Source organism: Maylandia zebra, linkage group LG11 (assembly GCF_041146795.1).
Source record: "Maylandia zebra isolate NMK-2024a linkage group LG11, Mzebra_GT3a, whole genome shotgun sequence".
Lineage (NCBI taxonomy): Eukaryota > Metazoa > Chordata > Actinopteri > Cichliformes > Cichlidae > Maylandia > Maylandia zebra.
In genome coordinates this window covers 2,756,119-2,900,297 of record NC_135177.1, presented here as the reverse complement: position 1 = coordinate 2,900,297, position 144,179 = coordinate 2,756,119, and the positions used below count along the sequence as shown (strand labels likewise).

Sequence of the window (144,179 nt, the reverse complement as noted above, 5' to 3'; positions counted from 1 at the left end):
AGGCTGTGCTCAGTGATTAAATCATTAATTAAAAATGTTTTCCCAGCTAGAGATCTAACGTTTAATAAAGCCAACTTAAGTGTTTTAGAGGTATTACTTGTCCCCTCGTGTTTGGGAGCAGTCTGTGGCACACAAGGTATGTTTACTATGTTTAAAGATCTTTTAGAGTGCACCTCTCTGTGTTTTGACCAGGCCACATGTCTCCTGTCACCTAAAAGTACAGAAATTTTAAAACCTTGTAGTAAACAGGGTCCCAGCTTCTCCTGGGAAAAGTCACCACTGCCATAATCGTCGCAGCCCGGACCCTCCACACATCACACATCACACATCAGACTGCGGAGACAGGGCATGAAGGTGGTAAGGAGGAACTAAGGGGGGCGGGGCTGGGCAATGTAACTTTGATTGCTCTGTTGAGGGTGGGGCTCGGTGGCGAACCTTTGGCCGCTCTGGTGGGGGGTTTATGGGGGACAAAAAGGGATTGGGCCGGGGGGTAGATCTGAGCCCAGCATTGACCCGCTCCATCATCTCCTCAGTGAATTTCAGGTGTGTGGAGGAGGGAGAAAGGGAGGGGGAGGAGGGTGATGGCCTGTCAGGGGTTTGGGGGACTGGGGAAGGTCATGGTCCCTGGTCCTGGTCGTTGGTGTTGTTGAGAGAGTTTGAGGCAAATCGGGACCCCTCTTCTTGCCTCTGATGTCTCTCCTTTCTGAAGCTCATCCCGGGTGGGGGCAGATGGAGCTCCTCCTCAAGGTTTCTGCTGGGCTTTGTCTGTTCTTGGAGTACTGTTTGTTCCTCTTTATGAGATAACTCCTCGTTTATCTCAGCCTTGGCACCAAGCACGGATGGATGACATATGGAATAAAACAAGTTGGAGGTGAACAGTTTCACCCCTGACTTGTTAAAATTAAATCCATTTGCTTTAAACAGATGCCTGCGTTCCCAAAAAATATTAAAGTTGTTGATAAAATGCACTGAGTGGTCAGCACATGCTGATATAAGCCATTTATTCAGTGCAAACAACCTGCTGAATCTCTCGTCTCCTCCTCTGACCGGCGGTAGAGGTCCACTGATGAATACAGCTGCATTCAGAGAGTTTACAGTATTTAATAAATCCAAATCCAGTTTATTTATATAGCACGTTTAAAAACAAAAAGTTTGCCCAAAGTGCTGTACAGAAACACAGGGTAAAACACAAGATACAACCACTGACACTCGCATAAAACATAATAAAACACATAAAAACCAACTCAAGCCAGTCTGAACGCTATCGAAAAAAGGTGTGTTTTCAAAAGCATTTTAAAAACAGGAAACAAAGATGCCTGTCTAATATTTAAAGGCTGCGTATTCCAAAGTTTTGGGGCCATAACTGAAAAGGCTCGTTCTCCTCTACGTTTAAGCCTTGATTTTGGGACAACCAACAGCAGCTGGTCAGCTGATCTGAGGCTCCGTGAAGGAATATAAGGCTGAAGTAACTCGGAAAGGTATGGGGGAGAAAGACCATTAAGGCATTTATAAACCAGTGTTAGGACTTTGAAATTAATTCTGTGATGAACAGGAAGCCAATGAAGAGAAGACAGGATAGATGTTACATGTTCATAGCTGTGGGAACCAGTTAAGAGGCGGGCAGCAGCATTTTGAATGAGCTGAAGACGAGCAAGAGATCGTTGGCTGACTCCAAAAAACAGCATTACAGTAGTCAAGCCGTGTTGAAATAAGGGCATGTATTACCTTCTCCATGTCACGTCTTGACAAAACTGGCTTCAGCTTAGCTATTTGCCTCAGTTGGAAAAAGCCTTTTTGCAACGCTGAACTAATATGTTTGTCCAATTTAAATTTGCGTCCATAATGACTCCCAAGTTTGTCACATGCTGCTTGATATAAGACCCTAGCCAACCACAATTTACGAGCAGGCTGCATGAAATATTATTAGGTCTAAATACAATCACCTCCGTTTTACTCTCATTGAAACTCCAAAAGTTCAGAGCCATCCAAGCTTTGATATCTTCAAGGCAGTTCAAAAGGATTTGGATGGAGCCTGGGCCATTTGGTGCTAAAGGCAAATAAATTTGGCAGTCGTCTGCGTAGCAGTGAAAGGATATTTCGTGTTTTCTAAAAATAGACCCCAAAGGGAGCAGGTATAATGAAAAAAGAAGAGGGCCAAGGATTGAGCCCTGGGGCACCCCACAAGGAAGGGGGGCTGAGGTGGACTCAAAACTTTCAACTTTAACACTAAACGTTCTGCCACTCAAATATGAGCGAAGCCAATCCAGTGCTGCACCTTTAATGCCGACCAGGTGTTCCAAACGAGAGATAAGAATATTGTGGTCAACAGTGTCAAACGCTGCAGTGAGATCTAAAAGCACCATGATCACGGAACTTCCACAATCAGTAGCTAAAAAGATATCGTTAAAAACACGTAAAAGTGCTGTTTCAGTGGAGTGTAGATGTTTAAAACCAGACTGAAAAAGTTCTATGATGCCATTAGCATCAAGAAACATATTCAGTTGGGTAAAAACTATTTTTTCCAATAACTTTGAAAGGAACAGAAGTCTTGAAATAGGTCTAAAATTTGAGCAAACTAAAGGGTCAAGGCCATTTTTTTAAATAAAGGGCTAAAAATTGCACATTTAAAACCATCAGGAACCACACTGGAAGTAATACTGCTATTTATAATAGCAAGGACTGAGGTTCCAATTGAAGGGAAAACCTCTTTAAAGAGCCATGCAGGGATCACATCCACGAGAGAACCAGAAGGTTTAATTTGTCTAACCATCTCGTTAAGAAGTGTAATTGAAATGGGTTCAAACTGGTATAAGGCAGCTGAACAGGGACTAAACGTGGATGGGTCATATGTAGGAGGTACTATTGCTGACCTGATGGACTCAACCTTGTTTACAAAGAAAGAAAGAAACTGATTACATCTATTAGCAGAGCCTTCCAGGGTGGCAGACTGGGGCACATTTAAAATAGAACTGATGGTCTTATAATGTGCGCGAGGATTATGACAATTTGATGCAATCACCTGAGAAAAATGGCTGTTTTTCTCATTTTTCACTGTATTTTGATAGCATTTCCAACAGTCCTTTAACATTTCAAAAGAAACCTGCAATTTGTCCTTCTTCCACTCTAGCTCTGCTCTCCTGCATTGACGTCATAATCCAGTAAAGTCCCGTTTCAGAACCTCCGTCTGTTATTTGGACACATCGTTTGACCCTGTATGCAGAACAATGTTTGTCACATTTGGATATTCATCTGCAATTTGAAGAATTCTCTCCTTCAGGTTGTTGACCATATCCATGGGAAAGCAGAGGACTTTAGTGTTCTTACCACACATCCTTTGTACATCCTTTACGGCAGAGTCACCCACAATCAGATTTTCAGACCTTACTTCGCTACTTTTAGATGGATGGTTGTCCGATATAGATCCAGGGTCCTTCGATAGTGGAGCAAATCTGTTCTGCAGTTTCACATTCAGTTGTTTTGGAGGTTTGTTGTTAACCTTCCTATTCACGGTTGTCCAGTCCTGTTTCCTCCCGTATACAGGGGTAGAAGAGCTTCTCTGTCTCATAGGAAGTGAAGGCCAGTCGGTTTCAGAGATTTCAGCTCGCTGTGCCCTGCCTGTGATACGTCCTCCCCCTTCCAGGAGACATGATATATATCTTGGTTTTGCACCAAGACAGTCCAAGGGGGGATTATCACTTGAGGATTTATAATAATGCACAGAGTCTACTTTCTTGGTCATGTTATCTGTGCTCCTTAGCTGTGTACTAGCTTGCTCATAGCCATTGTTTTGAATCAAAGGCAAGGTTGTTTCATTTCCACACAGTCCATTTACCTCCACGTTTACTTCTAAGCGATGAATTTTTGTCTCCAGTACTGCAATCTTCTGCAGGAGGCTGTGGTAGTCATCTGTGGAGAGGGGAAGCATCTTGCAGCTAGTTAGCCTAGTGGTTAGCACCTTTCCAGGCTATTGAGGCTGTTCGGTGCCCAGATGCTGTAATCAGCTGTGTCTAGGCCACAGACACACGGAGCACTGACGATACAATAACTATAAAAATCTTAAATCCATCCTCTGGGTCCTAAACTCCGTCCCCTTCAGGTCCCAAAGTCAAACGAACACTGCAGCATCACTGAGAGTTAAAACTGTCTAAATTCTTTCATCTTTAATAAAATGATCAGCGTTGCTCCTTTATCAGGTGTAACAATTAAGTTTAACTCATTCACTGCCATTGACGGCTATAGACGTCAATGGCAGTGAATGAGTTAACATCCAGGCATCCATGAAAACAGAATTTATTAAATTTAACAGAGTTATAAGTTAGCAGGAAGTTAGCAAGAAGTTAGCTCACTAGTTTCCACCTAAACATGATATAGCATGTTCTGACTGAGAGATTTCTGAAAAAGTTCAAACGTACAGCTCTGCTATCACTTCCAACATGAATGAAGACAGAAAACTAAACAGCAGTGACGTTTGTAGGGTTACTGAAGTTGGGCTAGCTGGTTTATAATGATGTGCTACGTGATCGCTAGCGACACAGCTATGTTAGCATAACATAAACACCATGAAGCTGGAGGATGAACGCTAACTTTTTTCCACTCAATAAAAGTTAACGTGAGGGTTCCTGATGGTTAGGGACAAATGCAATCGCAAACGGACCAAACTTCAGTCAGGAGAACAACTGAGATAATCCATCCACAATACGAGGTTAGTCATTAATATACTGCAACAACATGGGAACAGAGCAGCTGGAGAGAATTCAGCATTAATGAATTAATGGTAGGGAAGTGGAGGAAGCACAGTTTTTGGCTTTCCCCATATTCCAAAAGTGCTTCTTCTCCTTGCTATTACTGTTGCCCGGCATAATTTGCAGATGATTTTTCTTGCAGCCGCTGCGATGCTTTCGACCAAAACAGGTGCAGCTTGATGACACCATCAACATGCGCTATCGCGGTAGAGCGGTATAGTCAAAATCTCTGCCATTGGCCAAATTTATATAGTTTCTACCTGTGACAAAGTGGAGAAGCAGTTGTAATTCTCTCCATTTGTCCCATATGTGTTTACCTTTTTTTTTTTTGCACATTGTACACGTTATTCTGTTTCTATGTATTTGCTATGATTTGCTATTTGTCAAGTAACATTGCTTCACTCACTATCCCGGGTTTGTTTGTGTAAGCGTTTTGTTGCCGGCAAATCAAACATTCTGCAAATTAAGACAAATACTAAGTTATGTTTCTTTATACTTTATTATGTTACAGATTAAGTCATTTGTTCATACTTACTCTGTTTGTCTTTTCAGTCATCATGAGTGTCAGGTGTGGGGAAACGCCCGCTTGGCATTTCCTCATTTTAAAGTCCTGATCATGTCACACATGACATCATCAGGTCAAACCATGTGGAGGGGTTTCTTTTTCCAGAGAGATGCTTCCTTTTGTTTGTGTTAATGTTTAAAGGGATTTGTTGAATGTTTTTCCTTTTGTTAATACTGCCATTTAGTTGTGTAAATGTGCATATTAGAAGTGTGTAGAGGTTTTGTGTTTTTAGATAACCTGAGTAGAGTTTTAGATCCCTCAGTTGAGTGAGTGGTACTGGCTGGGCAATTGGAGGGAAATTGATGGCCCTATTTAAAGCCAGTCTCTACCAGATGCAGGAGAGAGAGGAGAGGTGAGCTGTGTCACCAGAGCCATGTTATGTTGAGTTTTGTTAAATGAATTGATTTGGGGAAAGTTTTGTTAAGTTATACATTAAATTAAGTTCACTGCAAATAAATTGCTCACCTTGGAAACCCAAAATGTCTGCATAGTCTGCTTCCCTACCACCTTCCTTGACGTTCGAGTGTGACTACTTCACACTACCGTATACCGTTTCTACCGCCCACCCCTACTTCAGATCATGTCACTCATGTCATTGGACTCTTTAAAAAAGCTGCAGTTGTTGTGAATATGTATCAAACTTTCAGGATAAATGATTTTATTCAATTGCAATTTTTTATGCAAGCTTGTCCTATCAGAATATGGTACTTTTGCTTTCACAAAGCTTGGCAATCAACCAAAGAATAACATTCAAACTTACTTGTAAAAGCTGCTCACATCCATCCCAGGGTTACTTCCTGTTATCTATGACATAGATCTGACAAGGTTAGTCTACAGCTATAATTGTAATTTTCATATAAAAAAAAAAGCCTGAAGTTGTTTGTGTCTCAGTAAACAACAGAGCTTATGTCCACTTGTAAGACACTGAGTTCTTAAATGATATTTACATTATTTCCTTTTATCTCATTTTATGTCAGCATACCAAAATGAGCTCAGATGGGTTTTCCCCTCCTGTGTTTTCTTTAGTCAACCATCTGTTTGGCCTCTGGATGAACTCTGGTATAGCTTCCTGTTCCTTTTCTTTATGAGACATCCTATATTCTCTTCCTTATTAGCAGCTCCAAAAGAATCATGTTCAGAGATTTTATCTTACAGGTTGTGAACTCTTAGAAATCCCAGTATACCCATAGATTTAGGATTTGAGTAGTTTGGTTAAGGTTGTCCTGTTCCACTCAAACTTTGCTTTTCCAGATAATTGTTAAAAAAAAAAATCAGTGGGAAATGCTTAAAACCCGGTTTGTTACATGTAGCCCATTGTAGAACTAGTTTACCTTACATCTCAGTTCAAGAAGCCATTACTGATTCACACAGAAATGAATCAGTTTTATGAAACTGAATATCATATAGCATGCAGCATCTTAGGCATAAAAAAATTCTGCACTACACACCTGAGCACCATGATTTATTTACCAGTTAGCTCAGCTCAGGTCTCATTAGTGTTATTCCACTTGTCAGTCACAGCAAGTTCGTGCAAGGTTGAACTAAAGTAGATCAGCCATTATAACCAGTCTGACTTTGCAGGAGTGGGACTCACAAGTCACTGAAAATATTAAAGCGATGGCAGCTGTCAGTGCCTAACATTCATATTATTGCCATAAGCACGGAGGCCCACAGGCCAACAGCAGACAAGGTGTGACAGCGTTCTGAACATCGTAATCAAAAAGTCAGTGCTCTCCTTTTTGTTTTCAACCATTCCAAAAGTGTTTTTCCATTTCCTGCGTTACCATTTGCTCTTTTCCTTCCAACACTATCCCTGTGATCTCACTCAGTACTGTCCTGGACATCATAACAGCCCTTTAGGTTTAAGTTGCAGCTTTTAAGAAGTCATGTTTTTTAATACTGACATTGCTGACTGTTGAAAAATAATTGAGACGGCTGAAATCCACGTTAATTCTTATGAACATAAAAGAAATTACAGTAAACCGATTCATACCGTGGATCATGTTCTTGTCTCTCAACACTGTTTAGCTGGATGTTTAGCTTATCTGTCTCCTCCACTTAACAGAAAAGAATTTTAACAACATGGCTTGTGTTTGTCTCATCAGTGATACCTTCTTTTCAAAAACATCAATCAAATAACCAGTTTTTCTTTTTAGATTTTGGAGTGAAGACGTGCTCCAAACCAATCAGCAACCTCAAGTAAACAAGCAAGTGCAATAACAACCTGGAGCTGCCGAGCTGGCTCACAAAAGTGTGCTCCAGTTTTGACTTAGTATTTACTTAGTATTTTATTAAATTGTTACATAGCACTAATTATTGTGTGTGTGTGTGTGTGTGTGTGTGTGTGTGTGTGTGTGTGTGTGTGTGTGTGTGTGTGTGTGCATGCATACAGGACACGCCCCAGGATGTCAAACCTTACAGCACAAAGTAGCCCTGTAACCTCAAAACTCTCAGTAGCACTTAAAGACACTATAACAACAGCACACTGGCTGATTTTGACTACAGTAACTGAAGCCCACACATGCACTGCACACATGCACTGCACACATCATTTCCAAAACCAATTTCCAAAGAATTTTCACCAAAAAAAAAGCATAAATACTGACCACCAAGACTATACTGTCTAACTACATGTTGTCTTTTGTACAAGCATACATTTCAGTTCAAGCTTATCCTCGGCTATCAGTATTGTAGTGGTGTGGAGAACAAGATATAATGACCCAGAACTTTTTTAGTATTTGACTCAACACAATCAAAGCTTTTCCTATGTCAGTCTGATATACCTAAATGTCTATTTCATATGCAAAGTATTTAATTTAAATGGTGGGGGTATTTCCAATATCAGCTGGTCATAATGTTTGCTCAAAGGCGTCCTTGTAACAATGACAGAGCTGCACAGTGCTGAAAATAGCACTAAGGCCATGACTCGTACTCTTGTGGAGTTGAAAGGTATGTGCTAATCCACCTGACCTCCATGGGGCAGAAGAAGGGTGAAAACAGAGTCAGTGAAGGGTTTAGGGTGCCAAACTGATCTGGCAGAAGTTCAGAGAGACTTGGTCTCTGCTACAAAGCAGGCCAGCGGAAACCAATTTAGCCCACCCAAGGTCATGGCTTCTGGACAGCTGGAGCTAAAACGGCTCCGGAGCTTTCTTCTGCCGTGAAACCTCAACAATCTCCTCTCAAAGCCCAGCATTTGGACAATGGCATGAAAAAAATGGACATTTTTCCTTAACATTCCAGGTTATGCAGCATCAAAAGAGGCAGTGACTTTGTTCATGTTATGGAAGATTAATTAAATCTTTTCTGTGATCTGGAATTCTAAATGTGCCGTGGTTTCTCATTAAAGAGTTCTATTTTTCCGTTTGGTTTGGCTTGTTTGATGGGCAGCAGAGCTCTTGGTCAGTCGAGGCCTGTCTTTGATGTTCGCTGTGGTTCCTGAATGATGATGTGAGATGGAGAGTGAAGCAGACACATGTACACCACAAAAACTTTAGGATTAGCAGACAGATGGGCGACACAAAACTGATGGCCGGTAATAGTTTATGTTCAGTTGAACTCAGGCAGCCGAAATTGAGCAATTGAATCTGAGAAATTTAATACAATTGGATTTTTTTAAAGGATATATTTGATCGTTTATTCCTCCTTGGTAAACTGACTGCTGATTGTTCCTCCACACAGAGCATGTGGAAAGCAAAAAGGAGAACGGCAGCAGCAAAACCGCCTTGAGAGAACATTTGTGGCAGAAATACAGAATGAAAGAGCTAGCATGTAGGTGGGTTGCAAAGTAGCTTGCAGAGGAAGCAGGAAATAGTTGTCTTTTTGTATGCTTTCTATAGTTACAGACTCGCTTAGCTCCTTGTACTTGTACATGGAGTTTAATTTATTTAAAAAATAAAAATCATCAAATTTGACTGACATTGCTAATCGTTTTTCTTTAATAAAATATTGAATTAACAATATTGTGGTCATGTTGTAACTTGTAACTTAGCAGTTACAATACATGTATTCTATTATGGCACCAGTATGGAAAAAATAGAAATTTGGACATGTGAGTATCATATTAACTCTGTGACATCAGTTTCAGTTTTTAAACTGTGGTAGCTACTTACACATGGAACCAGGTTACATTAGAGACGATACAGGAGACTGCTGATCTGACTGGTTGGCTTTGGTCTGTTTTTACAGGTTGAGGAATTTAGTCTAAATTTGAGTTTATTATTTTCCACAACTCTGCTCATAAGGCTTCATATCATAAGCTTTAATCTGATCTGCTGATCAAAATGTTAGTGTTAATTACCCATAAAGCCCAGAGCTGATGAGCTGCCATGGTCCAGCGACACTGCAAATTGGACTTCAGGGTAGATAGGCTTGCCTGGTTTAGTAATTTTGAGACAAATCCCAGTTTTTGATGTAAACATACATAACAAACCCCAAACAAACCACTGCTCCACAGTTGGATAAAGCGCACTCCCTCACAGTGCTGCTGAATCTTTCCTTATATTTGAGGCCCTGTTTCTTTCTCCCTGGGTGCAGGATAAATAACTTTAAGTGCCTGACCTCATGCATTAGAATTGCATCGCATGTTTGGCTTGCATGTACCCCGAGCTGGAAAAGTCATAAACTGCACCACACACGGAGGTCGAGCTTTGTGCTTTTATGTGCTCCGGCTTCCACTCACAGACACAGTTTCTCCTTTGATATTATTCCGGGGTCAGGGCCCCCTGTTGCTATTAAAACTCCATAAAGCAGCAGTGCCAGCCTGGAGTGCCATATCCCCCTGAAACCAAAGCCTGAGCATCCCCGGTTGTCGTTTTTGAAACGAGTGATTATGCAAACCAGGCTGTTTACCTTGGATTACAATCAATATCCAGGTGCCCTGTGAGATTCGTATTAAAGCGAGCGGCAGCAGGCGGCTTTGCCCTGGGAAGTGGGCGCGTCTACGTGGAACAGCGAGCAGGACTGTGAGCGCCAGATAAAAGATGAATTATAGATATCCAGCCCCAGGGCGAAATGTGGAGGTGGGTGGAGTGGAGTGCAGCAGGGGCTTGGAGGGGGTACGTCTTGAGTAATGACTCTCAGTGGTGGTGCTCGAAAAGGTGAAAAGGTTAGCATATGTGAGGAAAGCAGATAAATTACAGGATGTATTTTATTGGGAAAGGAAGGGATGCAGAAACAGGGCTCACTTATCATGCTGCGAATTATAAAAAGACGGGAAAAAGTGGTTGGAGCGACTGTTAAAGATGTGTCAGAGACAAGGATTTTCTCCGGTAGAACAGAATTACAATTTAGAGCTGCTCAACTTCAAACACGTTGCAATACCTCAGAGAGTGACGGGCATGTAATTTCAACACAGTGTTAGATGTGCTGGCTCTAACTCTGATGCTGCAGCTGTGCAAAAGTTGTTAAATGTATACCAGCTATTAAAATGACATGAGTTTCAGCGAGCTCTGCACAGGATGGTGCAGTCCAAATCCCCAGGTGAGCTTCCATAACTCCTCTATGAGTCTTTGATTTTTTTCTGTAGCCTCAAATAAGAGGCGGCAGCCTCAGAACTGATGTGAGAGTGTATTACTATTTCTATAATAACGCCACAGAAAATTGTTATAGTGTTTTTCTTTTAATCACATTGGCTTCTAGTACAAAATGATATAAGATGGTCTCTATAGCAGCTGTAGAGACACGACAGTGGAACTAAATAATCTGTGAAACGCGTCAAAAATAGAAGACTCTTTAACTTTTGCCCACCTTCATAGATCGTGATACTTAATCGTGACAACGGTCCTGAATCACTCAAATGCTACTTCTCTCTGGACACTGTTGTTTCTCTAAAGTCTTTCCTCAAGAATGATGATGATTTAGAGAAAAAAATGGTTTAAAAAAAAAACAAATTTTTTTTACATTTTTAAGAAAATTTAAAAAAAAAAATCTTTAAATTTTTTTTGGATTTAAAAAAATTTTTTTTTTGAAAAACTAATTTTTTTTGATAGTTTTTCAATTTTTTTTGAAAAACTATCTATCAGTTTTTCAAATCTGATGTGAAAAACTGATAGAGGAAGCCAGCGTGCACTGAGAGAACCATGCAGACGTGAGGAGACCAACACAAACTGCACACAAAACTGCCTTTGTACCCCTTCTTTAAGGTGTGGGTCATGTTTTCCTTTATTAACTGCCCCAAGGAGGTTACGTTTACAGTAATGTTTGTCATTCTGTCTCTAAACAGGGTAGCTCGAAAGAATTTGAATGAAGTCTGATAAAACTTTGTAGGGGTGTGGACTGGGATCATCTTAACCATCCATTAAAACTTCACGTACATCTACCAAGGTCTTCAAGGTCAAGTTAGTGAGTCATTGGTAGAAAATTGACAAAAACTCTTATAAGAAACTGTGATTCTCTCAAGTGTTGTCTGTATTGTCAACATATCATGTCCAATTTGACCTCTGAACTCTCTTAAAGGTCATTAGATTGATTTGAAGGTCCAAGTGGTTATAATGCTATATAGAGCTATTTAAAAATATGTCTTAATGCCGTTCTTTGCATTGACAACATATAGGCATACATGGAATAATATATGGGGATTGTAAATATCACATTACTTTCGATGTTTGTTGCATCTCTGAGTGCTTCTTGTTCTCAAATGAATGCATTTTGCATACATTTGTGCAGTGTTGTTGTGATTGTTCTTACTGCTGTTTTCAATGTGAACATGTTATTTTTCAACTCAAGTTTACAGAGGAGCAATAAAATAGTTTCAAGCGTTAAAAAAACGAGAGAGGGAGAAACTGATGGATACCGAGAAAAATGCACAAGGGTCAGAAAGAAAAAGTGATTCAGAGATATATTTGAAAACCAGAAAAATAGAAAAATAAAAAGGTGCAAAAAGTCGTGACATGGCAGTAGGAATGAGAATATACATGTATTTTTTAGTAGGTATTTATCCTGCATGCATATTGTACACCGCGACTGCTTTTTGTGGCTGTAACAGCTGCAGGAGAGGCTGCTCCGTCTCATTGCCTCATGCAGAGGGGGAGAGGTGTTAAGCTAACATCCTCCTGTCACCCACATCTTCTTTTAAAAAGTCAAAGAGCATGACTCTCACAGTGCTTCCAGTACTTCCCAGGTGAGCCTGTGCAGGAGATAAATGACGGCCTCACCCACTCCAGCACCGGGACAATTAACAAAGCAGGCTTAAAAGGGGGGAAACTCCCACTGGGTTTAAATCTGGGACTCTCCACCATTTGACCCTTAGAACTGAAGAAGCTTCTCGGATGAGAGGTGAAACGTCTTCAAGCAATTTAAAGAAGCCCAGACTCTTTTCTTTCCAAGCTCCTTAGACTACGATGACCTGGGTGACTGAGAACCTTCACAGACAGACTTAAAAGAACGAGCAGGCGTAGGACGAGCACCAGCTGATCTGTGAACACTTAATAGGCCCAAAATTTCTGTTCATCTGGATGTTTTCAGTGGGAGAAACGTTTCAGCATCATCCAGGTGACTTCTTCAGTCCCAGCTGACTGCAGGTTTCCAATCTTATAAACAGGACATTTGCATAATGACTGAAACCAGCCCACTGAGGAACAATGGGCTGGGAGGTCAGCTCCTTAATCATAGTTATGCAAATTCTCATGACCATTGATCAATAACCACTGATCAACAGCCATGAGTACCAGTCACAGAGAGTTGGGGAATGGCTGTAATCACAGCATTGTAAGATAGTGACAGATGGTCTTTCCCTTTTCACGTAAATGGCCTCCTTGACTCCCCCCTCACACCAGCGTTCCTCCCTGTCCAGGATGTTACATCCTCATCATTGAAAGAGTGTCCACTGGCCTGTAGGTGTAAACAGACTGCAGAGTCCTGATCTGACGAGGTGGCTCTTCTGTGTTGTGCCATCCGCTTCGCCAGAGGTTGTTTGGTTTCCCTGATGTACAGAGTGGAGCATTTATATGGATACACCGTAATAACATGGGAATGGTTGGGGATATTAAAGCCCTGTTTGTGGCGCATTAGTATATGTGAGGGGGCAAACTCCTCAAGATGGGTGGTGACCATGGTGGCCATTTAGAAGTTGGCCATCTTGGATACAACTTTTGTTTTTTCAATAGGAAGAGGACCATGTGACACATCAAACTTATTGGTAATGTCACAAGAAAAACAATGGTGTGCTTGGTTTCAACTTCTTGAAACAGAGGGAACATAGTCTGGACACAGGAGAATCACAAACATGGAGACAACAGTGACTGGACATGAAACGCAGACCACAGGGAGCGAAAGCAAAGACTAGAACTACAAATATAACATGAGCAGAAAACAATCAAGAGAACCAAACCCAGGGAATAACACTGAGTCACCAGACCCAGGACTGTGGTAATATCAGCTGTGTGGTTAAGCTCTACAGACGGAGCTCACAGACACGGGATTATTGATGCAAGTACAGGTAGTAAAATGTAACATAGCATGCAAAAAATTTATATATTTTTATATATGAATATATGGAATGTGTACACTTTCTGATGGCTTAAAAATGCATACCAAACAATGTTAGCGATATTAGACAAGGAGTCTGAGTCCGTGGATGACAGCTACTGCAGCAGAATGAAAATTGTAGACCATTGGCACGAAGCAGTGATACTGTAGTGAGATGCTTGGTTTTAAGTGTGATAAATCAAGACAGAAGAGAAAGCAAACAGGACTCGAGACTTGTCCAGAGTCTAACCCGCCTCTCACCCTGACAGCCAGGAGAGGTTCCAGCCCCACAGCGCTCCTACATTGGAAAAGCAGGGAAGAAACGGATGGATAAAGGGAAGATAGGTCAGAATAGTATCCAGCTTGATTCTGTGAAGCTTTTACTGGGTGTGAATCTGTGAATCTCAGCGTTCTCATGAGTCTAACACCCACTTCTACTAATGATTCTGTGAGTGGACGCAGAAGCAACAAAATCACCAGTCCTGTGAGAAATCAAGGGGAAAGCACACCATCGTGAAAAAGTGCAGCGTTTCACAGTGTAGACATAGTCTTTATTATTCATATAATTACAGACTAGCAGTCGCATCTTCAGTTCAAATTAAACTCCACTGAGATCATGAAGCAGGGTTCTTTAATGACTGCTGAAGCTCGGAGTGCAGACAGCACTGCAGATGGATAATAAACTGCAATGATTAGCCATGCACAGCAGACCGAGCTGCTGCAGGATTAATGCGTTTGACGTCTCAGTGCAGAGCAGCGCTCACTGCTCTTTCACTTCCCACTACGCCTATGTGAGGCCTGTGTAGGGAGACAGTGTTGACTGCGGCGTGCAGATGACATGTGCGTGTGTGTGTGTGTGTGCGTGTGTGTGTGTGTGTAAAAGAGACTGGGAGATGTTCCAGTGGTGAGGAAAAAGCTGAGCTCAGACTTCAAAGGTGTGTCAGGGCATGCAGCGCTGAGCCAGCCTGCCGTGGATGCCAGTTCTGTGTGGTCATGTAAATTTCATGACAAGTATCTCTGTATCCCGTTATCCAGCTACAATCTCGCTTATTGCGTGTGCATATTTTTTACACGAGCATACAAGTCTTGTTCAAACAAACCCGCCCCGCTCACACTCATTAAACTTCATCTTGTACCATTCACATATCCCTTCCCCTCTGTGGTCTTCCCATCGGTGTATTGTATTTCTCATAAGCCTGCCAGCTGTCAAATGCAAGCCAAAGCTTCACTCCACCTCTTTATTTTACCCCTCCTCTCCAGCTCTTTCAACTCATTGGCCCTCTGTCTTCCACACCTTTGCAGTGTTTGCCTCCTCAGCTCTGAACCCAGATCTTCTCTCTGGGGCTGGCCTGTCAAGGTGAACTGAGCCCTGCAGCTCCAGAAAACTGGAAGCTCTCTGAGCACAGTGAGCACAGGGCTGGAAAGTCTAAAGTCTGATTACTGAGCAGGAAGACCTGCTTTAGTGAAGAAGAAGAAGAAGAAGTCAAGTTAATGAGCTACACTGGGCTTTTCCTCACACTCCTCACCCTCTTTATTCGCAGGCTTTTGGCATAGTTATTACACGTCTTAAGCCCTATTTGGATGGAATTAACTTTACAGGGGGAGGTAGGGGATAAAATATTCCCTGTGATCCTTGATAATGTAGCACATCATTCTGGATGAGATTTCAAACTTACAGAATGTGCTGTTTAAGTCACAGACCAAAAATTCAAAGCAAATAAACATAAAGACCCAACGTGTGCTCATCACATAGCATAATGTGTCGTGTTTGTCAGATGCCAAGTGTCGCTGCTGCAGAGAGACACTAAATCCATCTTAGTGACCGACTAAGTGAAAGGTTACAACCTGAAACTTCATGTTTATTCTTTTGTTGTGGGTGAAAATATTTTAGTTTCATCAGGTTTCACATCAGAAACTACTGTGATGTCATAAAGTTACAGTATGTTTTTTCCTGTGCCATCAACTGCAGCTCGCCACAGTGCAAAGTGGGGGTACCCAAACACACTTTAAGATAGTTTTGATACCAAACAATGGTAAAATATTACCTTGACTGAAGTGTTTTTATGAAGTCATGCTAACAAACGTGATACCCGAAACACAAATCAGATTTTGAGACACTGTTTTGCCGTTACAGTCGATCCAAGCATCTGCTGTTACTTACTAAAGCAGACGTTTTATTTTGCTCTATAGATACCTATTTACAAAACTGCTTTTCAGCCCTGCTGTGGTTTCACATCGAATCAGCTTTTAAAAGAAAAGTTTTTCCTCTTTCTTTGTTTGTCATGGAACTGAGTGCCTTTTGGACTCACTTTAGCATTTGATTTCCATTAAGCCTGCATGTGTGTTTTAGTGTGTCTGCTAAGTTTTAGATCACTGCTGAGCGGATTTGTGGGGCTATCATACTTTGGTATAAATATTTGGCATCACACTTGCACTTGTTGTTTGGAGTAGATTATACAAGCTAAAAGAAAGCAGAGCCATACAAATGGTTATTATATTAGTGGTCTCGTGGTCTGTGCAGGGTGGTCTGCACTGGAGGATTCCTGTGCTTGTGTGCAGAACCCACACAATATGGCTGGTTTAAATAAAAAAAGAATTCATCCAGCAGTGGAGTGAAAGGAAGGTAATATTTGGTCACTCGGTTTATTCAGCACTTTGGAGCCTTTTCAAGCGTTAGCATGCAGCTTCACATTCTTACAGGCAGTTTAATTCACTGTCACATTTATGTCATTAATGTTATCACTGCTCCAAAACATCAGTATTGCTACAATGTTACACGCTATTCACTGTAGGAAGCATCTACACCACTTTTGTGTCAACCTCACCTGAGATAACAGGATGACTTTACCTTTACATTTGGTGAGTAGAAGTCAATGTGGACCAGATACTATTACAATCACTTTAGCAGACAGAAGAGCGGTGAAGTGGCAAGTGTTGGTTGAAAGGCTAAATGAAAACGTTTGCACAGCTACATTTCAACCTCTAAATCCTGGACACACTCACTGGCTTATTATGCATTTCCTGCTGTCATCTGCATCCTCTCTGCTGGTTCCCCCTGGGCTCGGCCACATTGTGATAATTAGAAAAGACTGCAAATTTGCACCCATCATACAGAAACTCACAGCATGCGTCTTATCTAATGTTACCATAACTACTTTTGCTGGCTGCGATGTACCACCTGTTCTTTGGCTGTGGTTAAACATGAGGCTTCACTGGCAAGTTACAAAACACAGCAGGTTTCCTGCTATTTACATTACTCGGTGCCTCTGATAGGTAGCCCAGAGAGAGGAGACAAATGTGTGTGTCGCTCCACATAGTCAGTATTAGCACCATATCCCCATGTCTGCTCATTATCAGCCTGCGAGAGCACACTCGGCCAGTTCTCACACAAACAAAGTTGGAGGGTCTTCAAGAAGTGTGCAACTACATGCAGAGTAAGAGCCTAAGATGTTGGATTCCTGTCAGCTCAGCCTGTGTGCGCCGGCCTCACCAGTGTTTGTCTCGAGACATTAAAAATGCTATGTGTATCATTTTGTGTTTCCAAAAAGAAAGGTCCTAATAAACAAAGCTGTGATCTGCCACACACTGCTGTGACTGGTCGTGAGTAAATTGCTTTTCCTACTGAGTCGTCTTCTTCCGGATCATAGCGTTCCCGACTGAAATCCCAGCGCTTCTTGTTTCAAAGAGGATGTTGAAATCTCGTAAGAGCGTTTCATAAAAGCCAATATAGGTTCAGAGTAGTTAATTAATTCAAAGCTCTGCAGTCAGAAAGGGGGAACTGGGGTAAAGCTTGTAAATTACCCGGAAAGTTGAAGTAGCTTCAGGTTTGTGCTAGACAGCGAAAGCCGGCACCCTCGCCCAACTCACTGAATGGAAAGAGTGCAGGAAGCAGGGTGACGGTCAGAGTGGCTCATTTACCATCAGCTGCAGCAGGCGTCAGCTCAGCTGGTCAACACGGTTTAGAAGTTTCACCAAAGTTTCAAAATCACCCTTTACAGCAAAACTTGAAGCATTACGAATGGCACAACAGCATCGATGAACGTTTTCAGTCTTGTTTCAAACATCTTTCTCAGGGCTTCGCTCATCAGTGTGACGAATGATGTTCGAACTGCTCACGCTGGAGCCGGTGCCATTGTTGACCTGCAGCATCTGATACGGTGGCCTATAAAATTTGGAAAGGATGCAACACTGGGATCATTCAAGTCAAATCATACATTCTTTTTGCTTTTGTGCTACTGACCATTCCTCTCCTCTGTCAGTATTCAACTGTGGAGTCACCCAGGGGTCTATATGTAGATCTGTGCTAGCTCTAACTCGCACACAGAAATACAACTAAGCTCTATGTTCCAACAAAAACCGCAGACACAAGAAAACCTCTCTATGCAAATCTTGTATTAAAAATATTTTTTAAACTCATCAACTTTTAATGCAGCTGTTCACACTGACCGCCTCACTTCACTGTAAAAATTTGGGGCATTTGTTCTTTCCGACTTTGTTCCAGTTTGGTGGAGAAACAGATGTGACCAATCAGACCACTGCATCTGGCAACATGTGCGCTGTGGCTCAGAGCGTGCACTGGTACTCTGCACATGCAAATAAACTAATCCTGTTTTCCTTCAGATATACAGCTAGACGTTACGATATCTCAGTCGGTTTCCTAAAATGATTCCTTTGCCTCAAAGGTATCGAACTCCAGGCCTCGAGGGCCGGTGTCCTGCAGGTTTTACATGTGACTTTGATCCAACACAGCTGATTTAAATGGCTAAATCACCTCCTCAACATGTCTTGTAGTTCTCCAGAGGCCTGGTAATGAACTAATCATTTGATTCAGGTGTGTTGACCCAGGGTGACATCTAAAACGTGTAGGACCCCGGCCCTCGAAGCCTGGAGATGGACACCCCTGCTCTACTTGCTCAGATGTGGTCTCAAATCTCCTAACAAGAACTTGAACTGCCCCACTGATGTTGCGAAAGCAGTCGTGATCCAGCTTCAACTCCTCCCTGCTGCTGCCTCCTGGTGAGAAGTGAGAAATCTCAATTTCTTCCTTTTCTTGTTTGTAGACATCAGGACCGGTTCATCGTCGTTTGATGTCAACTCTGTCAGAGTTTTGTGTCGTTTTTTTCACGACACACTCAGTCTGTAGTTTTACTCTGAACTGTTAGGTCCACATTTAGCAGCAGACTTACTCTTAGCTGCACCTTGTAGTTGCATAACTCGGTTGTTTTTAAGCTTTAGTAAAGACTTAATAAAGACTAGACCCTGCAACGTTACACTTCCACGGTTGACTTTAGGTCTAATGGGACTCTGCTTCTGTCTTTCAAACAGTTCAACCTTAACTCATCTTTCCATAGAAGAGTCTCAACAATGTTTGAGAGTCATGAAAGCAGTAAAAAGATCCTTACTGTTCTTTGTTAGCAGCGGCTTTCACCGCTCCACTCTTCCAGCTGAGACCAGTCTTTTCTTCAGTCTTCTTGCTTGATGAATGATCATGCACTCTGAGGACTTGTGGATGGTGCCTGCTGTCTTATTCACCATCTTTCCCATTTGTAGCTAATGTATCACAGTGTGGATCTGTGGATTCCTGAAGCCTTAGAAAGAGTTTCATAATCCTTCGCACACTGATTCAAACATCTCCTCTGGAATTTCTTCTGAATGTTTTGCAGCAACTTTATGTTTATGTAAATGTTCAATTTCATGAGCATTTGCCTGAACAAGGCTGGCTGTAATCAGGCCTTGGTGTCTTGCCCAGCTGCAACCGGGTCACAGTGCAGTTTGGATTGCTTCTTAGATTTACACTCTTCACACAGGCCCAGGTGGTATTAGATACCCTGTCTTTCTTCAATACATAGTTATCATTTTAAACTTGTTTCTTGTGTTAACCAAAGCTGCCGTTTTTATGTTTAGTATGAGATACGCACACAAAGAAGAAATCAGGAGGTCAAAACTAGTTTTCCTTCCTCTCATTTCTTCTGCTTTGTCAGTGACTTTCAAAGTTCCAAGTCCTTCCAACTCTAATAGCCCAATCTTTGAGCTGAAAGTCTCTCAGCAGTAAACTAACACAGTTAAAGAAACCAGGCCATCTGAAGTTTTTCATATGAAACTTCAGTCTAATACTTTTTTGAAACAGATACGAGTCAGAGACCTCAGTGTTTCCTGTTGAAGCAGCTCTGGTTTGGAGAAAGTAATAAGGAAAGCAGCAAGAAAATGGCAATATGATACGCTGACTCTCTCACCCAGTAATCCCAGACGGCTGCATCCCTGCAGGCACTCCTCTGTCTTCTGATGGCCACTGTCAGTTCTGACTCTGGACCTTCAGGGTTGCAACACAAACCAGCCTTGCATTACATCGAGGAGGCTTTTCCTTCATCTGTTTTAGCTCAACAATGCAGCTCCGTGTCACCAACGCAGACAGGATGCATTTCAGTCACCCTCTTGCAGGCTGTAGAAAATTGATACCACGTGTTCCCTTCCAAAACACCAACTACATATGTTAAACAAGAAACAAAGTGATATCAAATTTTTCATTTATTTGGGCTGTTCACGCAAACCCTGACACTAGAAATGTAATCTGCACTGGGATCAGATACACCCACAGCTGTAATTTCATGTTTGCCTCATATCTGCTAATATTACACAACCCACTGGGTCAATCTAAAGGTTTAAATCTGCAACATACAGCACAATGAAGAGACAAATGAAGTCTCTCACATTTTGGGTTTGAAAGATTTTCCACTTGATGATCTGAACTGGACAATCTTAAATAGTAGCCCTAATCCTGCGTCTGGTGGACTTTAAAAGTTTTATGATGTGGATTAAGATCAAAATTAAATTTTTAATGATAAAAGAAAACTTTTATGGCACCAACAAAAACACATAAGGGTATTTTCTGAGGTAGCCCACAAAGGCTTCAAATCAGGGATTCATGTTACTAATCATATGTCGGTTTTTAGCCGATACTCAGCCAACTTAAATTCATTGTCATGACTTTCAATGAAATTCTGCACTTGGTGCCCAAGTAATTAATATTTCACCCTGATGGCTCCCGTATGAACATGAAACTAAGAGGTTATCGTAGCATTGTTTAATGACAATAATGGGGTCATGTGCTAAGATTTATTTAGATTTTAATCAATAGGTGGCAGTGTTTTACAAGAAAGTATCAGTGTAGGGCTGGGCTAGTGTAGCCTTCACTTGTAGTAAAAACAGAAAAACTGAATATTTGGTCTGAACCAAGAGTGGTGTAGCGGTCAGCACTTACTGTAAGAAGGTTCTGGGCTCTAACTTCATCGCATTCTGCCCTTCACTGTGTTAAGATGACCTGTGTAAATGGAAGGTGCCATAGCATCACAGGCTGATTTGTTTCAGATCACCATGACACTGTCAACATGGTTATTTCATGAACCACATGGTTCACTCACTCGTGGAGCCAGCCTCAAGTGGCCACTCCGGGAACTGCAGTTTTTGGCATCTCTTCATTTTCAGGACTCGATCGTGATCTGTCTGAGCTCAAGTACGCCTGTAACAAGCACTGATCCCTCAAGCTGCATTTCTATTGGAGGAGCAAAGCGCATTCTCTTGAGTAACCAACCATGATTCTTTCCAAGGACTAGGATTGAAGAGCAAGGTGCTGTGATAGTGTGGTGTTGTGTGTCCATTATTGAAACAATGTGAAGCAAAATAAAAAGACAACTCAAGGAAACAGTAGCCCAACACCTTAACATCCCAGTACTCCTTTAGATTACAGTTTTTTACAGACGCTAGGACACATGTCTCAATACTTAGGTCACTTTTGCAAACCTCCTCACACAGTGAGCACGACAGAAGTCTATGTGGGCTAAACTGAGGACCAGTTATCATTGTTTGGGCACAAAATGCATTCAATGACTACATCTCTCAAATTTCATGAATTATTTTCTCACTCAGACACAACAACTGCCAAAAATCTTTGTATGTACAGGACATTTTGCATGTGCTTACATACTGTTTTCAAAACTGTTAAACTTATGGCCAAAACAATAACACAATGCAAAACTGAATAAGACAGCAAAATCCAACAGCAATATTTTATTGAAACATGTTTTAAATCTAAAAATGCAGTTTAACCAGCCACAGCTGATCCTCATTGTAGATGAACATCTACACAGGTGTTACTCCTTCAATTTCATTACAAAAGGAGACAACTGCTGAATAGGTTTGTTTTGTGATGTAAACATGGACCCAGCCAGAAATGGAGAAGTGGCTGAAAGAGGAGGAAGAGTGGCTGGGAGGGGGCGAGGAATACGTATGCGTGGTGGAAGAAGAATAAGAGGAAGATCAAGAGCTGTAGTCTCAGATGAGATCAGAGCTACTGTAATTGATCATGTAGTAAATCATGGTCACTCAATGAGAGAGGCTGGTCAGAGAGTGCAGCCAAATCTGCAACGCTCTACAGTGGCATCTATTGTTAGAGTTTTCCGGCAAACCAACAGGTAACTTGTATTCTGCAGGGGCATTTGCACATTTCAGAAGTAAATAAGCTTTTGTGTAATTGTTGTTGCATTTCTGCTTAGGACTCAACGGTTACCTCACACAGGAGGGAGAGGACGGATGTTCACTGATGTGCAGGAAACTGCCATTGTTGATGTGGTCATCAGAAACAATGGGATAAAACTCACTGAAATTAGACAAAGAGTCTTGGCAGACAACGTTACTTTCGCAAATATTCACAGTGTAAGCGTAACAACAATTTCTAGAGTCCTGAAAAAACATCAGGTCAGGATGAAGCAGTTGCACACTGTGCCTTTTGAGAGGAACTCTGAACATGTCAAGCAACTCAGGAACCAGTATGTCCAGGTAAGATCACGATACAGATCTGTTTTTGAACAAAACCAAACACACACAGACAACTTTTACAAATTTACTACTGTAACAGCTTATGTTGCCCTGTGGATTTATGTTAGAGAGTCATGGAGATTGAAGGCAGGCAAACACACCACATTTTCATCTTTGTGGATGAGGCAGGTTTCAACTTGGCCAAAGCACAGCGACGAGGGAGGAATGTGATTGGGAAGAGAGCCACCGTGAATGTCCCGGGCCAGAGGGGTGCCAACATCACAATGTGCGCAGCAACATCCACTGATGGACTGCTGCTACACAGACCACTGATTGGGCCATACAACACTGAACAGCTCCTTGCGTTCCTGCATGATCTCTATGGAAGGGTTGTGCTAGGTGAGGAAAGGGATGCGGAGAGAAGGAATCAGCCAACATTTATAACTGTATGGGACAATGTGGCATTTCATCACTCCCGTGCAGTCACCGAGTGGTTTGCAGCCCATCCCAGAATGGAGTCTCTTTTCCTCCCACCTTACTCTCCATTCCTCAACCCCATAGAGGAATTCTTTTCCTCATGGCGGTGGAAGGTTTACGACCATCATCCACATGATCAAATGTCCCTCCTGGATGCAACGAATGCTGGATGCCTGCAGATATCAGCAGAAGATTGCCAGGGATGGATCAGGCATGCCAGGAGATTCTTTCCTAGGTGTATTCCCCTAGATGACATAAGATGTGATGTGGATGAGAACCTGTGGCCAAATGGAGAAGACCGAGTAGATTAGCATTACTATTGTATGTGTATCAGTATGTATACAAATTCTTGTATTTTGGGATTACTTAGTGCAAAAAAATAAAAATACATAAACAAATATTAACGAATTCTGCATGATGTCTGATTCATTCCAGTAACATATATTGAAATTATAAACAGAGATGTGTCCTTGTTTTACACAAGAAAACACTGTGTAACATGTTGTTAGTGTTTTTTAGGTCATTGTTTTGTGGGTGACAAAGTGTGTTTGTCGGCTGTCAACCTTTGCTAGTGTTCTGGAAGAATGAGTTTATTTGAGACCTGAATGAAGTGTTTTGGTAGTTGTAGTGCATTTTGAATGTGGAATGAACTGCTTTGCCAAGCTGACGGTCAGTTAGGAGGATTGTGTGAAGAGTTTTGCAAAAGTGACCTAAGTATTGAGACATGTGTCCTAGCGTCTGTAAAAAACTGTAATGTGTGTGTGTGTGTGTGTGTGTGTGTGTGTGTGTGTGTGTGTGTGTGTGTGTGTGTGTGTGTGTGTGTCTTTTAAATTATACCCTCTGTGATGAGGTGCAGTATAGACTGTAAGACCTAAAATTCTGATGTAGAAACAGATGGGAGCTTCCTTGTCTCACTCTCTCTGTCACAAATGCACAGACACACACAGACACACACATACACACAGACACACATATATACACACACAGACACACACAGACACACATATACACACATATATACACACATATACACACAGACACACACACAGACACACACAGACACACATATATACACACACAGACACACACAGACACACATATACACACATATATACACACATATACACACAGACACACACACACACACACACACACATACAGACACACATATATACACACACAGACACACACACACACACAGACACACACACACACACACACACACACACAGACACACATATACACTTCTCCCAAGATGCAGCTTTAATCCGTTAAAGATCATGAACTCGCGGTTTCCCTCCCCATAGGCTGACCACAGCCGGACTTTCGTCTCTCGGCTAATTATGAACATATGTGACAGAGAGAGGCCAAAGCCCAGCTCTAGATAAAATATGATCTGTTCCTAATCATACCAGTGATCTTTAGACAGCAGTGGAAGACTAAACGTCCTCTTGTTTCTGTAATTTGTATGTGGGGCAGGCCAAAGGAAAAATGCAGCAATTTACTGGAAACTCTGTTTACATATTAATCACTGATTTTTACTATAAATGCATAGAACTCCAATCCGCATACAGCAGATAGAGTATATGGGCTTATAAGCTTTTTTGTGCCTGTCTTGTGGGATGATGGTTAACGCCACTGATTTATAACATACCAGAGTGTGTGTATTAGCACCACATGGCAAAGATGGAAGTGAGAAACCAAAAACACAACGTGAGATCACTTGAAGATGGTCCAAGGATTCCACAAGATCAATCACTTTGTTGGTCAGCGTTAAAATGACCTGAAGGCTGTTAAACATTTCCGAACTAACTTAATCATATTAAGCAACAGTCTGTATGCACATTAAACAGAAAAGAAAATCTTTAAATAAATATTTATTTCACGTGTATTTATGCTCTGGTACCTAAAAGATATTGGTCTGTATCCTTGTAGTTTAAAAGAAGAGCAGCTTTGTTATCATTTAATTAAATATATTATTAGGCATTGTTCAGAAATGTCCTCTGACATCCCGCAGGAAAAGATATCTATAAATCTTATAAAGTTTGTATCTGCCTTGTGTGAAACTTGTATGAAAAGCATATAAGAGTGAAAACAGATATAAGATCCCTTGAAAAATTATATAAATGAAACTAGTATGTTTTGGATACTAAAACAACATATGAAAGTGGCCACTTTCATGAGTAAAGCATATCAGCCTTCTATGATTCACTATATGAAGTAGGCCACATCTGATGCAAGTCTTTTATAAGTTTTTTCTATTTCTTTTCCATATGGGATTAGAGAACTATTGGAAAAATGTCGTGACATCCTCTTAATCACCATCACACCACTTGAGGTTGAGCTAGCTTATGGTGCATTTAGCCACATGCTAAATGGCCTTGCATCTCTTCTGTTAGGAGATTTTCCTCTTGTTATGCCAAAGCAGTAAAAATTCCATATAAAGTCATGTAAAGAATAAAGCTTACATAGGACTCTATGCAATCCTGCCTTTTAGGTAGGCAAGACCAAAGCACGTGGAGTTTTTCCTTCCCACTGTCCCCAAAGTGCTTGCTCATAGGGGGTCATATGATTGTTGTATGTATTATTGTGGGGTCTATCTTACAATATAAAGTGGCCATGTTTAATGGCTAATATCTAATAGTTAATCCAACATTTGTACTTTTTGTCTAAAAAAATGAAAATCCATTAAAATGAGAAGTTTGGTTTGAAACTCCCAGAGTAATCTAACAGATGACCACTGCTGCGTTGGGAAATTACCAAAATAAAACTGAAGATTTGCAACAACAGTTTTTCCCCCTAACCCTAACCCTAACCCTATTTAATGAAGCTGACAACCCGATCCTCAACCTAGAGACTTCGATGTATTCAGTTGTGTCAGAACACGACTTGTAAAGAGGAAGAGATCTGAAATTACAAGCCAAAATAAAAACAATGCAGCTCAGCCCACAGACAGTGAACGACAGATTTAAGTCAGGTATTGTTTTACATTCATTGTAATGGAGAGCTGCAAAACTATGAGATTTCACCACATGTACAGTATATTCATGTGAGGTGTTAAATACACTGAAATGTCCTGGCTATCTGTATTAAATAATATGGTTAAATATGGCTGCACCGCAGACACAAAGAAGGGCAAACTGTGACAAAAAGAACAGGTGACTTCTTTCACTTTTTTAATCCACGCCTGCATGTGAGCCTCTGCTCGACAAAACACTGAACATTAATTGTCCAGTGGGCGTGCGCTTGCTTTTACACTAGCTCACGGTTTAATTAAAATAGAGCAGTGGTATACCACTCAGTATGTTTTTTCCAGTCTTTTGTTCCAGCTTTCTCTTTCTAGGTCAGTTGGTTGTAGCCTTCAGGCAATCGTGTGTAAATAGGAGCAGTTGTGTGTTATGATATTGACCTGCAGCCCTCTGGGAGCTTCTCTCTCTGTTCTTTACTGAGATCCCAGGTGACTCAGTCATTTCTCTACTCAGTAGAGCTGCAGGGAGCTCTTCGTGCTGTTCAAATGGAGATGAAGAAGATACAGCATGTGACCCAGACAAGCGGATTCTGACTTACCCCACAGCACCACCCTGCTGCCTGCAACATCTGCAGTCAGATGCTCGGGTGGAGGAGATCTAATGTTTTTGTGATTGTGGTCTGTGATGGAGTGCTACAGTATGCCAAACACGTTCAATCAATATGTTGCTTACAGCCTTTCAAAATCTCTCTAGCTGTTTGAGATAGCTGTAGGACTACATGAGATGAGGTTTACACTGAATTTAATATAAAAATAAATCAGGTGACGGGTTCATATGTGATAGATTGATTATTAGTTGAAGTTCATAATGGAGTAAAAAGTTGTGGTTAAAAGTTACCCAATGTATTATTCAATTTATTTCAAATATGTAAATGTATAAACAAGGGTAAAAGAAGTCCCATTAAGAGACGTAATGTAACACCGGCTAAAATAGTTAACAGAGTTCATGACTATGTTCAACCGGATAACAATCCTTAATGTGACTACAACCTGTGTAAAATTCAATCTGTGGTCTACTTGTCGAGCCTGGGGAATAATCCATGTGATTTAGTGATCATGATTGATTAGTTATGCCTGCCGTTGCCAGAAGAGGGAGCTCTGGCCATGATGCCTCATTCAACCCCGTGCACGAGACAATACTAACTTCCTGGTTTGAGACCGGATGTGGGGTTGTACATTTCCGGTAGCTTTACTTTGCGGTCAATCGCTACTGCGAAGATATCCTCCAACATCATGTCCAAAACTCGAAAACGGAAAGATGGCGTTAAGTTACAAAGAGCAGAAGGTGGGAACACTCACCGCTGCTGTGTCATAAAAAATCTAATGATCAGTTTTGACGTTTAAAGCGTTTAGATCGATCAGTTGTTTACATCACTCAACACAAGCAGAACTGCATCACTGCAGCAGAAGAGACATCGTCCACACTCAGAAGCACATCTCTGTATAGTGACTGGTCTCATGATCTAAACAGGCAAATGTTCAGCATTCAAACTACAGGTGAAGAATAGTCAAACCAGATGTTTCCCGTTATGTCGAGATCAGCTAGTCAAGTACACACCTACACAGCATGTTAACAAACCGTGAAAACCACACAAAAATGAATGATTGCTGGTAACGGTTTCTATACATTAGTATGTACGAAGGGTATGTTGTGACTTACCTTCAAAATTACAGCGGTCCCTCGCTATAACGCGGTTCACCTTTCACCTCGCTGTTTCAGATTTTTTAGTGCAAGTTTGCTTATTTTTACGTCACATTGTGTCCTGCGTCCTGATCGCTGCAGACGATCTCCTCCGTGACATCTCTCCTGTACAGTACAGAATCGCTGCATCGATGCTAGCAGTGTGACTCTGAAGTGCAGTACTGTATGTCCACGATGTCCACCAAACGTTTTGCACCGTCAAAAACTAAAATTGGCTTCTTGATTTCACCTATCGCTGGTTATTTTTAGGACATAACACCCGCGATAAACGAGGGACAGCTGTTTACAGGAATCCCTTTTCTCTTTTGCCCTGAGGCCCTCGGCCAGTTGGTGATGAGTGCGCTAACATACCTGTAGGTCGCCGTTTTAATGAGTGTTTGATGGAAAACGACAAATGCGGAGTTTGCGCTCTCCAGTCGCATGATAGGTGAGTCATAGTAAATAATTTTCCAGTACGTGTACGTTACACATGCTATTTTTTTAAAATTAGGATTATTATTTTGCTATCAAACTGGCTGGAGAAATGATTAAAGTGCACTGAGTGTGATGCAGTATGGCAACGCTATTATGGAATATGCTGTGAACTTAGCTAACATTACTTAGCAGTGATATGGGTTAATTTACTCAAGTGAAAGCTTTAAACATTAGCCCGATACATAACTAGCCAACTTAAGGCTTTCTGGTTAACCCTCTGGGGTTGACGGACCCAGAGTCTCCGTTTCAACTTGGGTTGAACGTGCAGACTTCAAACTATGTAACAGTTTTTAAATTGTGTTGATAGGTACGGAGCCCCGCAGGGGACATGGGAGAAAAAAAAATTAAGACGGACTTTTGCGAGATCTCGCAAAAGTTTTAGCCGCATTCTTCCCATTAGCTCGAAGCTAACGGGAGGTCGAGACCTACTACAGCTGGGAGGAACACCGCTTTCCCGGCACATCGTGCCTCGACCTCCCGGTCGGCTTCGAGCAGGCGTCCGAAGAATGTGGCTAAAAGTTTTGCGAGATCTCGCAAAACTTTTGCTAGATCTCGCAAAAGTCCGTCTTAATTTTTTTTTCTCCCATGTCCCCTGCGGGCCCCGTAGATAGGCCACGTAAAACCGACGTTTTTTGTTTTTAATAAAACAGTGGTGTTTACTCTGGGAAGAAACGGTTAAAACGCCGTTTTCTAAGGAGAGCGCTAGCAAACACGCTTTGCTTGTGAGTGAAAAAAGAAAAAGAAAAAACACTCCTTCACTATTGGTGGAAAAATGTACCATGTCGACCAATCAAAAAATTATATGGCAACATGTGGCATCTGGTTGCTTGGGAAGAGGGGGAAGTTTTAGGAGTGACCGGCGAGAGAGAGAGAGAGAGAGAGTTTTGATACGTGAGAGATTTGTGAGGTTTACCGTGTTTGGAGTCTCAAGTTAGTGTGTTGTCTTGTGTAGTTAGTTTGTAGTTGTTGTTTTGTTTTGTGTGTCAGTTCTACTAGTGAATGTCATAGTTGCTGCAAAAAAGCAACGGTGAAAATGATTCGTTAAACATGCTTGTGGTTTTTACAGTCAAAAATATCACTTTCTACTCGTATTTTAAATTTTGTCTGAATTTAGATAAATTGTGCTGATACAGTTTGTCAAAATGAGTAAATAACAGATTGGCAAGATAAACAGTTTTTAAAGGTGAAATAGAGGCCAAATCAAAAGTAGTCAAAAACAGCCAATTATACCCTGGACACCAGAGGGTTAGAGGCTAAAAGCAAAGTTGTCACCAAGTACTGTTTATATTTGTGTGTATAGCTGCAGCTTTTTTGAGTATTAACTTGGTGCCTTTGGGTGAAATAATGGTAATATGAGTGATCCATATGGTCACAAAGAATAGCCACTTGTTTCTGTGCTACCAAAGTTCCCCGGCTTTCATTCAAAATGTGTTTCTGGTCAGCACCGACACATTAAACTACTTAAACATTATAAATGTCTTCAAGCTCACACTCAGACAGTACACACATTAATATGTGTATTTGTACATGAATATTTCATACTTTAGGGCTGCCTGTTTATTTAAGGGAGATGAACAAAATACACTGGATTTGTACATAATAATATCACAGATGATAAATTAAATAGATTCTAAGTAGATGCTTGTGCATTCTTAAAGTCTTATATGTTGAACTGAACTATGTGATCTGTTCAAAGCCTCCCAGTCAGTGCTGTTCTCCATGCCTGTCTGACTGTGCATGATGTTTGTAGCACAAACACTTTAAAGGTGACGTTTAGGACTTCAGCAATAATACAGACAGCAATGTAGTTACCAGTAAAACAGTTTTATTGGGAATTAACTTAAAAAACAAACAAACATCTGTCTCCTATTTTTTGTCACACAGGAAAGAAGCATCAATATCTGATGAGAAGACTTATTTATTCTTTTTTTTTGGGGAGGTCAACAGGAGATGAATATCTCTAACAAGTTGATTTGTTCACATTTTCACATCTTAATTTTTAAGTGAAATGTGCATTTTGAGTTTATACACGATGTATATAAGGCGACCGTTTCCTTAAACAAAGGTGTTTAAGTTCACCTTGGATGATTTGTCTTCATTTTCACATGGTCTTACTGAGGTGATGTGAATTGAAACATGCATGCTTCTTTTTTGGGGGGGGCGGGGAGGGGGGATGTGCTGGAAAAGTTTAAAAAGGCACCTTGAAAGTGCTTAAAAAGTGCTTGAATTTGACCCTGAAAAAGGTGTATGAACCCTGAATTGAGCAATTCTGCTTTTGGACTTTACAAATATGTATGTTGAGCTGTACTGACTGTGTTTCCAAATGTACCAAGAGGATACTAGGAATATTTAGATGATCTGTGTTAACTGTGTTGTTAGGATACGCTATAAGCAGCAAGCTAAGCTAAGCGCTCTGTTGGTGGCTAGCATGGAGCATTATCGTGCCAGACTGTGTCTGAAACATTGTGTGCGTTTTGCATTTGATCTGGACGAAGAACATGTTTATTTTGTGTGAAGGGACAAATGCCTATTAGTATTTTTATATGAATATTTTGTTTATGTTCTGTACATTTCAGTTTAATGATCTAAGTTTGTTTATTGATTCATAAGCTGCTTTTGTAAATTCTTACATCCAATTTAATCTGTAACTTAAAGGAAAGGAAAGAAAACAGTCTTGAGATATATCCTCTTACAACTAACAGAGACTGTACATCGTTGTTAAGATGTTTAATGCTTTTGTATGTATGTTTATATTTCTGAAGCAATGAAGCTGCTGAAAGAGAAGCATCGTGTCTGAGCGTTGCCATTGACTTATCCCCTTTTCAGCCCCTTTTCAGGGTGTAACACACACACTAACTAACTCACCACACAGTTCCCAAGAATCCCAACAATCAGACGACCCGTTATGAGCAAGCACTTAGTGACAAAGGGAAAGAAAATCTCCCCTTTAACAGGAATCTCTCTGTGCTGGTTTCCATCTTTGCTTTGTGCGATCAGCTTTGTGTTCATACCTAAACACTAAGAGATCATCCTGCATAATGTGTCCTCATCAGTATAGGCATTTGTGATGGTGTGCTGACTGTAGCCTATAGGTTTACGTTGTTAAATGGTAATTATGAGATGATGTGTTTCAGGTCATTTTACGGAGAAACACAGAAGTAACAAGCACTATAACAAAATACTTTCTCTTGGTACTGATTAAGTAATGTACTGCATTACTTTTAAGGAAAGTGTTCTTAAAAGTGTAATATATTACTTTTTTTGAGGAACCCCAACACTGATCACAAAAAAGAGAGGAAGTGCCTCCAACACACTCAAATATTTGCCCACACACAACATGCAAATAACCTAAATGAAAATAATGTCATTGATATCAACAGGTACCAATTTAGACAAAATAATGTGACCCTTTTAGTTAACATTTGTCTTTATGTTTCAACAAGCCCATTTGACCGTCTGTTGGGCTGATTGTTCACCGCTTCATTCTGTTGGTCATTGGAAGCAGTTTGCATGAACTGAAGGCTGGTTCTACATGATAGGTCCAACCTGTTTCTTCGCCTCCTCGAAGGAACAGCTTCCAGGACTCCAGCGCGCCTGTTTAGTCAGAATATGGAGAGCTTATTTACATTCCTCCATCCTGCAGGCAAGGCAGCAGAGAGGATTCTAGCTGTCTCTGTCCCTGTCCTCATTAGTGCAGAGCTAGTCTGTTTCTTCACTCTCTCACACACACACATCCACAGACACACACAGACACACACACCAATCTCCAGCTCTAAACAGGCTGACAGTTTGAAGATAGGCCCACTGTGCCGAGCAGAGCGCAGGGCTGTGAGATGAGAAAGCCCCTGAGTAAAGGAGAATGCAGGCGAACGATTGTAATTGGGCCCTGAGTATCAGCTGCCAAATATCTCCCGTTAGTTCGCTGAGCTTTTTTGGGGGGGCTGTTACTATGCTAATGCCATGCCATCTATGCATGTAAATGAGACAGGGCACACTTGGCAAAGTTCCTGCCCTCAGCCAATCTCTGTCACAGAAAAAGCAGTGCTCACTTTTCTCCCACTGATCGCTGACACTAAACACACATACATACTTGCCTTTAGCAGGTGTTTTCACTGCATCCATAATACATTGCAGAACTGTCACACGACAGCTTCACAGCCAGAAACTGTGGAATTGTTCTCACTGCGATGTGCTGCAACACAGAGTGAGAAACATACACGTATGGATTTAGATTTGTGATGTAGTCACACGAACAGCTTGCAGTAACTTATTATTATACCTTCAGTGTTTTGTGCTGTAAACTCGCACATTTCCTCTCATCTCCTTTTATTCTGAAATGCAACAAGCGTTCAGACTTTGACCCCAAGAACACGCCATGTCAGGAATGACCATGTTAGCAGCATGAAGTTGGAAGCTGAGTCCGATTTATAGTTTTCATACCAGCTGACCTAGTAGAAATAATATAATAAATGTTTGACTGAAAACCTGCGCAAACTTTCTGTATGTGATGCAGCACGTTACAGATTGGGAGTCTTGGCTTTGCACAACAACAGCCAGGAAGTGACTCAAATAGCAACAACTGGACTTTCCAGTATTCACTGCGGTGGCTTTCAGAACTCTGTGGTTTATCGAAAATAAATAAATAACACAGCATTTCCCCCTAAATCATTATCCAGCTACCCTCTTCACTATCATTGGAAATCTTGGGCCTAATGTGCAGACACAGTGACAGCTGACGTAGGACAAAAGGTAAGCTGGGACAGTCCTGGACAGGTCATCAGTCTTTCAAAGGCTAACACAGAGACAGACAGCGGTGTGCACATTTCAGAATCACTGTGGGAGAAAGTCAACGTACAGACTGTGAGGTTAATGTGGGCGACACAAGTTGAGTGTGTGTCATAAGCTGAAGCTGAAATGTTTGTTTGTGTAACTGTTTGCTTTTGGTGTTGCGTACTTTGCTTCATCCATATGGAAAACTACAAGTAGGGTCCCAAAACAAAAGCTGCCAATGGATGCAAACGGATTCAACCTACCTGCTGACTTACCGTTCCCACGCTCACCTGCCAGTGGCTAACTGGGCAACGTCCACTGTAGCCTACCCCATAAACATGGTGGTACATGTCACAGTGGCAGCCACAATAATGCCAGGAACCAGTGAATCCCAGCAGAGCATTTAACTATGAAATCATCAGCGTTCGGCTGCTGATTGGCCAAAGTGTACCCCACCTCTTACCCTACCTGCAACATAAACTGGTTAAACTGTGTGTTTGCAAAAGATTAACAAGAAATATTTTGAAGCGTGGGAATTACGTCAAAGGTGTGCATATTCTCTCTCTATATATATATATAGGAAAAGGGGTAGGCGTGGTTGTTGTGCAGATGCATATTTTACACACCGAGCTCAGGAAATGAGGAAAAAGTGTACAAATGAATTATGGTAGGTTCACTGATACAAAGTGAACAAGAGTGAAAAGTGAATGAAAGCAAAACTGTGGCAACAGTAATGATACATGTGATCACATGAACACAGTGAGCGAGTTCACTGCACACACGTCGATGCTTTCATTCGGGTGCTGTCGTGAGTCTGATGTGCTTTTCTGCTAAATGTGAAAGTAATCTAGGTTCCACATGGAGCTCAGTCGTCCAGCCTTGTTCTGTTAGTGAGATGTAATTAGTGATCACTGTTAACCTCAGAGCTGTGTATCACTGCTGTTCTCATGAACGCTCCCCATTGCTCTCTCTCATGTTTCAGAGGACAATAGTGGCTCTACGGGAGCGCAGTTTCCGTTCCTGTCCCTGGTGTTGTATTATGTTCCTCAGGATGAACCTGCAGGTTTTCCCACCTCCAGCTGTGATAGTGTTTCTGTGTGTGTGTGAGTGCTGGGGCCTGTAGCCTACACCAGGGGAACTTCTGTGCAGAGGAACTCATGTCATAAGTAAATTATGACATGATGTGTTGACAGTCCAAACAAAGGCAGAGAGATGTTCCCATGGTGTAGGATGGACAGCCTGCAGGCTTAGCTCACCAAACACTGTGTGTTCCCATACAGAGTTAATTGCAAGTTAGGAAAGTTCGGATAACATGAATGAAATTAAAGGCAGTTCACGTTGGCTCCGTGCAGCAGTTTAGCCTGGCTGTAATTCTAACCTTATAAAGACTTCATTTTTTCTCTTTCACTGCCATCATGTTGTTTTCAATTTAGTTTATATTTAGCACCATTATAGACACAAACGTATACGTTATGCATACAAGTGTTTCAATTAGGTCGTCATAGAAACTAGCCTACAGGACCTGTAGGGGTTTATTAATGTGCCTACGCTGCTATTCACTGTGTGTTAGTTTGATGTTTAATGCTGTCTGTTTTCAGACACATTAGGAAGCAGATGCTTAATCTAAGATTTTTTTCTCCTATGGGAAACAATAAAATGATGTTTTTCATATGGATTCAGAAGGACTGTGTTTAACACATGCTCATACCTGCAGACAGCTCAGGTGACTTCTGAAAAAGAAAACAAAGACATGGTACAGTGACATTTGTAATAATCCCAGCACTGGTGGACCTGGTGAGGCTGGATCAGTACAATGAACATACAGAGGAGGAGCATAAGGCGAAAGCTAAACATGAAACTTATAATGAAAGGAACCACGTTTAGGAAGGAGGCTGTGCTCAGGTGTGTAAATCTGCAGTACCTCTAATGGCCAAAAGGACGTCAGTCTTTGCAGACTTGTTAAAATGCCAAAGTAAATGTTTCCAGCTTGGCCCAAACATGATTCTGGCCTTTGTTGATAGGCTGCCGTTCATAACATTTGTATGGGTAGTATTTTGTCTTTGTCTCCTGATCGGTAAGGCTCAAAGTCTGTCAGTCAGAGGGCTTTACTTCACCAGGTGCTGTCACTGGGAGTTGCAGCTGATCGCTGTCTGCTGGGGCTCACTCCCACTAAAACGGGCGTCTCTGTGCTGTTGGTGCATTCTGGAGGATTTTACCTGTTATGATCACATCAACCAAGACGTCCGTGTTTCACTTTTGGTGGATGAAATTCTAACCTTTAATCAGTCTTTTTATCATAACAAAACACTTATGGATGAGGTTTGCCAGCTGATATCTCAGCAGTCGGCCCTCCAGTCTAAATATGGTCTCCTCTGGCTCCAAAAGCTCTCATGGGGGCAGCGAAACTCCTGAGGCTGAAGTTTCAAAGTGGCTCCAGAAACCCAAGGATGACATCCACCTTTACATCCAGTCTATGGTAGCAATAGGCTTTCATACCGTAGGCGGCACATCACTTCTCCCATCAGCAACAAGCTTCTCCTCCACCACCTAGTGTGATCGTTTCATGAATACTTTATTTTTGTACAATTCTGTCAGATTTTGAAAGCACAATGTAAAATTCAAAATGCAGCATGAATAAATAAATAAATAGGAATGTATATTTATGTATGTCTAAGTATATATGTGGAACTGAGGTCATGCCTGTCATGGTCTCACATGTATATATTTTATTTCTGACTGACTTTCTTTTTCTAAATCGTACTACTCTAAAACTGCAACAGAAAATATATTTCAAAACTCGATTCCTCAGATCAGCTGGGAAAAAGCTCCAGTACATTACAAAAGTTAAAAGCATGTCTGCGAGTGTCATTAAAGTCCAGTCAGATGTGATGCAAAATGCTGACGTTGCTTTTTTCTTACAAGGCTGCTAACAGGTTTGTTTGTTTTTTTGCTAACAATTAGATTTTTCCAGCCTGTAAGATACCAGAGAAAAACTCGTGTATATAAATAAAAAGACCTTCTATCCAAAAAGCAGTTTAACATATATCAAAACCAAGAATTTAATTTGCAAACTTTGCGGTTGCAAATTAAACCAAGATGTTAGCTATGAAATGTTGGAGTTGCTCGGGAAAGTATCCACTCGTTTTTGAATTTCATGCTACAAACCGGCTTTTGGAACAAGCTGAAAGTGGGCGAGGACACGGAGCGCAGTGGATAATAGCTGTGTTTGTGACATTTGGAGATAAAATTTCAAGCTAAACCAGAATCCTTGAGAGGAAGCTGCAAAGCATGGGAAACTCTCACATCCCATCTCGCTCTCACAAAGCTGCCGTGCTCTTCTTTTCACATTAAAGGGGACGATTGTTGGGTGTGTTACCCAGGGCTTGTTTTTAGCTTATATATTCCATATCCTAGTTTTCCTTTCAGGCAGATATATAATTGGTGTTTTTTTGTAATATACTTATACAGAGATATACCTTTGTGAACTAGATGATGTCCAGTCACTTGAAATGAATAATCTGAGCTTTGTGACGGTGCATTATCCTGCTACAAGCAGCTATCAGAAAATGTCTACACTGTGCTCACAAAGGGTTGCAGCACGTGGTTATATATGAGTTACTGTTGCCCTCTTATCAGCTCAAAGCATTCTGGACAGTCTCTTCTAACCTCTGACATCAGCAAGACATTTTTGTCCTGAACTGAACTTCAGCATCCATGTCTACATGTCCAAATTCAATCAGCTGCTGCCAGTTGATTAATTAGATGATGGGGATGAAGCTGGATGAGCAGTGAGATGTTAGGTTCTGTCATGGAGTCTAAACTTAACTAAAGCAATGAATATTAAATAATTCATCACTTTAGTTAAGTTCTGGTTATTGGTTATGATTTCTAGCTGTTTCTGTGCCTCCCTTGTGTCCCTCGTGTTACCTCTCATCATCCATGTTTCCATGTTTGTGTATTTCCTGTTTTACTTTGATAGTCTCATGTCCTGTGTTCAGTGTTTTGAGTTTTGCTGTCTCATTATGTCTGATTAGTCACAGCTGTGTATTCATAGTGTGTGCTTCTCCGCCTCCCTCGTCGGACCGTCTGCGGTCGTGTCCAAATTCATGGGCTGCATTCTCCTGAGGACCCGGCCTTCGCGGTCTACGTGGGCCGGGTCCTCAGAAGATCGGGTAGGCCGGAAGTAAACGGCCGTGAAATTGGACGGTCCAGCCTTCTGATTAGCGTCACCGCTGTCTCGGTGGAGTTTAATAAACTCGGCCGTCTGCTCCTTGCTGTCTAAAATATAACAGGACACTGGAGTAAACTCTCGGCCATCTCACACTTCTGTTTAATCAGTTTTCTGTTTGACGTTTAGTCAGCTGTGTAAAAACCAAGGAGGAACCCACCCGGGGGATTAATAAAGTTTTATTTTATCTAATCTAATAACTTTAATCTCAGCCAAACCGATTTACTCACGAACAAACAAAACACTGAAAAAAGCCCAACAATAACATTTTTAGGTTGTCTAAGTGACTTATATATTACGTTTGTCACGGCCAGGCGGGTTACACACAGTAATTCGGCGTGCCCATGTGGCGTGCTGGCTAGACCCAAGCGCGGCGAAGGCTAGCGGTGGGTTTGGAGCAGGCACGCAGTTATTCTAGTAATGATCAGTGCACGAAGCGTGGCTTCGGAACGGTCGTTACCGACAGAGAGCGAGCGGAGCCGGGAAGAGAAAAAGGATTGAAGGGATAATCACTCACGGTTGCTGAATCAGGCGGAGACTGACGTCGGCAGAGTTTCGGAGCTCCTGACACGAAGAGAATGATGTCTGAGCGGCGAACAGGTGGGTGGCGTCTCTCTTTTAACCCCGGCCCCGTGATCAGCTGATCACAGCTGATCACCGGCTGACAACGTTTAACCCGAGCAGCGAAAGTCCGCGGTGATCTGAAAATGATGTGCCGGGAGTTGTGCCATTCTCGGCCGCATCAGTAACCCTCGAGCTCCCGGCTAGCTATCGAGCTGGTGGGTAGCAGACGTCTCCGAAAACGTCGAAGCACTTTAGCAAAGATGCGATATCTTGATAAACCGAGCAGATATTTGTAATTTACACAGCTACTTTCTCGCCTGAAAATATGTTAAAAGTTTATTTCGTGACCCAGAAAGATTAATAAGAGTAATTTTTAAAACTTAGTAGCGGCCGCCATTAGCCGGAAACTGGAGCTTGGCTGGGCCGCGCTATGAATTCTGGGATATGGTGGGCCACGAAGGACACACCCGACCCATCCTTCAAATTCGGAAAAAGGAGCACGCATTTGTCGGCTGCATTCGGAGGGGTCTACGAATTTGGACAGCCTTCGGCACGTCGCTGTGACGTAATCGGTCTACAAATGCGGCCTCAGGAGAATGCAGCCCATGAATTTGGACACGACATGCGTGTCTTCCTCCGTGCTGCCCCTACTTTTCCCTGTTTCCTGGTTCCTCGTCCCTTGCTTATGGTCTCCAGGTTATACGTTTAGTTTTCCCAGTCTACGCTTCGGTCAGTTTCCTCAGTTCCTCCTGTTTGTAGGTTTTGCACAGCCGGCATTAAAGGCTCGTTTCTGGTTATCATCCACCCTCGTCTCCGTGTGCCTGCATTTGGATCCTCAATCTCCTCACCCCATGCCCTCTGCCTCGCCAGACATGACAGATCTAAAATTCAAATACTGGTCAAAACATAATATCAAGATTCTTAGCAGGCGGTCTGACGTTGCTGGTGAGGAGTCTGATGCGATGATTGACCTCCTTATGTCACGGCCTGGGGGATCAGCGGGACGCTGATCGGCCATTTCTACCTTTTTCTCCCTCTCGCTTTCTCTCTCCTCCTCTCTGTCGCCGGGGCAGAACTCATTGTGGGTTCACGCCCTCGGCCCACGCCCACGGAAGGGGAACACACCTGATGCCCATCAAGGCGATCGGCATTTAAGCCAGGAGGAGACTGCTGGTCTTCGCTGGATCGTTGTCTGCCACGTGTCAGTGAGAGTCAAACTACAGCACAGCTAAGTCAAGAGTCTATTGTGAACTTTGTAAGTAAATCTCGTTTCCTCGTCTACAGACCTCCTGGATATCTTCCCTGTGTGAATCTTTGTGTGAAGAGTGGATCTGCGGCCGTGAGTGTGGAGAGTTGGAGAACGAGTGACTACCCCTTTGGATTTCCCCGGGGCCCCGTCCCTCACTTTGTTGTATATAGCACTGCCCTGCACTTCCTGTATATACACCTGGTGGATTCTGTAAATAAATTCTCGTGTACAGCAGATTCTGGAGTCCTGCGCTTGAGTCCCCCACGTCGAACCGTAACACCTTAGTGCAATAAACCCAGAAGATTCGGCAATGTGTGAAATATGAAGAAAAGTCATAGTGAATATGACATTTTGGAGCAACATTATACTCCCATCCAGATAACCTCTTCATCTTTAAAGGGAAGGTCTTGCTTATTTCATCAGGATAATGCTAATAGCTCTGTAGAAGGTGTCTGTAGTCCAAACCATCACCCACTGGTGTTTTATCACAGGCTGTGACAAAGTAGCTCCTCGCCTGCTGAGCGATCCTGTTTGAAGCACGAATGGGAAACATTTGGATTACAAAACTGCAGCAATTGGTCTCCTCAGTTCTAAAATACTTGCAGTATTGCTCAAAGAAGAAGTGACGCAACTCAGCCGTAAACACTGAACAATCAAATTTCTGGTTCAGGATTTCTGCTTTTTGTAACCTTTCAAAATAAATATGGAGTTTAAATAATTTGAAAGTGCTCATATTCTTTATATTGTAACACATCTGCCAAACTATGTCAGAAACGTGTGTGTGTGTGTGTGTGTGTGTGTGTGTGTGTGTGTGTGTGTGTGTGTGTGTGTGTGTGTGTGTGTCTGTGTGCGCGCACTGTTATTTGATCTTATTGATGTAACACACACAGTGTTATTGATTCACAGGCGGCTCCATCACCCCACTAAAGGAAAAGTGGATCTGCTGTGATATCTGTATCACAGACCCGGAGGTTCACTGACCTTCAGAAAGATTATGGTGCAACAGAGCAGCAACGAAGGAAGATCTGCAAACTTTTTTTTCATATCTTATGCTTCAAAGTTTGAAATAACCCAGCACAGGGTGGAGAAATGACTTAAACATGAAAGGAGAAGAGTTAGCTGCACCTTGACCTGAATAAATAACATACTCAATCTTTCTCAGCGTGACCATATTTTCCCGCTCGTCATCATACAAAGGATGCATCCACTATAGAATAAGAGCAGCTAGTCTGATGGGTTTGGTGGGGGGAGAAGCTGCTCTGATATCTGGCTCATTTGAAGTGTTGATAGGCGAACAGCCACAAAAAGCTGAGTTAATAAGCAATTTAGAGCTTTAAACCCAGTCCGTGATGAAAGTTTAATGATATCAACACAAATTTGCTGTCACGTAATCTCTCCTTTTAATCATTTTCCACTGTCAGCACAAGGCTAAGAGAAAAACAAGCCTAATCCACCTGATTGACATCTCCCACCAAATTGGCTGGAAGAAAGACTGGATAATATGTCAGGCAATTAATTAAGTGCATTTTTTCCCTTCTTTTCAAGTTTTTGTCTGGAATGCAGAGCGATCGGAGCGGCGTGCACAGAGGCGGCGTTGCTTTATTACCGAGGGTCAATCAGTGGTCATTTCAGATAGCCGGACATAGCTGCTCCACTCTGGTCACCAGATTCCTGCAGCTGTATCTGGCAGCTGATTGGTCCTCGCCAAGAAACATAATCCGGTCATTAAGTGATGACGTGACGAATCCTACTTCCGGGTCTAAAGTAGTCTGCGTTTAATATGGCTTTTGTGTTGTTAACATGTTTAATGTTTTGTATTTTCTTCTATTTAATCTCAAAAAGCTCCTAAAACAGTCAGTGATCCCTGTTGACCTCCCTCGGCTTTTATTACCGCTAATCATTTATTTAAGCTCAGTTTTTAAAACCTTAGGATGTAACTACAGCCCAGCCCATGCAGCAGTATATGAATGACTAACCTCGTATTATGGATGGATTATCTCAGTTGTTCTCCTGGCTGAAGTTTGGTCCTTTTACAGCATCCTGCCATGCGATTACATTTGTTCCTGACCACCGAGAACACTCACGTTAACTTTTATCCAGTGGAAAAAAAGCTTGTTTATATTATGCTAACATAGCTGTGTCGCTAGCGGTCACGTAGCACATCATTATATACCAGCTAGCCAAACTTCAGTAACCCTACAAACATCACTGCTGTTTAGTTTTCTGTCTTCATTTATGTTGGAAGTGATAGCAGAGCTGTACGTTTGAATTTGTTTCCAAAACCCCGCAGTCAGGACATGCTATGTTGTATTTAGATAGAAGCTAGCGAGCTAACTTCCTGCTAACTTCTAACTCCGTTAAATGTCATAAATTCCGTTTTCATGGATGCCTGGATGATAAACTCAATTGTTACACCTGGTAGAGCAGAACGCTGATCATTTTATTAAAGATGAAAGACTTTAGACAGTTTTTCAACTCTCAGTAATGCCACAGTGATCGTTTGATATGTGGACCTGCAGCGGAGTTTAGGCCCAGACACGGCTAGTGACGTCAGACTTAACGACCGGATATTGATTATTGGTATATAGTTTTTCTTTTTTTAAGTGAGACCCAGGAGCAGCTGATCAATCGACACACCCAATCATTGCTGTGTCCACTTGTGGTTTAGCTAGTCTGTTGGAAAATTTTAAGAAAGAGTATATTGCTTTGGGTCTAACATCTAGTAATTCAGAGCATGGATATGTGCAGCAGCTTTACTCTGCCCTGCTGGTATTTATGGTCATGACAGTTCTGTGGGACCACCTCCTCACAGCTTGCATGTCAGGTGTCGACCAAAGCTCATAAGAAACAGGCAAAGAGAAACGATATGAATCAAAATTGATGGCAGCAAGTTATGTAAGAGCAAAACCATCTTCCCAACAAGTATTCAGCAAATGTTGAACATAAGAGTGAAAACGAGAGAGAGATCAAGAAGTTTGTGCGACCGCGGTTTGAGGTTCAGTCAAAAAATACAGTTTTCACAGGACTCTTTAAAAACGAAGTTTCATTCTTTTTTGTTCTTTAGCAGTTCTGTTACAGATTTACTGCTGAGCTCATTACCATCATCGTGTTGCACGACAATGTTTCAGCCAAGCTTTAGCTGTTGGACGCATGTTATACAGGTACTTGAGTTCATAGTTGACTCAATGAGTTCAAGTTCCTCAGGTTCTGAGAAAAATAAGCCCAAATCATCATTATTCTATCAATAGGATTAATTTGATGATTTTCTTTGTCCCTTATCCGATCCATCAGTCATTATCGGTTTAGAGGTGAGGACCAAAGGAATGAAGGGGTCAGTACATGTCACTCTCAAAATGTACACAAAGGTGAGTGAATCTGAACACAAGAGCCAGAAAGAAAGCAATGTGACAAAATCTCACTGAGAAGACAAATGCATTCCAGATCTACCTGCTCGTGTTGAGCTATACCAGAGTACTGGGAACAAGACTCTGCACATTAAGCGCACTCACTTGCATATGCAGCTGCAGGCACAAAAGACCAGCAGTCATTTTGTTAATATTAATGAAGTCTAGCTGAAGTGCACCTGAAGGCCTCGCGGGGCTCATGCACATTTGGTGCATTTTCATCTAAAGTCTCTGCAAACAAGACCCCAAACGGACCCCAGCAAATATGTAGATGGAAGAAGTTTAACATGCCTCTGAGGAAAAGGAGGAATAATCTGGTTTTAATCTTGGACCAGCTCTTTATCCTCTCGTGAATACTTGAGGATACAGGAAGTTTGTCCAACCGGTCTGCATGTGCTCTGTGGACTTGGAGATGACATTTTGGTCTTGGCGTGTCCTGTGGTACTGGACTTCACCCTTTTTACTGGTTCTGTTCATTTTTTCATGGACAGATTTTCTAAATGCAGTCAAGGGGCAGAGGGCTCAAGTGTTGCTTATAAGTTAGGGAAGAACAGTGTGAGGGATCAGACTGCACTGGAGCAGTGTCTGTAGCAATGCGATGCTATAACACTTTATACCTACTTTTATACCTGCTATACCACTGGAATGGTTTCACGTCACAAGTGTGCCTGTCAGAATTCATTTTATGGCAAGAACCAACCAGCTAAGTAAAGAGAAATGACAGTCTGACATTACATTGAGAGCTGAGGGTCGGTCAGTCTGGAAAATTCCTAAAACTTTAAATGTGTCCCCAAGTGCAGTCGCAAAAACCAACAAGTGCTACAATGAAACTGTCTCACATGAGGAGCGCCCCACAAAAAGATCAAGAGTCGCCTCTGCTGCTGAGGATGCATTCATCCGAGTCACCAGCCTCAGAAACCGCAAGCTCAGATTAGAGCCCAGATAGATGCCACACAGAGCTCCAGTAGCAGACACATCTCTACATCAGCTGTTCAGAGGAGACTGTGTGAATCAGGCCTTTATGGTCAATCAGATGCTAAGAAACCACGACTAAGGAAAAGCAACAAGCAGAAGAGATTCGTTTGGGCCAAGAAACAGAAGGATGGACATTAGAAAATCTGTGCTTTGGTCTGAGTCCAAATTTGAGATCTTTGGTTCCTCTCACTGTGTCTTTGTGCGACACAGACAAGGTGAACGATGGTCTCTACATGCATGGCTCCCAAGGTGAAGCATGGAGGAGGAGGTGTGATGGTGTGGGGGTGCTCTGCTGGTGACACTGATGGGGATTTATTCAAAATTGGAGGCACACTGAACCAGCATGGCTACCACAGCATCCTGCAGCATCAGGCCATCCCAACCCGTTTGTGTTTAGTTGGACCCGCATTTATTTTTCAACAGGACAATGACCCCAAACACACCGTCAGGCCGTGTAAGGGCTGTTTCACCAACAAGGAGAGTGATGGAGTGCTGCACCATGGCCTGGCCTCCACAGTCACCTGACCTAAACAGAATGGAGATGGTTTGGGATGAGATGGAGCGCAGAGTGAAGGCAAAAGGACCAACAAGTGCTCGGCTTCTCTGGGAACTCCTTCAAGACTGTTGGAAAACTGTCTCAGGTGACGACCTCGTGAAGCTCATGGAGAGAATGAAGAGTGTGTGCAGCAGCAATCAAAGCAAAGGAAGGCTACGTGGAAGAATCTAAAATATAGAACATGTTCTGAGTTATTTCACAAGTTTTTGTTTACTACATAATTTCATACGTGTTCATTCATAGTCTTGAGATTATGTAGAGTGAGATTATGTACCAGCTGATATTACCAGGACATGTTCGATTTTTTACACATTTTTAAATGTTGTTTTTGCCGTTAGCATATTATTCAAAAAACAATTATATGTAAGAAACATAATTTGCAGGATAACATGTTGTATCTTGTGAAACTGCTTATTTAGCATGAGTCCAAAGAAGAAACCCCAAAATGAAATTGTTTTTAAGAGAGTTTAGAAAAAGGAAAAAATGAATAACACATAAAGGCAAAAACAATTTATTTATTTGTATATATATTATAACCATGCATGTGTGTCATTGTCAGATTTATTTATATAGTGCTAAATCACAACAACAGTCAGCTTGGAGATATAAACGCGGACGCATACATAAGATATGATAAGGTACATTTTATTTATTCCAAAGTCGGGAACTATTTATTTTCAAAAGAGCTTTAATATTACCCAGCCTCTTACCCAAACTGGTCTCCTGAAACAACTAGAAACTGAAGGGCACATTAATGCAAGTGTAGCCTAAAAGCAAAGGACAGATAGGTTGTCTGGCTAAAAGCCTTATCAAAACCTCAGAAATGTGTATCCATCCATTCTCTTCTGCTTGTGCTTGTCAGGGTTGTGGGGAGGCGGGGGGCTGGAGCCTATCCCAGAGGCAGGGTGCATCCTGGCATTGACAGACTTGGTCACCGGTCTGTTGCAGGGTAACACATAGAGACAGACGGCCATTCACACTCACAATTTAGCAATGTGGAGTGACCAATTAAGCACACAGCCCACTAACTGCATGTCTGTGGACTGTGGGAGGAAGCACCTGGAGAGAACCCACACAAACACAGGGAGAGCATGCAAACTCCCCCTGGCCAGGGGTGGAATCAAACTCGGGAGCTTCTTGCTGTGAGGCAGCAGTGCTCATCACCATGCTGCCAACATGCTCTGTAGTGAATGTCATATGATGCTGTTACACTACTTTCATTTGTAGGTTTAAGATTCAGTTTTCCATGAATATGGACGTGAAATCATTTTAGAATAATAGTGACCGCACAGCCGTTTTGTTGATTTGAGTGGAAGCCATGCACCGTGTGCGTTGTGTTTGACTCTCGCTGCTGCACACAATAACACCATCACCACGGTGACAGATGCTTAGCAGTAACTGGTGTGCTACTGTACTTTGTCACTGGGGCATGGCTAAACACAGACAGAGGCATTCTTTTGTTTCGTGCCAGTCTTCGAGCTTGTTTTAATTAAAGCAACACTGCCACCTGGTGGTGACTTAAAGTATAGCACGCACATTTCCACTGACTGTGCTCAGGAGATTCTCATAGCCTCGAGGAGATATTTCCACACTGGCTGGATGAGCTGCATTCAGGTGTTGTCTGCTCTCTCTGGCATTGTCTCCACGATTACTGGCTGGAGCCTGGAGGATGTTTTTCTTCCTGTCTGAGACTTTGTCCTCAGGCTGGACCTGTGAGAGGACGCAGCTGCAGGAGAAGACATGGGTACGGGTGGTGGAGAGGGTACCTGTCTTAATACTTTGGATTACAACTGTCAAAAACAGAAAAGAAGAAAAGAAAATGTGCTTCCTTTTTTTCTTTTAACTCAAAGGTGACATGAATCGATTTAGAGTATTTCGATTATATAACCCAACCTTTAGCTCCGCTTTGGTTCACATCAGTTTGATGCTGTGGTGACACAGGAGTGGGGATTCATATATAAAATCAAAATTGCAAGTTTTCACAGAAACACAGGAGTGAAATAAGTGGTAGCACTATGTGCTGACTTCACCCTCAACAATTTGAAGTGCAGGTTTATCTTTTTTCCACTTTGACTGTCAGTATGAAACAAATCCCAGCCGAACCTGGAAGCACCAAAGCCTTTGTCTACTTTATGGCTAAAGTATAAATAAGACAGCAACCTTCTTGAAACTGGGAAAAATATGTGGTTGTCCGGTGACTGAACTGAATTATTTTCATGTTAGATTGCAGGCTGTTGTGGAGTGGACCAAAAAGTTGCAGGAAATTGCTTGCAAAATGTTGTAATTCATTGGAGTCAGTGTGTGTTAATAAGCCGATATCATCTGCAATCTTTGCAATAGTGGATTCAACTCAACTGGTCGGATTTCCTCCATCAAAGTGAGCTCATTTTGTCATTTTGCAGCTCAATCGCTGTTTTGGAGCAATTGTTTCAAATCCATGAAGTTCTGCCTGGACTCTGAATGTAAACACTGAATGTGAATTTCTGTTTAAAGTGAAATCCTGTGTTTTTAGGCAGTAACAGATTTTCAGTTTTCACCCATTTATCACAGTAAATCTCCAAATTATCACAAACAAATTGCATCTAATTGCCAGCGTGAACGCTTTCATTCCCTGGTAAGAGTTTAAATGAGGTGAGATTTGATCAGGTAAAGGATTAGAAGTACTGCTGCTGGGTGAGCTGCAGTGTCTTCTTTAGGCCAGCAGGGGTAAGTAATAGAAAAGTGCCTGCTCAGTTTTATTCTAGGAACATCAACAATAAGAATCACAATACAGCACAGATTTCACTTTAACTCCCAGCGGAGACAAAGGCTTCCATTGTGTGATGCATGAATGATGCAATGTTGTGCTGTTGTGTGATGCAACTTGAAATTCCTGCCTCAGTAAAGTTGCGCTCTGTTCCTGATTAGGTGAAAGATTTGAAAAGAGGTATCTGCACTCGCTTCACGATCTCGAAGCGTTGCTGCTCGGTTCAGTCAAAGAGCGGATAGGATCACACGGATGTGAGGATTCACAGAAACCCGCTTCCACGCCGCTCCATATGATGAAACGCTGGGTTATTTAATGTCTTCCTGATACCTTGATCCTACTTTTCTTTCTGTTCCAAATGCTTATCATCAGTGGAGACGCAAATATTTGAATTCCACGGCTCCATTCACACACCATTAGGCCATGATTTTTCCATTCAGCATGGATGCTGCACTCTATTAATGCATGTATACTCTTTAAAAAAGTGCATATTTGTTAAGTATTAAAACATGTGTGTGTGTGTTTAAGGTGTGGGTTAGAATATACAGAGAGGAATAAAAGTGTTGTGACAGCTGTACTGGATCATGTAGGCACAGCATCACATTCATATATGGAAGTAACAAAACAGGATGACTGACTCCAGAACAGTTTCCAGGAGGTTTGCTGCTGGTGATGGTGGCAGCCCTGGACATTTGGGGAGGGAAGGCTTTTACTGTTACTGTGAAACGCCTTGGTCTGTAAGTAAGGGAAACCTTAGATTAGCAAATGCTACAGCTGAACATCACTGTACCAACGTGACACATTCTACCCTAAAAGTTTGTGAACTCTTGAGAATTTTCTGTTTCTGCATAATAAGAACCAAATAAAAAACGGCAGTTTTAACACAATACAGCCATTATTGGAATCCTGAAACCTTCCACCTCTATTGTTGTTTTCTTGGAAAAGGTCAGGCTGAAATACTGCTTATTGTCACTTTATACACTGAAAGAAACCTGTTTACACAACAGCTTTGTATCCTGTTTGTCTGGTCCGATGTAAAAGTGTCCTTTGGGAGTGCAAACCAGACCCTGACTCATTCTAAAATGAGAAAGGATGGAGGTTTTCAACCATTCTTTCAAGGAAAACTCTTTTCCAGAAACTTCCCTACTGGTAGCAGTCCTTCCATTGCATTGCCATTTGTATTTGCACCTGTTAAAATCACTGAAAGAGAAAATTAGCCAATTAGTCCACTGATAAAGCAAAAATGTGATGGTCTCAATATTCCAACAAGTGTTTTTATTGAAGCCTAGACTTTGTAACTAGTCTATCAGTGGTACAGGTGATCACACATGCTGTTTCATGCCTTCAGTTACAAAATAACTTTCGTGAGGAAGCCTTGAGTTGAGTCCTTTGACATTTTGGTGGTTAGAAACCAGGAACGATGATACAGCAGCAACTTTCTTAATCTGAAGGTAGACCCACCTCCAGGGCTGCACTGGGACAAAACATCGGCCCGGGCATTTTGACCAGAGACCGGCCCACCAGGTATTAAAGCCATAAAGCCTTTGAATGATAACAAACACTGTTGTGACAGTGATGTACAGTCTTGTTGGTATATGTATGATTTCTATACATTTTACACATTTTACAGATAAACACTTTGGTTTTAAGTTTCAGATAATATTTGATATATTTGCTAGACCCGCCCCTGCACAGTTACCAGCTGTCAGCTACCTAAAAAAGGATCCTGGTGTTATTTGTCTCTCAGAAACAGTTCATAACTTCCCTTCAACTCATTCATGTCACCTAAAAGGTAAACCTGTTTCTCCATCACCTGTTCAGCTCTGATGATCCAGTAAGGACATCTCCTGGTTTCATCTTCATGTTTCCCTCTCACCACATAACCAAACCAGCATCATGACCAGCAGCTTTACAGCTGTGGCTCCAGCAAACATCAGCTGATAGAATTTATTTAATATTAATTTCTACTAACAACAGCTGATCAAACCTGCTGCTGTTGTTTAGCGCGACATCCACTGGTTTCCTCTTTCTGGCACAAAGTGGACGATAAATAAACGAGAGAGAAAAGCCGATCAGCTGATCATTGATCAGTTTCATGATTGAGTAGCAACAGGAGAGGGAGGGGGGAGAATGAGAAGAGGAGAAGAGGCAGCTGTGCAGCAAAGACACAGAATAACTCCAGCTTTGTGTCTTTTTCCATTCTAGCTGAAGTCCGGGACAAACTGTTCCTTTTCACCTCGTTTTCTTCTTCTGTTTGTCTGTGATAGGACAGCTTTCAGAGCATTGCCCAAGCAAGAGGGAGGGTGCATCCCATGTCGATCACGACCAATTGGCCAATCCACCACCTTTCATTGTTTATACCAAAACAAAAACATTGGCCCATAAAAACGAAAAATCACCATCGGTCCACAGCTGTGTCCACCTCTAAATACAACTCGCTTTATCCTGTAAAATCAATTTTAAGGTTTAATCACCAAGACTTGAACCCCTGAACTCATCAGCAAAGTATTTCTGAGGTCATAGATCCAGAGAACTGAGGGCTGTACATCCCTCTACAACCATGCTGGCCAATAGAAATACTGCAGGTTTAACACACTTCCAATTTAGCTTTACATAAGCGACACCCACCTTCTATATACAGTCTAATTTGTACAGTACCACATAATGCATCACTGCAGTGTGCATCAACATTAATCTGGTGCATTATCAGGTAAAGAATGGGATGTAATCCACGTGTGCATATTTCTATATGGAGTGTGATTCATAAATGGAACATGGTGTGCATATGTGCATAGGCATGCTTGATCCATAACATTTTTAACACGTTTAGCTTGGAGCACAATAATACTACCACCCTGAAAGTTTATGGAAACAATCCCATTACGGCAATTTGCTGCATGGCTGCTACACTTCCTCATCCTCCTCTTCATTATGCAGGTGGAGATGGATGCTGTGGCCACTGATCAACCGTCGGTCCGGCCTATTGATTAAGAGGATTAATGCGGTTGAGGTTGAAAACATGACTCACCTTCCATGCTCTGTGCATAAAGAGACCGCTGTTGTGGGCAGAAGCATATTCGACACTCGAGGCTTTCAGAAAACCTCAACAAATCGCCCCTAATGTGTTTTCAGAAGATGCACTCGCCACCATTACATTTACATTCATTTGGTGGTTTAGGTCTCTCGAAAACAAACCGCAGCACTGTTAACCACACAAATCAAGCACTTGAAGGGAAGTCGAATCTTTGCACAGCTCTTCTGCTTTCAGTTCAACTGAAACCAATCAGAACAACTGCAAACGCTGTATCCTGGTAGAATTACCCGAGACTCAACATTTGTTGCTCCGTTTCAGTGGAAACCAGAATCAACTGTCTGGAATCAAAATCATATGAAAAGTCAAAGTTAAGATCATTCCCTTTTTTTGGTGTCTTAACAGCATGTTTCAATTCATTTCAATTTTATCTACACACAGTCAGTTATAGTGCAATAGAACTATACACTGCCAAACAACAACCTTTTTTCCATCGACCACCCAACAGAGATCCTTTATGGTTGTTTAGAGGATGTATAGTTTGTGCCATTCCTCTCCTTCCTGCTCTAATGTCACTGGTATGTGTCTGTGCGCTGTCAGTTCTGCACGGAAGCTGAGAAACGCCATGAAGAAACAGGCTGAAGAGAACAAAGTGTCACAATATAAACACGACCATCCACAATCCTGACAGCTGTAACAGGGAGCGTGGCAGGGTACACCCTGAACAGGTTCCCAGACTGTCTCAGGGCGAACACACAGAGACAACCACTCACACCCGCAGCCATACTAGCACCAACTAGCCGAACACATATGTCTTTGAATTGTGATGAAGCCAGAGAACCCAAGAGGAGAAAATGGAAACGCCACACAGAAGGACCCCGGCCGACCTTCCTGCAATGAGCCAACATCACTTACCATCACACGATCATGTCACCATGCAGCTTGAACGAACTACACTTAGTCATTCGTGGTAAATGTTAACGTCCGGCGCCGAATCAAATGTCAACAAACAGAATGTAGTTTTATCCAAAACACTGTTGCATGCATGCACCCTGATCACCAATCATCTCAAAGACAGGAAGTCAACAGATAATTCTGGTTTGTTTCCATTCAGCGTGGCTTTTAAGGTTCGCAGGGTTGATCTGAAATGAAACAGAGGGACTGATTGCTTTCTCGGTGCAAAATTCAGCAAGACCAAGAGCCACCATATCTACTGCCATGTCAAAATAACCTGAAGGTTCCTTTAAACCAAGAGTATCAAACTCACTGTACAGCCCAGCTTAATCTGTGCAAGCACAATGTAAGAGTGTATGGTATTCATTTTATTTCTGTTTTCATTTTTGTGATTCAAACTATTAAAATCAAGAAGTACAAAAAACAAACTTACTCCACTGTAGTAATGCTAGCTTGACCACACCAGGAACAGAAGTGTTTTTGTTCATTTCTTTAGCCTGTGGGTCATGTGTTTGACACTCCTGTGCTATAAATTATTTGAATGTAAATAATAAATAGTCTACTGCATTTTTAAAGGAGCCTGTATGAACTTATATATCTGCCTGCTCTTGAATCTTTGTGTTTTCACTTTGCTTCCGCAGGTTTACGTTCCTGAACATCTGCAGGTAATTCCTGGCAAATAACTTAAATTGTATGACACACGACTGTTTCTGCGCTATGACCACAGTCTAATTGTATCTGTACAGTGAGAGCTGTGAGGGCGGACATGAAGCAAGCTAATTACAGAAAAAGCGTCTCAGTGGCAAACACCACCTGCATGCTGCTGCAAACGTGAGCGAGGGATTCACAAGGAAGACCATAAATGTACCACGACACTCTCAGGTTGTTAATGACGTTGCTGCGCTGCTGCTGACGTCGCCCGACGTGTTAGTCCTAAATTTATTAAAGCCTTCTTTTGTTTACGCCGTCAGACCCAAAACAAGCTCATTGGTTTTCAAAATAAAAGCACCACTTCCGCGTGTTATGCCTAGGCTGAACAGAATAAACAGTTCTGTAGTTCTTATTCTGTGGAAGTGTCATAGTGTCGTGTGACTGTCTACACTGTAATATGGGAAATGTTTAGTACATGTACCGACTAATACATAAAGTCTTAAGCAAAGATGACACTGCTATGACGTGTGTGCTGTATTATTTCACTAAAGCAGAAGATTCAGTCTCAGCTGGCTGATTTAATCTCTTTAATTGACAGCTGATAGCTCAGCAGATAGCACACATGCACAACATCACATACTGTAGTATATTGGGCAGACTTGCACACTGTATAATGCTGCAAATATGTCTTTAGAATTTGATAAGTTAACTTTTCTTAAGAACATTTAAACATGTAAAATAACCTTAGAAATAACGATCACAACAACAACAACAATAATAAAAGAAGAACGCCTTATAGCTTCTGACTTTTTTATTTGGCATGTGCAGAAGGGATTTGTCAAATTAGCTTGAAATTATAGTAAAAATGCATTTTAATCACTACATGAGTCTCAGCTTAGGCGTGTTTCTAGCAAACACACAAAGGGAAATAATGAGCACAGCTTAGCCACATTAAGTCAAACATGAACTTTTAGTCTTTGCACCTGCCATTAGATAAATGTTCTCTGCTTAGGAAAATCAAAGATGCACCACTTTACTTCTTAATATCCAGGCAAAAAAATACTGATAACTCAAAGTAAGTACAATCAATATTATTTCATTCAAACTAGCCAGAAGAACTGCAAATAGTGTATCCAGGTAGAATTACCTGAGACTGAGTATATACTGCTAGAAAAAAAACAGTTAAATCACACATCAGATGAGCTTCAGTCCCTTTAGGGCCGGATTCAAAATCAAACTAAAAGCTAAGATTATTCAAGTGTCCCCTTCTTTTTTGTTGTTGTGATTTTTTAGCAGTGTATTTCAATTTTATCTACACACACACTAACAGTTATACTCTCATAGAACTATAACCTCCGAATTTACAACATCAGTCACCTCAAGGCACTTTGTACTATAAGACAAAGACCCTACAATAGAAAGAGACTCAAACAACAACCGTTTTTTCCATCAACCACCCAACAGAGATCCTTCGTGGTTATTTAGAGGATGCTGTATAGTGTCCTGCTCCTTGCATCTAATTTCACTGGTATGTGTCTGTGTGCTGTGCCAAAATGCCACTCCCGGTCAGCTGTGGAAGCTGAGAAAGGCCACGATGAAAAAGCCTCAGTCAGTGATACAACATAAACACTAACATCCACATTCAAAATTACAACAATAAAACAGGTAAAATTGTCTAACACACAGTCACATCAAAAGAGGAATGGGTTCCCTGTCACGATTTCACAAGGTCACGTCTTTTAAAGTCTGCAGGTGAAATCATGTGGGAAAAAAGATCAATGTAGCCACCATGACATCACTCACATGACTGTGACCTCTAGATTTGAAATCATTATCATTCATGGTTTGGCTGACAGCATGTCGTGTGACTGCTGTGACCCTGTTTAGACAATAGGGTACCAAACTAAGTTTATTTAACGCTGCCAATCTTAGTTCACAAGCTGCACCCAAAACCTGTGTGGACGCCTCACACAGACACACATCCCTCAGTCGCTTACAGAGTTCCCAGGCTCCGGTTGCCTAGGTAACCTTCTAATGTATTTACTACCAGGTCATATGTCGATCAGCGGTGTATGTCACCCTCATTCGTAGTTGCTTCAATCACACACCTGAAAGCTGGGAAAAGTTGGCTTCTTTGGTGCCACTTTATTCCCTTTACCTGCAGTTATTTTGCTGAAGCTTTTATTTTTATTGTCTCATCACTTCCTTTTTTTTTTTTTTTTTTGCCTGTCCCGTTTGGCTCTTTTGCATCAGAATTATTGTCTAAAGGCAAAGAAAGATGCCCAACGGATTTACTTTACCAAATTGACCATCCCAGCCTTGCCGTAATGGTCCATTTGATTCACCTTTTATTGTTTATTTTTGTTAGGATGCCTGGGTCGTTGACCCAGGGTTTTTGAGTTTATGATATTATTTATATTTTCTAGTTTTTTGGTTTCTTTGAGTTCTGTCTTATGGTTTATGTCTCTGTCTTCTTTAGTTGCTCTGTCTCCCCTATCACCTGCATCCCCTTGTCTAGTTCACGTCTCTGTGTATCCTTAGTTCCTATATCCCCGTGACCACTCAGTGTTTGTGTCTGCCCTGGTCCCACGTCTCTGTTCCCTCTGTAGTGCCTACAGGTGAGGCTGTGTCTTTGTTCAGTCTGTGTTATGTGTTTCCTGTTTTACTTTGAAGGTCTCTGTCTTTTCTCAGTGTGTTCAGTTTACGCTTCTTTGGTCTCGTCAGTTCTGATTTGTCCCAGCTGTGTTTCCCTCCTGTTACTCAGTCCCTGATTGCTCCCTCTGTGTATTTAAGCCCTGTGTTTCTCTGTGTCCGTGTTGCGATCTACCGTTTTCCTAGCTGTGTGTCCTGTCGTTCCTCCTGGTGTAAGTTTATTTTGATTTTTCCAGTTATGTTATATTTGAGTTTAACATTAAAGTTGTTTTGAGTTCACATCTGTCTCCGGAGTCTGCACCTTGGGTCCTATTCCTGCCTGCACACAGCCCTACCTAACAGAAGATCGCGACCAGAACATGGACCCTGCAGACTCTTCAGCTTTTGGATTCGATGCTGAGATGGAGCGGATGATTAGGCTCCTTGACCGCATTGCTCAGGCCAATGATTTGAGGACCATGGCAGTTGGGCTAAGTGCTGTGGATGCCATCATTCGGAGCAACCCTCGGCTTACTCAGTTTTCTATGGACACTGTGCTGGGCAGCTCCATAGCTGCCTGGAGGGAGCAAGTCAGGGCTGGCGAGCTTGCTCTCTCTACCTTCACTTCCACTTCTTCACCGCCGCCCCAGGACAACACACACTCACCACCTGCCTCGTCGCTACCTCAGACTGCCTCTCCTTCCTCACACCAGCCAGGACCTTGTTCGCCTGCCCATTCGCCTGCCTTTTTCCTGGCGGCCATGTGGTCGGATGAGGAGGAGGTCTCCGTATCTCCGCCAGTTTCAGTTCCCTCATCTAGAAGGAAGCGACGCCATCGTCACTCCTCTCCTCTGTCATCCGTCCAGCAATCTGCCTCCGCTGGAGGGTCCGAGGGACTGCTTCAGCCGTCTGTCTCCGCTGGAGGGTCCGAGGGACTGCTTCAGCCGTCTGTCTCCGCTGGAGGGTCCGAGGGGCCCGTTCAGCCGTCTGTCTCCGCTGGAGGGTCCGAGGGGCCCGTTCAGCCTCCTGTCTCCGCTGAAGGGCCCGAGGAACCGCTTCAGCCGTCTCTTCCTGCTGAAGGGCCCGAGGAACCGCTTCAGCCGTCTCTTCCTGCTGAAGGGTCCGAGGAACCGCTTCAGCCACCTGTCTCCGCTGGAGGGTCCGAGGAACCGCTTCAGCCACCTGTCTCCGCTGGAGGGTCCGAGGAACCGCTTCAGCCACCTGTCTCCGCTGGAGGGTCCGAGGAATCGCTTCAGCCACCTGTCTCCGCTGGAGGGTCCGAGGAATCGCTTCAGCCGTCTCTTCCTGCTGGAGGGCCCGTGGAGCCCGTTCAGTCTCACGCCACCTCAGCTGGAGGGCCCGAGGAGCCCATCCAGCCGCCATTAGCCTCTGCCTCGGCTACGCCTGGTCCAGCTTCTGCCTCGGCTTCTGCTACACCTGGTCCGGCCTCCGAGTCTGCAGTTCCACCTGGTCCGGCCTCAGCCTCTGCAGCTCCGCCTGGTCCAGCCTCCGAGGGTTCAGTTTTGTCTGCCCCTGAGGTCTCCAATCTGTCTGTTCCTGCACGTCCTGCACGTCCTGCTCGTCCTGCACGTCCTGCTCGTCCTGCACGTCCTGCTCGTCCTGCACGTCCTGTCCGGCCTGCTCGTCCTGCACGTTCTGTCCGGCCGATGACTGGACGTCGTTGCCGTCATGGACAGCCCTCTGACCTACGCCGCCGTCATGGACGGCCCCCTGAACTACTCCGCCACCAGTGCCTCCCGCCCGGCCGGCCTCCTGACCTGCTCGGCCGCCGTCGGTTCCTCCCGCCCGGCCGGCCTCCTGAACTGTTTTCTGGGCTCTTGGACCATCAGCCTCCGGGCCGCCCCCCTGAACTGCCCGGGTTTGGACTGTTGTGCTGTCAGCCTCCGGGTCGGCCCCCTGAACTTTTTGTGAACTGTTTTTCCTGGCCGTCTGCGCCTGTCGTGAGCCTGTTTTTTGTTCTGTTGCTTTCCGGGCTCCGTTGTTCTTTTTTTTTTTTTTTTTTTTTTTTGTTTCTGGCTCCTTGTTTGGTTTTGTTTCGTGCCGCCCACCCTGGTTCGGTTGTTTTGTTTTTTTTGGTTTTGATGTTTTGGTTTGGGCTGTCTGGAAGCCAGCCCTTAAGGGGGGGGTACTGTTAGGATGCCTGGGTCGTTGACCCAGGGTTTTTGAGTTTATGATATTATTTATATTTTCTAGTTTTTTGGTTTCTTTGAGTTCTGTCTTATGGTTTATGTCTCTGTCTTCTTTAGTTGCTCTGTCTCCCCTATCACCTGCATCCCCTTGTCTAGTTCACGTCTCTGTGTATCCTTAGTTCCTATATCCCCGTGTTCAGTCAGTGTTTGTGTCTGCCCTGCCTACAGGTGAGGCTGTGTCTTTGTTCAGTCTGTGTTATGTGTTTCCTGTTTTACTTTGAAGGTCTCTGTCTTTTCTCAGTGTGTTCAGTTTGCGCTTCTTTGGTCTGTCAGTTCTGATTTGTCCCAGCTGTGTTTCCCTCCTGTTACTCAGTCCCTGATTGCTCCCTCTGTGTATTTAAGCCCTGTGTTTCTCTGTGTCCGTGTCGCGATCTACCGTTTTCCTAGCTGTGTGTCCTGTCGTTCCTCCTGGTGTAAGTTTATTTTGATTTTTCCAGTTATGTTATATTTGAGTTTAACATTAAAGTTGTTTTGAGTTCACATCTGTCTCCGGAGTCTGCACCTTGGGTCCTATTCCTGCCTGCACACAGCCCTACCTAACAATTTTATTTTCACTTACTGAACATGGGACAGACTTGACTGGAGGAAAGCAGGGGAGAAAGAAAGAGGGAAAGAGAAACAGCTGAGAAGAGGGACGGGGGAGAAGGGCAAAAGACAAAAACCAACAGAATGGGCAGAAAAAAAAATGCATATATCGATCACCTGGATCACCTGCTGAGAAAGAAAAAAGAAAGCAAGCAGAAGAGAACAAGAGTAATAGAATAAACAACATCACAATGATATATGGGAATATGACAGTAAATACTAAATATTAAACATTATTGTGCAGCACATAAGATCAACAGATGTGGGGGGGCCACAGCCCCATCCTCCAGGGCATGAAGCAGGTATGGAGGAGATCAAAACTCCAGACATCCAGAGGCCCCCAGAATACAAGAGACCAAGGAAGACCAACAGAGGGGCAGCCGCGCCACTGTCCCAGAAAGAGCTGAGGAGAGTCCCAGATGAGGGCTCACTCAGCAGCCGCGGAGCAGAAGCCAGGGGGAGTTGCAGTGACACGCCCGTGAGCTCCGCCGGCAGCCAGCCGTGCCTGAGTGACCGAGCCCCAGGCCGAGAGGCCGGGGGCACCCCACCTCCGAAGTGGCCCGAGCGAGCTCCAGGCCCCGATAAGCGGCCGCCAAGGAGTGAGCCGGTGTGTACCTGGACGCCCATCCCCGGACACAAAGAACCACCAAGTGTCTCATCACTTCCAATGTGGATGCAGCTTAAGTAACCGGCCAGTAAAATTCTAGAATTTCACTCACCAAAACTGTAGCACTTATTTTCTGAATGTTGTAAACCGGGCTTCCTTTCACTTGTGAACACATTTCACCTCTCATTGAAGAGGATTCTTCAGTTCTAAAACCAGATTATGGAGTCCCAGTGATCTAGTTGGGTGAATCTGATCAGGCCTAGTGCACACCTGACACAAAAGGCAGCTACGCCCCTTCATCCAGGATCAATGAAGGGTCAGGCATCAGGCAGAAATCACAACAATTTCATTATGTGATGTGAAACTGTAAGTGCAGAGTGTACATGACTCTTACAGAAGGCAACACTATATTCACATTAAATGTGTGCTTAATATGTTGTATGTTACTAACTAGATTGTAATGTAATGTAATTTAAGGGTCTTTCAGGCTTTATGTGTGACGTGCTGGAAAGGCGAGTATATGCTTTAGAGCTACGTTGCATATTTTACTTTCTCTGCATTATAGCACACATTGCAAGTGACATGAAGATGAGTTGTTTGGTGTGAAAACAAGGCTCAGTGTGAAATAAACAGTAAACGCTTCAACTTGCCACATATCAAAATTCATGTCTTTGTCTGGAATTCAGTCTAATAAAATACAACCCTGGCTTATTTAACTGAATTACTGAGTCATAAACATAAGAAACTTGGAAATAGATAATGAGGAAAGTAACATTTCAAGCAGAAATATTTGTTTTATTTTTTTTCCAAGTATCACTCTATTAGTGTTCATCTTCAAAGTAAATACTTAAAAATAAATACAAAGCTTGGATAAAACCTGGGGGTATTGGTTACTCTTGCAGTTTTTCTAGAAACAAACCTGTCGAAGCATTATCTAAACTTTCATTTGAATAAGAATATGTTAACCCCAAAGGGGTCACTTTAAAAAAACTGCTATATCACTGACACGTGCCACATGCCTATTTAAGCAGGTTACAAAAGTAGGCAAAACTCTCATTTTGTTGCACTCTGACTCTATCTCTGAAAAAATGCCATCATCTGCCGTCATCTCTGATGAACTTCAGGATTCTCTGCTTCTAGTGAGTTCCTGTTAGTTTGCCCCAAACCAAGAGATGAGGATGGAAAGGACCAGTTGTGAAATATAACTTTAATTCCACTGATGAATCTAAATATGTTCTTTGAGAAAGAGGGGATCTGTGAGTTTCACGTGGTTGCCGGTAGGTAGCATAACAACAGCGGTGGCTGCAGTGACTCCTGACATGTTCTCAAAAGTTCTAAGTTTGGACATATGCTGTGTGTCCAGAGGGGGATACATCGAGCGCTTGCGGACGTTGTAAGTTCTGTATGTAAGCACCTCTTGAAATCGGATGATTCTTTTTGATACACTCAGTCTATAGTGTTACAGATAACGCTACTCAGAAGTACATACAGCATGTAAAATCAACATTAGAGTTTTACATTAACTAATCAGTCATTATAACATAACTTGTGTGATTCTGAATAAGAAGTACTTTTATTTGAGATACCTGAAATGTATATTATTATTTGTGCTTACTTATTTAAATGCATAAATTGCCACTTTGTGGCTATTTAATAACATTAAACTACTGCTAAAGAGGCTTTGGTGCCTGGTGCCTCTGTGATGTGCAGTGGGGAGTTAAACTCGGCAGAGGCTTTATTTTGAAACTTCTGGGCGGAAGTCCCCGTGAGCCTGCCTAGCTTGGCAGCTAGCCTGCGCAGCAAGTCTCCTTGCCGCCGCCGCTAAAACGGTTCAGTGCAGGACTTTCTCCTCCATCACTTCCTTCTACTGAGCAATGTGTTGTGAGGCAGGGGGGTGTGAGGAGCGCCACTCTTCACTGCTTCACGCGGCTCGGGAGCCATGGCGGAGGGGGTACTGAGGACGACCCAGCGGCCGGAGCACAGCGGGTCACCAGGAGCGGCTCAGCGCACAAGGAAGGACCCACGTTCTCACCTGCAGCTCAGCCTCTAGAACCGTTACTGACGGAATACAATGGTGACGTCTGCTAAACTTTTCCGCACATCCCCAGCTTTGGTCACGCGCGGCCGCTTTAACTTTTCACCAACTGGCAGTTGTCGATTCTCGATGGTATCGTAGCGACGCGGAGTTTGGTGTGCTTTTCTCTTCTTCCAGGACCTGTGTCCTGTAAAGCCATCTGCCTCGGGCGGAAATCTGGCGTACTGTCCCGCAGCGAGCTCGCACAGCGCCTCGTTAATATTTCATAGCCGAATCAGAGGTTAACATGGGGGCAAAGCAGAGCAGCCCCACTGCTAACCCAGCTGCTAACGGACGGACCAGAGCCTACTCCGGCTCGGACCTGCCCTCCAGCACGTCCGGCAGCAGCGCTGGCAGGACTGCCGCCCGGGGGGCGAGGTACCACGGTGCGTCCGGAGCCTCCGGACCCAGCACCAGCCAGCAGATCGGAGCCAGGGCCAGGTCTGTTGGGGGCTCGAGTTTAAGACCCCACTCTGGCATTAACATTCCCAACAGCGGCGGGGGCTACAGCTCCCCGGAGTCCGGCGGCAGCAGCCCAGAGGAGGCGGCGGACAGGGAGCGCTCGGGCGGAGGGCAAGAAGTTCCCCGGCTGTTGATTGGATCATTACCAGCACACCTTTCGCCTCATCTGTTCGGAGGTAAGAGCGCAGAGCCGCTCCGCTGCTGCGGTGACGCTGACGCACGGCTGTTTACAGCAGGGTACAGCGGAGAGGTTAGGACGGGGGGCAGTGGTAATCGAACAGGGTTCATTGATCGCTAGAAACGTAGTATTACAGTCAGCTGGTACTACACGAAGCATAACTGATGTGGGCCAGTTAGCGTTATGCCAAGGTGCTCCTCAATCCGAGGGAGAGTCAAATGATCGCAGAGGCGATGAACACACACCGTGTTCGTTACCTCATCGAAACTTTACAAGATTAACGAAAACCAGAGGTCAGCTCCTTCCAAGGAAAATGATCAGACTAAACGTGGAGCAGGTTTAAGTGAATGTGAAGCTCAAATAAAACATGTTTGTTTGGTTACTTTTGCAGTCGCTCTAGAAGCAAGACTCAAATAAATGCCCACATCTGTCTTGGTAAAGCCGCTACGCAGTTATCTTTGAATTATAAGTGACAGGAGCAATAATTTGCCCTAATAATAATAAATGATGACATTAATTGAGCTGCATTGATGTTACAAACTGTTCCTCTGGTGTTACTGTTGAGTCTTCAGTATTGAATGTTTGTAATGAATGAAAAAGATGCATTCAAAGGTTTGATTCCAATATGCGATGAACAGGTGAATCCAAAAGTTACGGTCAGGTGGAACATTAAGTGGTCGTCATTAGAGTGAGGAAGAATTATCAGAGATGGGCTTATTGTGTGTCAGTCACAAGTCGTTACCCAGTATTGTCAGTGGTGCCTGTGAATGTGAAGCCTGCCAACTAAATCCTCCCATTATCAGCTAACATTAGAAACCATCAGCAGATACCTGCAGACTAGCTAAGTATGTGTGTAGCCATCAAGATGTCACCCACTGGTTAGTGATGTCCAGTTAGGAAGCCTAAAGCTGCTTGCCATGTGAGGAGGGAGGGGTGGACATTTATTGGCTGATTACATGTCAGTCATGGGTGTTTTGGACCAGGGTTGGGAATGCTGGTTAAAGCTGGCGATGTTGGGCCAGACTAATACAGGGGTTTTAAGAGCGATAGCATTTCAGTATTCCGATACGTTGGGTGTCTTCTTCTCTTTCTGTCAGACACATGAAGCACACAGACACACAAACCATAAACATATTTGCCTAACATTTGTAATAGCCATGAAGTTATGCCCGTGATTGCAGTTATTTATTTACTCGTTTATGCTCTGCCCAGCTCTACAAAAAATCACAACTTTTTATTCAGAATGATACAAAATCAAAGTTTGAGGCTCTGGAAGGTGTTTCCAAAGGTCACGGCCAACCACTGTTTTCTCAGCAGTGCTGTTAAACCACAGGTATTTGACTGTGTGGCCATTAAAAAAGTGCTGCTTTTTGGCATTTCTGTGTTCACCTTCTAAACTGCCTGCGGTGATCTGACCAGCTCCCCAAACGACTTGTTAAGACTAGTTAATGTGATCCGTGGCACACATCAAACTGTGCAGCTAGCATTTCCTTTTACTGTAAGGGCCAACATGGAGGAAGTTGGTCACCCAGCTGTAACTTCACTGCCAAATATGTTTCTGAACAGTCTTGTGTTTGTGTCACAGTTTTGACTGAGCACAAGTTAGAAAGCTGACTGCAGTTCTCTGAACAGTGTCAGCGTTAATGGTTTTATGAAGTAAAACGGCGCCTTATTCTAAGCTCGACGTTGTTACAGTGATAATAGAAAAATGATCAAAAAGCGATCCACAGCCTAGCTTAGCTTCAAAGCAGCGCTATGAATTAGACACAGACAGCGATGAAGATGCTGGCCCCTGAGTGAGCGGCTCCTGCTGGCTTTAATAACAAATAATGTGTGATGGTGATGATGACTCATTTGAGCCAAGTGCTAAGATAAACAGCGCGAGCCTCCTTGTGAATGTGCTCTTCTTGGTTTCATTGATCTGCTGTGAGGGCTGTAGTGACTAATCTTCAAGCGCTCTAATGCTTCGTGACCTGAGATTGATCGGGGAACTGGGGCAGAGGTCAGATACACAGCTCGGCATGTGGCACAGAGGGAGTCGGTCTGGGAGCTGATCGTCAGCGCAGGTGAGGATCGGCTGGGTGATGCTCTCGGTGAAAACGATTCGCATGGCGCAGCACATCATCCAGCACGAGCACAGTGAGTGTGTGTGCTTGTGTCTGTTCACAGAAGGAAGACAGAAACGCTGAGTTCATTCGGGGAAGACAATAGAGCCATTTGAGATGCATTGCCCTTCTCCTGGAGAGTATTTAGCAGCAGGCGGTTCAGGCTGGACAGTGTCCAGAAGGCATCATTTTTATATTTATTTACTAGCGTTTGCTGTTGTGTTTGCTGTCTGTCAGAACAGTGACAGGTTTTATGCCTTGATCTGATCATTTTATAATCTATAGCTTAAGCACGCTCACAGAATCTGAAGATGTTAAGACAGATCAAACCAATCCAGGCGAAAATAACCTCAAGTAAAATAAAATCATTCATCTGTCTGATAAAAGTACCTTTTAAGAAGATATTTAAAAGAAGTCCCAGACTCAGCCGGTCTCGTGTCCTCAGGCAGGCCCGGGGGCTCCGGCTGCAAATGCTCTGATAAAAGACCTCTGCCTCAGGACTACTCACCACATGCTGGCTTGTCGTCTTGTGTGTGTGAGGTCAGAAATGTTGGACTGAAAAAGGCCAAGGAGGAAGTAATAACGTGGTTGACACTGAGAGCCGGAAAGTTTAACGTCAGTGATATAAGCAGATCAATGCATGTTAAGTTCATGCAGCTTAAATCATTGCTGCTGTGAAGGTGTGTGAAACGCTCTCTGTATGTTTAACAGTCAAAATAGATCCTGTCTGTGAAACAGATGTTTGTGGTGTGCTGCTCAGAAGTGTTCAGATGATTCGGCTGGTGAGTCACGTAATGAGCGCTGAGCCCCGGAGGGCAAAAACAACACTGCAACTTGTTGGACCCTGACAGTTTGTAGAAGCTGAAGCATGCCAACATTTCATTGGTTTCATTCTTATCACCTCTGAAACGGAGGGAAAAACCGATGTGATAAAACTCGCAGGTATCGTTTGATCCAGGTGCAACTGTTGCTTTCCACTCTCTGTGTTTGTGCAACACTTTGCATTTTATCATTATTATTCATCTCTGACACTTTTCCACAGTGTGTCTTTTGTGCTGTTTATTCCCCTCAGCTGATCACAGCAGATGGCCCCGCCCCTCCCTGAGTGGTTCTTCTGGAGGTTTTTCCTGTTAAAAGGGAGTTTTTTCTTCCCACTGTTGCCAGGTGCTTGTTCATAGGAGGTGGGCATTTACTCAGTATTATTGTAGATAGAGCAGGGCGATATGGCCAAAAATTTTATCACGATATATATTTGAAACTTTGCGATAACGATATAACTGACGATGTAATTGATGCGAGACAAAATACAATTCCACAACTTTACTAGCGCAAAAAAACCATCCTTTTATTTTCACTTAAACAAGCAGCTGTTTTTATGTCAATTAAAGCTTTATAAACATTTAACAGTGCGAATGCAAATTCCTTACTGAAAGTTTAACCAAAAGGCATTTCCAGTAGAAATGGGCTGACATGTCCTGAGCATAACAACAACAATCTTTATTTATAGAGCACATTTAAAAGCCTTGGGCATACCAAAGTGCTTTACATAAAACAATAAAAAATAAAACAGTTCACACATTAACATCAAATACATAAGAGTAACGGATTATGTTCACAGATAAAAGCCACCAATAAGAGTAAACTGCAGCACATAGGTTATAGCAAGGTAAGACTGTACCACCATGATAAAAGACACCAATAATGGAAAGATAGCAGAGAATTTAATACAATACAATACAATAGAAGAAGAAGAAGAAGAAGAAAGTGTGTACATTATTGTACTTTATTGAGCCCCGTGGGGAAATTGCTCTCTGCATTTAACCCATTCACTCAGTGAAGCAGTGGGCAGCCAAATAGGTCAATAGGTCACTGCAAGCAAGCCAGCATTTAACTGGTAGAAAAGGCAAGTTTAAAAAGATATGTTTTTAGCTGTGATTTAAAAGAATGAATAGAATCAGACGCCCGGATGCCAATCGGGAGATTGTTCCACAGCTCCGGTGCAACTAGAGCAAACGATCGATCACCTCTAGATTTCAGTCGAGATCTGGGCTGAACCAACAGTAACTGTGAGGATGACCTTAAAGCCCTAGCAGGAGCATATGGGTTTAAAAGTTCCTTAAGATAGCTTGGTGCAGTGTTATTGGTAATTTTAAAAGTAAACAACAAAATTTTAAATTGAATACGATATTTGACAGGCAACCAGTGCAGATCAGCAAGGACAGGAGTAATGTGGGCAAACTTCTTGGTTTTAGTTAGAATGCGTGCTGCAGCATTCTGAACTGTCTGTAATCTCTGTAAAAGGCAAGAGTGGAGACCACAATAAAGTGAATTGCAGTAATCAAGCCTTGACGTTACAAAGGCGTGGATGAGCTTTTCTAGGTCTTTATGCGGGATATAGTGCCTGGTCTTAGAAATAAGGCGAAGCTGGTAAAAACTGGATCTGACAACAGCAGACACTTGTTTATCAAGTTTAAATGAGCTGTCAAATAAGACACCCAGATTCCTAACAGTGTCAGAGAAAGAACTAGTGAGAAAACCAAAGGCATCCCGAAGTTTGGCACGAAGGGCATTACTACCAAAAATCATAATTTCGGTTTTCTTATCATTAAGGATAAGAGTATTTGCCAAAAGCCATTTCTTGACCTCACACATGCATTCTCGAAAGCTATTCAAAGACAGAGCAAGATCATCGTTTAACTCAAAATAGATCTGGATATCATCCGCATAATAGTGAAAAGCAATGTGGTATTTCTCAAAGATAGCACTTAAGGGAAGCATGTACAATGAGAAAAGGGTAGGGCCTAACACAGATCCCTGGGGGACACCACAGCAAACAGGTACAGCCGAAGAAGAGGATGTGGCCAAATGTACCGAAGAGAGCCGATTGGAGAGGTAAGATTTAAACCAATCCAAGGCAGCGCCCTTAATGCCTACAGTGTGCTCTAGTCTCGCCAATAGGATGTTGTGGTCAACCATGTCAAATGCCGATGAAAGATCCAATAGCACTAGCACAGAGGGGCGTCCATTGTCAGCCATTAGTAAAAGATCATTGAAAACACGAAGCAGCGCTGATTCAGTGCTGTGATGTTGTTTGAAGGCCGATTGAAATTTATCATTTATATTATTCTTATCCAGGAAGGTCTGCAATTGAAGCAGGACCACCTTCTCAAGAATTTTAGCCAGGAAGGGAAGCTTAGAAATCGGTCTATAGTTGGCAAAATCACTATGATCAAGGTTCCTTTTTTTTAGAACAGGTTGAATTATAGCATGTTTGAAAGCTGAAGGTACATAGCCAGAAAGCAAGGAAAAGTTCAATATGGACAATAAACAAGGTCCAATTGCATTAAAACAATCCTTGACTATACGGGATGGAAGAACATGTCCTGAGCATAACCATGTATAATATCCACTGACGTTAAAAAGAGGTGCTTTGCAACATTAAACTGCAGTGTGCCAAATAAAAAAGTCAAATACGTATTTTTCAGACCATAAGGTGCACGGGATTATAAGGCACAAGAAACAAAGCAGTCAGATAAATCAAACTTTATTAAACTCATTCTTCTTGCTTCCTCCACTTCTGTGCCATTGATTCATTAATGCTGGATTCTATCACAGCTGCTCTATTCCCATGTTGTTGCAGTATATTAATGACTAACCTCGTATTGTGGATGGATTATCTCAGTTGTTCTCCTGACTGAAGTTTGGTCCGTTTACAGCATCCTGCCATGCGATTGCATTTGTCTCTAACCATCAGGAACCTTCATGTTAACTTTTATCGAGTGGAAAAAAGTTAGCATTCATCCTGCAGCTTCACTGTTTATGCTATGCTAACATAGCTGTGTCGCTAGCGATCACGTAGCACATCATTATATACCAGCTAGTCCAACTTCAGTATCCCTACAAACGTCACTGCTGTTTAGTTTCCTGTCTTCATTTATGTTGGAAGTGATAGCAGAGCTGTACGTTTGAATTTTTTCAGAAATCTCTCAGTCAGAACATGCTATATCATGCTTAGGTAACTAGCAAAACTAGCAAGCTAACTTCCGCTAACTTCCTGCTAACTTCTAACTCCGTTAAATGTAATAAATTCTGTTTTCATGGATGCATGGATGTTAAACTTCATAGTTACACCTGGTAAAGCAGCAACACTGTGATGCTGCAGTGTTCGTTTGACTTTGGGACATGAAGCGGACAGAGTCTTGGACCCAGATTTACGAGCACCTTAGTCCGACAAATACGGCAATAACGACGGCCCGCTTGCATATTGTACAAAAAAAAAAGTGCTTTGTTGTGTATCTGATGGACAAACACCAAACCAGTTCCACATCACTGGAGCTGCACCATTTTTACAAACTAATTCTGGTTCATCCGTTTCACTCAACGATCGGCTTTCCCCCTTCTCATTCTCCGTTGCCGCCATGCTTTTTCGGCCATGTGCGTATGAAAACATGCGCGTTTTACTCATATTCTATTGCGATATTTTATTTTCTTATTGTTGCCTAACATTGTACTGGTATTACCGTGAACGGTATGATATGGCTCAGCCCTAGTTGTAGAGTCTTTACCTTACAGTATAAAGTACTTTGAAGCAACCCTTGTTTTGATTTGACACTATATAAATCAAACTGAATGAAACAAATCTGCACTTCAACATCTAGAGAATGTTTACACTGCTACCAGTACAAAGGTACAGTGTGTATTTTGGATCTGGACGGGTCAGTAACAATCCTGCTATTTCAGACTAAAGGCCAAGCGTTTTAGTGTAGTCCAAGTAAAAAAATATGGAGGTGGAAATGATCAGACTCACTTTAAACAATCTGATTATAACAGCCTTTAATGTAAATCAATGTTTTTATTTGATTTGAAAGAGGAAAAACTGAGCAACTGAATTTGACAGTGTCAGAAAACAACCCCTCCTGTGGACACGTTACTGTCTGAAAGCCTGGCGTTGGCACATTTGTCACTGACATTTACACTAATGCTGGTAAACCTGCTGTCAGCTGATCCACCCACATGGTGGTTCCACCTATCAGACTCTATTTAATAATAATATTATTGATTATTATTTAATCTGATTAATAGTAGAGTTAGTAATCACATTATAAGCATATTAAAAGTGTGTTGCAATAATATTTAAAGAGACAGCAGTTATAGTCGAGGCTGTTTTTAAACACTGGATCCAAGAATTTACCTGAGACTGTAAGCAGCAGGTGGATAACATGATGGATGATTTTGTATCTAAACATGAACGATAATATTAATGTTACCGTTGGAAAAGTCTGCATTAAACAGATAAATACGAGGAGAGGGTTCACAGATTATACGTTTCCATCTTCTTTAAGTTGCCGATCTGTTAGTGAATGGGAGCTATCAAATGTTTACAAGGTATGAAACATATCTATATGCATAAATTATTATCAAATAAACCAAGAGATAAAACACTGCAACTTCACACATTCGTAGTAATACAAGAAGCATATCTTTTTACATGAGACTCCCTCAACTTTTGACACATAGCACCAGTGTGTTTCACCATTCTAAGCTTTAGCTTTGACAAAGGCTTTTTCTCCTCAAGACAGCATGCCACTCTGTCTCTCCATCCATTGACCAATGTGCTGAGGATGGAAATGCTGAGAGTCATAATGCCAGGGTACTGAATGAACTGAATCAGGATGTTTTGGTCATTGTGTTTGACAGTGCTCTTCATGAAAAGACCAAATGGAGGAACATCCTCTGGAAGAATAGTACACATCCTTCCTGTAGTGGTGCAAAGACTGGGAGATTTCATGGCAGGAAGCAGAGAAACACTTCTTTGAAACCTGTCGTGTCTGCATTGAAATTTCTACTGCAAGTTAGCGCTGTTCCATATCATTTCATCCATAATACTGAATATAAACTTTTACATGATATAAAAGTTTCTTATCAATATATTAATTACAGAGCGACCATGTGTTTACGTTCTCTGGATGCACAAACACAAACAGATAGCAGACAAGTCCATGCATGTCAGTCAGCAGCGGCTCTGATGAATTATTAAACTACTCCAAGAACTTCCAACAAAGCACAAAGATTTGTGCACAATATGGAAGAACATTGTTCACGTTAAAGATGGAAACTTGTTTCATCCACTGAGGTGGAATCGCTGTCAGGTCCAACCAGGAGGATACGCCAGCAAGCTGGTGATCGTGATAGAACTTGGAGGCTGTCTCACCACCTCTACCTACACCTACTACCAGCTGTGTCTGCATCAGTGCTTCAGACTGCGATCGTATATTTCAGTTATTAGGAAAGAGGAGGTGATTGTTGCATGATGTGAGTGGATGACATGTGGGCTTTGCATAACATGCTGTGGTGTTTACCTGCAGTTCATTCAGAGCAGCAATCAGACCTACATCACAGGAGCAGATTGAACCTGTTAAAGAAAGAACTCCCTCATTATCATCCACAGGGAGAACATGTTCATGTATCAGAGAATTTGAACTGATTTATTTGGACTCGCAGGTTTTAGTTCAAAATAGAAGAGAGTCGAAGAGAAAGAAAAACAGCACACACACTGTGGTGATCATTGCTTTCTGCACAGGCTTGGCTCATTTTAAATGAGTCTGAGCCAACCCGCCTTCCCACCGACTTCCTACTTGAATTTGTCTGTGAGCGGGAGGAGCGAAACAAACGGTACAGTATCTGTAAAACCTGTGAACCAAACGTTTACCATTTCGGTACATTTTTCGTAGTACCTTTAGTCTTTATTATTTTGGCGCTGTATGTGAGTGCATGTGAGCGTGTTTACTAAAACAAACACATTCATGCACCGAGCACCACACACACGTGTCAGGTTGTGTGCACAGGTTGTTAGTGCGAGTGTGAGTCAGCAGACAGGAGTGTAATAATTAACTTGGCTCGTTCAGTATCCTTCTTCTATGATGGCCGCATGCATGGATCAGTAGTGTGCACACACATGCACACACATTTAAACTTGTCTGCAGGCTGTGTTAGCAGGTGGCGTGATGGCTTTATTAAAGGTGCTGGATCTTCATTTAAAGAACAGACTGGTGGATATGCAGCAGAGCAGCTTTGCCACACTCAAGCCAAAAACAGTGTGGAAGAGTCTGTTTTTGCTGAAGAGTATGCAACGCTGACAGAAATGTAATGCAAATGAGGAAGAGAGCTTTAAATAACGTGGTCTGATGAGCAGCATAACACATTCATGCTGTTTGTCTCAAACACAAACGGATGTGTTTGTTTCTTAGTGTCAGAACCACAGACTGTATATAAAAGATGGACATAGCTGCCGTGGCACTATGAAACGAGCCGATGGTTTTGGCCCCTGTATTTTTGAATGTCACTGTTGGGCCAGTGGGTGAGATTAGATATTAAAAATTAAATTTGATAATGCTGTCAATCTTGGTTAGCAAGCTGCATTCATAACATCTTTGCTAATTGGCAGTTGCCTGAATAGCATATTCACCCCTAAAAGCCGTCGGGGTGAGGACTAGAGTACGACATTGCCTAGATGTTGTATGGAATTGCACTTTGTGAATACTTGTGCTATGGAGGTAGAAGTTAGCTGTTGTGTAGTGACCCGTGTTTGTTTTTTGTCCCAGACTGTGAATTTAAGTGGCTGTTTCCTGCCCCGATTACAAACACCACGCAGCATTCTGACATTATTTGTGTTCCTGCAGAAAACCTTTAAAGTGGGATCAGTCAGTAATGGAGCCTCTTTCTGCCAATCCAAGCAAGCAGATAAAAGCTGCCATGTATGCTCTTTTTTTTTTCAGTACCTGCTCTGCTCAGCTCAACTCAGTTTTTTCAGGGTTTGCATTAGGTGGTAGTACCAGCCTACTCACCTGGGGTTCCAAGGCGATCCAGAAATGTGACCTCAAGAGACTGCATGCCACCGATTGGCCAGTACGCAGCGTCAGTCGATGATTCATGAGAGTGACTTCTTTACAGAAATCAGAACCGCCATTTTTGAATCCCGGCAACAAGGGAAACAGCTGCAGAAAGTCAACACTGTGTCCAAGCAGCAGGTATACCATCGCCTCGAGCTCCTGCTTTGTTGTGTGTTTGTGTTGCATACAAAGATGTCACAGGCTAGGGCTGTTTGATATAACGATATATATCAGATGACGATATAAAAACGTCTGTCGTTTCATTTTACGCTACCGTTTGTTTCGTGGTGTCGCAAAATAAACAGTTTACGGCAACATTTGTTCATGGTTTTGATGTCACTGTGGTTATTATTAATTTCTTAAAGTTCTCTCTTTCTCTTATATTTAATAAAACCACACTACAGACGGACAAGAGCCTGTTTTTATGCGTTGTCGTTAGCAACAATGACGGTAAAACCATTTCCACGTAAACCTTTCACAATAAAGCTCAAGATCCTGTTGAGACTTTTCAAAATAAACCCAATCACGTGAAAGAGCAGATTATTTATGGATGAGAATTAAAAAAGAGCTGCCAGGTGCTAAAAAATAAAGCTTAGACTCAAACGTTAGAACAGGCTTTTCCCCGCAGCACGCCGTGTAATAAATACTCACAAAGAAACGGCGCCGTTACAACTTACGTCTAAAAATGTATCGTTTCATGCATCGGTTACAACACTCGACTCAGCTACACGACGCGCAGCTGGAAACACTTCACGCAGGTCGAGCTGCCCGAGATTCACAGAGTTTACAGAAAATGTTACATTTCTGTGATTTATATCGTTATCGGGCGATAGATGTCTTATATCGGGATATGAGACTTTAGTCATATCGCACAGCCTCATCACAGGCTTTTGGACACATTGCTATAATGACCTCACGCACACATGAGCTACTCAGTTTTAATGGAAAGCGGCCATAACAGCTGAGGAGGTTCTAGTGGAAAAGAGATTAGAGTGGATCCCAGCTGAAACACCTACCAGCAAATCTGCATATTCCAGCCTGGTCTCAGTTGAAGCACACGTTTTATTGACGCTCCCAGAGAGCAGCCTTTATGTGCATCCTTTTTTTTCCCAATAAGCTACTTTTAGTGATTGCACTTTAATCTGAAGTTTGAGTCTGATTGAACCAGGTGCCAGCAGCAGTAGCTGCTTAACATTTAACAATAGCTAAAATAAAATAATCTTCTATTTTTGCAGGATCTGCACAATATTGTCTCATAATAACACTAAAAATGGGTTTCTACCTGGGATGTTGTCTTGGGTGAAGCTTCTTAACCAGCTGCTTAAAGTCCTGTTTGTCAGTCATTTCCATCCACCCTTTGCTCCTCCTGTGATATGGAGCGCAGCTAGCGAGGGTTCCAGCGGTGTTTGGTCATGTGTTTACATTTTGGTTGCATCTCACCAGCTGCTAGCGTCTCCTTTGTATCCTGGTTTTACTCGTCACTGTGTTTTTTGCCTGAAGTGGTCAAACGTGTTTGTTGTTTCCACCTAAAGGTAAAATACTTTGCATGTTTTGCTGGGCTTTGTTGGAGGCTGTTGATCGCTCCCTTTTAGGTACTCAAGCTGATACTTGGCTCTCAGACATGCCCAGACTTGTGTTGTTGTTGAGCGCACTAGGGAGTGCAAAGCCATATGACATAATAATTTGACATTTTTATGCTATTTAAAAATGTGTATTGTCACAGATGATATGGCTCAAACTATCCAGTGCATGTAAGGTTCTCGATTCCAACGAGCAGCGGTCATTTTTCACAAACCACAGCACAACTACTGACTGAGAACTTCTGTGCGGCTGATTCAGTTATATATTAAAATCCTCACTGCAAAAAGAAAAGAAAGAAAAAAATATTTGTTTTTACAAAATATTTTTCAAAAGTCCTGTAACTTTCTGCCAGGAGTACAGCGCTATACAAATGCAGGCCATTTTACAGACTTTTAAATGCTAAAACAGAAAATTCTGTAGACTGGCAGCATGTTGGTCTGTGCTGCTTACAGATAGTCCCTTTAATTTTAACATGTTTTCTGTACCATTAACGGACCTTTCTGTAATAGTAAAATGTGAATACTACCATTTACAGCTGTTTCCTTTCACTGTAACTCTTTAAATATACGTTACAGTTACAACCTAATGCACCCTTTGCTCAAAAATCCTTAAATTAATCTGTGCTTAGTACACAACATGACTCGTGTGTTTAATGTGAAATATCCTTTTATTCTTCTCAACTCAAAAACGATACCAAAATATAACGACAGAATCCATTTTACCATAAAATGACTAAACAGCTGATACATGAATAATAAATATCAAAGTCATAATCTTTACAATTTGAGCATTTTATTTTTCCTGATGTCAGTTTGTAAATTTCTGCATATAGTTCATATACATGTACAGTTTTCATCAAACAGGATGCCTCACACACATTTACACACATTTCATTTAACAATATGGAGAGCACCTTAAACTAGAATCATGGCTGTGGTTGTTTGTTTTGTGGTTGTCTGTATAACGTCCAGTATTACTTGTGTACGGCCAAAGAACACATTGATATCTGACACACCAGCAGCATCTGTCAGTGGCATTTAATGCGCTGGTTTGTGGCATTTTGGGGCTGATGCAGATGCAGGTTTTATGGGAGTAAAAAAATAACAATATTCATATTTCAGCTACACAGAGCCGTGAAATATGAGATACTACTTGTGACCTACACGGATTGCATTGCCCATTTTGTCCTCTGTCATTCTCCTCCAACTACAAAGCTCCTGTTATTCCACTTCACTAACATGTCTCAGAGTCTTTGTTTTGATGTATTGGGTGTATTCTCCTGTCCCCACAACATGTTTCCCCCCATCCTCTGTCACCACCAGCACGGGCACCTTGTCGGACTTTTACTTCACCTTAATAGCATTAGCCTTACTCGTCTGAGTATCCTGAGCATGAACATCGTTAACTTTTAGAGCCCGACAGATTTATTGGCAGGCTGATGTTATCAATCATTAGAAACTATTATCCTGTCTGTCAGAGCTATTGCAGCACGGCTGCCCCACCCTGAACCTGGTTCTGTTCATCCCACTTTCACCGAGTGTTTGCTCGTAGGGGTCGTCTGATTTTCTCTGTATTGTTGAGTCTTACAATATAACCTGCCTTGAGGTGACTATTGGTGTGATTTTACCACTGTTAGGTTGAAATTGTTAAATGTTGTCATTGTGTTACTTAAATTTGTAAGTCTTGGTTCAAACTGTATGATCAAAGACACTCCTGTTTCTATTGCCCTCCCCAGTCTGTAGAATGGTGGGGAGGCTGTAGTGTTTTATTACAGGCACAGCTATGTGAGGCTTCTGTTTTCTTGTTTAGTAAACTTCCTGCCTTTATGACCCTTTTGGTGAGCAGGAGGTCACACAAACGCACCCCCAAACACACACACACATACATGCTCACACACTTTTGCAATGCTCCTTTTTGTGTTGAGTTTTGTTGTTGTTCTTAGCACAGGTCCATTGTTGGTCGACACAGACTCGATACAGGAGGGCGTTTATATGTGCATGGCTTCAGGTTCCCTTCTTGTGTGTAAGAGTTCCTGAAGCAGCAAAGACAGAGAAAGAAGCCACCAGGTATGCTCCATCTCTACAGCAGTTCTGGACAGTTGTTCCACGCCATCATTAGGCTGCTGCTACTTGTTCTTCTTTTGGCTGTTCTCTTCAGACCGGCTCAGCTGTCTCATCTCACTCTGTCCCTAGCATCCTCTTCTGTCACACTAAACCTCTGCACGTCCTTTCTTACTACAAACATGAACGTCTGCTGTGGTCCTCCTCGTTTCCTCCTGTCTCATAGCTGCATCTTCAGTATCCTTTGGCCAGTATATCCACTATCCCTTCCCTGTCTGCCAACAGTAGCACAGTTTCCACCGTTAACCTGTAAACCAACAGCACCAGAGGCGGTTGTTGTAAACCTGGGCTCAAACCAATCCAATGTTGAAATGTCATTCTTTATGATCCGCACTGGCCATTGTTTTACACCCTTACTGGCACAACCCTTCCCATTTATCCGGGCTTAGGACTGGCACTAGGAGTGCACTCGCTTGTGTGCAGTAAGGCTGCCATAGAAAGGTCCAGAACTCGACATTATATCAAATTAGAGAAAAACACCTTATTGCTGAAAGTGGTTGCACTCAGTGTGTCCAGAGACATCCTGACATAGTCGTAGTGCGTACCTATATAGTTTGAGGCATCTGTAGAATTTCTCTCACTATGTGCAAGCTGTAAACTCATGAAGGAAATGGCCACCTATTGATTATAGTGTGGCTATAACTCTCAATCAGTTTGATAACATGCTTGGCAGCAGAGAGGCACAGTTCTGAATTGTACCAATCTCTAGCTTCATGCAGATACTGACTGGACTGTGACCAGGTGGAGAAATTGGATTTTAGGACCTTTGAGAGACTTTTATGTGGGCAATCAAAGATATCCCATCTCCAACTCGGCTATTCTCCTGCTTCTTCCTGTATGCCAGTGAAAAGCAATTATAGTGGGGTCAAAGGTCTTAAATATTGCACGGGGTTGTAAATTCTTTGCTTCTCTACCTGTCTCTTTACAACAATAGAAATGCCAGCTACTGTCCACAGTGCATAGACAGTGCATTTGTATGTCTGCAAAAACCTATAAGAGCCAGTCTCACCTCTGCAGCATTGTTCCGATAAATGATTCACTTTGTCTTTTAAATTTGGTCTAACAACCGCAAGACACATTAGTCAGATCTCTGCATATCAACACAGGCTGATTTTTATAACATTTTAAAGAAGAAACTTTGGTCTTTCTAGATATTAAGTAGAGCAGGGACGACTTTGTAGCTGTGAATCCACAACAAGTGCTAAAATGAAACAGGTGCATTGTTACAGCAGGCCCGACTGCAAACAGCACATGCAGCATCTGTCCCTGTGTGACCTGGTTAAACAGCACAGTATCTCTGCGCTCCTGTGCAACACTGAGAGTCACTTTAGTCACATTCTGACCGGTAAGATCAGTGGTTATAAAATGTGATCAAACTGTTTTTTGATTTGTTTGTAGTTAAAGTTCACAGAAGCTAAACATGACAGAAATCAGAGGTTGCCGTGACGACTGTGAGGAGGAGGTGCTTTCAATCAATCTAAGATTCTTTGATGTTTGGTGATTCCTAATGAAGTCATTTCATTTCGGGTTTACTTAATATTTTCAGATGTGCTTACGATCCAGCTGATGTCCACTCACAATGCTGCTGACTCTGTCTGTAAATAGGTTACCTGAAGAAATCCCTCTAATAGGACATCACATTCTTATTCTGGGAACTAGCAATGATTAGTGTTGACAGAAGCCTCCTGTCTTGCTGTTGTACACAAAGTCTCCTTTGCTGTCAGTGGCCTGATGCACTTGCTGGGACATCTTTAGCTGCAGAGGGATGAAGGTCTTGTTGTCCTAAAGAGGACAATAAGCCCTTTGGCCAGGAGACCCTGAACTGCCTCCCATCAGGTACTGTGTGCTTTGAACTGTGGCTTTCACTACCTGCTTAGATTTAGACATTGTTTCCCACCAGGTTCGATCCATGTAAAAACTACACAGATCTAATGAAGTAGTGGTAGGATTCATTACTGAAAAGGTTACAGAGTCGTTTCTAAAGCTGTGGGACTCCAGTGAACCACAGTGGGAGCCGTTCTCTACAAATGCCAAAAACATGGAACAGTGGTTCACAAAAGACCCCAGAACATCATCCAAACTGCAGACCTCACTTGCCTCAGTGTTCATGGCCGCACCATGACAAAGAGAGTCAGGCCATTTGTTGCTCATCTGTTTTCTGCAAAGACCTAAAGCCAGATTGGAGCTGACAGAGAAACCCCTGCAGACACAGACCAGTCCCTGACAGTCATCTTTTTCCATCCTTGCTGTCATTATTCATGCACAAGGACACGGTGATCTAAGTCCTACACACTCTCTGCTCCCGAGATTGATAATATTGTGTCTTTCTGGAGAAATGTTTAACATGTCAGCATGAAGGTTCAGATGATTACACATCACAGGGGCTCAGTTCTGTGGTCAAGTCAGTCCAGGTTAGCAGAAATCTACCTTGAAGAGATAAGCTATCAGCTACTTAACCTGCTTTCTTAATCTGCGCCTTCATCTGAATACAGCAGCAGATGTGTTTTGGTGATTAACTGCATGGATGTGACGTCAGCCACAGGTTTGTAAAAAGGTGTTGTGAAGCTTGGATTGGGTTTCCTGCTGACCTTTACGCTGTAAAATGTCCACAGGACGAGGAGTTTCTCCACACTCTTATCCAGGAGACTCTTGAACTGAAACCTTGATGAAATAAACATCTGGAAGTTTAAGGTATCATCTCATGTTGAAGTGGTTGACTCCGACAGTGATTTTGTATAATTTGTAATCTCCACAATGATAAGAGTCATAACGGTCTCATTTTTAGAAGGGACTGTCCTTGTGACTGTTAGCTGATAACTTGGCACTTTCCCCCCTTCTGGTGTAAATATGGGAACTTCTGGATCCAAAAATCAAGCAGAAGCCAAAACAGTAATGTTAAGGCTTCAAAATGAAGAGTCAGAGCAAGTTTGTGCTACAATTACATATAAAATTACATATTATTATTATTGACATGATTTGATTGATTGTTAGTCATATCGTTCACAAAAAGGGTTTCATAGTACCAGAAATCTATACCGTTAGCTTAGTACCATATACTTAGAAAGCAGCTGGATTCTTGTGAGATGTCACATAAGGTTTCGTCTGGCTGGCTTCAAGCTGTGACCTCTGTGAAGAACTACTGGACAAACTAACATTAGACTTTGTAACCTTTGTTCTGCACGCAGCTGATTTCTCACCGACCTTGAATTCTGTGTGGAGTTCTGCTTTTTTTATACGTTTCAGTGACTATTTGCATCCTGGCATTTGGTTGTGTTGAACAGCAAAACTCATTACCTGACTGAAAATATTTAAATATCTCCAAATACAGCATAGTTCTGGCTGCAGAGCTGGGGTACTTTGGAGCAATGTATTGCCTTTCCTAAATTCTCTAGTTAGAAATGCTGGAAATACTTTAGTCACTGGGATTAGCAGCTGCTAACCGCTCGGTGTTTAAAGCTGGCCTACATGAAGAACTTTGTACCTAGAAAGAGCAACCACAGTGGGATAAAGAGCTATGTTACTCAGTTTCTCCTGAACAAACTTGTAACATTTTTGTAGTTTGGGTGTAAACGTCTCCACCATTCAGAACACTTTCCAATGATTCTAGTCACACTGTAACGGGCAGAGGACTTGCTGCTCTGCTTGAACACACAAAGAGTTTCAGAAAACACGCCTCATTCTGTCATTCAGCTTAGGCAGGTTAACTTTTCTTGAAATCTTCAAACATTTGCAATAGCAAGACATTTTTTTCCACAGCAGCATGGTAGCGTGACCAAACCCCACATCAGTATATTTTGTAAATGTCCGAGCCTCTTCTTCCTGCAGAGATTCTGCACCTCCTCGCCATCTTATTCGATAAATAGGCAGGTGTCAGCTGGACAGGTGCCGATCCTGCAATCTCTGCCCATTGTGCCTCAACGTACCTCCTGCTGCATGAAGACGAGCACTTAAAGGCCAAAAACCCCAGAACAGCCACATTTGAGTCGCATCATGCACACAGACTCTTTGTTTTATTTTACTCAGAGAGGCAAACTGCACATAAAGAGAAACTGAAAGGAAACTGTTATGATGAATGTAACCCTATGCCCTGTTATTTCACAGTGGAGTCTTTGACAAACAGAATCATTTACTTTGTCATCTATTTAACTATAAAGTGATGACCTTAATAATCGGACTTATTGTTTCACTAAGAATAGGTTTATTCTTCAACCAGGATAATATATTTGATGTCTCTGCTGTGTTATCAACCTGCAATATTATCACAGATTGACCAGAGTAGTAATGTCTTTGTTTGTTTGTTTCATTTTCATGATCCATAGTCTACGACCCAAGTAAATTCAACTTTTTCCTTCAGTAAAGCAAAGAAACGTTTTCATATCACTGCATGTCAGCAGTACATCTGTGACCAGCCACTAGATCTTTTTTACAGCAGCCATGTTAATATTTAATAATAAATAAACTCAGGTGACTAATCACATTAATCAAGGCTATGGTTCAACATGGAATAAAACTTGTTTCGTTGTCATTAACAGCCTATTCTGTCAGCACAACCATCCACGGTTCCAGAGCTTAGAGTATTTGCAGTGTTTGCCAGCCTTTATTAAACACACATAAAAGAACCACACATTTAACTTTAAAGTCCAACACGTGGAAAATAGATTTTATTGTACAAACAGGAGAAATATGCAACATCATGTGTGTGAAACTGCCACATCTGTGCACAGCTGTGCAGTGTGGATAGATTAGAGGAATATATTTATAATACTGGTACGAGTGTTTCACTGAAGATCGTTGATATGGGTGTACTGCTTCACAGTGTTGTCCTTTCACCTTGAGTAGTTGAACAACCTGTAATCTCTAAGCTGATGCATAGTCCTCTAAATACTGAATGTTAACTTAGGGTGACGTTTCTGGCTACTCGATAAATGCAAATCAGAGGTTCATTGTCCTTCGAGTTCTCTTTGGAGTGGCAGTGATTTCTCAGAAACATATCCGTGGTGGACCTGGGAACATTGTGACTGTAGTAGAGCAGGTAGTGTACACTCCACCGACTCCACTTTGCACTGTGTTATATTGTTCTTGGTCTTATGGCTGCCACAAACGATTGTTTTGATAGTCGACTAGTCGGTGATTATTTTTGCGATTAGTCGACTAATCAGATCATCATCCATTCAACGTAAAACGTACAGCTTATTGCACCAGCAGCATCTGCTCTTATATAACTATCATTAGCTTACAGCTTTAAGTGTTTCAGGTGCTAACTAAAAATAAAGACAAGATGATAGTTTATTAAATTTTAATGAAATTTGCAGATTGTTTCGGTGGAGTTTAATAAACTCAGCCGTCTGCTCCTTGCTGTCTAAAATATAACAGGACACCGGAGTAGATTCTCACACTTCTGATAATCAGCTGTCTGCTTGATGTTTATTCAGCTGTGTAAAAACTATAACTTTAATCTCAGACAAACTGATTTACTCAGGAACAAATAAAACACTGAAAAAAGCCAAACAACATTTTTAAGTTATCTAAACGACTTATATATCATGTTTAACCTGAATAGCGAAAGACGGCGGTGGGTTTGAAAACGATTTGCCGGGAGTCCGGTGTTGTCACCGGCTCTAGTGAGCCTAGCCCCCGGCTAGCTATCGAGCTGGTGGGTAGCAGACGCCTCCGAAAACGTCGGAGTGCTTGATAAACTGAGCAGATATTTGAGGTTTACACAGCTACATTCTCGGCTGAAAATATGTTAAACGTTTATTTTGTGACCCAGAAAGAATAATAAGAGTAATATTAAAACTAACCAACTGCCACCATTGTTGGAAACTGAGCTGGGCTGCGATGGGCAGCCCAGCCCAGCTATGAATTCTGGGACACAGTTTCTTCTTCTTTGGTGTTTAACGGCAGCTGGCATCCTTGTACATGCAGTGCTGCCATCTTCTGTTTCAGTCCGTTATTACACTCTCAGCTTCAAACGACGTGTCGACTATTAAATTAATCGTTGACGATTTTGATAGTCGACGTAATCGTGACTAGTCGACTAATCGTGGCAGCCCTACTTGGTCTACATTTTGGATTTATGTGGCTGAACAGTTTTTCGTTGCTCCTGCAACAGTGACAGTGAAGATGATCTTATATCTTACTGCTCATGATTTATACAGTCTATACTGCATCTGATAGTGTGTGAAGGGAAATCACAGAGAAAATGAAAGTGGCTTTTAACCGTCTTGTTCTTCTAGTACACACGGTTCTCCCCTCATACTCCTTCCACATGTGAAGCATAAAGAGACAGTGTTTGCCACGGTTTTGTGTTGTTCTTTTAACCCCCCCTCATGCTGTTATTCTGAGGGCAGTCCATCTGCTGATCTCAGAGGGCAGATGATTAACAGCACACAGCACCTGCTGAAACCTTTCCTCACACTTTGACTTGTAAGTGGAAACAGCGGAAAGCCCCTTAAAGCCCACAGAGGTTTATGGTAGTGGTGGTGTGTTTGTGACAGATAAGACAGTCTCAGGTGCTCGCAAATACTGCATGTATTCACAAGATGGGAAATAAGTGCAGCCATTCAGTACTCCATCTATGAAGCAGTCACTTACTTTTATTACGATGCTGACCTCTAAAGAGCTTCTTTTTTGCTGTTTCACATACATGTAATGGTTCTTTATGACACAAAATCTCCTGGTTTAGAGAACTTTATTTAGTTGTTTCATTGTGACAACAGTTTCAGTGTTCTGACCCGTCTGTCTGCTGGCTGATGTTAGCTCAATGCAGCGTGTAAGCCAACACAGAAGCTATCTCACATAACAACATACGGTATTAAAGCTCAGCTAGTTCATCCAAACTTCCAGGGCCGATCTGGTAACGTAGTTGGCCATTTTCAATCTGCTAACTCTAACTAACCAACTAACTCTGCCAGATTCATCTAGCGTAATCCAGCTAGCTGGCTAACTCTAGTTTGCTTGCTATCGTCAAAGCTAGCCAAATCAAGTCAACAATAGTTGAGCAAAAAGAACCTGACCACGGTTTTACACGGTGACCCGACGCCAAGTCCTCCTCGTGCTCTGTGTTTGCGTGTGATACTAATATTTACTGAGGGGAGGACAGAAAGACTCAGGCTGACGTAACAAGAAGGCAGTGCTGCGTTAGACAGGAGCACTGCCTCGCATCGTCTCCACTACATCCAGCTCTTTCCTCAGCAAGCATGTTTATTTATACCCCTGTTGTTGCTGCTCTCTCCTGCCCACTCTTCTCTATATTCTTTTTATTCCAGTCACTTCCTTTTTTACCCTCTGCCTTGGAGTGAAAGTGCCAGTAACATGAACTATATATACATCAATGGGTCAACAATTCTTCAGCCCAACTATCAAAAGAATGACCCTCAGTGGTGTCCAGCATCAGTACAGCTCTGCTCCCTCACAGCTTTCTGTCTCAGGAGGACTCCCTTGCATTTTATCTAGATCCACTTACATACTTTGAAACATTTAGACTCCCCGATCACATCAATTTATTTTTAGTGTTCTGCATGTTTTAAATACCTAAACCCCGAAGTCTAAGGAACGACTGTATTTTCTTCAAGACATTTCACCTCTCAGGTGATCGATGACCCTGGTGCAGGTGGTACATGATCAATATGGGTTAATGACCCTGTTAAGGACAGTTCCCTTATATAACAGGGACTCTCCACCATTTGGTTTTAGAACGGAAAAAGCTGCTGGGATGAAAGATGAAATGTCTTCTTTCCAAGCGCTTATACTATCATGACCTGGATGACTGAGAACTTCCACAGACATAAATCCAAGGTTTCAAACGATCTGAGTATTTGTTGGCCAAGAGAGAATCAAAGCCTGTCTTATGCAGACTGCCTGTAGCTACTTTGTTACTTGGAGCCGGCGTAAGTTCCTCATTCAGTTATTTCATTATTGATTCATGCAGAAGTATTATTTCAGTCAAGTATGTTTCCATTACTGAGGATGGTTACTGCAATGAGGAGATGGGCAAAACAGCAGGTGATTATCATATGTCAGTGCAACTAGATCCGTATTAATGTTAACAGCATGAAGGAGCTCACAAGGCTAATATTGTTTCCTTCCTTTTTGTTTTTGTAATTGCTGCTCGTTCCTTGAAATGCACTTTCTGTGCAAGTTAAATCACCAAAATTCATGGTGCAGTCAAACAGTTTTGCAACTGTGTCCATAAAAAGCAAAAATCAAAAAAAAAAGCTAATTTAAAGTTTGTAATCTCTGTGGAATTCAGGCTGCTTGTGATCACAGAGTGATGTTAGAGAGCGGTCTCTGTGTTGTACAGCCGGGCCCATAAGTGTTTAAACAAACCATTTTTGTAATCTTGCCTGTGTACAACACCTCAGTGGATCCAAATCAAACTATCGAGTGCAGACCTTTTCTCTGGCCTTGGTTCACGAGCCTTAGGTTCTATGTATTTATGAATCTGTATGCTGGCCTCATTCCCCAAACTGTCCGTTCAGGTGGCAAAGAAGAGCAGTGAAAAAAGACAAAGGGGATTTACTTGGTCATGATTGATTACCAGTTTCTTATCCCTGCCAGTTCTCAGCTTAAGAATCTGCCTAGCTCTGGAAAACCTGACGTTAATATTAAAAGGATTGTGAGCAGTGGTGTTCATGCATATGCTGATGGATTCATGGAAGGCGTTTGTGTACAATGAGCTGGGCTACTGAAGTGCAGCCACACCGGTTGGACAATCAGTGAAGTGATCAATAAAATGCCGATTCATAAATCCCTTTTAATAGCATGGTGTGCAAGATGTGCTGACACAGGGACTACAGGAGAGCCGAGTTAAGGACAGTGGGTAATGAACACAGGGCTCAGGGATGCTCTCCAAACAGCAGATTAGATGGGAACAAAGATATGGTGCTTATATAGTCAAAAGTGTGAAGCATTCTGGGTAACAGTGCGTGAAGTTTTGAGTCTGTAGCCAAGAAGCTGCTGGCTCGCAGCTTTTCATGGTAGTCTTTGGACTTCAGTCCAGTCTGCTCCCTCACTCACCACAAGCCCTCATAACATTAACCTTCGTAACATTAAAGTGGCGACAAAAGTGGAACTGATTACCCGGGGCCCCAATGGTGGGAAGGGCCCTTGCAAGCCTAGAATGAAAAATTTGGGTTTGTTTTCATTTTTCATTTCAAAGTAATTAGTGTCATAATGAAGTTTCCGCAATAAATCAGTCGTGTAAATGAACTTTAATTCCAAGAAGTAGTGGAGACACTCATTTTTACCCAGGTTGGTTTAGTCCATCCGGAGCTGGACTGGCGTTTAGGTGTTATGAATTTATTCTAGCCGACATGCTGATGTGCACTGTGACTCATGTCTTTCTCTAAGAAAGCAAAATCATATGAAATAAAGCAACTGAGGGAAGTTGGCTGTTAACAAATTTCTATCAAAAGAACGGTGAGCACAGCAAAACTAACAGTTGTTAAAAACAATGAGCTAGTGTCATCTGTAACACTGTATTCATCAAATTCACACAACCTAACACCAAGAAACACACAAAATGTGAGAAACAGCTAGAGCAGGTCCTTCTCCAAATGATATGACATGAGGTGAGCTCATGTAGTGGCAACTAAAACCAGCAAGGACGACGTGAGTAAGGCACAAACCCAGTTTTATCTGATGCATTTTAACATACTGCTTTTAGCCCTTTTCAACCTGCTAATTTTAATTCACTGAACACCAAATGTGGACATTTACAAATATAAATACATTATTTACAGTGGTGTGTCCTGAAAATATTTAAGCAGGTTAACAGGCTAATTAATATCAGTCCTGTTTGCTTTATTCTTGTAGGTGTGTCAGTGAGCCCAGAGAATGGTGAAGTAAAAGAGGTTGCCCTTTATTTTACATTTATTTACCTTTATGTGCGTCAGGAAAGCAGATTCTTTTTGTGTTTCTGCAAATAAAACTCTGTCACTAGATACCATTTATGTCTTTATTATGAAGCGCAGGAGCCTGCGACTTTTGTTGCCATTTAACCTTTTCTTTTATACCATGAGACTCATAACTATTTCAGTGAAAAAGGCTAACCTGTTGACCATTACAGATATTTGTATACAGTTGTCAGCTCAGATGCTGGGTAAAAAAATACATAGATATGGTCCTACTCTACCTGAGCACCCAAAGCTGTTTATTAAGCTTACCTCATTTTTCTGTTTAAGCCCTTTCTAGCTAACCTTCATACACATTCATACTCTGATGGATGCATTGGAGAAAAAGATTGAGAGAAAACTTGGAGAGAGGATGAGAGAGCATCTTGCCCAAGGATACTTCCAGTGCTCATATTTACATATGGTGATCTAAGAAAGGATGCTATGAATGTCATTACCCCATATTTTTATCTTTTTATACCAATGAGTTTTATGTGTTGAGCTATTTGGTTATAAGGCAGAGCGTCACAATTAGAGACAACAAACAACACAAAGCCCTCATACCAGGTGTACACCATGGTGGTGCAGGGGTAAGGATTTATGACCTGGGCAACTTGCAGTCAGTGAGTTGACCATCAACTGTATGCCAAACTGTAACCCAAATGTGAGGCCATCTGTCCAAAAGCTAAAGCTTGACCAAACTGGGTTAGGCAGCAGGACAGTGATCCACAAACAAGCTACGGTATCAAGATGTTACAGTGGCTCAGTCAAAGGCCAGACCTCAACCTGATTGAAAGACTTTGGCAGGTGAGCTTAAGAGAGCCGTGCAGTGCTAGATGGTTAGTTGGACAAATATACATGCACATAAAAGTTTGAAAGTTGTATCATAGGTAGCGTTATATGCCTTTACATGTCCTCTTTGCAAATGTGTCCACAGGAGCATTGTCCATATAATGAAATAATAAAAGGAGACAGTTCATTTCCACGTACAGTAATAAAACCGCAGAATTCATTCCCTGCCTCAAAAAAGCAGTTTGAGCTTCTCTCCCCTTAAAACTTAGTTTTTTGATTGGCCTGTGCCAACAAACAAAACAACAGCTTCAGGGGTCACAGCTGGAATGCCCACCATAATGTCACACAGCAGTTGTTAGTGGGAAGGAAGCTAATAGATAAGGATCAGCAGAAAATAACAGCTTTTACTTTATACAGCGCCTTGCAAAAGTATTCGGTCCCCTTGAACTTTCCCACATTTTGTCTCATTACAGCCACAAACATGAATCAATGTTATTGGAATTCCACATGAAAGACCAACACAAAGTGGTGCACACGTGAGAAGTGGAACGAAAATCAGACATGATTCCAAACATTTTTTACAAATAAATAACTGCAAAGTGGGGTGTGCGTAATTATTCAGCCCTCTTTAGTCTGAGTGCAGTCAGTTGCACATAGACGTTGCCTGATGAGTGCTAATGACTAAACGGTGCACCTGTGTGTAATCTAATGTCAGTACAAATACAGCTGCTCTGTGACGGCCTCAGAGGTTGTCTCAGAGAACATTGGGAGCAGCAACACCATGAAGTCCAAAGAACACAGCAGACAGGTCAGGGATAGAGTTATTGAGAAATCTAAAGCAGGCTTAGGCTACAAAAAGATTTCCCAAGCCTTGAACATCCCTCGGAGCACTGTTCAAGCCATCATTCAAAAATGGAAGGAGTATGGCACAACTGTAAACCTACCAAGACAAGGCCGTCCACCTAAACTCAGGCCGAACAAGGAGAGCGCTGATCAGAAATGCAGCCAAGAGGCCCATGGTGACTCTGGACGAGCTGCAGAGATCTACAGCTCAGGTGGGGGAATCTGTCCATAGGACAACTATTAGTCGTGCACTGCACAAAGTTGGCCTTTATGGAAGAGTGGCAAGAAGAAAGCCATTGTTAACAGAAAACCAGAAGAAGTCCCGTTTGCAGTTTGCCACAAGCCATGTGGGGGACACAGCAAACATGTGGAAGAAGCTGCTCTGGTCAGATGAGACTAAAATGCAAAACGCTATGTGTGAAAACTAACACTGCACATCACTCTGAACACACCATCCCCACTGTCAGATATGGTGGTGGCAGCATCATGCTCTGGGGGGGCTTCTCTTCAGCAGGGACAGGGAAGCTGGTCAGAGTTGATGGGAAGATGGATGGAGCCAAATACAGGGCAAGCTTGGAAGAAAACCTCTTGGAGTCTGCGAAAGACTTGAGAGCGGGGCGGAGGTTCAGCTTCCAGCAGGACAACCACCCTGAACATAAAGCCAGGAAACAATGGGACGGTTTAAAACAAAACATATCCATGTGTTAGAATGGCCCAGTCAAAGTCCAGATCTAAATCCAATCGAGAATCTGTGGCAAGATCTGAAAACTGCTGTTCACAAACGCTGTCCATCTAATCTGACTGAGCTGGAGCTGATTTGCAAAGAAGAATGGGCAAAGATTTGCACATCTACAGTCTGTAGATGTGCAAAGCTGGTAGAGACAGACCCTAAAAGACTGGCAGCTGGAACTGCAGCAAAAGGTATTGACTCAGGGGGCTGAATAATTACACACACCCCACTTTGCAGTTATTTATTTGTAAAAAATGTTTGGAATCATGTCTGATTTTCGTTCCACTTCTCACGTGTGCACCACTTTGTGTTGGTCTTTCACGTGGAATTCCAATAACATTGATTCATGTTTGTGGCTGTAATGAGACAAAATGTGGGAAAGTTCAAGGGGGCCGAATACTTTTGCAAGCCACTGTATGTTTGTGGTCAAGTCAAATGACACAACTGCAAAGCTCTGACAACACCTTAACTGCAGCCAGTGTAACTTAACATTTGGTCGGTTTTTGACCTCACCTGGCATATTTCACCTCACATACATGAGGGAGAGCAGCTACAGGAGAAACACTGAGCTGTGATAACACAAGAGCAAATCTATTAAGTCAATAAGGTAAATGCACAAATTCAGAAAATAAAGACTCTTGGGTGGATTTATTTAAAGTTATTTGAGCATTTTTTCTGTCAAGCCTGATGTTGCCTTAAATATAAAGCAGCTTCCTCACAGTGACAAATGCAACCTTTTAAATAAACACTAGTAACAGATCAGGACTTTATAACAGAAGATACACAAAGCTGATTAAGGCTATCCTCTCTCTGACATCACAGAGAGTCAAGAGTAGAAAAAACAGTGAAGCCTGAGCTCACAGGGATTATTGTACACTGGCTTTATTATTTGAAATGTTGCCATGTTTAATATGAACATCCACCTCTGTGAAAGTAACAAAAAAGGTAAAGCCTAATGGGTCCACTGTAAAATATTTCACAGTGGGTGGGTGGGTGGGGGGGTGTTCAAGATCAAAGTCATCCAGTCTTATTTGAACTAAAGAGGAAAAGTAGCTGAAGTTTGAGGGTTTCATCAGAGAAAGCAGTCGAACAGTTTCCCCAAACATATCGTACGATAGTGAAAGAAAAAAGCGTACAAACTAACATTTACAGGCATCCGTATTACAGCAGTGTTGTGCTGTGGCTTTAAGCAGGAGCAGCATGCAGAAACAACGTGTTAGAGCTGTTTTACACCCTTTGATGATGATGATTTTTCATATATACATATATATATGTAAATTCTACTTCTCTTCTGGTTTGTTTTGGGGAATTCAGAAATTTCAAACTTCCTATCTGGAGGAAACAGATGTTTCACATCATGTGACTTTGTTGACTGCAGCACTTTACAGGAAAGTAAAAGATGCAGATCGGACGGGGTTATAAATAACACTCATGTCATTATTTCAGTGTGTGCGCCTCATACTAGGAGGCATATTGTTTGAGAGTTTTAATGCGACCAACAGCAGGTATGACCTCAGAAAGACACGCACGAGGACATGTGCAGCAATTTAATGTAGTGGAGAGAGCAGCCCATATAGAGTAGCGGATGAGTCATCGCAGCCTCACAGGGAGGGCTCAGCTCGGGCTTTGAGCATTTTTCAGAATGAGCGGTGGAGCCGTGCAGAGCTGGATCCATCCGCATTTCTCCATTTCAGATAGACACACCTAGACTGTACATGCCTAATTGTCAGCATATGGCCAGCAGGTCTTAAAAGATGACACTGTGCATGTGTTGTGAGGTCAGGCAAACAGTGTTCTTTTTTGCCTGCCTTAATCCATTTATCCTTTGCACAGATTTTAACATTGTAGGAAGCTCCAAACACACACACACCTGGCTGTGATATGTCACACTCTGCCCCCTGCTGCAGAACTGCTGATGGATAGTGGAGGAGGAAATCTGCAATGTGACAGGAAACTGCAGAATTTGCTGTCTCCGCTGAGATTGTGACAGCAAGATTGTGATGGACGTCGGAACAAAGGGATAATTACTGGATGTGGGGAGTGTGATGTACAGTATGCAGCATAATTTATGTAATTATCTGCCTCCAACTGTCTCTGATTAATCATTTATTAATACATTTAGTGATTGAATCCATGGCTGTCTGTGTGTAAACACTGCTGTCACTGCTATACAGTTCACATATTGCACATAAATGACATTTATTTGTCCCAGAGGGGAAGTTTGATTGCAGCAGAAGTCACCTGGCATTTGTATACACCACATAAAAATAATCCCATCAACTCTGGAATCCTCTGTGCCCAGAGACCGACCGCAAAACACTGTGTTCCAACATTCAGATCATTGAGGGGCAACACAAATGCTACAGCAAGGGGGAGCAAGGACATCAGGTTAGGGGGAGTGATAATATCACCCCCACTCAAGATTGGGTACCAAGTCCCAAGTACTGAAAGATAGGCTCATGGCGAAGCTGGAAGCCTGGACCCTCCGTAGCCAATTACCAAGGCTACGTGACGTACTCTCTGAAGGTCTACTAGAAGATGTGAATGCAGCATCACGGACAATCCTTACTGCGACCATCACTGAGACTAATCAGCTGATCTACACTATGGCAGCAGTGATGAATGGCTACAAGATGAACAGCCACAAGGAGGAGTACCCCCCACGGAGAAGGAGACTAGAGGCCAAGAGCAAGGCAGTACTAAGGGAACCTGCAAGCTGCCCATACCCGAGACATCGATTCCCGCATGCACACCACTAGGACCTACAGCAATGGCATTGGATGTCATTCACACTGGAGAAGTGTAGTTGGATGGTAACAAAGCGAGGAAAGGTAGGCAGAAGTGAGGGGATCGAACTACCAGAAGGCAACATTGCAGACACTGAGGACAGCTACAAGTACCTGGGAATCCCACAGGCTAATGGGAACCACGAACAGGCTGCTAGGAAAGCTGCAACCACCAAATACCTGCAGAGAGTTAGGAAAGTCCTGTATACCAAGGGCTGACAGAAGAACCCGAGAAGATGTGGAGGATGAAGGTGACAGTGGTCCCCGTGGTAATCGGAGAACTCGGGGTAGTGACCCTCAGGCTGGGCGAGTGGCTTCAGCAGATCCCTGGAATAACATGTGAGATCTCTGTCCAGAAGAGCGCAGTCCTAGGAACAGCTAAGATACTGCGCAGGACCCCCAAACTCCCAGGCCTCTGGTAGAGGACCCGAGCTTGAAGAGGGCAAGAGGGGAATTATATATATTTCCTAATTGGCCTTTGGCTTTTTGCCAAGCCACCATGTAACCACTTTCATGGATAAAGAAACATTTCTTTGATTCTGCACCATCTTATCTCATGGTGCCATGTGATATTACACAGAAGTTTAGCCAATCTTCAGTTGAACTTCCGTTGGTGTTACATTCATACTGGGGGAAACAGAGCAGGGCTGCAAGTCCAGCACAGCTTTAGCTTTTCTCTCACCTTGCTGCCCTTTTTTTACAAATTACAAATGCCGTCGTCACATGTGAAAGCCACAGTTTAAACTGAGAATAGATATTTAGGGCTACTTAATAATTAAACAATCTTGTATCGTAAATGGGCTGATTCTTATAAAGCGCTTTTCTACTCTACTCAAAGCACTGTATACAACATGCCTCATTCACCCAATCACACAAAGTGACGCAAAGCAACTCTTTCCTCGTGTACATCCTTTAATCTCACACTCAAATGTCTTCGGTGCATGGCTCAAACAAACAATTGGCCTCGCTATTTCAAATAGTGTTTTGTTCCATCAATATTATGATTATTATTATTATTATTATTATTATTATTATTATTAAGTGGGGGTTATTACTGAAATACATGTGTGGCTCTTGCGACTCATTTATCTGTTGAGTTATCACCTACAGTAACTGTGCTTTTCTCCTGAGCTCTAAATAGCATTTCTGTTCCTCTCAGCTTACCGCTTTAGTGTTCGCGCCAGGAAACTTCAGTCTTATCAAACCTTTGTTTCTGTTTTCAGAGAAAGATAAACAGCACTCATACATCCACAATATGATGCTGCAGCATTCTGGTACCGCAACTGAAAAGCAATAACAAGAAAAAAACAGGTCACTCCCACAACTCAGTATTATTACTGTGTTTGTAAAGGATGGCCTTTAAATATCTGTAAAAGTCTAACAGTGATGTCTGTATGTCTGTGCAATAATTTAGGTTGGACTAAATCCTGGGTGGGAGCAGTGATGTAATGAAAACTAGCAGTCTGTGCACAGAAATAAATCAAATGTATGAAACTATATGTCACTGCTGAAAGATTACAACCCCCTCTTTAATAATCAGGTGCACCGACCATCACAGTGTGCTCTAACACACTGGTCATCTAGTGCAGAAACGTGTCTGGTGATGCTTATTAGGTGAAATCTTCTGCTAGTGCAGGTTTCTTTGCAGTAAAGTCAAGAACTGGCTGTAGCAATGCATTCTACCCAGTCTGGGCAGAAAAAGAGTGTTCGCAGTCTCTTTCACAGCACTGGGCAAAGTGGAAATGAAATGCAACAACACATCACCAACTTGTGCTGAGTGAGGAGAGAAGAAAAGACTCAGTGTTTGCCACTTTAATGCTGTTGCACATTCGTTTTTTCTCATCTTCCACCTTCCATGTTTTACTCACTGCTGGTGTCTTTCTCTCTTCCAGGCTTCAAGTGCCCTGTGTGCTCCAAGTTTTTGGCCTCAGATGAGATGGATCTTCACCTTGTGTTGTGTTTAACTAAACCCAGAGTGACATACAATGGTAGGACTTCCTTTATTGCCTTTACAACATATACTAGCATTTGAAAGTATGCTGTAGCTGAATGCAAAATTCCCCTAGATAAGAAGAACAAGCAGTTATGAAGGGTCTAAGTCAGGGGTGTCCAACTCCAGGCCTCAAGGGCCGGTGTCCTGCAGGTTTTAGATCTCACCCTGGGTCAGCACTCCTGAGTCAAAAGATTAGTTCATTACCAGGCCTCTGGAGAACTTCAAGACATGTTGAGGAGGTGATTTAGCCATTTAGATCAGCTGTGTTGGATCAAGGACAAATCCAAAAGGCTGCCTGCCCAGAAATGGGATGGGTCTACTAAGAACAAGGGTGTCCAACTCCAGGCCTCGCAGGCCGGTGTCCTGCAGGTTTTAGATGTGTCCTTGATCCAACACAGCTGATCTAAATGGCTAAATCACCTCCTCAACATGTCTTGAAGTTCTCCAGAGGCCTGGGAATGAACTAATCTTTTGACTCAGGAGTGCTGACCCAGGGTGAGATCTAAAACCTGCAGGACACCGGCCTGTGAGGCCTGGAGTTGGACACCCTTGTTCTTAGTAGACACATCCCATTTCTGGGCAGGCAGCCTTTTGGATTTCACACTGGAGTTTCAGCACACAAAACCGTCGTATCAAAACATGTATTTGCTCTGCAGTGAGTGTTTAGGCCATTTTATAGAATCTCATGGCTACCTTCAATGTACAGGCAAAATAAGGGGAAATCTGAAAGTAGACAAAAGTGCCTTGAACTGAGTTTAACCATGCCTGTTTGTTGTGTAGTTACAGCAGATTCTGTGTGTTAAATGACTCCCACGTCCAAGTTCCCTGTGCGTGTTTGAGCTCCTCGTTTAACGTCTGAGGCTGAGCCCAGTTTTTCAGCCTCTGCCACATTCTGTTTCTACCTAGAGCTCAGTATAATAGATGATCTATGGCCTCATGAGTATTTTAGAAGATGCAAGTAGGCACCATGATTTTACCTGCTGGTCAGTGAAGACCTGTTTTTAAAGCCTTGACCTGAGCGTTATCAGCCGTCTCGGTGTTTTGACAGCAGATATAATGACTAAGGAGTGGCTCTGACTGTGACACTGACAAAGCACGCTCACTGCCTAACACCTTTTGACAACTTAGCAGCCAACTTACCGTACCGGATCATTCTACTGTCTGCAAGCACGTGCAGAGGGGGGGGCTAGAGGGGCTTGAGCACCCGCCCCTTTCCCGATGGGTGCCCAAAGTGCCCTTTTGTTGAGGCAACTTTTTTAAAAATAATTTATTTATTTTTTTATGTGTGTGTGCGTGCGGAGTCCTGTCTGTGCCCCTCAACAATAATATTTAACTATTAATCACAGTTTTGCTAAATAAAAGGATCTGGCTTGCATCAGTCACATGATCACATTTAACCAATGATCGCCCTCGACGGCAGAACGCGCTGGTTACGAGCCGGGAACGAGCTCACAAAGAGCACGCGCATTTTTAGCGGTCCGGAGCTGCAGGAGAAACACAAGTTAACTCAGAGACACAGACTGATGCGACAAAACCAGTAAGTAGGTGTACAGCGCACACTGTAGTGTGTAGCACACAGGAGTAGCTTATTACGTACACGTTGGTAAGCTGTCTTGTGGCAACTGACGAACTGAAACAAACGAGCGTGCTGTGTGTGCAACAGCACGACAAACATTACCTGTCCTTTTATTAACTGCACAGGCAGTGCTGGTCACAGCTTCTGGCTACCTGTGTAAGGCTGTCATGGGTCTGTAGCTCTGTCACCGTTTTAGGGAACATATTTAGTTTTAAAGTATTTAGAAACATATTTAGTTTTAAAGGAAGTTTCCGGGCTTTTCCTGCCTTTCTGGAGGGATTATATTTCACTAAAAAACCATCTAATATGCATGTCCACATAATTATGCATTATTATAATATTTAAAAAAACACACTCTGTATTTTAAAGAACATACATTAAGAAGCAGATTATATTAGATTTATATTTTAAATAAGACAAAATGTGGATGTTACAGCAGTAAAATGATTGTATCTCTACAGTTTAAACATGTAATAAGCTTTGCCCCTGCACAGAGTGGATAGTGAAACAAATGGAATCATCATAAATACATTATTTCATATTTATTACTTCCCCCTCCTCTTTGCTTTATTATTGTAGCTCTAGTAATAAATAATAATGTAAGGATTCTGGATCAGCACAGTGATGCCCATAGTATATACAGTATTCAGAAGAAGGTCTAAAATGTCACTGTGTGTGCATGTGTGTGTTTTATTTAGCTGGATTTAAAAAAATTATTACTCATGATATAACATTGTCCAGACAAGCCTGGTAAGGACATGAGGAGGAAACAGCAGAGCTGTGTGAGGCTACTAAAGGCAGGGCTATAACATTTTTCTGTCATCATTTTATTTTAGATTAAGTGCAGGAGTTGTTAGGTGTGGATAATTAGATTATAGTTTATTGCAATAGCAAGTTGTGCCTTGTTCTCAGATAGACAGCAAGTGGAGAGTGATATATGAAATGATGGGATGGAAGGAAGAAGAGAAGCAAAGAGTGATTCACAGGCAGAGCCTAAATTATTTCTCACAGTTTTTTGTTGCCTTATGGTTCCAAGCGCTGTCACCAATCTTTGCATTTTGTTATTATCTCATGACACTTGTTTAATCAGCTACCATCTCTCCTGTGGACTTTTTAATGTCTACAGTCTCAGATCAACACAGCCCTGCCCTCCAGCACTATCCACAGCAACCCCTCAACAGCAACATTGTACTGTGGCTGTAGCTCAGGTGGCAGAGCAGGTCAGCCACTAATCAGAAGGTCGGTGGTTCGATCCCAGGCTGCCTCCTGGCTGCATGCCAAATATCCTTGGGCAAGATACTAACCTTGTTTGCCTACTGGTGGTGGTCAGAGGGCCCGGTGGCGCCAGTGTCCGGCAGCCTCGCCTCTGTCAGTGCGCCTCAGGGCAGCTGTGGCTACAATGTAGCTTGCTATCGCCTGTGTGTGTGAATGACTGAATGTAGTGTAAAGCGCTTTGGGGCCCTTAAGGACTAGAAAAGCGCTATACAAATGCAGGCCATTTACCATGTACCCATCAGGTAAAACATCGGCGACGTTTGCTTTGCCTTGTTGCCCATATTAGATTCTTGATGAATGTGTGTTGTTGTTATTCAGCCTGGTTCAATGTGCCCCTTTTTAACTTTGAGCACCCGCCCCTTTAAACCTCTCTGCACGGCCCTTACTGTCTGCCTCTTATAATGACCATAAGCAACAAAAGTGAACTTCGTGTTCGAAGCACAGGCCGAGGGGGCGGTGTGGCAGCAATTTTTCACACCAGCCTATTAATCAACCAAAGACCCAGACAGACTTTTAATTCATTTGAAAGCCTGATGCTTAGCCTCGTCCACCCCAGCTGTGAAACTCAGAAACCAGTCTTACTTGTTATCATCTATCGTCCACCTGGGCCTTACACAGAGCTTCTGTCTGATTTCTCAGACTTTATATCTGATTTAGTTCTGAGCTCAGATAAAATAATTATTGTGGGTGATTTTAACATCCATGTAGATGCTAAAAATGACAGCCTCAACATGGCATTTAATCTGTTATTAGACTCAATTGGTTTCTCTCAAAATGTAAAAGAACCCACCCACCACTTTAATCACACTCTAGATCTTGTTTCAACATATGGCATAGAAACTGAACATTTAACAGTGTTTCCTGAAAACCCTCTCCTGTCTGATCATTTCCTGATAACATTTACATTTACAATAATTGATTACACAGCGGTGGAGAGTAGACTTTATCACAGTAGATGTCTTTCTGAAAGCACTGTAACTAAGTTTAAGAATATAATCCACCCACTGTTATCATCTTCAATGCCCTGTACCAACACATAGCAGAGCAGCTATCTGAACGCTACACGTGCTGATGCAACACCTCTCTACTAGCTTCTCATCACTCGTGAATAAGATCCAGAGATTCTTAAAGTTACAGTGCGTAAAATGTCACCACTAGATGTCAGTAGACTGCAGATTCAGTAAACTGAATTCTGTTTTCTTACCTCTCACAATTCAAGTGCATAAGCCTAGCTGAGGTGGCCGCTTATAAGATGTCACTTTTCCACCCCATAGATAAAAAAAACAAGAGTTCCTGCAGCCTGATTCTTGCTTTGACTTCTAATGATCATGTACATAAATGTGTATTAAACTAACTGTACCAAACCAAAATAGAGCTGTCAGACTGAAATAACTAAAAGAACCTAACTGAAGTTATGTGAGCTTAATAACGTCACTCTCTTCCTTCCAGAAGGCTTATAATTATCCTCAAGATGATCATCAGTATAACGTTAAAAAAAACTTTTATATGAATTAGCCAGTCAGCTCCCTGCTTATGTAACAGGTTCTTCCTCCTGCAGTCTGAGAAATTTAGTATAATCTTCATGTAATATTTCCCAAACTACATAGCTGTGGTTGCCTGAGGGCTGCTTCTCCTTGCATTTAGCAGAGATCTCTTCTGTATTTAAGGATATCACAGCCACAGTTAGTGTGGCTGGGGGAAATGTTTCGTTGTTTCCTCTGCTAAACATGAGTATGGGCTTGTAAAATACTCCCCACAGTGAAGTTACAGGAAGCTACGAGATGCAGTCATGTTTCCCTGCAGATTTGACAGATGTGCTCTGCTGCCACTGTCAGCAAATGGTGATCTGTTTTGATAGATTTCTTAATTTGGTTTTCTGAGCTGAGAGGATCTTATTACTGTTCCAAAATAAACATGAAAACTCGCTTTATGTAACAGCATTGCCTACATTTAAATGATCATTTAATCGCTTAACCCAGAGGTTCCCAAAGTGTGGGGCCCGCCCCCTAGGGTGGGCGCAGAGCCATTGCAGGGGGGGCATGGTATGAAAATTTAAAAAACTCATTAGGTTGTGTAAAATGCTTGGACACTGCTAGCATCATGGACAGGTTTTTGACGGGGCTCCCACACAAACGCAAAGCAGGAGATGAAGCATCGCCAAATATGTTTCCAAACCAACTTCCTTCCAAGCCAAAGACTAGAAAATATGATGAAGCAAATCTTCCCTTTGGCTTCACCTGCACAAGAACATTTTTCTTGTAAAACAAAAGGGGGCCTAGCAAAAAAGGTTTGGGAACCACTGACTTAACCTCTAGTTCACTTCAGTTTTTTTATATAGCACCATTTGACAACCAGTGTGAATGGTGTTTGCCTCTGTGTGTTAGCCCAGCAACAGAATACAAAATAAAGAGGAACGATGGAAATATGTGGCTTGGAGGTCGGAGGTCAGCTCTTACTGTCTTACTGGGGGTGGCTGTAGCTCAGGTGGCAGAGCAGGTCAGCCACTAATCAGAAGGTCGGTGGTTCGATCCCAGGCTGCCTCCTGGCTGCATGCCAAATATCCTTGGGCAAGATACTAACCTTGTTTGCCTACTGGTGGTGGTCAGAGGGCCTGGTGGCGCCTGTGTCCGGCAGCCTCGCCTCTGTCAGTGCGCCCCAGGGCAGCTGTGGCTACAATGTAGCTGCCATCACCAGTGTGTGAATGTGTGTGTGGATGGGTGAATGACTGAATGTAGTGTAAAGCGCTTTGGGGTCCTATACAAAAGCGCTATACAAATGCAGGCCATTTACTGTCATTATGTCAAAAAGTCCTTGGGCAAAATACCGAACCCCAATGCATCCATTAGAGATAGAAAGTTCTTAAATAAATAACAACTTAAGAACTGAATGGCTTCATGACTGCTTCATAGAAGGCACTAATGAGGCTTGTAGTGAAGCATGCACAGCTAAGAGTTGATAGGCACTATAAAAATACCAGTAAAAAGAAACCCATAGGAGTGGATCATGGGAATCCACAAAAAAAACTCTGCCCCCCCCCCCCCCCCCCCCCCCCCCCCCGCCCCCCCCCATGATGCAAAGCCAGTGCTGTTTAAAATGTCAATAAAAACAAAATGCAATGATTTGCATAAATGAAATGTTATACTGTAGGGCTGTTCCATATAACGATATATATCGGATGACGATATAAAAACGTCTATCGTTTCATTTTACGCTTCAGCTTTTTTACACATTGTTTGTTTCGTGGTGTCGCAAAATAAACTGTTTACGGCAATATTTGTTCATGGTTCTGATGTCACTGTAGTGGTTATATTAATTTCTTAAAGTTCTCTCTTTCTCTTATATTTAATATAACCACACCACGGACGGACAAGCGCCTGTTTTTTATGTGTTGTGGTTAGCAACCACGACGGTAACACCATCGCGTGTCCGCATGTTTATGTTCCACATAAACCTTTCACAATAAAGCTCAAGATCCTGCTGAGACTTTTCAAAATAAACCGAATCACGTGAAAGATGCAGATTATTTATGGATGAGAATTAAAAAAGAGCCGCCAGGTGCTAAAAAATAAAGCTTAGACTCAAACGTTAGAACAGGCTTTTCCCCGCAGCACGCCGTGTAATAAATACTCGGCGCCGTTACAAATTATGTCTAAAAATGTATCGTTTCATGCATCGGTTAAAACTCGACTCCAGCTACATGACGCACAGCTGGAAACACTTCACGCAGGTCGAGCTGCCCGAGATTCACAGAGTTTACAGAAAATGTTACATTTCTGTGATTTATATCGTTATCGGGCGATAGATGTCTTATATCGGGATATGAGACTTTAGTCATATCGCACAGCCCTATTATACTTTGAGAGACTACAGATTACAGATTACATGCCCTAAAATGTATTTTGTAACGTATTCCGTTACGTTACTCAACAAGAGTAACGTATTCTGAATACTTTGGATTACTTAACATATTATCATGCTTTTTACAACTACATGAATGTACTACTGCTGTGTGATTTATTACTATTACTGAAGGTTACTCTCCACACCAATACCAACTAATGTTTAAATCTTAATATAAATGAGTAACAGTAGGTGGACATTAGGTAAGGCTGCACTTTTTGCAGCGATCTCGTATAGAAACTATTCAGCGCGTATATAAAACAGGTCCGCGGCTCTGAACCGTAGTAAAGGGACCTCTGGCTGATACGTCGGGTTCATGTCGGGCTCGTAGCTGAAAACTAGCTTTACTTTGTTGTCTGGCTCAACTTTGCTAGCGAGAGACAGAGAGAGGCGTTGAAAGGCTGCTCCAACCAAACTTATTGTTTCAGAGGAAAACATGAACACAGCGTACAGACGAGTCTTAACAGCTTACTTACAGCTGGGCTCGTCAGGCTCTCTTCTTGGCTGCAGTGGTTATTATTATATTTACATGCTTCCAGCTCCCGTTTCTGCTCCGTGACAGCTCCTACTTTTCCTTTCTCTCCCTCCTCGCTCACAGACACATCACGGGTATGGCAGTCCATCCTCCCTGCAGCACCGACTACACCGCCCATCAGGCTACATGCTTTAGGGCGATGCCTGTAACACTCTGCTATTGCCTTCATATTAAATAATTTTTGTGAACACAACCCACCGCCGTCTTTTGCTACTCAGGTTAAACACGATATATGAGTCACTTAGATAACTTAAAAATGTTATTGTTTGGCTTTTTTCAGTCTTTTATTTGTTCCTGAGTAAATCGGTTTGGCTGAGATTTGACTTGATTGAGACTTCTGAGTTATTTTTGTTTCATGCAAAATCAGAAGTTAATCACGCAGACTGTTCTGTGATCTGCCGCCCTGGCTGTATGCATGTGCATCGTGGTCGTGAGCAAGTCTGTCCCAGCCCTAACGCCTAAGTGTAGTGAGAGCAGCAGGGATCGTGTCTGTTTTATAAGAGCATTCTTCTTACACACAACAAAACCTCATCTCGTACTCGTTTCACAGCATGGATGACCCACTTTCATTTCCTGATTCAGGATCCTGACAGTAGTGACGTTTAACATGCATCAAGCGCAGTGAGCGTAGTGCAGCAGCATCTCTGGTGTGTTCATGCCATGTCTTTGTTTGACAAAGGCCTGTTTCTCACTTCTTCTCTCTCTAAGTCTGAACACATTTCAGCTCATACCAACACTGCTCGGTGTTTCCCTTTCAGCTGAGTGCTTTCAGGCCAAGTTGAGTTCCTCTTTGAGTAAGCCCACTTCCTGTTCTGCTGGGACTGATTCCTCTCTGTCTTCCTGTCTCTCAGTCATGTGATGGTCCCTGTCTGAGCAGACTGCTGCAATATGGAGAACACTGTCAGCTAACGCAGGAATGCAAACAATGAACACGATCTGTCTTTGTTCCTACAGCCATGCGTCCATGCACCCGTCTTCTTCCATTGATCCAAAGTTGGGTTCAAAATGCAGCAGGGTATTCCAGACGATCACTCGCTCTCAGGAAGTGGAGATCTCGAAGCATTCCCAGGCCAGATAAGATATATAATCTCTCCACTGGGATCTTTTTCCAGTGGAAGGTGCCAGAAAAATGGTGATGAAGCTGCGAGGTGATCTACTGGGATACTGTGAGACGGGGCCTGGTTGTTGCTCACTGCTGTTTTCTGTTAGCTGGTGGCATCGCCTGGTGCGTTTAGGAGATCGCTGCATAGAGTCACAACAAGCTGCCTTTTTAGGCACTAACATGGCTCTTGCTTTCAGACATGCCCAAGCTTGTCTCGTTGCACCGACAGGGGAAAGTAAATGCATGGTGTTGCTATAGCAGTGATATTCTATTATGACATTTTTATACGATGTTAAAATGATCACAGTGTGATAGGCACGGTCTAAAGCCTGAGCAGGGAATATTTTAATGTTGTGACATTACACGTGTATCAAAAAGTAAAGAAAAGCAAAGCAGCTCTGCTAAGCTTGCCATGTTTCTTATTACCCTGTGTGGTTTTGTCTCAGTGATCACAGCCGCTCCCTGCTGTTTGTGGCCTTTCTAGGAAAATAATAAGCCGTTCAGGTCTTTCCACTCTTACCACACACTCACACACAGTCACATGACTGTGAAGATCTGTAATCAGCATGTTTATATTCCTTTCAGTTGTTTGCTTTTGGTCGCTCAAGGACAACCCTTCATTATGTCACACACACTCACAAACACACACGAGCAGGTGCAGGTAACGATAGTGTAACCAGTCTGTTCTCTGATGCTGTGAGTGTGTCTTTGTGAAAGCAGCAGCACAGCAGAGACAGAGTAAAGGTGAAGGCCTCGTGTCACTGCACGCTGGGGTTTGGCCTTGAACTGCTATTTATTTTCACACACATGCACACAGACCTGTGCTCCCTAAATGTATGTGGCGCTGCTTCGAGACATGGACGCACAAGCACAGCAGCTGTTGCATGTTTATAAGATGACAGGTGCGGCTTGGCTGAAGCCGGCGATGCTCCGTTGACCTCGGTCCTGGTTTCTAACCTGCTGTGAGACAGACTGATGACGCTGTCAGAGAAAGTGCTCGTAGGCATGGGCCATATGATATTATTCACATCATATACTTCTATCATCATGTGCTGTTTCATGGCATAAACACGTCACCCCATTAAGCAGTGGATTGCGCTCACGTGGGTCATGCAGCACAAAGTTATATAAGTTGTGAAGGTGAAGGCAAATCTGTCTGGAAGCGTTACAGACGAAGATTTAAACCCCAAAAGAGCAGCTACTTCCCTGTTTGGGAAATGATTTTGGATATCAAAGCAGGTACAGAACAGAACACTATACCTCAGTCTGACTGTGCACTATATTAACAGCAGGTGGGAGCTGTGCGCCTCAAACCGTGAGACCAGCTACTTTCCCGAGGATCACACATTTTAGATTCGGTAGTGGATTTTATTTTGTAGGAACCGGTGGTTCGGGCCTCTGACTAGGATGCCTCCAGGTCCCACAGGGAGGATGCCCCGGGGCAGACCCAGGGCACGCTGCAGAGATGGCCTGGGAACACCGTGGTGTTCCCCCGGACAAGCTGGAGGAGTTGGCTGGAGAGAGGGAGGTCTGAGCTTCTCTGCTTAGGCTGCTGCCCCCGTGACCCGGTGCGGATAAGCAGAAGATGGATGGATTTTATTTTGTAATACTATTTATGTTTTATGCTGACTTTTTCAATTCAAAGAACAGAGGGAGAATTTTTATTTTCATACTTGAATACACTGCTGAATAAACTATTCCACTAAAAGTTACATGTGTCATATATATTTTTTAAGTTTTTATCAAATATTTCAAGGCAGCCTGTTGTGTTTATGCTGTCGAATTAATAACACCCAAATTTATTGTGAGAATCCTCTGAAATATCGTGATGTTATGTTTGGCACATATCCCTGTCGCTAGCTGCTCGTTCTAAACTCCCGACAGACAGAAGCTGCAGCTCAGAGGTGCAGTGAAAGCTGCTCTGTTGATCACCTCCTCTTGTCCAAGGCCTTGCCACGGCGGATGGATCTGCGTATTTGATTTGGCACAGATTTTACTCTGCGTGCCCTTCCTCACACAGCTCCCTTGTTTATCTGGGTTTGTGTTTCCTCACAGTCTCAAACTGGGGATCTTGTGCATGTTAGAGGGGGAAACTATCCTCGGAGGCTAAAGTGTTTTTCGTGTCTTGTTTTAGCTGTTTTGCCCTAATGCTTTTTAATGCATTTTAACCCTGTGGAGACCCACTCTCTGTAGGAGCCACTCTTGAGTGGCACTAAAGGAACTGCGCTGTGTTCTGTGTCTGCGACGGCTCATGTTTTAGCTCTAGAGATTTCCCCTTGGTAATAGCACGGTGGCTGCCTCCAACCTTTAGATACAGTCTGTGGTTCATCCTAGTGTGCAAACCAATATTAAGACAATAGACAGTTCTGCAGTTAAAGACGTTAATGCTGGAGGAGGAAGAGCTGGAAGGAACGTTTTGACTTCTTTGCAAAGGGTATGTCTGCAGTTAGGGCTGGGCCATATCATACCGTTCACGGTAACACCGGTATAATGTTGGGCAACGATAAGAAAATGAAATATGGCGATAGAATATGAGTAAAACGCGCATGCGCAGTGCCTTTGTTTTCATACGCACATGGCGGAAAAAGCATGGCGGCGAATGAGAAGGTCGAAAGCGGATCGTTGAGTGAAACCATGAACCAGAACTGGTTTGTAAAAATGCTGCAGCTTCACTGGTGTGGAACTGGTTTAGCTTTCGTCCGTCAGACACACAACAAATCACTATTTTTGGTAGCGCATGCTAGCCGGCCGTCGTTATTACCGCGTTGTTTGGAAAATACGGCGCACTTAAAATCACTCCTTTGCTTTTTCTGAAAATCAACAGAGCCCCTTATAATCCCGTGTGCCTTATGTATGAACTCTGGTTGTGTTTACTGACCTCGAAACCATTTTATGTGCACGGCGCTCGAAAATCTGTCAAATGTTTTAGTACGACTTTGCTGAGCTACAAAGCCGCACCGCTTGATGGATTGTCGGAGCATTACGGCTATCGTAGGCAGGAGCCTCGCGGAGTGATACGTACTGTGCTTCAACATAATGTTACCGTATTGTGTGTGTTTAACCTCTTTAAGTTTTGTGGATATTATACATGGTTATGCTGAGGATGTGTCAGCCAGTTTCCACTGGAAATGCCTTTTGGTTAAACTGTCAGCGAGGAGTTTGCATTTGCACTGTTACATTTTTATATAACTTTAATGCACATAAACAGCTGCTTGTTTCAGTGAAAATACAGTGATGGATTTTGCACTAATAAAGTTGTGGAGTTGTAAAGTATTTTGTGTCAATTATATCGTCACTTATATCGTCATCACAAATTTTCAAATGTATATCGTGATAAATATTTTTGGTCACATCGCCCTGCTCTATCAGCAGTAAATGGAATATGACATGAAGGGCAGCTGTTTTGGGGTCGTGTGCATCACAGTCCCAGGGGCATGGTAACAACAGATTACTGGTTTTGATTCGACACGGTGTGCAGATTTTGCCCCTCACCTGTAAAGGCCTGGTGGGGTATTAATGTGAGCTCATTGGGTGGAAACCATCTTTGTGAACATCATAACTTAGGAACAAGGTGACGTGGGATTTTCACATTGTTGCATCTACTAAACGAGTTCAAATATCAGTTGTCTGAAAATGCAGGATGTCCGACAACTCAAAAAGACATCATCTCATCCTCTAGGATTTTCACATTGATTCAATAAGGTCATCTGCCAGGAGTCTGAGAGGGAGAACTGACAGCTACCAGCATTTTGATTTTAGTTTCTCATGCTCGCCCACACTCTTTTGCGTGCGTATGCAGAATTGACAAACATACATGTGGATGCACAGACAGACAGCGGCCTCACGGATGGGGCAGGACAGAGGCCCTCTGCAGCTGAAGCAAACATCATCTGCATGAGTATTACAAACCTCTCACTGACTGGCTGCCCGGCCCAGACTGTCAGTGTGTTAAAGATGCTTTTGCCCTCAGCTGAGCTGGATGCCATGTGCTGCTGCCCATAATAACAGGCTTTTGCAGGCCTATGTGGGTTAATCCACTGTTACATAAGGCCAATCCTAATGACTGCGTGTTTTGCTGCAGGTGATGGGTTTAATGGTGCACATGCTGAGTTCCACTCTAGAGCCGGACCCATGCTATTCATAGCATGAACACACACACAGTAACCTCGCACACTGTAAGGAGCGCTGAGCAGAGGTGGAGGCTATCCGGCAGCCTCCTACCCACAGTACAAAACTGAGTGTGGAAACACTGATAGATAAAGATTTAAATGCTTCTGACAAAGTCGTGCTGCATTCAGGGAAATCTAGAAATTTCAGCTGCTTGAACAGTATGACTTTAGCTCTCTACACATCACGATCATCCAGAACAGCCTGCAACACACATCCTAATCACGTTGCCTCTGATTGCCACCAAAAACCCTTCTCATGTGTTTGCGTTCCCGTATTTCTTGTGTCAAGATCTTAAAAGTTTTAAAGGAATACATGGAGTGACCTCATGGACGATGCGTTTGTACGTTATATAAATCAGGCAACGCTTCAGTTCAAACAGGTCATGAAGTCGAGCTCCACGCAGTCCCGGCAGATCAGCTGATCCCAGAGCCTGCCCATATCAGCTGATCCCCTCCTGCGTAAACCTCACACAGGTTGGGCTTTTTAAGCCGTTTTAGCCTACCAGGAGTTGTTGCATATCTGCAAGCCACTTTGCAGCCCAGCTCCACCTCTTTCAATGCTGTCAGTAATAATATCATTACCGCTGATGCCTGCTGTGTTCTGTGCTGAGATCTTCTTACAGGGAGGACAGGACAGAGCTGCGTTTCCCAAAACACAACGGTCCTGACTGAGATATAAGAGTAGCACCGTGCACACCTAGTAAACAGAAACACTGAAATGTGTCCCCACTGTCGGTATCTCTGAACAGTTTTGTCAGGATGACCTTTTTTTATGTAAATATAATTGTTGAACTGTCAAAACCAGTATGGACATGTGTGGGTGCGCTGTAATACTAACGTACAGTACAACAGAAACCTGCACGCCGTCTCTGCTTTTACACTCACGCAACCACTAATTAAGAAAGATCACATGGTCACTTTGGTTTAAACACACTAGATTTTACTGCAGCTCTGTTTTGCCAACAGAGGCTGTGTGTTGTGTTATGAGTCATCCTATAATCCCAATCGTGTGTGTGTGTGTGTGTGTGTGTGTGTGTGTGTGTGTTCCAGAGGATGTCCTGCCTCGGGATGCAGGAGAATGTGCCATCTGCCTGGAGGAGCTGCAACAGGGAGACACCATCGCTCGCCTGCCCTGCCTCTGCATCTACCATAAAGGGTTAGAACCTCGTTTGTTTTCCTTTTCATCTAATAGTACAGTAGCAGTATAGTGGTCCCAGCTGAGGTGTGGCCTTAGCGACACAGTTCAGTCCCAGGAGGTCTTTTTAAGGAAATACAAGCTTGCTTCAGCCACTTCACTGTCTGCATTTCCATCACAGTGACGACTTGTGAAGATTAGGCAAAGAAATGCTGGGATGTTCTTATTGATCTTACCGATTCCAGTCTCACGCTCATATCTGGCTGCAATGAACAAACCCTCTTTAGTTCCCTCCCTAAAAGTGTTCCTGTGCTGAGATCAGTCAGAGAGGCGGTAAAACAGAAGAGCGAGCACTCCTAACTTTGGAAGATACCCACTTGATTTGACTGCTGAAGCCTAAGCGAGCTTCAGAGGAGGGATGTGTTTTGCATAGTGGTGTGTGGCTCTTGTCACTCATCATGAAATGAGAGCAGCACGCAAACACGGCTATAACAGAAAGAGGAAGCAGCAGTGTCAGTTTAAACTGATGCAAAAATGAGGTTCAGGGTTAAAAAGAACAGTCATGCTGACAGCGAGGGACGAGCACTTGAGTCATGCACACTGTGGCGCTGTCACGTTATTTCACAGAGGGCCTAGATTGGGCTTAAAGTGGATTTATTGATATTACCTTCAGTATTTACTGAACTGGCCTGTCAGCTGGTATCAGCTCACTGTTTTAAAATCAACCCCACACTTTATCATGTCTTGGCTGCAGTTTTATAGCCACGTGGTAATTTTAGTCCTTCTTTAATAACTGAACATGAATCTGGCCTTTTCTGGCTGCTGCCCTTTCAGAGATGCTACAAACTTAAAGTGTAGACCAGCAGACACAGACATCCTTTGATATGACGGCACCCACACCACTGAACATTACTTCACCTTTGAGCTTTCAGTAGTTTCAGGCAAAGACTGTATTTAAAAGATGGACAAGTCTGACCTATGAATGTTAAAATGCTTTAAAGGCCAGCGATGGGTGACTCCTTCTCCGAGTTTGACCTCAGCAAACACTGCCCAGGTGACTTTATGGTCTCGGCTGGTAGTTTGAGGTCAGATTGTAGAAAACATGAGGTTCATTTTGTAAGTTATAGTCAGAAAGCAGGATAAACCGGGGAGCGCTCATTGGCTAATGAAATGCGAGGGTTGCATCAGCCTTCAAGGCACCAAGAGCAGTGGTGAAAACCGTCAGCCTGAGGTTTTGAGGCTTCACTATCCAACAGGAAGTTTGTTTCAGCTGTTTTTCATATGAATGCTATCTGTGTTTGTAATGAACTGGACACAGCTGTTTGGTTCCTTTTAAAGTGTGGCTCTACATACATAAATACATGAGGATATTGTAAGTATGTAAAGCATGTTTGCTGATAGTTAATAATAATGTTTTGAATTCCAATCATTTGAAGGAGGAAAGTGTTTAACTGCTTTGTTCTTTCATTTTCGATACATTACATCAGACCCCACTGTGGTGCTCTGAAAGAGGAAACACGTGTGCTTTCTGTAGCCTGAGTGGGTCAAGTCCAACACGGTCCACTACATGTACATGTGACGAGCAAAATGGACTTCATGAGCTCTACGAGGTTTACTTTATTAATGCCAGGGAGAAGGTGCACGGGTAAATGTTCCAGTGTTAACAATGCTTTGTACCACACGAACAAGTGAAAATAGCCGTAGGTGTAAAGTCTGATGAGGTGCATCGTGGCGGAATGACTCGGGCAGCATCGCTCTTCTCACGCTGTCTCACTGACTCCTCCCATCTTGTTTTCTCTCCTGCAGCTGTATCGACGAGTGGTTTGAGGTGAACAGGTCCTGTCCTGAGCATCCATCGGATTAAAGCTTTCATTGCACAGGTAAAATCCACATCCACAGACGTAAAGATGGTATTTTTTAAATGTCAGCATCTGGTTCTTTTCTGTGATTTCAGGAACATGAGACGTCCCCAGAGGGATCTGCAAAAATGAAATCCCTGGATTCAGGGACTCTGCTGGACTCTATGACCACTGTGATCAGTTAGCACCCTTCCTCCCACAACCCACCCACCCAATAATGTAGTACCACAGTGTGCCAAATGTCATTTAAGCAATCTTCAGGGATACAAACTTGTGTGTTTTATGTTTAAGTTGCACATCTACACTCAGCATCAGAGTTGACAGACTCCTCCAGCCCTGACGCTCGGGGCATCACCAGTATACACCAGTACACCAGTATGGAGGAGGAGGAGGGAGACTGTTGGCTGACGCGCTCCGACTCGCCCCCTCCCCTCCTCCGTCAGCATCAGTGTCTCCCAGTGCCTTGTTGTAGCGACGCTCGGCACGCAGCAGCCAGGACAGAGGGGAGTCCAGACTACGGCCGAGCCGGCTGTCCTCCACCCAACGCCCTACAACCCCCACCACCACCAGGACCATCTTACCACAACTGCCATTCTACCCGAGCAGGAGAAACAAGCCAGAGACGGCGTGTCTGCGTCTGCAGCTTCTCGCAGCTGACAGTGCTGCTGCAAAAACGGTGCCAGTCAACTGTGACTACTGTCAAACACTCAGTCATCAGTGCTTTTTAGACCCCGCCCACACAGGTACAGGAGCCCAGTCCATCACTCACCAGCCTAAACCCACTGCAGCACATTGCTGCTACTTCTCTGACACGATAAGTGTTGTGCATGCCAGAACAATGGGACACAACAGCATGTGGCAAAATGAGACTCAATTAAAAATCCACCCATCCTGTTTTTTAACTGCTTATCCGACTTCAGCCGCGTCCACACGGGGAGCGGTTCTTCCCCGTCCGAGTCTCTTCTTTCCCTCAAGTTAGCCCACATTCCTGGCTGGAAAAGGCTACAGCCCGACTTTTGGATACGTGGTTAAGAAAATGGATGGATGGAGATTTTAACCCTCTGCTAGTAAAGCTGGAGCTTCACTTTCAGACATCACGTTCACCTCCACAGACCAGACCCAACTTCATCAGGACCTGAAATACTTTGTCCCCACCAGCAGATGTCAGTCTGTAGTTTTCCAACAAAGCACCAGGATCTTGAGGTATAACATCCAGGCTGCCGTACACGTGGCTGCAAACGGCTCCAGTGCATGCTGCAGAACCTGCATGAACCTGCTTATTCAACACCAGGGTAAAGAGCACGTGAACAGAATATGTCTGGACATAAATAATGTCTCGTTCCATCATGGACGGGATCTGGTAACGAGACAATGTGGGAAAACCTTTCAAGACCTTCAGTTTTTAGCTTTGTGTTCCTTCCTGTAAAAATGAGCTTCAGTTTTTTTTTATCACTTCTGTCAGCTCGTGTTCATTTCTGCATCATAACCGTAGCAGCTGCAGGTAAACCGAGCCCTCACGGTACAGTGTTGCACCAGACTGAGACGGTTTACTTGTGAGGAGCTGCAGGACTATAAAGGTCCCAGGAAAGCAGTGAGCTCTGTGAAGCTTTTTCAGGCACTGACCGTCACACTGGGAGTCAGCAACTTGATCTCGATCCTGGCAAATGCAGCAGTCCAGGTGCTGAGGCTGAGGGAACGTAAGCTAAACAGAACTGGAGGGACTAACTGGACCTGTCTGTTTGGGGTTAGGTGTGCCTGAAGACCTCGCTGAGGAACCAGTCAAGTCCCTGATACTGATTTCACCAACAAGCTCACGCTCAGCCTTGGAGGACGAGCTAAGTTCAAACCCATCTACTGATCCAGGGCTTGTGTGGATCCCAAAGCTCCAAAACACCTGAAACTTGTCATCCTTTTCCCTCAGTCTCTTTTGCCTGTGAAGACTAAATGCACCCCTTCCTGATTGCGCAGTCAGTCTGTGAGCGTTTGCTGGGGTTGCAAAGAGGATGCTACACCAAAAACCTCCTTCCAGTTGCTCTGGTTGCGAGCAGATTGCCGTGGCCACCTTTAGATGATCAGTAAGTCGTTAGTGAATGTCTGAAGACAAGTCAGCGACCTCCATACAAACTGCGAGTGACCACAGCAGCAGCCTGTACCTCTCTGTGACCACTGACTACCACTACCACTCACCCACCAATCAGAGAACACACGTTTTTCTCTCGCAACACCAGGCAGCCACTCAGTGACCTCCAGGCTTCTGTGATTAGTTTCTCATCTTGTAATTATCATCATTAAATGAACAATATGCAGTTATAAGTGATATTTGGGATTTTCTTTTTATGCTTGAAATCATGCAGAAGCTGCATCGTGTTATGGAGGTGGAGACTGGCTACGAACCCGAGGTTTTTTTAAGATTTGTCATTTTGGTAATTGAACTTATTTACATAGTAAAGTGTTTGAAATCAAACATTAATATATTGTTTTAAATATGAGAATAATGGGAGACAGAAACATGTCTGTTTAGATGTGTGCCTTCTAGTCTGTAGAGACAGGATCCTTTTTGTTTTGCAGTTTGTGTAGTTGCTGCTCTCCACCACTGGGAGGCAGTGCGCTCTCACTTATGATCTTGATGTGCTTGACGTTATTTTTGAGATTTTTATCATGAAAGCAGGACATGAAAGGGTCCTGTGTCGTCTGTGATTTTAGAGACCGTGAGAAAATGATGGCGGTGCGGAGGGAGGGAAAATGGTTTTAATAGAATAACCATGGTTTACGTTTTATTATTGCTTTCCTACACATTCCTCAAACGCTCACTGATTTGTGCGAAGTCAACATTCATTTTGTGCTTATATAAATATGTAAAAAGAATCACAGGCAGCAGTTTGTTTGGTTTTTGTATCTCCCAAAAATGATTCAATGGCTGAAAAGATTTTATAATGATGTTTTTATGATCATGCTAACTTTGCTTTTTATTGTGACTCTTGCTGCGTTCACCGTGTCTTCCGTGACATGTAATGTGTGTGTTGGGGGGTGTATTCTGTGAAAGTATGACGTTTTTTAAGATGAAACACTGGACTCTGTGAAATGTAAACTTTTTACATCATTAAAAGTTTTCATGAGCAAATGACAGAAGTGCAGAACACGCCGACCCCTGTAGCCCCTCCTCTCACTGACCATTTTCACACGGTCCCTCACTGAACACACACACGTCTCGTGAGTCAGCTGGGAGTCGTTGTTGAATGTATTGAAGCTAGTGTGGTTCTCTGGTGGGCGTTTGGAGTTTTGGGATCCACCCCGGCGCACTCATGACTGCTGAATCGTCACACTGTATTCTGGAAATCGGACGGCCACACGGAGATTAACCGAGCCCGGTGACACGCTCCCTTCGCACAGTGCGTGGAGGCAGGATCGGTGCGTTTGTAGCGACAGAGCGACCACGTGGCTGCTTGATGGACATCTCACGGGGCTTTGACTGTACCGTCATCTCTCTCTCTGATCTGAATTCTGCAAGAGATTACAACCACTTTCCCCTGACTGATCATGCAGCTGATTCCTGTGAGCAGGTCCGCCTGTCTTTTCATTTCTGTCTGTGAATTTATGAGGAAATGTGCAACAAATCTGGCCTTAAAAGATGACTTTGACGTTTCACTCTCCTGTCCGTGTGGGTTTTTGTATTGCCATCATTTTGCAATAACACAGACACCTCTAATACCACAGTGGCTCTGACACCACGCTGAATCCTTGAACTTTTACGGGAAAGGCTGGCGTTAAATGAGAGCATGTTACGAGTGCAGTTAAATTATAGTTGCAACTCTGTAGCAAAACATTTCCAGAGCTTTCTGCCACGTGGCGTGGTCTTCCTCAGGAGATGACGTTATATCTGAGCTCATTACGGGACTTTGGTTACATCAGCACACATCCAAAAACTCCTGTAAATGTCACGGGAGGCTCGTTCCTGATCAGAGCCCACAGACCCACGCGTAAACACGCCTGGCGTTGCTTTACAGCTGGTACAAGAGCAAGCTGAGGAGTCAAAGTCACCAGCTGTCATTTCACCCATCGTCACTCGAAGTCACCCAGTGTCAGTGACCTTTCATACTCTGATGACACTTTAATCTCGATTCAGACTCTGTGGCTGTTTTCTGACGTTTCACAGCTTTCCTAGTGAGAAAGACCTCCACAGATAATTAAATAAGAGAAAAGTTCCAAAATTTTTAAGAGGCCACAATAAAGATCGTATAGATGAACTGAGACATAATGTTGACGTACGTCGTCTTCTTCTTTCATGTATGAACATATGTGAGGGATTCATTGCATGGTTAGATACATTTACACTGACGGAGGTGTGTCACAGCCCAGGCTGTAGCCAGGATCTACCCTAACGTCAGCCGAACGCCATCCAATCAGAGCCCTGTAAATCTGTCTTACAGAGTGATTAATAAAGTTAAACTAATGACAGGTGTTATTAGTTGCAGTGACGCCCCATTAGATGCTAAATGACAGTCCACACCATGATGGGAGCTGGGTGAACTCTTTCAGTGACCAGCCTCAGATTCTCAGTTCTCCAATGGCTTTTTGCATTATTGTGTAACTTGGGTCATCACGATGGGGCTTCCCCTGTTTGCACTGGCAGGCAGAAATCCCCTGCACAGCCTGCAACTCGCTGGAAAGAAAGAAAAGAAAATCTGGCACTTATTACTGTAGGCACATGGAGGCTGATCAATACTGGACCTTTGCTTATTCCAAAGAATAAAACAGTTCTAATGTGAATATATGAGACGGTCCTGCCTCAGACTTTATCCAGTTATTAGGTCTCTACTGTCTGAAGAAGCACAAGGTAAATGTGCTGGGTTCATGACGCTCCCAGCATTTTGGCCATCATCATCATCATCATCATCTTCTCATTTTGAAACCACACATGGTGAGCGAGGGAGGAGAACGAACCTGAAGCTAAGTAAAAGTAAGTGGTGGTGCAGACTACAGCCTGCTGAGGGAAGGTGTGGTGTGTTTATACCTGAACTCAGGTAAGTGGCAGAAAGCTGAGACAAATAAACCAATAAGAAAAAGAAGAAATCACTCAAAGATCAAACGAGAGGCTCTGAGAGCTGCTGGTTGCTGCTGTGTTTGATAGTGTGCACCGAGAGAAACAGTCCCAGCATGCTTTTTATCTGCAAACTGTGGGGTCTGAGCCCCGACAAACAATCTGTACAACAAAAGAATCATAGCAAGCTTGAATATTTCTGTATGTGCATCCATAGAAACAGGATTTCACAGCATGTAGGTCTGTTAGCCTGTGGGGTCCAAGCAGCTAGCAGCCTGGGTTAATGTTCATACTGAACAGCACATCAAGGCACCTGTGTGTAAGGAGCTCCGGCTCTCTGAAACGACCACGCTGCCTGTTTGTTTATTAAAGATTACCTGGACCAATCAGACGGCTGCTTGGACAATGTTTTTTAACTGAATCGACCACAATGAAGCATTTTGCTTTGTTTTCTTCCTAAACAAACACGCACAAACATTCCAACATGACTTGAGGCCATGTGTAAAACACGTTGGTAGTGATATACTGACGTGTTGGCCACGTCTGAAACAGTCGAATCAAAGTCTTCGCCCGTGTTCGACACAGGAACCGCATTCACACATTTGCCACTCAGGAGTGTTTGGGCTCCACTTATTTATTCTTGTAACACTTTTAACACTTTAGGTCACATCTATGCAGGAACACAGGAAAGAGTTCGAGACCTTTGAAACACCATCAAGTGAAAAACAGCATTTGTGTAACAGTAAGATGAATATAAAAGAGCATTTACAGTACACACAAAACAAGGTGTGCATGTGAGGAAGTCAGCATGCTGTATACTTCTTGTTTAAGCTCCCACTTCCTAACTTTTGTGGAAAACTGTGAAACACTTGTTGAAATTTTAGGGGAAAGTCCCCAAAATGAAACACGGTGATGTCGTTCAGAGATTTCAAAAAGAAACATTCTGGGTTTTTCGCTTAAGAATATTAAATAGATAAAAACACAGACAATGGAGGTGGTGCGACTTTATCCCCGCAGCATCGGGTGAAACTGTTTGCTGACACCAGCACACGGACCGAGCGCACTTCCTCCTTCACTCAGCTCCGTGCATGCGTCATGTGAGGTGCCCAGTCAGTGGAACCGCAGCCGCTTCTCCGACACAAACTGCTGCTCTTCCTCTTCAGAGAGCCGGTTTCCTTTCACGCTGCAGAAATACAATCAGACTCCAGTCATGCATTCACAGGGACAACGTTAACGACAGCCCCACGTAACCTGCAATTCACTCTGTGGATGCTGTCAAAGACGGGTCCAATGTGGATCCAGCTCAGCTCCAGATCGAGGAGATCAACACGTCCCCACCACCAGTTACTTCTGTTGGCACGTACTGGCCCGACACTTTAGATTATACTGTGTTTTTCTTTCATTCATCATCGGTAATATCTCAATAGACCTTTTACTGACGAATCAATAAATTCTGTCTCCGCTGAACATCTGAATGATGTTTTTCCTTCCTCCTCAGTAATACAGAAAGCAGAAATTTCCTGTTTTTTTACTGAACCTGAAATGACTTGGGACAGCTTCATTCCTCTATTTTATTCGCTCGCTGTCGGTTTCAACAGAGAAATAAGGGCCATCAGCAGAGCTACACCCTTTGAGCCTATTTACGCACTAGTCCATTATTGTAGGGTCTACCTTACAGTAGAGGCGCCTGATGATCAGATCAGTGGTTCTCAACCTTTTCACAATGAGTACCACCTGATAAATTCTAACGTACCACCCTTATGACCCGCATTAAAGTACAGTAGTGTGTACATGAGACAATTTTATTTCCATCCATCCATTCGCTTCCGCTTATCCTTTTCAGGGTCGCGGGGGCGCTGGAGCCTATCCCAGCTGTCATAGTGCGAGAGGCAGGGTACACCCTGGACAGGTCGCCAGTCTGTCGCAGGGCCAACACACAGGGACAGACAACCATTCACACTCACAGTCATTCGCACATTCACACCTAGTGGCAATTTGGATTATCCAATTAACCTATCCCCACAAGCTGCATGTCTTTGGACGGTGGGAGGAAGCCGGAGTACCCGAAGGGAACCCACGCAAACACGGGGAGAACATGCAAACTCCACACAGAAAGACCCCGGCCTGATGGTGGAATTGAACTCAGGACCTTCTTGCTGTGCGGCAACAGTGCTAACCACCGTGCCACCGTGCTGCCCAATTTTATTTCTTATAAGAATATTATTTATCTTAACTGTCATAAACAGGATGTGACGTAATGATAATAAAAACATCTGTACAGCATTAAACCATCACAGCAGGTGGGATATCCAATCTTTAAGTCAGTGGTTCCCAAACTTTTTTTGCTGGGCCCCCCTTTGTTTTACATGAAAAATGTTTTGCTCCACTGTGGTTTATTTCACTCCTCAAACATTTAGTAAACAATTAAGCAAATACAATAATCTGCAATAAATGACAGGTAGTAATAAAATAAACTACTAACTCTGTTACGCTGCGTCCGCACCTACACGGGTATTTTTGAACACGCAGTTTCGTCCACGTAAACGGCGTTTCCAATCACCGAAAACTGAGATTTTTTAAAACTCCTTTTTTGCGTTTACGTGTGGACGAGGAATACAGAGTTCATCACACACCGTCAGAGGTATGTGCCTTTTTCCACGCCACGCTGTGTCCACGTTATTGTTTACATGGGATGAATTGCAGAATAGCAGATAGAGACAAAATACTGTTAATCTGACTGTCTGCAGGTTTACACGCAGTTACTGTCCCTCCATTTACAAAGGCAGAGGCGTCACGGTGGGATTATTTTACGTGTAGTTGTTTTTTTTGTGTAATAATATTCAACATTGCTATCAAATCAAAAAAATCCTCTCTGTGCAAAATGGGTTTAAAAACATAAACAGCTGTTGGATCCTGTTTGTCTGTGATTTGAACCGAGGGAACAAATCGTGGCAGGATCAGCCTGATATTATTTGTATCCTGCTGTAACTTTACTGTATAAAGAGCAAACATCTCCAAAATGTCAGGAGCAGTTAGTCATTACAACAAGTGTTTGTGAACTAAAGATCAAGAATGTGGGATCCTGTTTGTCCGTGATTTGAAGCGCTGCTCCTGACGCAGGGAAACCAGTTCTGCAGGGAGACCTACCTCAGCACCTGTGCAGGTGAAGCCAAAGGGAAGATTTGCTTCACCATGTTTTCTAGTCTTTGGCTCAGAATGAAGTTGGTTTGGAAACATATTCAGCGATGCTTCATCTCCTGCTTTGCGTTTCTGTGGGCGCCTGTGCTAGCAGTGTCCAAGCCTTGTTTGTTTTTTTTCCCCTTTTCACACCGCGCCCCCCCTGCAATGGCTCTGCGCCCCCCCTAGGGGGCGGGCCCCACACTTTGGGAAGGTCTGAGCTAGCCCAACTTCAGTAACCCTGCAAACATCACTGCTGTTTAGTTTCCTGTCTTCGTTCATGTTGGAAGTGATAGCAGAGCATTCAACAGCCTCACAGTTACCGATCAGTCCCTAACTAGCTTAAGTTTGTGTCCGGAATAAGTTGGACTTCAAATAATCACCCACCCTCTGCTTGGTCTGACATAACCTTGAGGGGAGAATAAAAGACCAAGATGTCAATTTGAACTGATGCTCACCATATCTCTTTGAGTGCTTTGTTGTGAGCGAGGGCCTCAGCGAGCTGCCTGATCCCTTCCACAGTGAACCGGTTGCTGATTAACCTGCAGACCAACAAGCAGTGACTTACAAAGGACACTGAGCTGTGTAAGAGCTCCGATCCATGCTGTGTAAACAGGGTGCAGACTGATGCTGTGTTGTCCTCACCACAGGTGGGTCAGACCAGTGTTTGCCTGAATCATGTCAGCCAGGTGTGGAGCTGCATCATCGGTCATTTCATTCTCCACCAACCTAAAAAGCACAAACAGTAACGGCACACAGCCCTGAGACTGTAGTCACTCTGGAGAGGCAGCATTGACTGTGACGTAGCTCCACATCCATAAGGTCAACCATGCATTTAAGCGCTGCGAGTTCAGGTGGCGCATCCCAGCTCTCCTACATTACTGATGTCGACTGAGATAATACAGACTGCACGTACCAGAATATCCTGAGTGCCGTGTTCTCTTTCAGTGCTTCAGCCAGGCCCCGCCCACCTCTGGATGTAATGCAATTGGCCGACAGACTAGAAGACAAAAAAAAAAGAGTAAAGATTTTAATCAGTAAGTCTGAATGGGCGTTTTTATTTTTGTGCCGTTTTTATAACTTCCTACCTGAGGTTGGTGAGGCTCGGGTGGTTCCTCAAAGCTTCTCCAAATGCTTCTGCTCCCTCATCGCCGAGACTGTTGCCCCACATCCTGCAAAAATGCACAGAAAGCCTGATCAGGCACCTCGTTACCAAGTCCTTCCTCAAATGTTTGCAGCTGGGCTAAACAACACAGCTAAAAATGCCTCTTGGTGGGATTTCTCTCTTTGTCACATCTGGTTTCAGTCACCAGGGTTATTTCTGTTGTGCCCAAACGCTCAGAATAAATGCTAGAAACTTCCTCTGTCACCATTAAAGCTGCATTTTTACTTTGTTTCTTACGCCTCAGCACTTTGCTGAATTTCCTGGATGAACACTGAATTCTTACCCAACGTCGAATATTGACGAGCTCTTCTTTATGGCGTTGGCCAGATGCCTCCCACCAACACTGGTGATCTTGTTTTTACCAATCCTACAAAGTAATGTCCAAGTATTCAAGGTTAGTAATGTTAGTAAGGTATGTTGGTTTTTTCCCCAAATGGAGATATGTTTAACTTACTTGAGAACTCGCAGTTTGGGGCATTCTTCGATGATCTGAGCAACAAGCCTGGCTCCAACATCTGTGATGTTATTGTTGTAAAGCCTGAGGACACAAATGTAAAAATATAAATCACTGTGTGTTTTTGGTTTTTTAAAAAGTGATTCAGACAGGTTTTGGAGAAAGTGGAATAACATAGCGAGCTGCTTCATGCAGGCAACTGAAGCTGCGGTGCATTATAGCACATTTAAAGGACATCAAGTGTCGGCGGAGTGCTGAACAGAGGGATAGTATCCTCAAATAAAAAGAATTACAGAAGATAAGATGAAAACATTATTCCAAACACTGTAAGACATCCATAGTTGTTTGTAAAAGTATATGTGTCTATATAAACACCAACGTCCTCGCTGACACCAAACACTCCAGCCCAAACTGAGCAGTTTTCTAACTGCCTCAGAAACGTCAGCAGTGCTGCTGCTGCCTGCATCAGCGTCAACCCCTCCACCATCCGCCTGGATCTACTGTTAGCAATTTGAGCGAGTTGCTGCACAGCTCTTAAATTTGATAAACAAGTGTCTGCTGTAGATCTAGTTTCTACCAATTGCGTCTCATCTCCAAGACTAGGCATTACGTTCAGCATAAAGACTTGGAAAAGCTTATTCAGGCCTTTGGGCTGGATTACTGCAATTCCCTTTATTTCGGTCTTCAGTCTGCTCTTCTTCACAGACTGCAAACTGTTCAAAAATGCGGCGGCACGCCTTCAGACTGGAGCTGGGAGGTTTGCCTCTGTTACGCCTGTTCTAGCTAACCTGCACTGGCTACCCATTAAATCTAAATTAAAATACTGCTGCTTACTTTAAAATGATCAACAACACAGTGCTGAGCTACCTTACTGAACTCCTTCGATTGTATATTCCTGTTAGAGCACTAAGATGATCTACTCAGTTACTCTTGGTGCAGCCAAGATCTCGGCTGAAGTCTAGAGCTGACCGTGCGTTTGTCTTGGCTGCACCTGATTTGTGGAGTAACCTACTGCTATCCAATCATTTAAATCACGGTTAGAAACCTATTTATTTAACCTTGCCTATCTGATTTCTTGACTTACTCTATTTCTCTTTTATACATATCTTTTTTTGTGCTTTTGCTATGTTTTTATTTGATTTGCATTTCATGCTATTCCTGTATCAGTGACACTGACCTGTTAGCATATTTGGTACTTTGTTGGTCTTATAATATTTATGTTCTATTTTCTGTCTTTTTTGTTAAGCACTTTGGTATAGCGTTGGTTTTTAAATGTGCTCTATAAATAAAGTTGTTGTTGTTGTATGTGCCACACGTGGCTGGAGTGATGAGCTCAGAGCCTACAAACCAAACCAAGGATATTTATTCACTGTGGCCTGCTCAACGCAGAACATGGAAGTGGATCCTAAAAGGAAAAAATGTATCACTGAACAAATCCTGTCACAACAGCAAAACCTACAGACCGTTGCAGGCACAGTGAGCCAACCCGTTGTTTAGTAACATTTCTGAACCTTGGCAATGTGAAACAAGACGTGTCGAGCACAGAGCGTTTCTATTCAATTCAATTCAATTTTATTTATATAGCACCAAATCACAACAAAAGTCGCCTCAAGGTGCTTCATAGATACAGAGAAAAACCCAACAATCATATGAGCCCCTATGAGCAGCACTTTGGCGACAGTGGGAAGGAAAAACTCCCTTTTAACAGGAAGAAACCTCCAGCAGAACCAGGCTCATGGAGGGGCGGGGCCATCTGTTGTGATTGGTTGGGGTGAGAGAAGGAAGACAGGATAAAGACATGCTGTGGAAGAGAGACAGAGGTTAATAACAGATATGATTCAATGCAGAGAGGTCTGTTAACACATAGTGAGCGAGAAAGGTGACTGGAAAGGAAAAACTCAATGCATCATGGGAATCCCCGGCAGCCTATGTCTATTGCAGCATAACTAAGGGAGGATTCAGGGTCACCTGAATTCTGACTTACTTATTTCGCTCAATGACACAAATCAGTTTATAACTTTATACAACTACCACCCAGATAACTGGATCAGAGAGAGTTTGAATGCTGAGTGAGAGCAGACAGTGCTGAGCCTTTACTCTCAGATTCCTCCATGCTGTGTTAGCACTTCCACATCATTAGCAAACAGTGCACTGCTGCTGAAGTGTGAAGGAGTGAACATATACAATGGAAAACTGAACTGAACAGACTGGGCCCCTGGGTGCTACTGAGGTGTCACCGATCCCAATCTGATCCAAAAATCAGATCAGTCGCTCCCAAATGTTGATGTAATCACATCCAGCACCCTGATATAGTCTGTTGTTACGACAATGACTGGCTTTACAACGTTTACTCACCCCAAAACCTCCACAACTTTGTGTTTGCACAGCTCCTCTGCAAGAATCTCGATGCTGCTGTCGGACAGGTGATTCACACACAGTCTGCAGGGGAACAGTTGTATTAGAGCTCAGAGTTAAACGAAGCAGGTGTTTGAAAGCACGGCCCTACTCACCTCACTACGGTCATCTTGCAAAAGGAAGGCTTGAGCTGCTTCACCCCATAGTCACTGATGTTGTTGTTATCCATGTCGAGCCCCAGGACTTTCTGACGGTGCTGCAGCACAAAGTTCAGGGCGGTGCAGTCACCCGAGTACACGTTACAGTAACCCAGCTTGATGAAGCCGGCCGTGATGCCTTTCGCCGTCATCTGAGCAATGTCTTTGCTTCCCGTCTCGAATATGCACCTCAGCATCCACAGGAAGTTGGGCAAGACGTGAACTTTCTTGCCTTCCTGGCCGTCGTAGTGGGGTAAGCCACGCAGGTGCAACTTGACACTAGTGGAAAGGTACGACTTCAGCAGGGCCCGTTTCTTCTTCAGTAAGACGGGAGACACCAGATGTCCCATCAAGCCTCTTTGACTCTTGGACAGCAGGCCGCACAGGAACAGATTAGTGAACTGCAGGTGTTCGTTGGTTGCAAACGGCTTCTTTTCGCTGGGCTTTGAAGAGCTACTTATGCAGGAATCAAGAGGCAGACAAGACACCTTCCTTCTCCTGCTGCACTCTGTGAAGAACTTGAGGATGGAGCTGGCAGCAGCCTGCTCGTCCAACACCAGAGCAAAAGCCGCCAGGAAAGACTGAAGGGTGATGTGGAGGAACTCAAAGGTAGCGGAGCTCCCGCTGGCACCCTCCTCACTAACAGGTCTGAGAAAGCCGAGAGTCAGATCTTGCTCCATCACACCACACTCACTGATCTCCTCTTGGCTGGAAATGAAGCTGCCTCTCTCCATTCCCTGCAGCGCCAGCTTGGCAAACACAGCAAGAGGCCTGAGCCCTGCTTTGAACGTCTCCGAGGTGCAGCGGGTGCTTTTCTTCAGCAAAGACGGAGCAGGTGTAGCAGAGCGACTGAGGAACACTTCGGACAGCAGGAGGAAGATGTCGGTGAGCGTGATGCAGGTTTCGGGCAGATGAAAGCTGTCGTGCATTGTGTGCAGGTGTCCAAAGCTCTTAAATACAATCCAGCAGAACAGCGGGGTGGAGCACAGCCCACAGAGGTGGGGGCTGGCATCCAGCTGAATGGACACCAGCTCTCTGTGCTCCTGCTCCTTAAAGTGCAAATCAGTGTAAGTCTTCAGGTGATCTGGGGAGAACCCACGCAGAGCCACCTTCTTTCTGATCACCCTGCTTTGGATCTCAATCCCTGTCCGGGCCGTCAGCACTTTTTGAGAGCCCTTGAGTAATTTCCCACAGAGCAAGCTGATAAGCAGCTGGAGCGGGTTGGCCTTATCCTCCGGTGAAACCACCTCAGGCAGGTTCATCAGGTCGACGTCCTCCTGAATCTCATCGTAGCCGTCAAAGGTAAAAACGACTTTCTCTGGGAAGCGCAGGATGTAATCAAACACTTCATTGTCTGGATCGTGATCTGGGTAGCAGTTGTGTTTGAACAAAAGGTCTCTGAGAGAGATTTGTTCTGCGTCCTTGAAGGTGCTGAACATCCTACAGCGAAACTTAAAGAAGAAGACTGCATCCGTCTGCAACTCTTTTATGGACCAGAGGTTCTGGAGCTTCTGCAGAAGGATGGATTTTCCCACACCAGCATCCCCCATTACGTAGATGATTTCACCTTGGGGGTTGAAAGCTGCGTGATCTCCCAGGAGCTGGTCCACACTCTCTAAGAAGCCCAGGCTTTCATTGCAGTCATTTAGCAGTTCCATCACAGTGTCAGTGTAGAGGTCCTCCAGCCGCGTCTCCTCTTGCTGGCCATAGGACATGATGAAGCTGGTGTCCCGGCTCATGTCATGTCTTAACTTCTCACAGTATCTGCTGACTTAGTGCACATTAAAAAGTGTCAAAGCTTTGATCAAACTCATTCTTAAACAGATCTAGATCAGTGCATCTGTGCCGGATTCACAGCACTTCACTGGTTCCACATGCTGCCATGTTACAGCCTGATAACGAAGTAAATTCCAGTCAAGTTCAGCTCAAATTCCTGAACACAGTAGTCCATAATGACTGAAAAAACTCAGAACTGGTGCAAATGTATTGAAAATAAAAAACAAAACTTGACATGTGTAACTTTTTCCATGACACTCGGGTGCATCCTGTTTCCACCGTGGTAAATTCAGCTGATTGGGCATGGTTTGGCACACGGCTGTCTGTATAAGCATGTCAGTGGCAGCCATGAAGTCCATGAATCATCTTCAGGTCTCTGAGACAGCATTGCACAGTGAAGCACTGTGAATACTTTCCAAATGCACTGTAACTCACAACACTACCACAATAACAGCAGGTATCCCAGCACAGCAATACTATAATAATAATAATAATAATAATAATAATAATAATAATAATAATAATAATAATAATAATAATAGATTGGATTTATATAACGCTTTTCTAGGCACCCAAAGCGCTTTACAATACCACTATGATCTTCTAATCTAACTGTAGAAGACAAAACTCCTCTAGAAAGGCAAAAAAGAATTATGCGCACTAACATAGCTATTCAATTTTCCATGTGTTCACGTTTTTACAGGGTAGAGAACACATAAGCATGGGGGAAATCTAGAGTTTTATAAGGTGTTGCTCTTTGTAAGAACTACAAAAAAGTGAAGCAGAGAGAACTGAGGGAGTGGAGTGTTTACAACCCGAGTGCCGCCACTGCTCAGCTGTTTCATAAATGACCAAAAATAGCAAGAAAAACGTATCAGATTAAATAAGAAAACACAAGAGCAACTGGCCCAGTGTGAGAAAGCTCCAAAAGTGGAATATTCAGTGTAAATAGCTCCAAACGTTTAAATAAAGACTGACTGCTCATCTTGCAGCGCTGCTGTGTGTGTGTGTGTGTGTGTGTGTGCGTGTGTGCGTGTGCGTGTGTGCGTGCGTACGTGTGTGTGTGTGTGCGTACGTGTGCGTGTGTGTGTGTGCGTGCGTACGTGTGTGTGTGCGTGTGTGCGTGTGTGCGTGTGCGTGTGTGCGCGCGCGTGTGTGTGTGTGTGTGTGTGCGCGCGTGTGTGTGCGCGTGTGTGTGTGTGTGCGTGTGCGCGCGTGTGTGTGCGCGTGTGTGTGCGTGTGCGTGTGTGCGCGCGTGTGTGTGTGTGTGTGTGTGTGTGTGCGTGTGCGCGCGTGTGTGTGCGCGTGTGTGTGTGTGTGCGTGTGCGCGCGTGTGTGTTATCTGTAGCTACAGACGGGGGATTTCTTCTGGGTTTCTAAAGAGAAAAAAAAGTGTGTTCTTTATGATTTCGGTGCACCGTGTTTTATTGGTCATCACATGATTTAAGGGAGAATTGCAGCGTGACGTTGACTGGTTCCAGGTAGGGAAGCTTTTGTGTGGCTTAATTACATTTAGTTAAACTTACATGAAATTTAGACCAAAAGCCTGAAAGTATACAAACAAAAGTTAAACATAACTGATATCAGTTCAAATGAATAATAAGGTAAAATGTTACAAATGTGTCCAAATGTGTTTAATAATGTGAAAAGAAATCATAAAGAATAGTGTGCCCACCTAAAAAATGGCTGTCTGGATATTTTGTATCAAATATTGTTTTGCGACAGAGTGCAGGTTGCCTTCTGTTATTAGTTGTTTCTTAGATACTGGCTTTAACCACTGCGTTAGTTACTCTAGCTTATCTTACTGTATCTGTTACCCTGTTTTATCCACACAGAAATAAACTGTGAGGGCTGACAGAGCTGCTTTACAACGTTTGTCTCATGTCCAGCTAAATCATTTACTTTTACAGTGCATGTTACATCATTTAAATCTGTGAAGTGGGCAGAAATGTGCACTGAAATTGTGGCATCACTATTAACATTTAAGACCTTTGCATACTGAACATATTTTGCTTTTCAAGTGCTTTTAAGATATTCTGAGACTTGAGGAGGTGGTAAGGCTGCGCATGTTTCATGCTCTCACAAACAAAAGTTCTACAAGTTCAAGTAAAAAATAACAAATAAAACAGCTTTAAGTCAATAACATTCAGGGACTCCTTTAATCCTGCTGCATCAGCCTGATGGTTACTGTCGTTATTCATTTAAAACACCCACATACTCTACATATAACTTCAGTCACTCAAAAAAACCTCGCTGGTTTCTACAATTACAGTTTGAAATATAACTACACTTTCTGTATAATCATGTAGAAAATATACTGTTACTCTTGTTATAGATTCTTATATTCTACCATAACGGCTCAACTGGTAACAGCAGACTGACTTCTTACAGATGTGAGAGCTGTAAAGTATGAAAGAGGTCAAAGATAATGACACCTACTTGGATCAGTGTTAACCACCTTCATCACTGCTACATCTTCACTTGGGTTGTAGTTGATCTCTTCCAGCCATGGCTGCAGGTCTATGTATGCATCACATACTTTATAAATTATGAAGATGAAATATTCACAGGCCTCCTCCCCTTTGCACTGGACCAGCTCCAGGACTTTGCGCACCTAAAAAAAAAAAGAAAAAGAAAAAAATCATGAAAGAAATTCAAATTTATATTTAAAGTTTTTAAATTGTGAAGTATGTATGCAATCTACTGACCTTAAAGGAGAGGTCAGAGGTCAAATGTCATTTTATACAGTACTTTCGATATATTCACAAAACACACAACACCTGTAGGAATGATAGCTGTCCACCAATGAACTACTAAGTTGACCTTGAAGACCTTGATGGACGATAGCTGACGTGGGTCGTTAGCATGACCTCACCCTCCACAGAGTTTTACAAACACACAATCCAAACTTTTCAAGCTGTCACGTTTACACACAGAGTGATGACACGCACACATGCAGACACTATCACAAACATCACCTCCTCGGAGAGGCAGTCAGGAGTCGTATTCAGAGATTTTTGAGCACAGTTTTTGTCTGGGATCTTCTTTTTTCTACCTGATCAGCCTTGGTGGCAGTTTGCTGAACAATCTCAACATCCTCCTGACAGAAGAAGCCACAGGTGAACAGGTTGTCCAGGATGCACTGAATGCTCCTCAGCCTGGTCACGAGCAGCTCTCTGTGGTAGGTGAGGAGGCTGGAGCACGGCACCCTGGCTTCTTTTATCTGATCCATATTTACAGGACAACAGTCAGCTCTGTGGAACAAAAGATCAGAAACGACACTGCTGACAGCATTTCAACATCACATGGTAAGTTTCTTTCTTCTCCTTCCTTATTCTCAAGGGGGTCACCTTTGTGACTTGCACATGACACAGATGGTCACACCTGATGCCCTTCCTGACACAGCCATCCCAGATATTTCTTGAACCCTGTCATCACCCTTCGTGTTTGGAACACGCGCTAACCATGTAACCACTGTGACACGATTTTTGCTAAATCAAATGAACAAAGTGAGCAACAGGACTCACACAGGTTCACTTCTTATCATTTGAAACTGATGACAATTTAGTTACAAAATTGCTCGAGTACAAACAGCAGGGTCTCGTTCGTGCTTTCAGCCGAACCTTTGTGTGAATGTAAGGACTGTTTTACTGGCTCCTTTCTTTTAAACCCATTTTGCACAGAGAGGCATTTTTTGAAAAATGTATTGATGCAATGTTGAATATTATTACACAGGAAAAAACAACTACACGTAAAATAATCCCACCGTGACGCCTCTGCCTTTGTAAATGGAGGGACAGTAACTGCGTGTAAACCTGCAGACAGTCAGATTAACAGTATTTTGTCTCTATCTGCTATTCTGCAATTCATCCCATGTAAACAATAACGTGCACACAGCGTGGCGTGGAAAAAGGCACATACCTTTGACGGTGTGTGATGAACTCTGTATTCCTCGTCCACACGTAAACGCAAAAAGGTTTTTAAAAATGTGTGTGCGCGTGCACGGGGCCGTTCCCTGGAGGTTACCGTTTGCGAGGTAACTTTCCGATTCTGACCACACGTGAGCAGCCTGCATCTCTGAGCTCGGTCTGAAACACTGAGTGCATGAGTACCGGTGGCTGCATTTCACAAATACTGTAAACACACAAAGGCTGGCAAGAACTTGTCTGACCTGCAGCTCGCCAAACGCGGTTTACAGATTTATCACTTCCGAAGTTCGTGCTACAAATATCTTTCCCACCTTTAGTCACAAAGTAACACAACATTTTCCCGCTTTTACCCTCAATCCTGGAATGGCTCCGTTTTGTTTACGGAAATACAAACCTAGTGAAGAAGAGTCCGTAACTGGCATGAACGCTTAGCCTCTACCTCTCTTCCCTCAGCCGTGCTGACCCTGTTAAAGAGCACCTGAAAGGTGCCAATAAGAAAAAATGATGTCTCCGAAGTTCATTGCAGCCCACAGAAGAGTTACCCGTACTGGACGGTATCGTAGGTACAGAACCATAAATCAATCCTACCATTGTGCTGGGTCCACACCAAAGTTACAGCCGGGTTAGAAAAGAAAACTAAAACTTCTGTTAAAATGCACGACAGCCATTAGGCTACAGTTAGTGCCTGTGCCGCGCCCCTTAGAAAGCATCAGCTGTAGCCACAGATGCAGGAAGTAAAAGCGCTGTGAATGGATGCGTCATTTCTTCACGGGGTTTCTCAACCTATGCGTGCTGCGTTCAAGGTCCCGCTAAAGCTGTGGAGTCCTGCACGTTAGTATGTCCACCCATCTCTCTCTATTTTTAATTCTCTTATCCAATTGCTGGAGGAGAGGTGACGGGGTGGTGGTACACCTTGCACACGTCGTGTAAGTGTATCTATGCATAAATCCATAAATCCATGTGTAAATAAGCCCCTGTTTAAAATCTTTAAAATGAAATAAATGTGTTACAACTTGAATAAGAGTCAACACTATGACCAATGTATTGTATTGCATATCAGCTGAAGTTGAAATGGGGCTTGTTTTATAACAGGCCTGCTAATTTGATTAACTACAACTATCACTGTCGCCGTCCTCTCAGGCGCGTGGTTGGTCCTGGGCGTTCTCCTCTCTGCCTCCTCGTGTTTTTCAGTAAACTCGGATCGCCCAATAAAAATAAATATTTAGTAAAGGAAAAGTGCGTTCAGACATCTGCCTATCACAGCGAAGTCACATCGGAAACACTATTTTGACCAAGCTACCCACCACAGCAGGTTGATAAAGCGCCCCCATGTGGCCTCCGTTACTCATCGTCACCTGCGCGCACAGTCTGAGAGGAGGAAAACACACCCTGACTGTGAGCCGACTCGCCTTACTCCTGCTTCCATCATACTTTTAACATGTAAAGGTAGCTGGTGGAAGAGAGAGCAGTGTGTCAGGATTAATGTGATGAATTATATGTGAGCATTCTGGACTGTGATTCTGAATAGAATTGGTCAATTATTCTGCAGTTCAAGAGTAACATCCTCAGTGATTCATCAACAATTTCTAACTTATGGTAATAATTATAATAAATTATAATAATATTGTGGAGGTGTGTAAAGATGACAGGAGAGGTCTCAGTGTGGGCCTAAGCAAACGGCCAGAACAACTGAACCTGTGAGGGAGAGAACTGGCAGAGGAAGGTCCATCCTGTGAACGAGGCTGGTGTAGGCGCGCAGGAAAGGCAGGAGGAATTTGAAACGCTGGCGGTTGGGGGGATGCTCCTGGGGGGCGACCTGTGGAACCGCTCACATTAGCTTACGGGTTGTATGCGGTTGTGTGGTGGACCTTGGCCCCCAGTCCATAGCTGACCAAAGCTCTAAAACGAACTGGGGGCCTCTGTCTGAGGTAATGCCCACGGGGGGGGGGCGAAACGCGAGACCCAGGTTGACAAAAACGGTAGTATAGGTAGTATACGCCAGGGGGACTGCACCGGGTGGTGCGGTCAACAATAGTTAAAAGGTGCGTAAAACCGTGTGACTGCGGCAGAGGACCCACCGGATCAACTTGTACATGAATGATGATGAAGAACTGCTCCAGGGGTGCCTTGGTGTGTTTATGAACCTTCGCGAGCTGGCAGGGAATGCACGCCGCCCATTCCTTCACCGATTTGTGAAGGCCCGGCCAACAAACTTAGAGCTGACCAGTTTAACAGAGGCCCGGACCCCCGGATGAGAGAGAGCATGTACCGAGTCAAAAAACCGACGACGCCATAAAACGGGAACTACCGGGCGAGGGCGGCTGGTGGAAACGTCACAGACCAGGAGAGGGCCGCCGTCCTGCACAGGTCTGTCCTCCAGTATGAGGCTGTCTGCGCGGATTTAAGCGCGAGGATGTCGGGGTCACCGCTCAATCTTTGGACATTGTATGGGCTCAAATTGTGGTCATAAATATTTTGTACTTGTAAATCAGGATTTGTATGTGTAAAAAGATTTCTGTGTGGACTTAGCCAAAAAATACGCGTGAAACTCTGCACCAGTGTTGCCAACTCCTCAGTAAGGAAAATCGCTATTGGCTGTCCTAAAAGTCGCTAGAAGTCGCTAAATGACGTCATCGCCTAATTTGCATAATTGGTCCAGCTAATATAATTGTAACCTATGTTGTTGGAGAGAGAAATAACATCATGAAAGAGACAAAGTGAGTAAAGAACGTCCTAAATGCAGTTAGAATTTATTTAGAACTACAAATTAAATTTATTTTAGCAATTATTGATTTTTTAATGTCACAATTCCAACCCTGCTCCTTTATCCGGGCTTGGACCGGCAAAAGTGACCCGAAATGGGCACTCTGGTGGAGTTACTTTGTGTGTGTGTTTATAAGTAGTTTTAAACCTTGTGATCCACAAAACAGCACAACAGTAAAAGAAGAACTGACTGCGTTATAGTCAGTGCGGGAGCAGCGGCTTCGCTCATGCGCGATTCATTTGCAGTTCGGACGCATAGGTGTGAACATCTTCTGCCCTGATAGCAGCGGGGGGAGGACTATCCTCCGCCCGTGAGCGCTTTGGAAGGGGCGAGGTACCCACGGCAGCACCCGCTGCTTGTTGACAGTAAAAGCGATACTCGCTTTCACGTCAAAAAGTCGTCATAAATAAGTCTCCAATAACACCAGAAAAAGTCGCCAGATTTGTCGCTAGTCGCTTTTTAGAAAAAAAGTCGCTAAATATAGCGACAAAGTCGCTAAGTTGGCAACACTGCTCTGCACTCAAGTTTCAAGGTACAGCTATGAAATTTGACCCTATTTTTCTTCTTTCATCTGATTGGCCAATGTCATGTCAATCACAAATTTAACTATCCAATCAGAGAACAGATGGGTTTGGCTATTGGAGGACAGGAGATGGATCACAAAATAACCGTAATGGTATAAGCACATGTACTCAGTCCTGGAATTGATGAAAAACGGATTTTCAGCAGATATTTATGAATGCTCATTAAAAGATTAAATGATCTTACAGGCCGACAGGTTAACCCAGAAATGTTTCCAAGTGGAGATCAGGAACCAGCTTATGAACCTATTGGTGGTGTCATGATCCTGAGTCCGTGACTCAGTGATTTTGTGTTTGGTGTATTTATTGTTATTATTTTCATTATTCTGTGTGGGCTGTTTTGGGATGGTTTGTGTTTTGGGATTTTAGATACTGGGTTTCTGGGTTTGTGCTCCCTCTGTTGGTCCCTGGTGTTAGTGTTCCCCTGTCTCGTCAGGTTAATCAGGTCCAGCTGTGTCTCCCACCTGTGTGTGATTTCCCAGTGTCCCTCTGTGTATTTATAGTGTGTGTTTGCCTCTGTTCCTTGTCGCGTCGTCTGTGTTCATCCTCTGTGTCACCCTGCGTACTCTGCATTTCTCCGTGAATCCCCTGCGTGTCCTCCCTGCGTGTCCAGTTCAAGCCATGCTTGCTCCTCAGCAGTCTTTATTTAACCTGATATGTCAAACCCAATTATTGTGGAAGACTGCTCCGACTCTGGAGAAGAGTTATGCTTTCTGTTTTTTTAAATGAGCAGTAATGATACTTGTAATAAATGTAGCCTTTATGCAGCTCTGGAGGCCTGGATCGCTGAATTGGACACTCGAAATCCCACCCTTGAAAACCCTGTAGCTGGTCAGGCCCCTGTAGCAGGAGCAGTGGAAGGTGGCGTAGGCCCTGCTAACTGTCCCCCAGCAGGTTATCCTGAGCAGACGGGAAAACATGATGGCTGGGTGACGGTGAGGGAGGGAGCATAGTCTTAAACAGAAGTCCTGGAACACCACCAACGTGTTCATGTGTCTAACTGTTTCCTCCACTCGGCGACACACCCGCCAGGGATCAAACTCTGGTAATTGCTGATTCCGTTCTGAGACACGTGAAGACAGCAGCAACCATAGTCAATTGTCTTCCAGGGGCCAGAGCAGGCGACACTGAGGGTAAACCTGAATTCAGTAAAAGTATAATTCACATCAGCAATAATGACACCCGGTTACATCAATCAGATGTCACTAAAATCAATATTGAATCAGTGTGTAACTTTGCCAAAACAATGTCAGACTCTGTAGTTTTCTCTGGTCCCCTCCCCAATCAGTTGCAGTCTCACACACCTCTGCAGCTTCTCTCCTCCTGTTATCCCCATAACACCCCATCTCCACTGAGACTGTGTCAGCTCCCAAACACAAAAAAAACAAACTAAAAACCAGCAAAAACATGACTTAACCCTTGTGCTCCCCTTCGGGGCAGCTCCGGACCCCGGGGGTCCCAGAGTACCCCTGGGTCGCATTTCACAGGCCCCGTACACCCACGTTTCCCTCCCTGAATGCCGCTCCCGTTTCAATTTTTCTCCTAGTTTCAGGCAGGCTCTATCACGTTCGTCCATGGGAGGCCACTGTTAAATGCAGTGTTGGGACTAACGCGTTATTAAGTAACGTGTTACAGTAACTACGTTATTATTGTGGTAACGAGCACGGTAACTAGTTATTATGCCAAAACCAGGAACGCGTTAGTCGTTACTGGGATTTAGATAGGGTCGTTACTCGTTACTTCGTGTGGTGGCTATCGCGGAGCTCCCACAGATTCAGTAACATTAGCAAGTGGTCGAGGCCAGCAGGTGGAGGAGGGAAAGGGGATGCAGGAGGAGGAGAGACCCGAAGCGGCCGCCGGTCCAAGTGTGAACTGAACTTCAGGTAAGAAGTTATGACCTGCAGTCCATCTGGGTCAGATATAAACCAAGTTTAGGTGGAGTTTATTTTCGTTGTGCTGACTTTTTCGTACTGCGTACTAGCTAGCATGATGGAGTTTCTATACAGCTGGGTGGTGCTATGTTACTGATGTGGAACTTTATTTTGTTCATACAGTTAATTATTAGAGTTGCCAACCGTCCCGTAAAAAACGGAATCGTCTCGTATTCAGAGAAAATATTACGCGTTTCTTATTGAGGTGAAAAGGAACAGTTTGTCCCGGACTTCAGCTACAATGAAAAAGGCACAAAGCTGGAGTTATTCTGTCGTTACACTGCACAGCTGCCTCTTCTTCTCTCATCCTCTCACCCTCTCTCTCCTGTTTCTACTTCAATCATGAAACTTATCAATGATCAGCTGATCGGCTTTTCTCTCTTGTTTATTTATCGTCCACTTTGCGCCAGAAAGAGGAAACCAGCGGATGTAGCCCTAAACAACAGCAGCACGTTTAAGCTTGATCAGCTGTTGTCAGAATTTATTTAATATTAATTTCTAGTATCAGCTGATGTTTGCTGGAGCCACAGCTGCAAAGCTGCTGGTCATGATGTCGGTTTGGAAACATGAAGATGAAACCAGGAGATGTCCTTACTGGATCATCAGAGCTGAACAGGTGATGGAGAAACAGGTTTACCTTTTAGGTCACATGAATGAGTTGAAGTTATGAACTGTTTCTGAGAGACAAATAACACCAGGATCCTTTTTTAGGTAGCTGACAGCTGGTAACTGTGCAGGGGCGGGTCTAGCAAAGTGTTGCCAGGGGGCCAGGTAGGGCATTAACAGGGAGAGGGGGGCACAAAGAAATACTTTCTTATTCTCATTTAAAATGTCTAGCTTTTAATAAATAATTATCTGAGTCTTACAACAAACGATTGATAGATTGATGCATATATACCATCAAGACAGTGTACATCACTGTCACAACAGTGTTTGTTTTCATTCAAAGGCTTTATGATTTTTGCTATAATGGTGGGTCGGTCTCTAGTCAAAATGCCCGGGCTGATTTTTTGTCCCAGTCCAGCCCTGTATGCAGCTCATCTGCAGTCTGCTGTTACCTACATCTTCCTATTCAGAAGGCAGAATTTCTGAGTTCTGAGTACAATCGAAAGCACCACGACTGCAGTTTTTGTGTTGGATGTAAAAGGCGCACATGACTCTGTGACGTAGGCTAGAATCATGGCAGCAGTCAATGACGGTCCAGGCGTGGGATTTCTCTCGTGGAAATGTGCACATTATCTTTCCCTTTCTGTTGGTAGGTGGCACAGTGTACTTGTGGCAAGTAAGCAAGCTAGAAGACTGGCACTCTTGCTGGGTATCCAGTTAGCAACACATTAACAAGAGAAGTCTGAGTAAAAGTTACTTTCCCTAGTAACTAGTTACTTTGAAAGTAACGAGTAACTTGAAGTAACTGAGTTACTTTTGATGGAAGTAACTAGTAATGTAACTAAGTTACTAATTTAAAGTAACTTACCCAACACTGCTTAAATGTAAAAAAATAAAAGAAAGAAAGAAAGAAAGAAAGAAAGAAAGAAAGAAAGAAAGAAAGAAAGAAAGAAAGAACGAACAATACAGTGTCCTCAACAGCACCTTGACTTAATAATTGATCAACAAATCGATTTACTCTGCCTTACCGAAACCTGGTTACAGCAGGATAATTATGTAAGTTTAAATGAATTAACACCCCTGAGTCATACTAACTATCAGAGCCTTTGAAGCACATTATTAATTAAACAAAGATCAATACAGAGTTTTAATTTATTTGAAAGCCTGATGGTGAGCCTTGTCCATCTCAGCTGGAAATTCAGATTAAAATTTTAAAAAGACCCCCGTAAAGCTAGAACATCTTAATATTCATCACTGATTGAAGAACATAAGAACAACCCTAAGTTTCTCTTCAGCACTGTAGCCAGACAAACAAAGTGTCAGAGCACTGTTGAGCCAACCATCCCTTTAATGTTAACTAGTGATGACTTCATGAACTTCTTCACAAATAAAATTTTAACGATTAGAGAAAAAATGACCCATAATCATCCCACAGATGTAACATTATCTACAGCTACTTTCAGTATCATTGACATTCATTTAGAGTCTTTTTCTCCAATTGATCTTTCTGAGTTAACTTCACTAATTACTTTCATCGTATCATCATCGTGTCTTTTAGACCCCATTCCTACAAGACTGCTCAAAGAAGTCCTGCCATTATTAATGCCATCCATCCATCTTCATCCGCTTTATCCGGGGCCGGGTCGCGGCCATCACTCGCGAACAAGACCCTGAGATACTTGAACTCCTCCACTTGGGGCAGGAACTCATCCCCGACCCGGAGTGGGCACTCCACCCTTTTCCGGCTGAGAACCATGGCCTCAGATTTGGAGGTGCTGATCCTCATTCCCGCTGCTTCACACTCGGCTGCGAACCGTTCCAGTGCGAGCTGGAGGCCTTCACCCGATGAAGCCAACAGAACCACATCATCCGCGAAAAGCAGAGATGAGATTCTGAGGCCACCGAAGTGAAAGCCCTCCACCACTTGGCTGCGCCTAGAAATCCTGTCCATAAAAATTATGAACAGAATCGGTGACAAAGGGCAGTCCTAGCGGAGCCCATCACCCACTGGGAACGAGTCTGACTTATTGCTGGCAATGCGAACCAAGCTCTTGCAACGGTTGTATAGGGATCGAATGGCCCGTAGCAATGGGCCAGACACCCCATACTCCCGCAACACCTTCCACAGGACACCCCGAGGGACACGGTCGAATGCCTTCTCCAAGTCCACAAAACACATGTAGACTGGTTGGGCAAACTCCCATGCACCCTCAAGTATCCTGGAGAGGATGAAGAGCTGGTCCAGTGTTCCGCGACCAGGACGGAAACCGCATTGTTCCTCCTGTATCCGAGGTTTGACTAGCGGACGAACTCTCCTTTCCAGCACCCTGGCATAGACTTTCCCAGGGAGGCTGAGGAGTGTGATCCCCCTGTAGTTGGAACACACCCTCCGGTCCCCTTTCTTAAAGATGGGGACCACCACCCCGGTCTGCCAGTCCACAGGTACTGCCCCTGATCTCCACGCAACATTGCAGAGGCGTGTCAACCAGGACAGCCCTACAACGTCCAGAGCCTTCAGGAACTCGGGGCGGACCTCATCAACACCAGGGGCTCTGCCACCAAGGAGTTGTTTAACTGCCTCAGTGACCTCGCCCCCGGAAATTGGCGGGTCATTCCTCTCATCCCCAGACTCTGCTTCCTCCTCGAAAGACGTGTCAGTGGGATTAAGGAGGTCCTCGAAGTATTCCTTCCACCGCCTGACAATTTTCTCAGTCGACGTCAGCAGCGCTCCACCAGCACTATACACAGTGCAGGTAGAGCACCGCTTTCCCCTCCTGAGACGCCTGACGGTTTGCCAGAATCTCTTCGAGGCAGTCCGAAAGTCTTTTTCCATGGCCTCTCCGAACTCCTCCCACACCCGAGTTTTTGCTTCAGCCACTGCCCGAGCCGCATTCCGCTTGGCCTGTCGATACCTGTTGGCTGCCTCCGGAGTCCCACAGGCTAACCAAGCCCGATAGGACTCCCTCTTCAGCCTGGTGGCTCCCTTCACCTCTGGCGTCCACCATTTGGTTCGGGGATTACCACCACGGCAGGCACCAACCACCTTGCGGCCGCAGCTCAATGCAGCAGCTTCGGCAATGGAGATGCTGAACATGGTCCATTCGGACTCAATGTCCCCAGTCTCCCTCGGAATGCTTTTAAAGCTCTGCCGGAGGTGTGCGTTAAAGATCTCGCGGACTGGGGCCTCTGCTAGACGTTCCCAGCACACCCTCGCAACACGTTTAGGTGCACCGGGTCTGTCCAGCGTCCTCCCCCGCCACCTGATCCAACTCACCACCAGGTGGTGATCAGTTGACAGTTCAGCCCCTCTCTTTACCCGAGTGTCCAGAACATATGGTCGCAGGTCTGGTGATACGATTACAAAATCGATCATCGACCTGCGGCCTAGAGCGTCCTGGTGCCACGTGCACTTATGGACACTCTTATGTTCGAACAAGGTGTTCGTTATGGCCAAACTGTGAGTTACACAGAAGTCCAATAACAAAACACCGCTCGGGTTCAGATCAGGGAGTCCGTTCCTCCCAATCACGCCCCTCCAGGTCTCGCTGTCGTTACCCACGTGAGCATTGAAGTCTCCCAGCAGGACAACAGAGTCTCCAGGTGAAGCACCTTCCAGCACCCCACCCAGGGACTCTAAGAAGGCTGGGTACTTTGAACTGCCACTCGGTGCATAAGTGCAGATGACAGTCAGGACCCGTTCCCCGACCCTAAGGCGCAGGGAGCAAATCCTCTCATCCACCGGGAAGAACCCCAACGTACCGGCAGCAAGCCGAGGGGATATTAGAATACCCACCCCAGCCCGCCGCCTCTCAGCAGGGGCAACTCCAGCCTGAGACAGAGTCCAGCCCCTCTCCAGGAGACTGGTTCCAGAGCCCAAGCCATGTGTAGAGGTGAGCCCGACTATATCTAGCCGGTACCTCTCAACCTCACGCACTAACTCAGGCTCCTTCCCCACCAGAGAGGTGACATTCCATGTCCCAATTGCCAGCCTTGGCAGCCGGGGATCAGTCCACCAGGGCCTCTGCTCCTGGCCGCCGCTCGGCACACAATGCACCCAACCCCTATGGCGCCTCCTGCGGGTGGTGGGCCTGCGGGAGGATGGACCCATGTCCTCTTTTCGGGCTGTGCCCGGCCAGGCCCCATGGACTAAGGCCCGGCCACCAGACGCTCGCCCTCGGGCACCCTCCCCAGGCCTGGTTCCAGGGCGGGGCCCCGGTAACCCTATCCCGGGCAGGGTAAACTGTTCCCTCGATGTTTTTCTCATAAGGGTCTTCTGAGTCACTCTTTGTCTGGTCCCTCACCCAAGACCAATTTGCCATGGGAGACCCTACCAGGGGGCAAAGGTCCCCAGACAACATAGCCCCTGGGATCCCTGGGACACACAAACCCCTCCACCACGATAAGGTAGCGATTCACGGAGAGGCATTAATTAATGCTTCACTCTTAAATATAATCAACCTATATCTAATAATCAGCTGTGTACCACAGGCCTTCAAGCTGGCAGTAGGTAAACCTTTACTCAAAAAGCATCTCTAGACCCAGCAGTCTTAGCTAATTATAGGCCAATCATATAGGCATTACCTCGGCCTCCAGTAACACTGTGAGGAAACTGAGTCATTTTTGACCAGGAAATGTGCTTTAATGCACATATTAAACAAGTATGTAGCACTGCTTTATCCTGTCTCAGAGTGATGCTGAAGAACTAGTTCATGCATATGTTACTTCTAGACTGGACTACTGTAATTCATTATTATCAGGATGTCCTAAAAACACCTTGAAAAGACTTCAGTTAATCCAAAATGTTGCAGCAAGAGTCCTGACGGGGACTAGAAAGAGAGAGGTGATGGCGATGGCGTTCATTTCACTCTCCTTGAAGCTCGGTGTGCTATTCTGGCAATAGACTGGAGCGAGGCAAAGAGTATGTAAAGGGACAATAAGAGGAAATGAAGGGAGAAAAAAAACATATGGCTGAGAAAAGCAAAGGAAGAAAAAAAGGATTAGAACCTAAATTCTAAAGCTGCAGCTTTGCATACGGCAGCTCTAAGATCCCAATGACATGTAATCATAGACTGTATATAAACATGGGCCAGTGTGATGTCATTGATTTGTAGACTTTAATTTTGAACAAAGGGCAACCTCTGGGTACACTTCATCATACTATTTATTCATCTCTGGCTCTCACAGCATGTCTTTTGTTCTGTCTTCCTTCTCTCACCCAAACTGGTGCCGGCAGATGCCTGCCCCTCCCTGCACAGCAAATCCAGCATGTCCAAATTAACACTGTCGGATTTGATTTCAACACTATTAAAGTGTCTATATGGGTCCACACCAGAGAGTGTTAATTTAACTCTTTTTGGAGAGTTGGTACGTTAACTCTGATTTAGTGTTAAACACTAAATCTGTCTGGAGTTGATAATTTAACACTTGGTGCTAAGAGTTTATATATTAACTCTCAAAGAGTATTTTAGTTTAACTACGTAAGAGTTATCTTCTAATTCATTCTAAAAAGCGGGAATTTTACTGTTCTGAACTTCTAGAAATTTCTTTTGGAAATAAACATTTACTAAAAAGATGCAATGGTTTTTGAAAAACATTTATTCTGAACTGTGCACCACAATTTCAAAACATTTTCTGAAAGATGTAACAGTATACATGTTCTCACTTTCATTAGAATTTTGTTTATCAAAAGGTCTGACATGGTAAATGCAAATAACAGCATCTCATCACTTATTTCTTCAATACAATATGCATGTCCTTCATTCATCCCTTTGTGGAACTTCAACGCACTTCTGCTCTCCCCCATATTCCATCTTCACAAGCATATCCTGTGTGGAGATTGAATAAAAATTAGTTGACACTAATTAATGGCACAAATAATCCAGTAAACAATTGCAGCACAGTAAAAAAAAAAAAAGGAATCCTCTTTGAGCCATTACTTGTGTAAAGTATTTTCCCAAAAGACAAGGACACAGGCAACAGGTAATACTGAACTAAATGTAAAACCTCAACCTTTTTAATGTTTACCTAAACCGTGTGGCACAAAACTCTGGAGGGATCTATGCTAACGTAGAATCCAGTCAGGACGCCTGCTACTGCTGTTTGCACGTTTTTTTTATGGGCGATCGTTTTCAGGCTTCAAGTAGCACCATTATACCAACATTTCACATTCTAGACATTGTTTTAGGTGTATTTGACCAAAAGTTTGACTGAAAATTCACATGCAAGCTTTTTTCAAGGCTGTGGTATTTGCCCGCAAACAATACCTTTCAGCTAGCTAAAACAGAATATTATGCTATCAGCGAGCAACATGGCTAATGCCTTCCACACAGCTTTGTCTCAACTCCAAAGAGCCACAGAAGTAAAAGCTCATAATAATAATTGAAACAATCTTTGAAAAAATGACTTACCAAGCATGGCAAACAACTCAAATATGTAGAGCAAAATGTTCTGAAACGGCTTCACTTCAGCTTCGATTGGAGCCGTGCTGGGGGCGGAGTCTGTGAATTTACTCTATTGGTGTCATAGCCCCTGTAGGAGTTCAGAGTTAAGAAGTCAAGAGTTAATGTTTCCATTGTAACGCCTCCAGATTTGACAGAGAAACACTCATTTTTAACACTCGATTTTAACTACTATCATTTTACACCTCAGAGTTACATTAAAAGAATGTGACTCTGCTTAGAGTAAAATTAACTCTACTTTTGCAAGGAGACTATTAACACCAAAACATTTAACACTTTTGAATTTGCTGTGTGATCTGTCACAGTAGCAGCAGCACACTGTATGATTTTGAGGAGTGGACCCAAAATGCAGACACCAAGGAACATGGAAAAAAAACGTAAATGTTAACAGAAAGCGAGCCATTACGGAGCCCCGCAGGGGACATGGGAGAAAAAAAATTAAGACGGACCTTTGCGAGATCTCGCAAAACAAACTCGGGATCTTGCAAAACTTTTGCGAGATCTCGCAAAAGTTGAATTCCAACAATGGCGGCAGCTACTTAGTTGTAATATTACTCTTTCTGGGTCACAAAATACACTTTTAAGATATTTTGAGGCGTGAATGTAGTTGTGTAAACGTCAGATATCTGCTCGGTTTACAAGACATCGCATATTTGCAAAAGTGCTCCGACGTTTTCGGAGATCTGACACCCACCATCTCGAAGCTAACGGGAGGTCGAGACCTACTACAGCCAGGAGGAACACCGCTTTCCTGGCACATCGTGCCTCGACCTCCCGGTCGGCTTCGAGCTGGCGGCTAAAACTTTTGCGAGATCTCGCAAAAGTTTTGCGAGATTTCGCAAAAGTCCGTCTTAATTTTTTTTTCTCCCATGTCCCCTGCGGTGCTCCGTAAGCCATTTATTGAGGATGATAAAAGATTAAAAAACAAAGGCAAAGGTGAAGCTAAACAATAACCCAAACCGGGGAAACTAAAGATAAACATTAAAAAAAAACATGAAACTTGATGTGGATATAAAGATACCTGGAAAAGTGGCAAAAAGGACAACAGGCAACCTTTTTAAAGCTGCATATCTTGCGTTATGTGGTGATTATTCACACGGCTCTGTTGGTGCCTGTCTGCTTGCTCAAATAAAATATTTAATCTCATTTTGTTCATTGTTCAATAATCATGTTTTTATGAAAAAACAATTAGATTGAGAAAAAGACAAACTTTATGTACATTAGAACTTTTCACAGTGGTCACTATTCAACATCAAAGAAAAGGGCGGTGTGAATGTGATGTCTGAGTAACGGCGCTTTATTACGCCCAACACAATACATAAGCCCTCAATCCAGCACACTGATATCCTTCGTGTGAACCCTGACTCTGGGCGATCTTCTGACTCCCGAGATTCATCCACGATTCCTCCACGTTTGAAAACTGGCTTGAAGACGCATCATATGTGCCAATGTCAGCGTGGAGCGCTGTCCCCCCGCCCTCACAAGCCTGGACCAACGACAGGGACGAGGAAGAGGCGGTTCTCCGGAGATCGTGAGGGTGTTTGGAAATACAATGAAGGATCATCAATACTATAACCTGAAGATCTCAGATGCTGCTGTGCATTGTTACTTTGGGCATGTTGAGTTCCACCTTTGGAGCACTAACCCTTGGGCCTGATATGTCCCTTCATCTGGGGTTGTTTCATATTCAATTTTGCATTTGGAAGATTAATATCAAGATTTGTTGGACTTCTTGGATTTCAGAAGTCCAAAGTCAACTCCAAGGCGAGGCAGCCCCATGTCATTTCTTAGGTTGACCCTGCATGAGCTTTGTACAGGTCATTTGGCAGTAACCTTCCCATTCACATAGCCCCCTTCAACACTGAGTACATCATCTATCAAAAACATCTTGATTTTGGTGTTGTACAGTTTGCTGTAGGAATCAGTCAGCATCGAGAAACAGTGAGAAGTTGGTGATTGGAAAGTTTTAATTAATAGTATATAACCTACAGCCTTAGGACCCTAGGCACCCTGGTCCAGATTTCCAAGACCCTTCCTCAGTTTTCTTCGAGTGAGGACTTGAACTTTATCGTCAAACGGCTCTTTTTATTCGTATAAATGATTTGTACAAATCTTTTTATTTGTATAAATGCATTTTCACCCTTTTATTTTGAAAAAATATTTATTTTGAAAAGCGAAATGTGATTCTCTCTCTGATCCTCTCTCTAAAGTTAGAGAGTGGATCACATTTGGTGTTAATAGTTTCATTTGTTTAGAAGCAATATTAGTCCTGCCTTCCAGGCATCGGACCACTATCACGCATTAGCTAGGTCTTTCACTTTGAATGCAAATGAGACAGGCTGCAGATGGTCCGTGCTGAATTATCGATCGATTTGGTGAGTTTGAATGCAGAAAAACAGTGTTATAAAGTAGTAGCTGAGAGTAAAGTGTTGGGTTTGCTGATGGTTAGTGATTTGTGTTTGCAGGTACAGTGAGCTGTCTGGAAGAAAGACTGGCTCAACTTCATTTAGCCACATCACCTGAGCAGGAGTCACCTGAGTCAGACCTGAACCATCAAAGTGTGAGTGACAGGGTGTCTTTAAGCACCTTTGAATCATACGTGAAAGGCATGGTGGGTAATGTAGTCTCTAATATTGGAAAATTTAATAGAGTTTGAAAGAAATCTCGGTCCCGGGTTTCTCCGTGGATCGGGTTTCCTCCGAGGCGTGGGCACCTATAAGCAGAGTTTTGTCTTTACCCTATAAGATTCAAAATTATTCAAAGTAACACTCAGGTATGCCGTTCAGCAGGTTAGTTACAGCGCCGGGAGTAGCTTGGGAGAACAAGGAAACACAGACTGCTTCAGGTTGCTTTCCCAAAATCAACTCAAAGGTTTATTCATCAGACAACAGTTTATATAGAGGAAAAAGGTTTGTGTGTCAGCAGGTTCTCAGTTCAGACCGGTACAGACCAAATAAGGAAGCGTCTTCCTGCCCTCTGAGCAAAGAAGTATCCTTTGTATAGTTTATCAGTTCAGCTACAATTTATGATTATCCCAGCGAAATACACTCCTAGACACAGAATACAGAGTTCTTTCATTAGTGAATTCTGAAACAAACCACCTGGCCTTTAACAAGCTCTTTTCTAGGAGATAAAGAAGGGAGGATGGGAGTAAGGAAGTGATCTCTGTGGTGTTTTCGACCTTGAGGTACCATCCTGTGATTCTTACACATTAATTCTTGGGTCACAGAGAAAGAGAAAAACAACTAGTAAATGGGCCTTATTGAGTAACAGTTTTCCTGTATAATATCACTATAAAACAATATCCTGTAAATGCTACCATGGTATCAAAATATCACAACAGTTCCCTCCTTTTATCATGAAATGATAACATAGTATAAAGACAGAATGTAATAACATAATATAAAGACAAATCATAAACATAAAACAAATCATAAATGTAACTGGTCCTTCGAGCAAGCTTAATATCAAAAATTCTGAGAGCGTATACATGGTATCACACAACAGACAATAATCATCAAAAACAAAATAATACATGCTGCAACGGTTACAAAGGCTACAATTAGTTCCTTCCATTTTCCAAACGTGTCCTGCAGCCACTTGTCTAGCCACTGACCGAGACCTGCATTGGCTCTTAGTTCTATCTGCAATGCTTCAAGTCTATTCATAGCTTGTGTGAATGAATCGTTAGGGGCGGTATTATTGGGAATGAAAGTACAGCAAACATCTCTGTAAACGTTATGTGAGTAAGCGGAGCGTTTTGTACGTCTGCTGGATACAGGCAGATCAGAGGTTTGTTGTATTAGTAGTTCTTGGGCTAACGTTACTAGACCACAGGTACCGGTCCAATTAACAGGTAGAGCTAATCTAAGAGTATTATTGCACATCCAATAAGCATGTGGGATTGGTCTAGTTAGGCGCGTGACCATGTGTGATTTAACTAACTCCCCCCAGTCAGTATCATTTAATACACCCTCTGGGGGAACAATGATCGATTCTCCGCTCGAACTTGAACTGTGTGTGTGTTCCTCCAGATATGATACAACTTCAGCCACAGAGACAGCTAGCCATGTCTCATTACAGCGTGCACCTGGGGAGTCAGAGAAGAATGTATAGTTATCCTTTGTATAATCTATGTGTGTGTCTGGGCCCGTTAACTTTAGTCTGCGCAGACATATCATACTAGTATTAAAATGGAAAGGGATCTGTCCTAAGGGCAGTGAGGGCTTTAACCTATTCTTGGGGCGTTTCATTGGGGCGCAGGTCCCTGCGGTGTCATCAGATAACTTCAATAATTCGCCTAATGGAGTCTCAGGGTTAGTTGGTGTGTGTGTGTGTCTAAGTAAGCAGTCGAGAGGGCTCAGAGTCAACTGTAAAGTGTCTTTAAGGAGAGCATTATCTCCGCCGATTTTCTCTAGTCCCTCAGTGAGGGGGAAACTGGATATGGGGTATCCTACTATAACCTGTTCTGGATTACCCTTTGAACAGACATAACAGTTACTGTTTCCTAAATCACGAGCGGCTGTTCTGGCATTTTCATACCAGGAGTTAACTCCTGTTCTAGGGGGCGCATAAAATGGTTTATTAGTGGCATCTATGTTGCTATTTACTGATTGTGAGGAGCGTATTAAGTAGGTGTCTCGCAAAATAGAGCACGAGGTATTGTCAGCAAAATATGACCTGCAGAAATGTGAACATGGTTGCAGTTTACAATACAAAATAGCAAAGAGAAATCCTAAAGTTAATGCGATAGATATGATAAATAACCTAAATATATAAGAAAATATATAAGAAAAACAGTTCTTCAGTCGTCTTCTGGCCTGGTCCCAGGTTCGAGAGACACAGAATAAGCGTCGTATGATGACAATGGGCATTTCATTTTCTCCATTATCAGGATGGAATGAGTCTAGCTTTATCAGGTTAGACATCATGTGGTACTCTCGGCTTTCTGTTCCTGCTGGATGTTTGAGTACCTTGTTGTTGTTCAGGTGAAGCATCAAAGAGCTCTTTGAGTCTTGGCTCTTTCAGGCGTTGTGTGTTAATCAGTGATTGCGTGTGTGTAGGTGTTTTGGATCCGGGCGTTGGCTCGCCGGAGACGTCGTCTGCTTGATCCGACGCCTGAGATGGTCTGGTTGGGCTGGTCTTAACCCTGCTGGCATGAATCCACTGAGGTTGTCCGTCTGTGAGGATGCTGGTTCTTCGTCACTGCCAGTACAGCCTGGGGGCTGGAAAACGCGCGGCCTCCCCGAGTGTCCTTGGTTTTAGCGACTTCACCAACACCGCATCTCCTTGTCTCCACTGGTGGAACTGTGGAGGGGAGAGGCTGAGAGAGACAAACTTTCTGATAGTTATTATTCAGTGTTTCTACCAGGTTGTGAACATAGTCGGACAATGCAGTGTCTATGTCCCCTTCCAATAGCGGTGCCCCTCTGGAGGCTGACCATGGTGTTGGAAATGGTCTTCCCATGATTATTTCAAATGGAGATAATTTGGTTGCTGCGGATGGAGTCATAATGTATGAAATGGAAAATCTGGTTGTGGTAAATGCTGATGTTTCGCTTTTGGTCTCCCTATATTAGTTCGTGCACATGTTAGACAGGTTGCTAATATGCTTTTTACTGCATGTGATGTTTTCTCAATTACAAATCTTGGTTTTATTGCCCCTATTACCCCTCTTTGTCCGACATGACTCACACCGTGAAAATGTCGGACAAGGACTGGCATCAGGGAAGATGGGAGGGCAATCAAACCCTCAAAATTTTGTATAGGCCATCTCTGTCATCTAAGGTACAGTCATTATCCTCCCAATAGGTGTAATCAGATGCAGAGGCCTGCTCTTGTATAAAGTTTAAATCAACATTTGTTTCTAAATAGTCTGGGAGTGTAACAAGTGGCAACTGTAGGGGCACAGATAATACTTCCTGTGGAGGTGGGAGCTGTGATGCAGCTGCAGCCTTGGCAGTCACGTCTGCTAGGGCATTACCTGCTGCTTCGTCTGTGTCAGCTGTACTGTGTCCTTTCGTTTTAACGACTGCAACGGCCGATGGTAGCTGTATAGCCTGAAAAAGTCTTTGAACAAAATCAGAATTTAGCAATTGATTTTCCGTCAGCAGATCTAAATCCTCTCTGTCTCCACAATGTGCCAAAGTCATGTACGACACCAAACGCATAACGGCTGTCCGTGTAAATTGTCACACGCTTATCCACATGTAGCTCACAGGCGTGTATTAAAGCCATGAGCTCTGCTTTTTGTGCTGAGTGAAATGGTAATGAGTGAGCCTCTAGTATGATGTCAGGCAATGTCACCACTGAATAGCCACAAAGAAATGAGTTGTCATTCGGCCTTGAACAGGACCCGTCCACATAAACCGTGGCTGAGTCTGAGATAGGTGTTTGCTCTAAGTCTGGACGTGGTGCTGTGGATTCCTGTATACGTGTCATGCAGTCATGATCGTCAAGCCTGTCTGAGCCATCCTGTCGGTCAGAAGAACACAGCATACGAATAAGTAAGTGTGCTGGCGAATTGGGTGTGCTGCTTGCTTTTATAGTGAGATTTGCTGTTGAAGTCAGTGTAGCTTCATAACCTGAGCGACGTTGTGCAGTCATATGTTGTGTAGTTATGTTTGCTAGAATGGTCGTGACCTGGTGATTGGTGTGTAGAATAGTGTCATGTGAGAGTGTAAGCTTCTCGCAGTCCCTTATCATGATAGAGCAAGCTGCTACCGCCCTCAGGCAGGCCGGCATTCCCTGAACAACCACAGGCAGCACCTTTGAGTGGCGGAGGTCAGCACTCCTTTTAATGCATTGAAAGAGGCAGTCATTTCTGTGGACCACAGTATTCGAGGAGGCTTGTCTTTTTTTACAACAGTCACGCAGAATGTGGTCATGAAAAGAACAGTCTGGTATCCACTGTCTGCAATAGTTCACCATGCCCAGGAAGGACAACATTTCCTTCTGTGTAGTGGGCCGAGGGACGGAGGTCACAGCTTTGACCCTGTCTGCAGTCATGGAACGTTTTCCGTGAGACAGTGTGAATCCCAAATGTTGAACAGAAGTCTGACAGTACTGCATTTTCTTTGCCGATGCTTTGTGGCCAGTCTGTTGGAGGTGCTGGAGAAGCATGTGTGTAGCAGTTTGACATAATTCCTCACTCGGAGCACAGAGGAGGAGGTCATCCAGTACAGCCCTCCGGAGGAGTGAAGCTGTCCAGGGTAGCACGGACCACCATTGAGAAAGCAGCAGGGCTATCTACCATGCCTTGTGGCAAACGTGTCCAGGTGTACTGCTTATTTCTATGTGTGAATGCAAATATCGGCTGTGTGTCTTCA

At 43.3% G+C, this 144,179-nt stretch overlaps 2 protein-coding genes and 1 long non-coding RNA gene across 6 annotated transcripts; 1 reads left to right on the top strand and 2 right to left on the bottom strand.

The window, feature by feature from the left end:
* Positions 1-59,193: 59,193 nt before the first annotated feature.
* Positions 59,194-110,065, top strand: znrf2b (zinc and ring finger 2b). Its single transcript, XM_004571304.6, has 5 exons — positions 59,194-60,135; positions 90,769-90,864; positions 104,477-104,582; positions 106,368-106,441; positions 106,516-110,065. The coding sequence occupies exons 1-4, from the start codon at positions 59,745-59,747 to the stop codon at positions 106,423-106,425; spliced, it is 651 nt and encodes a 216-aa protein (XP_004571361.1). The 5' UTR covers positions 59,194-59,744; the 3' UTR covers positions 106,426-106,441; positions 106,516-110,065.
* Positions 110,066-111,416: 1,351 nt separating this feature from the next.
* nod1 (nucleotide-binding oligomerization domain containing 1) lies at positions 111,417-125,272 on the bottom strand. 4 transcript variants are annotated; one of them, XM_004571305.5, is made up of 13 exons: positions 125,100-125,272; positions 124,906-124,989; positions 123,638-123,836; positions 123,022-123,196; positions 118,765-120,577; positions 118,610-118,693; positions 116,255-116,338; positions 116,084-116,167; positions 115,724-115,807; positions 115,552-115,635; positions 115,281-115,364; positions 115,094-115,177; positions 111,417-112,641 (listed from the first exon to the last, which is right to left on the bottom strand). In XM_004571305.5, exons 3-13 carry the CDS (start codon positions 123,812-123,814, stop codon positions 112,569-112,571), a joined length of 2,826 nt encoding a protein of 941 aa, XP_004571362.1. In that variant the 5' UTR covers positions 123,815-123,836; positions 124,906-124,989; positions 125,100-125,272; the 3' UTR covers positions 111,417-112,568. The 4 variants fall into 4 exon arrangements, with proteins under 4 accessions (XP_004571362.1, XP_076745800.1, XP_076745799.1 ...); XM_076889685.1 differs by lacking the exon at positions 124,906-124,989; XM_076889684.1 differs by lacking the exon at positions 125,100-125,272 and having other exon boundaries at positions 124,906-125,085.
* A 10,698-nt stretch (positions 125,273-135,970) lies between these two features.
* Positions 135,971-136,930, bottom strand: LOC143420915 (uncharacterized). The gene is made up of 2 exons (XR_013100670.1): positions 136,801-136,930; positions 135,971-136,218 (listed from the first exon to the last, which is right to left on the bottom strand). It is a non-coding gene; the product is annotated as an uncharacterized LOC143420915 (long non-coding RNA).
* Between the last annotated feature and the right edge of the window lie 7,249 nt (positions 136,931-144,179).

Excerpts from the sequence above, each read along its gene's own strand:
- znrf2b (XM_004571304.6), top strand. The coding sequence starts at position 59,745 with ATGGGGGCAAAGCAGAGCAGCCCCACTGCTAACCCAGCTGCTAACGGA. Across the intron at positions 90,865-104,476 it reads ACCCAGAGTGACATACAATG|AGGATGTCCTGCCTCGGGAT; the intron begins GTAGGACTTCCT and ends TGTGTGTTCCAG. Across the intron at positions 104,583-106,367 it reads CTCTGCATCTACCATAAAGG|CTGTATCGACGAGTGGTTTG; the intron begins GTTAGAACCTCG and ends TCTCTCCTGCAG.
- nod1 (XM_004571305.5), bottom strand. The coding sequence starts at position 123,814 with ATGGATCAGATAAAAGAAGCCAGGGTGCCGTGCTCCAGCCTCCTCACC. Across the intron at positions 116,339-118,609 it reads AAAGTTGTGGAGGTTTTGGG|GCTTTACAACAATAACATCA; the intron begins GTGAGTAAACGT and ends TTGTGTCCTCAG. Across the intron at positions 115,808-116,083 it reads TCGTCAATATTCGACGTTGG|GATGTGGGGCAACAGTCTCG; the intron begins GTAAGAATTCAG and ends GCATTTTTGCAG.